The 144179-nt window shown below is 37.9% G+C and overlaps 1 long non-coding RNA gene across 6 annotated transcripts; it reads right to left on the reverse strand.

Annotated features, from left to right (window-relative positions):
- Positions 1-13446: 13446 nt before the first annotated feature.
- Positions 13447-121043, reverse strand: LOC112643766 (uncharacterized). Of its 6 annotated transcripts, XR_007412128.1 has the most exons (8): positions 120654-121043; positions 66655-66843; positions 66309-66534; positions 45187-45337; positions 44986-45095; positions 43314-43436; positions 35288-35364; positions 30660-31062 (listed from the first exon to the last, which is right to left on the reverse strand). It is a non-coding gene; the product is annotated as an uncharacterized LOC112643766 (long non-coding RNA). The 6 variants fall into 6 exon arrangements; XR_007412125.1 differs by lacking the exon at positions 44986-45095 and having other exon boundaries at positions 120654-121040; XR_007412127.1 differs by lacking the exons at positions 30660-31062; positions 35288-35364; positions 44986-45095 and adding an exon at positions 13447-13935 and having other exon boundaries at positions 120654-121039.
- Between the last annotated feature and the right edge of the window lie 23136 nt (positions 121044-144179).

Here is a 144179-nt window from a genome sequence, read left to right on the forward strand (position 1 = left end):
TATTTAGTTCCCATTCTTGTTCCTTACTTGGGACCTTCTTTGGTAGCAGCAAAAAAAAAGTGTTCATCCACACCTGCTATGTTTCTAGCTCATCTTCCAAGTCATTGTGTTATTATGGTCTTCATGGCACTACACTTCTAGGATGAGATTCATAAACAGCCAAACTGGAGCACGTAGCCATGTTTCCTCTTTGAACATTACAGAGGTTGCTACTTTTTCTTACTTTTTAGAAGGAAGGATTCTTAAGTACAAATTTTGTTTGAGAAAAGAGCTCCATAGTGAGCAAACTGGGAAAAGCACCACAGTTAATTTTATCTACCAAGACCTGTTTCAACAACCAACAGTTTCTCTGGCTTGTAGGGCTTTGGAGGAGCCAAGAGGAGAAGGAGCAAAGGAGCGAATAGATTCAATTCCACACTTACACCATGTAGACTTTTTGGTGGAGTGTGGGAAACCCAAGATTCAGGCTAATATTTAAAGCATTAACCTTCATTTTCCTTAAGATTAAAAGATACAAAACAAATTACACTCATAACCAGAAAACCCAAGAGAATTGAAAGTATATGTCCATACAAAATCTCGTATGAATTTTAATAGCAGGATTACTCATAAGAGCCAAAATGTGGAGACAACTCAAATATCCATGAATAGATTCAAAAGACTTGTTATATCTATACAATGGCATATTATGCAGCTTGAAGAAGCATGAAGTACTGATGCCTACCCAACATGGATGAACCTTGAAAACATTATCTTTTTTTTATTGTACTAAATTGAAAGCATTATCTTAAGTGAAAAAAGTCAGACACAGAAACTGTATGTTGTATGATTTTTATTTTATGAAATGTCCAGAATAGGTGAATCCATAGAGATCAAAAGTAGATTAATGGCTGTCAGTCACTGAGAGAAGTTTGAGATTGAAGAGTGAAAATTAATGGATAATGGGGTTTCTTTGGGGGATGATAAAATTTTTCTGGAATGAAATAATAGTGATGGTTCTACATCTTCACGAATATACTAAAAACTATTAAATTTTACTTTTTAAAAGGGTAAATTTTATGACATGTGACTTGCAACTTAGTAAAAAATAATAAAAGGTATATTCTTGGTATCAAATGGCTTTTAACATAAAAGTTACATTACCCCATAGACACCACTGAGATGTATCTCCCAAATACCACACAAGTTTTTCAAAGAAAAGAAACCATATGAGAATCCAATTTCAGTGTGGTAAAAAATTTAATTGACTAAAAGATGTATGAGTTTCTTGTTCTTCCCATATAGGTGGCCTCATTTTTCACTCAATAAAGCAAGTAATCTTGAATTCAAACTACACGGATCACAGAGTCTATGGTGTGCAAGTCTATGTGGTGGACCTGGCTGGCTTAAGCCTTCCTGTCTCATTTGTGGGACTTCCTGCCTTTTTGTTTTGAGTGCCCTTGTGACATTTTGCACCTTTCTTTCTCCATGTCTGTGGCTGTGCTCCACCTTGCTTCTGAGAACCTTAACCAGAGCTTGAAATGTGGGATTACCTATCTCAGCTGCAATCGGTTCAACCCAAAAAATGATTCCCTACAGGTAAAACTTGAGGCCTCCTGTCCAGGAAGCAGGAAGGTAGTCTTAGACAAGCAGGCAGGCTCGCTCCCCTGTGTGTCAATGGCAGCACAGATGTAATGACTCACAGAGGTCCCACGCTTAGTCCTTGGCATAGGCTCTGGCCTATCTGGTGGCCTGTTGGCCATGCCACTGGGAGTCTTTAGGAGATTTATTATACATAAAAATTCAAGGAACTTTGGATAATTCAGTGAGCATTGTGTTAAACCAAATGCTGATATTCAGTGAGTTTTTGCTTCAACTTTGCTGGGGTTCTTGTTATCATAAATGATAAATTTAAGGGCTGGATCCTATATAGTCCTCACAATCATTCTTTCAGTGAGAAAATGAGGCCCTGATAGAGGGTCAACTTTCTGTCCAGCAACTCCCTCTGCCTTTAAGATGCTCTCTACCTAGAAAGTGCCTTGGAATCTCCTGAAAGAAGACCCAGCCCTAACATTTGCACACAGGGCAAGAGTACAAATGAGAGTCCCCGCCCCTCCAACCCATGGCCTGCTCCTTTTGTTTTCTTAGCATCTGCTCAGTCTTGCAACTTGAGGGACTTCATGCACACCCATAGATGTGTGGATATCCAGAGGATAACACATGAGGCCTGCAAAGAGCTGCCCTTTGGCTACTATTAGGCTAGGGATGCAATTAATAGCTGGGATGTGACTAGAAGCAGACTGGGATATGTAGGAAGAACATTTCAGGGTTCAAAGTATCCAAAGCATAGACTAGAAGGAAGTGTGTTGATTCTGAGTGGGCATGACTCTCTCTCCTCTGAATTGAAAGCCTGAGCCTCAGGCTAAGGCCCCATTTGTGTGGGTCTAATGGCAGAACCGCCTAGAGTCTTCCAGACAGATGCAGCTATGAAGGTATGTCTTACCTCTGACAGGAAGCTGAGTTTGGTCTTAAACTACCTTCTTACCTAGACCCTTTTCTCCATAATACAGGATACATATCTTGTCTGTGTCTATAAGCATGCAAATAAGCAAGAGGATCTTGACGAATTCTCTTCTTAGAGGAAGGAAAGAAGTTCATGTGACTTGGAGTAAAGTAGGCCAAGGTTTAGGTCTTGAAGGGATCTTTTGAAACACACACACTTCTTTCATATGTAATTACTAAGCTCATTCTCTCTCACTGAGACACTCAGCAGGACTCAGGAGTTTAATGAGTTTTTCTTCCTTTATTCAGCTTCTAAAGTGGTTTGTACTTCTATGGGGATAATTTAGAAATTGTTGTGAAGTGTAATTGATTTTTGTAATAATGTATATATTTTGTACTAATAATCTTTTGCAATGTGATTTGTTTGTGCCTGTGTCCCCTCTGCTCCCCAGAATGCTAATGAATAAAATGAGGCAGCATTCTTCCTAAGAGGCACAATTTATTATTTTCATTTTTAGAAAACTATTTTCTCAAAAGGAGAGAAATAGAAAGTTGCTGGAAAGTTAATTTCTAAGGAAGAAAGGTGAAGTCAATTAAGCTTTATTATTTATTTTTTTAAAGGGGAAAACAGTAAGAGAGGGAGAAGGAAAGAGATAATCTTAAGCAGGCTCCACACCCAGCACAGAGACCGACCTGGGGCTCGATCTCACAACCCTGAGATCATGATTTGAGCTGACACTTAACCAACTGAGCTACCCAGGACCCCTCAATTCAATTTTATTTTTATGTGTTTTTCCTCCTGGCATTCTTCAGCAAAAGAGAAGGACTTGTCTATTACATTCTCAATATTCCCTCTAATTAGTCCTGATTTCACATGTCTGTATGTGTGTGTGTGTGTGTGTGTGTGTGTGTATACAGACAGACTTAGAATACTTGCTTGTACTGCGTATATTAAAGAAGAGTTGTGTCCTGGTCTATAACCACTAGAGACTTCTGAGAAAATGTGATTCTTCTTTACCACACAATTTACTTTATAGCATGATCTTTTTGAGGGAAACACCCTTCCTGGGTAGATTATTTTCTCAGACAGACCATAAGTGCTCATCAAGCAAGGAGCCTCTTCCAGTAAGTCCTCCCTTTTCATTTATTCAATATGTATATCTAGATTCCTTCCATGTAAGTCCTCTTCAGGATGGCTCCTTAATTTAAAAGGTCCAGGGCAAAAACCCACAGACTCTCTTGTTCAAAAAGCAGGAAATATAATCTGTCCTTTCTTTTTCTGTCTCTTTCTTGACATGTCATGGTATTTTATTATTATTATTATTTGCTGTTTAACATCATGCTCCCTTGAGCCCTGGGATTTAAGGGGCGAGCACAGACCCTCCCAGCTGCCCTAGCCTTGCCCAGCAACTTGGTACACCAGGTATGCACACCCACCTCCACTTGCCACCCCCATCCACCCACCTTTGTTCAGGTTCCTGCCTGTCCAGGGGGCTGAGGGCCCTGGGTGGGGGCAGGGAACTGGAGACATACAACCTGTGAGGACTGAGGAGGAAATTGGGGGGTGAGCAAGCTCCTCCTCACCCCCTTGCTCCATTGTTTCTTTGGACTTCACTTACAAAATACAAATTGCTTAAGAATTTCAAGAAATGATCATAGAGCATTAAGCCCCAAGCACATTCAAGCCAGGGGATGCCTGGTGGCCCTCACTCTTTACCTCTTGTGATATCTTTTCTAATGCCCAGGTTGGTGGTGGGCCCGGGATAAACAATATACAATTGTGAAAGTAGTTACTTAACAGCCAGCTGCTCTCGTCAGTTGTTGGGGGCAGGGGTGTACAGCATTTTCCAGTGACTATCTTCCTGCATTCCAGTCACTTACCTGCCAGTGTCCACTGTAGGGGAAATCAGGAGTCTGGCCAAGACATTCATCTGTAATTTACACCATTGCTCTGACTTCACAAAGTACCACACCTACATCACTCCTGAAAGGTGGGCAATTCTCCTATTAACACAAGAAATCCATCAAAGTCTCCACAATTGCTGTGCCAGGTCCACATCCTCTGCTTTTTTTTCTTTCTGTTCTCAGTGATCATCGAGGATACACAGTGTCAGCAGTATGCCAGGCACCTATGCCTCTATCCACTGTGCACAAATGGTGGGGGAAAGAAGAGCAGGGGATGGCTTCCCACCTAATTCTAAACTCATCGTGGCCCCACTCCTTATGCAGATTTAAATATTCTTCCTGCGAGTCACAAGTGTTTTTGCTTTGTCCATCATGTCTTCATTTTATTATTTCTCTATTTCTTGTGCACCTATGTCTACGTCATAGTTTTTTCTATTTGTAGGTATAAACATTAAGTCCTCACTCCATTGTTTAATGACCCATGCACTGAAATATGGTTTTTAAATTAGCAACATTTCTCATTGAAAAGTCACACACGTTATAGAGAATGTGAAAAATTTAGAACATGACAAAATAAACAGCCACCAGAATTGCCATCTTACCATCCAGACATAGTTATTTAATATTTTAGCACATGAATTTTTGGTCTTCTTTATACATACATGTCTACAATGCCTATATTATTGAGATCTTGTAAATGCATGTTTTGTAATATGCTTTCATCCATTCAATAAAAATACCACGAATACCTACCATATTAACTATTAACATATTATCAAGTATTAACACAATTTTTAAATTTTTGATACTTAAGAATCATTTGAGAGCATGTAGAAAATGAAGATACACTCACAGAGACTAACTCATAAATCTGAGATGAGGACTAGAGATCTGCATTTTGAAAAGCATCCCAGGTGATTCTGATGTAGATGATTTTCAGCACTTGGTCTGACAAATAAGATCTACAACATGATTTTTATTTGCTGCACTGTGTTCTCTTATATAGGTGCTATAGTTTATTAAAACAACTCCATATTGTTTAATTAACTCTAGTTTCCAATTTTTCATTTGCATGATTGATTCCCCAATGAATAACAGTCTACATATAGCTTTCTGAACATCTCATATTATCTCCTTAGGAAAATTTTGCAGTGGAATTACTGGGTCAAAAGGAATGCAAACTTGAGCAAAGTAGATGATATTTTGAGTGGAAAAGCAACTTTGAAAGCTGCAAAGTACTAGACTAACAGGAAATGTGTTAACAGCTGCCATGTTTTGAGGAACTTTCACATGCCAGGACAGTGGGTCTCAAGATATCGTGCATCAGAATTACTTTGAAGGCTTGTTAAAAACAGATTGTTGCCACTTCCTTCCCGTCCTCTTCTGATTCATTAGGTCTGGGGTGCAGTGGAGTATTTGCATTTCTAACAAGTTCCCAGACGCTGCTGCTTCTGCTGCTTTGGAGAACCACTGCACGAGACATGATCCTGGGTGTTGATGCATGTTACTTGAATTCACAGCGGTCTATTACAACGAGGACGGGGACTCACTGAGGACCTGAGGCAGTGAAGCTAATGATGGCAGAGGAGCTGGGATTTGATTCCAAATTTGATGCTTCTCCCATAGGAAGCTTGATTTCTTCCTTTATTTCACTGCCCACAAATAAAATGTTTTGGATGTCTTTATAACAAACACCGTAAGTTTCAGTTTAAGCCACCTCCCCTTCCAATCTCTTAGGAGTACTTCAGGGAAGAGAAAGGTTAAGAAGTGTTTGGTTGAGAATGTTTTCAGAGGAAACTGGTATGATGAATTACTCTCTATTATTCATGTCACTCCAAAGGATTGCTTCCCTGCCCTCCAGTGTCTTCAACAACATGTAGACATCAAAAGAATCATTTCTCAGCAGTGATTACAACCATATAATAGTCCTTCCTTAGTAGAATGCTCTGTCTTCTCCAAAACCACCTCCAGGTTTCTCCACACAGAGGCCTAAACAACATGTTTGTTCAGGCAAGTCAGAAAATATATCGCATCAGTGCAAAAAAAGAAAGAATTCCTGTCCAACTGGTTGGCTAATAATACCCAGCAGAACAAACACCCAGTGGGTTGGCAAAGCATGAAGCCTGGTTGGCTTCTACCAGACTCAGTTTAAGAGAGGTGAATATTTCCTAACCTACACCCAGAATCACCTAGTGAATCACACACATTTCACAACTAAAAAAATTTAAGACCTAATTATGCAAATTTTTACTTGTTTATTATCTTGGGCTGTTGTCACCTTGCTACCTTCTAATGTGTTGATAATTGTGTGGGTAGATTATTTTTGTGCATGTCATTCAGCCTTCATTTATTCACCCTGGGAGCTGAGGACTGTGTTAGGCACTCTCTAAGGAGAAACCAATGTTGTCTGTTTAAAACACGTTTTGTGTGGCGTCTAGCATAGCTCTGTTGAATGTGGATACCTGAGAACAATCTGCTCTTACTGTTCAATTACATAATGCAAACTGTAACTTCCTTCTGCATTAAAAATAAATAGAGTCTGGAATGCTTTATATTGTAAGGCAAGACAATACATTCCAATAGATATTTTGTCCAGAGGTTATAAGGAGCTTTGGCCAGCCTCTGGCTTTATCATTTTTAGTGACTCTCTGAGAAAGGGCAGGTTGTAGTTAAAGAAGGCTTGAGAAGTCTGTGGAAGAGTGAGTATTCATCATCAGAGTTCCTCCAAGTGCCAGAAGCTAGTATCAGTAGTTGACTGTTTTGGTAGCAGAAGGATTACAGTAATTAGAATTATCTGACAAAAGAAGGAATGTCCAATGACACAGAGGTCTCTATAAACTAAAAGAATTAACATTCACACTAGATTGTTATCTGTCAGGAATGCTGCCAAGGGCCTGTCTACACTAGTGAAGAACTTTGATTAGCTGACTCCTAGAAATCCTGTAAGACACATACTCTCTCTCTCAGCCTCTCTCTCTCTCTCTCTCTCTCTCTCTATCTTTATTCCTTTCTCTGTAGTGAGGGGACTTAAAGTGAGAAAATATAGTATTGGTGAGAGGCAAGAGAGGCTAGGATCACACCTGCCTGTCTTCTCCAAGGAAGTATCTGGATGAGAAGTGGGAGATGGGTTTAAGGTGTGGCAGGAATGCATATTGTAAAAGCTGTAACCTCCTCTTTTTTACAAACCATGTTTCAGTGTTGTGTGGATTTAGTGTTTTTCACTGTAGCACTGTCTCCAAACCCAGCAATTCAAAATTATTCATTGGTGGAACCACTTGAAACATTAGTGTGTAGCCAAACTTTATGAATTAGAATCCAATTAACCTGAATGACTTTGAAAATCCTGTTTCTAGAAAACATGGGAGAAAACTATCTAAAATAAGCCCATATTGATGATTTAGTATAAAGAAGGAAGTTTTCAAGGTAGAGGACAGATTCAATATAAATTCAGCTTAATGTATGTTTAGACAATGATCACTGATATTCATAATGATTGCATAACAAAATTCTTTTATCAAAAGAAGATCCTATCACTATTCTACTAAGAAAAGCAAGTGGACACATATATTTCAAGAATATTTTCAATACTAAAGATGAAGACAAGTTTTCTCTTCATCACTGATATAGCCGGAAAATTTAACTAGCGAGTATAGTCTAGTTACTTATTGTAGATGGAAAACTCCCCCTACCAGTTACTAACCATACCATGAATGCTGAGTACTATTGTCAACATTACAGTTTGTATATCAAAAAATATAGCCTGAAAATTCCCAGATCCTTATATTAAATAATTTTTGTGTTTGTAAGCTTCACATTTCACGACATATGTTTAACGAAGAATGAGTCAATTTTCTCTGGGAATGTCACAGTTATCTTCCCAGGAGTCAAGCTCATTTGTATTGAGAGGCAGTGAAGAGTAATGTGTTAGCACGTGGGCCTCCAGGGCCATGCTCACTCTCTGGGCTATCTCTGCATTCACCTCTTTCCAGCTGCATGCTCTTGGGTGAATCATTTCTTTCAGCATTCTCTGTAAAATGGGCAGGAAAAGCACCAAGCTTATAGAAATATGAAGGTTCAGGGAAATAAAGGTCCTGCATGCTTCTCACAGAGCCTGGCACTGGGCAGGCAACAGAGTTTTTAGCTATGATTATGAAAGTTCCGTTGAATACTTTATGTCATGAAGTTCTATGTTCTTTTTTTAATTGTGGTAAAATATACATAACATAAAAGTTACCATTGTAACCATTTTTAGGTGTATAATTCTGTGTTCTTTTTATTTAGAGGGAAAATATGATCATTTACAACAAATGTCTATACATTAACACTATGCAGTTTGCTTTATCTATGAATATTGAAGAAAACAATCAAGACTAATAAGAACATTTGGTGTAAAGATCAAAACAATAAAATGATCTCTATGCCCTCATAATTTTAAAATGAAGTGTATGAAGTCATAAAGTAACTTCTCCAAAGGGCTCAAAAATATTTCAAACCCCGATTTTACTGAAAAAGTTCATTATTGTTAAGTATAAAATTTATCTATATACAAAGTAGGATTGAAACCGTACAGAAAGATATAAACTGAAAGGTAAAGTCTCCCTTACCCTTTACAAATCCCTTTTCCCCTCCTCCCAGTAGTTTATGTATCCTTCTAGAAATATTCTATGTACTATGTATGCATCTATACACATATAAATCTGTGTTTATAGGATTACAAACAGAATCACACGATAGCCACTATTTTCCATGTAGGTATCTTTTAACTCAAAAGTATATCTTAAAGATCTTCCCATGCTTTCAGAGAACTCGTGGTATTCAATTATAGAGATGTCACAATTTATTGGTCAGCTCCTAACTAATAATTAGATTTCCAGGGTTTCTTTTTTTTTTTTCTTGCAAAAAAAAAACCTGAGTAGTAACTGCTGCACCATTAGGATGTCCTGATCCTTTGTACACAGACGCATATCTTTTAAAAATAAAGATGAATGAATTCTTAGCAGATTATTTTAATGACACGTGAAAAACAAAGCTAAGATACATAATTAATGAAAGTATTTAGAGTGGGTTGTTATGCTGTGGATCTCTTGGTTCCTTACTTGACATCATGTTTCCTTAGAGATGAAATTAAGGAATGTAGCCTTGTAGCTAAGAGTTTAGGACAAGGAATCCTATCACTTACTAGTTATACAAGATAACCTCTCCAAGCTTAGTTCTGCTCAATGGGTTTGGTATGACAGTCAAATGAAATGCTGAAAGTCAGCATTTTGCACCGTAGCATTTAGCATTGATAACTTCTCAATAATTGAAAACATAAGTAGTTAGTAACTATCTGGTGATAATGAGTATTCTTATGCAACAGTTGACTAGAGCTTCCCAAATTTCCAATTTTATTTATTCTTTTATTGATTAGTTGGTGTGTATTCTCTCCTATGCTTCAAGACAAGTATTAATTCTTCTCTTGAAATTTTTTTATTTCTAGGTCTGGGGTAGGACTGGGCACATATTCCACAAGAAACCTGATCTAAATCTGAAGGTAGAAAAAAAAAATATGTGTTTTTTAAGAAAATGTTCACTGAGCACTTAGTAACAGGCAAAGCAATGATGGCAAGAATATCTCAGGATGTTTGCCAGGCTTGCTGCTGATCAAACCTTTGTGAATAGCCTTTTGGGAGCCTATGCTCTTAAATCCTCAAGCTGAAAATCCGAACCCCATGAGCCAGGCTCTTCTGCAGCCTGTGACCAAGTTCTGCCCATCAGGTGCCCCAGATCTGAAAGGCGGAGTGAGAAGCAGGAGCATGTGTCCCACTTTATTTATTTATATTTTTTTCTGGTAGGGATCACAGTGACAGCTGGAGCTCCTGGCAGCAGAGGCAGAGCTTCCGGTGTCTGGTGTCAGCCTGGCCTAGGGTTGTGTCTTCCCTGGAGCAGCCTGTGGTGTTGTTTGGGGCTGTGCTCCTGGCTGCAACCTCTGAGCTTGGTACTCTGGCACTCCTGCAGCAGCTTTGAATGCTCCTCAGTTACTCTGCTGTGTAAATAGGCCAAATGAGTTCTGTTATTTACAACTGAGTGCCTACATTCCTCATTTCCCCAAGCCCCAAACTCCACCCGTTTCCTCATTTCATTGTGTGGCAATTTGGTCCTGGTTGCTCAGGCCCCAAATCTTGGTGTCATCCTTGACCTCACTCTTTCTCTCAATAATAACCTAATTGGTTTTTCTACATACATATATTTCAACCCTCCATGGCTTATTGCTAACCCAGCTACCAGCGTGATTTTCCAAAAAATATGTCACATTATATCACTCCTCTCCTTAGAATTTTCTGGTGGCCTCCACCTCCCTGAGTAAAGTCGAATCTTATGTCCTTCTAAGGGTATCCTTCTAAGGCCCACTCCTGTATTACCTTTCTTATCAAGTAGCTGTTTCCTTCTTCACTCACTGCCCTCCACACACTCTGGCCCCAGGTCCATAAGATCCCAAATGACCCAGCTGCCTGCTTCAGCAACTCCCACCACACTGCCTTTTTGCTAGTCTCAGAACATGCCCAGACCGTCACTACCTCAGGGACTTGTCACTGGCTCTTCTTTTGCCTGGAGCCCCACCTCCCTCTAAAACACATCTTGCTTCCCACCCCATTTCCATATTGTTTAACCCCTTATTTCTTCAAATGTCTTTCCCTAACCTCCCAAGATTTAGCTGCCCTTTACACCCAATCCCTCAGCTCCTGATCTCTCTGCTCTTTTATTTCTTTGCACAACATTGCTTATTCTCCAAATATACTTGCTTATTTGCCAATTGTCTGTCTCTCTCCCCACATGAATATAATCTCCATGAAGGCCGGGACTTTGGCCCCTGCTATATGCTCAGCATCTAGAATGTTGCTTAGCTCAAGAAGTACTCTAAAAATATTTGTCAAATAATTATATAAATGAAGGAATGAATGCATGAATATGAAGGCATATGGCATTCTCTCTTCTCTGAGAGTTTATAAGGGGGTTAATACACATCACTCAAGGAACTGTTGCAAAGGCAGCAACTTTAATGGAAATCAGTCAGAAGCCTTGAAGGAAATAACTGGTTTTACCTAAATTCTTCATTTTAATGAAAACAAAAAGCATTGTGCAAGATTTAGTAAGAGCTCTTTGAAGTCTTTCCTAAGTGTGGTCAGAGACATCTATGGTGTGATTTAAGGGGTATATAATGGAATCACCTGCCCAAACCAATATTCCCTGATCTATCATAGTGTCTAAAAATTTTTTGAAGGTCTTATTTATTTATTTGAGAGAAAGAGAGAGAGGACAAGCAGTGGGGAAAGGAGAAGCAGAGAGTGGTCTTCCCACTGAGCAGGGAGACCAGTTTGGGGCTCCATCTCAGAACCTGGAGCATGACCCAAGTTGAAGGCAGATGCTTAACTGACTGAGCCACCCAAATGCCCTCAGAATGCCTAAAATTCTTAATAATCATTCTTTTATTTATTCTAGAAATATCACAGGTTCTGTTTTTCCCAGCTGGGACATAGCAGTCTTCGAATCACATTTTATTTGAGGACACCGGGCATCATGTGGTACTAAGTGCCAAGAGGAAAATGATAATGGTCAGGGAGAGAGTGGTGCGGTTGAGTGTGTGGCTTTTCAGATAGGACAATTGAGGAAGTTAATGTTAGGGAGGTGACATTTCAGTAGAGGCCTAAATGAGGTAGGGAAAGAAGCCTTGCAGATGGTGTTCAAGTCACTCCTGAAGATATCTCATTGAGCAGAGAGTGATAGTGACCTCTTGGCTGTCTAGGAGATCTAGCCAGTGATTTGAAAGTGTTGTAGTACTTAAAACACCATATATTACCTATCTCATTTCACTTCTGCCACAATGCTATGAACTGCAAGGAACAAAAATTATCATTCCCATTTTCTAGTCAAAGAAACTGAAGTGATTTGCACATGGTCAAATAACTAGTAGGTAGACAATCTGGAGCAGACAGAAATTCAGTATCTTTGTATGATGGATCCCACTCACGTGGACACGCAGACATGAAAAACTGCACAGTTTGGGAATAAGACAGACCTGACTCTAAGTTTTTCAGTCTAGCTCTTCTTGCCATAGACAAATTACCTACCTTTTCTTACCCTCATTTTGTTTATTGCAAGGTGGGTAGACAATATGTCCAGGAACTGAAATTCTAAATGAGAATTCCAAATGAGGTTCCTGAAGCTCCTGGTCTATGATCTGATATACAGTAGATTCTTAGTAAATAAAACTTCTATTGTGGGCAGATGCTTATCATCCCAAAGATTATTCCAAGGTGGGAATAAAGAAATGGAAAGCAGGGACTAGAAAGTTTACTTCACCTTTAAGTTTTATGTGTCTGTAAAGAATTTGAAATATTTTTATTTCTTTCGCATTCAAAAGACCAGATTAGTGAGTCTGGGAATGACTGAGTTTTTCTTTAGTCCTCTGAATATCTTAAAAGTATTTCTTTCTATCTCTATTTGGAAGGCAATGTCACAGAAAAATGACCTTTGCTTTCAAGCTCTTCAGAAGGCTCAAGAGGTAGGAAAGCGTCCATTCCAGACCAATTTTTAAATTTCCCTTAAAGGAATAGGAGTGGAAACTCATAGAGTGTGTTGAATTCTATCTCTCAAATACTGTTTCAATGCACTTTTCAAGTATGTGATGTTGGGTGGTTACCGTATAATAGGATTCAAAAGAGATTTATAAACTTCTAGAGGGGTCTATGCTTCATGAATTTCTTGAGTGGGCATTTGAGTCAGGATCAATGAAGCATTGATAGTTGATGCCCTCAACAAATCAAGTGAACACACCAGATATTATCTGATCCAGATTCTGGATTACGTTACATACAATCCAGACTACAAACCTGTAGAGGGTCGGAGTCATATGTGACTCTCAATTTGCTGTAAGATGCATGATATTTGTCAATCTGTCAGCAAGGATAAAGTTTCTTTTGTTTGTTTTCTCTTCTTCAGACTCAACTAGAGGAGAAAAATGTCATTCAAGCCCCTCAGACCTCCATGCAAAGTTGTTCTGATATACACATAGACACGCACTTGCGATAAGTTGATGTTGACTTTATTCCTGTTCAGTGGGTCAGACCAAGGAACCACACCATTTATTGATGCCAGCATTAGGTAACATTCATTCGATGGAAAGGACTCTGGTAATTCTATTTAATGTCAAACAACACCTTATGCTCTGACACGGCAGAAGGGCCCGGAGTGGCAGTTGTACTCCTCATGTTCCAGTATGACATTCCCAAGGTAGGATTTGATTACAAACAGCAATAGGGAATTATGGGGAAAGAGATGAAGCACAGAGACCAGGAGACATAAAGAGATGACAATAACAAGGTTGTGAGGCAATCTGTGTTACTTTATCAGGCTGTCATCAGGCAAAGGATCCTGCTGGAATGCCTCCTTGCCTTCAGGATAGACACTCAGACCTGGTCAAGTCAGGACACTTCACAGGAGCCAAACTGTGCAGTTCCTCTGAAATGCTCAACATCCCATGCAGACTCAAATGCAATTACGAGAAATTTCCTGAGAAAACAAAATGAGAACTTCTAAGCTTCTGTGTATTTATTTATGTGCCATTGGAGATGTTTGGGATACAAGACACATGTCTCCTCCTACAACTCAACTTCAATCACATTTGAGCAATTATTCAAAGCTCAGCATACTCTAATTAGTTCCTTATTCTATTTATTTATTTATGTATGTATGTATTTTAAAGATTTGTTTATTTTTTATTTGAGAAAGAGAGAGAACAGAGCAGGCAGGGCACAGAGAGAGGGAGAGAAAATCTCAAGCAGACTCTGCACTGAGTGCAGAGCTGGACTGGGGCTGAAGGCAGGGCTCAGTCTCACAACCTGGAGATAACAACCTGAGCCAAAACCAAGAGTCAGAGGCTTAACTGACTGTGCCACCGAGGCATCCTAGTTCCTTACTGTATTTAAAAGTATTATTTATTTATGCATGTTCTCCTTCCTCCATTTTTTCTCTTATGATTTATACTAAATTTGTTTACTGGTAGCTATCTTTTTTTTTTCTCAGATAACTCTAAGTTTCAAGAGTTTCTCTTTTGAAGTCTTAATGCCTAGGATCATATAAGCAATAGTAATCATCATCACCATCCATGCATATATATATGCATATAATAACATACACTTGCACATGTGTCATATTGTGTGACTTACAAAGCACTTTCACACACGTTATCACATTTAATCATAATTACAACAATAACATCCAGCCCTCTTTCTCTTTCTCCTGGTTACCATGAGGTGGACACTTTACTAAGAGCTCTCCATGCAATGTTTCCAGAGAAGAAAGAGTCAAGGAATTCGAAAGGCAATGAGGAAATCCTTGAAGGGTAGTTGAACAAGCACTTAACTAGGCAGGAGTGGTCCCAGGAGGAATGGTCACACTCTGCTGTTGGTTTCTACTTATTTGGCACCGGTCAAGTGAGAACCTCAGTGTGCTCATATGCAAAATTAGATTAACACACACCTGCCCTGACTCCTTACAGAGTTACAATGAGAATCAAATTAGATAATATGTAAGAAAATATTTTGTGGCTTGCCAAATGAAGAATACATATTTTTATTGATTTTCTTTCCTGCACTTGACTTTTGCCAGCATTTGTAGCATTGTCTTAAACAAAAGCTTCTATTGAATAATAGAATAATAGGAAATTGAACATTAAGTAATAGAATTGGTTCTATTGAATAATAAAAAAGATGAAAATTTGTAGAATTGTATAAGCATGTTCTAATAGTCTTTTGGCCATTTTGCTTTACTTATAATCAATACATATAGGTATCTGTTTGGCAGCCAGATACCTGAATTCAATCTATGGGAGCTGAGCTCAAAAGGAAAATGAAATCTTGTTTCTTTTTTAAAATCTTTAAATTTTTTTCAAAGTGAAATCTGCAGATAACTTGCATACAAATCACATGGCATGATTATAAGCATTTCTGATTTCTCCACCCTACTTTTGTCTACTGAATTAGAAGCCGCAGGTATCTGCTTTGTTTAGAAAACACAGCATCTGAGACTTAGCTAGGCCCACTAGTCCAGGAGCCCAGAACATACTGGCTGAGGTTTGCAAGTTGTTAGAGGACATTCGTTGTTTCTTTTCAGCAGTAACAAGATTTTCCTATCAACATTATATTAAAAGCAGATACACATTCCTATGTGAAATAAAAGCAGCACTCCATTTGTGTACAAAACTTGACTTCACTTGCTTGAAAGCACTTTGAAGTCATGTTTTCTCAGCTTTCTTTAATTGGATGGTGCATTTATAAGAGAACTTTGGAAAGAGTATTCTATTTCAGTGTTATTTCTGGCCTCCATTCAAGAAACCAATAATCTCATAAGCAGTTAAATTGATAACCAAGCAGCAACTCTCCAAATTAGAAAGGGGTCTCAACTCATTTCAAGCTATGATATTAAAATCCACAAGATGTTAGCAGTCTGTACTATATGTTGAAATAAAAAAGTAGAGATTTTGCTTTTGGTCATTAGTGAATATGGGATGATAGAGTATTATTTCAGAAGTTACCAATCACCAACCAGCTTCATGGAACAGAGAAATAAAAGAGAAGAATCAATACTTATTCAACACACATTTATTGAGTAACAACTGTGTACCTGGCACTGGTCCAGGTCTAGAGCTGGAGGAGTAAATGAAGCAAATCAAGGTTCCTTACTTCTTAGCTCTAGAAAGGGAGGCAGAAAATAAAGAAAAAGCCAATATTTAATATTTCTAAGATCAAATGCACATTATAAGATGATAAGTGCAAAGGCCAATGGTTTACTCTGAATCTATTATGCTGAAATTTAAAATTCTGGAAACTGCAGAGTTTGAAAATGATATGCTTAATCACTCACATTTATAGTCATATTTACAGTATAGTCAAAATGCATATTTCATATATGATTGATCTTTTTTCCCTGAGGCCAGATCCTGTCTCCCTTGTCATTCCTGCCCTTCTATGATGATGCCCCAGAAAAGCAGCCAATCAGGAGACTAGTTTGTTTGCTTGTTTGTTTTCTCAGCACTTTTAACTCAGGAACCAAACCAGTATGAACTGGATAGAGCATCAGAGTCATGTCTGAACTGTACCCAGGGTCTATGCATAGTTAGCTAGTTTCAAAACCGCAAGCTAATACCCATACTACCAGCATGCCGTTCTTTTTTTTCCCCTCTGCTGTGTTATTCATATTTAGAGTCGTAATATGACCCCATCCAAAAACCCTGTTGCAGAAATTTCTTGGAAAAGAACATACAGTTTATCTGTGCCTATGAAGAACCTGTTAATTGGGGAAGGGAATGGGATGGGGGGTTGTAAAAACAAAATGAACCAAAAACCCGATGAAGAGCTATACATTTTCTTTGTATAACCTGACATCATTTTAGTCCAAAGTGGGAAGTCACCTTTTTTTTTTTTTTAGAAATATATCAGCAGCAAGGAAAGGATATTGCTATTCTGATCAGAATTCGGTCAGTAGGTATGTTTTGGGTTTGATTTAATTTTTCCTATTTGTCTTTCCGCCTATATAAAAATTTCCTGTAGGGAAAAATATGCCAAGGTTAAACTTTACATGGATTAACCAATTACCTACGCGTCGTAGCCTTCAGCAATTTTTATAATAAGACACCATCCACTTCATGCTAAACTGCAAAAAGTGATCCCTTTTTCATAATATTAATGCTATTCCATGGAACAGCACTATTAGAAAAAATCCCAGAAGCAAACATGGTACAAATTATGGAGCAGCTGCGGAGAGGTGGCTTCTAATCATATTGAACAAGAATAAGAACAAATAAATCAAGAAAGAAACTCCTCCACTTCTGCTGACCCACGGATGTCCATTTTAACCCTGGGTAAATATCTAGCAGCTCGCAAGAGGAGGGACACGCAGCCAGCCGTGAGGGTGACAGTAAAGCTCACCTGGGCTCGGAACACTCAGAGGGGCCAGAAGCACAGGAACTTTATTTTGAAATCCAGCTTACGTAGTTGAAACTGTCGGTTCCCGACTTTAACTCCTTGGCAGAGGTGCTAGCTGAGTGTGCACATTGCACAGACACATGGCAGCAAACAACCTCTGGGCTGTGGGCGAGGGACTCACCTCACCGCCGCTGGGCCCTGGGCTGCTGCCAAGGGCAGGTCGGGCAGGCAGTGGCACCAAAGCAGGCAGACAGGCATGACTTTGGGACAGAGAAAGGGCTGGAAGTTCAGGGTTTTGTCATCTGTGTTTGTTAATATAAAAATAGATTGTTGAAAGGTGATTGGAATTGGATTTTCAGCTCAGGCCACGTTATTAGGAAATGGCTTTGTGGCAGTAAATGTCATCTTTAGCTAGAGACCTTCAGAAAGCTGAATCGAGGTCAAAATCAAAACTTGGCAGAGGTCCCCGTGTGCTGCCCTTCTCTTGTGCCTTTTTTTTTTTTTTTTTTTTTTTTGGTCCTGAAAGTGCTTTGCCAAACACTCCTCTCTCAAGAGCCACTTCTAGGGGAGAAGAGGGCCTCAAATCAGCAACTTTTAGGCGTAGAACAGCAGATGCTCTGTCTCAAACCTAAACATCGTCTTCTTGTTGCTCTATTACCTGAGCCCCCCAAATACTGCTTTCCATCAGCCATTTAGTTCCAACGAGTTACTGCAATGATAAGACGGTGTCCTTGAGTCTGGGGTTATTTCAAATAGGTGACTGTGTTCCACCCACATGCAGAAGGCCTAAAAATTGCAGAATCAGAGCATTTGCTGTGCTTCTCTGTGATACTATCTTCCAGGCACAAATATACTAATCTGTTAAACAAAGAGTCTTATCCAGTTCTGAAATGCTAAGTGTGTCTCACACTGGAAGAAATAATTTACAGTCATCTTTCCCTAAGTTTCATTTCAAAGAAAATGTCTTCCATTATTTCAAGAGGGAAAACTAGGAAATAGAAGATTATTTCACAAGGAGCCGTGGTCCTTTTACAAATTTACTCTTGCATCTCCATTTCAGGGAGGGATGCACGTCCCTTTGCCTCCCTGAGGTCATTGCCCTGGTTTGTGCCTTAGATGTGTTTATCCCATCATCCAGACAGTTCAAATCAGGAGTGAGGTGCATTCGAGCTGGGTTTCTCCTGCCAAGAGGATAATCCTCTACTGACCGGTCAGCATTTCCATCTAGCAAGTTTGACCTTTCAGAAGGAGATGCCGCTTTAAGTTTGCACAAAATAACCTTAGTGGTGAATGAAGCCCAAGTTTGGGGTGACAATGTTGTCCCCCTCACCGCCTCCTATTTCCAGCTTTCCTTGCCTGACGTGGACATTGCAAATACAGCGTCTCTTCAAGGCAGTATTTCGTTTTGAAAACATATAGAGTTAGAGCAAATTTTGCATAATTCTATTAAAAGGCTTATACCTCAGCTTTGCAAAATATTTGAGAAAATGTGATTCAGGGGAAAGAAAGTCTTATCTTCTGGCCCAGGAGGTGCTTCCTGGAACTAAGCTTTTTAATGTCAGGAGTGCATGGTAAGCACCAAAAATTAAAAAAAATTCGAGAGACTTGAAGGGCTTCTTTGATGTCCCTTCAAGTCCCCAGTGGTCTGAAGCTTAAGACAGAGATGCATTTTCTGTTTCTTTCACCACATTGCAAATTTAGACACTGGCGTCATATTACAGTATGGAAAGCATAGGTGTGTCTCTGTAGAATCTAGAATAAAATTTATTGGCTCTTTCCAGTTGAGGACAGTTCTTGCTTTTTGGTGTCATTGCAGACTTGAGAACATCTTCCATAGATCAAATGACTCTGTCCTCATGCTTATTTTGATCATATGATGCTGCCGGGTGTTCACAGGTTGACGGCCAGTTTGGCATCCATTTTTCATATTCAGCTTCTGAGATCATACTTACAGAACCAAGCACCTCCAACAGTGTAAACATTACAATGAAAATGCTTCTAAGTATAGAGCAGGTCTCCATTAAACAGGCTGCTGTTCCAGAAGCCAATGGCTATATGTTCAGATGATGTCATACAGTCAGGAACCCTGTAAGAGAACTGCACTCGTACTGTGAATGGAGAGTGCCCACAGCCCTCAGAAGCCACCATTCTAGAACTCTCTGGAGCCTTAAGCCTACCTTCTTCTTCTTTTATTCTTTTTTTTTTTTTTTAAAAGATTTTATTTATTTATTCATGAGAAACACAGGGAGAGGCAGAGACACAGATAGAGGGAGAAGCAGGCTCCCTGTGGGAAACCCAATGCGGGACTCGATCCCAAGACTCTGGGATCAAGCCTTGAGCCAAAGGCAGATGCTCAACCACTGGGCCACTCAGATGCCCCTGAAGTTTATCTTCTATTGGGACCTTCTATTGCATTCTTGGGGGATCCCTGGGTGGCTCAGCCAGAACATGTACAGTCTAGAAACCTCCCCTGATATTTGTCTTAATTTTCACTTCCTATTCACCTTAACTGTTGCCAGGACCAGACCCTAGCTTTTTAAGCACATAAACAAAAATTCAATTTTATTTTTTGAAATTACAAAATTTATAAGTATGTTGACAGAACAACTTTTTTTTTTAATCCATAGGTGATTTTGTGATTATAAAGTTCTGGGTAGATTTATCAAAATGGAAATTTCCAAACATTTCTTTATCTGTGCTTCTAGGATTACCTAGCAGCCACTGCTGTGATAGCATCTAGTTAGCAGCCACTTTTGTCTCCACAGTCTCTTCTGCCTACCAGCATAGCAAGGTGAATCATACTTGATTGTCAATTTTGAAGATTTTATTGGGTCTTAATTGTATTTCATATCTAATTTAAAGCCTTTCCGGATGGTTTTGTGATTCTCCTTATCTAATTGACCTTAGGCTGCATTCCTCTTTCCTGCCAAGTGATCTTCCTTGCCATGTTTTCCTCCTATCTTGCTATCCACCTATCTTGCTATCTACCTCCAAATTATATTCAATCAACCTTTAAATTATTTAGATAAAAAACACTTAGGAGAGCTTTTATGTCATTTTAAAAAGCAACTTATATTTAATTCCTAATTGCTCTGGGAAGTTATATACATTTGATCATCCATTCATAAATGTGTATGTAGTGCTTTGGTGCTTATAAGTAAAATTCACATGCTGAAGATTATGCAGACAGAAGAGTGCTATTACCTAGAGTTCCCTTTTTAGGATTAACATTGAGAATTGTGTTCTGATTACGTAATTCATAGGCAAAGTTATGTTACTCTACCTGACATGGCACAAATATTTATAATATCCAGCCAAAGTTGCCACCTGGGGACACAAAGAACAAAGAAACAAAAGTCCCAATCAAATTAGAGTTTAATGAATCCATCTCAGGCCAGCTGTGAACTTCTGATGCCAAGGCATTCTAATGAATAAACAGAGGAAAAACTTGGAGAACAAAAGTCTTCATAATTATTTGCATTCTTGGGGATCCCTGGTTGGCTCAGCGGTTTAGCGCTGCCTTTTACCCAGGGTGTGATCCTGGAGTCCCAGGATCGAGTCCCAGGATCGAGTCCCACATCGGGCTCCCTGCATGGAGCCTGCTTCTCCCTCTGCCTGTGTCTCTGCCTTTCTCTCTCTCTATGTCTCCCATGAATAAATAAATAAAATCTTAAAAAATAAAATAAAATCTTTAAAAAACATTATTTGCATTCTTTTGGTAGCTGTAATCACAGAATCTTTTTTATTGTCTGTTGCAACCTACAACTACACTCATGTTGGTGTATTTTTAAGTTGTGCTTTATTCTCTGTTGTGAGTTAGCTATGATAATTATTAAAATCAGCAAAATCTCCTTCTGAAATACATGAAGTATAATAGATATATGTATTTCAACTTAACCAGAACTTGCAGATGAATAGCAGTTCCAGGTTGGTTTTTATATAATTTAGTATAGCCATTACTAGACTGAAATACACCACACACAATATACTATATTATAAAGTATGTAGCTAAAATAGAAATATTAGAAAATCTCATAGCTAATATATTTATATATTTGTTCTTTATTCTTAAATTCCAATTTCTAAGGTAACATTTTTTTTCCTGATTATTAAAACAACACATCCTTGTTTTGGAAGAGATGGAAAAGACACAAAAATAAAAGAAAGTCAATAAGAATAATATAATGCTACAACCCAGAGACATCCATTCTGGTATTTAAGAGTGCATGTTAACGTTATTAACTGTTTTTTGTAATTTTAAATATAAATATAGTTAATTTAATTACATATATATTTATTTATTGGGTTTTTTCCCCCTGCCAGTTAGTACTTTTCAAATCACATTTTTAAGAGCTGCATAGTATTTTGCAATGCATATACTAAAATTTTTTAAAAATGACCCTTATACCCAATAAAAATTACTGTGGGTACTTACAGCTTCAAGTCATAGTTGCAATGGCAGGTCATTTGGGCCTTCCGTTTCTTATTTAAGGTAGAGCTATTCTTTTCTTTGATTTGCATGGATTACCATTAGACATTCTAGCCTTTTTCTATTTGTTCTTCTCCATGTGCGAGGTCCCACCATTGTCCATTGTCCTATTTCTGCCTATTTCATGCATTTCACCTTTCTGCCTGAGTATGCCACCTTTGGCATAGTGTACAAGAGTTAAGGTAAACATCAAGGGAATTAAAAATGATTGAAAGTGACTTTTCTGAATTAAAATGACTGTTTAAGTGAGAGGTACACTTTCTTCACTATTCAGCACAGCTGTTTTGTCCCATATAACTATTATGATTTTTCCTCTGCGGCATTAAGTAGATGGATATGTGCTATTTGGAAAGAAAAGAGAACAAGAAATTAGGACAGTATGTGGTGATGGCTTGGGCTCAGTTCTCTTGGAAGCATTTTACCCAGAAGTCATGGTTTCTCTTTAGTCTTGGGCAGGGTAGGCCATGCTGTAGTAACAAATTAATCCTGAAATCTTTGTGGCAGAGAAGAATAATTATTTACTGCTCACACAGAGCAATGATGGAGACTCATGGAGACTCCCCTTCATCCATAACTCACTGATGAAAACTCCGCCTCCATTTTGTGGTGATGCCATCTCAATATGCGGCTTCCAAGATTGCTGTTATAGAGAGAAGAGGGATGTAAAGTCACACCAGTTCTTAATGGTCTAAGCCATTAAGACACATTACATGTGTCTCTCAATCTCTTGGATAGAACTAGGAACATGGGAAGGGGTGGAAGGCTGAGAAATATCCAGAGTACATGGATATTTGATAAGTGCAGTCACTGCACCTTGTCACATATCAAACTACAGAAACAAATTTTATACTTCTCTCAGTGAACTAGACAGGGAATCAAAAGGTTACTGGGATCAGAGAGTCTAGAGAAACCAGTAAATCCATTAAGACCTAAGAATCAGAACGGTCCAAAGAGTACTAATGGTCAAAGTGGGAACTAACTGACCAACATGACTACTGGATAGTAGTTAACCAGATAGAGTGAAACCAGAGAGAAGATGTAGCCCATAAAGCCATGACCTTATGCCTTGACTTGGATTCTTTGCAAGTGTGGTTCCCAAACCTGGTTACTTAGGTTTAGAAAACTTCAGAACGAGCTTTAGAAAATGTTGAGTTCTGGCCTCACTGGAGAACTACTGAATTAAAATCTCTTAAAGAATATCTGACATATATTTTAAAGGCTCTTCCTGATTAGTCTGGTATATCCAGGGTTTGAAAACCATTGCTTAGAGAAGAAGAAGAAGAAGGTAGATGATATCCTTAGGAGGAGGTTCAATGACAGAGTACTTTATAGAAAAGCAAAGGGAAAAGCCACACCAGAAGTGGGCCCAGTTTATGGTCCCATTATTGGGTGAAGATTTGTATTATAAAGGGAGGTATATTCAGCTCTGAATCATGGTAACCTGAGAAGAATCACCTCAACCAATTATCTAGTCAGATACTTAGTACCCACATGGATACCATTCTTGACCACCCAGTAGGTTGGAAGGCTTTTCACTTATTTAGTCATCTGTCTCTTGGTCAAAAAATTACTAGGTAGCAGCACTGTCAAACATGCAGAGGTGTCTAAAAACAAGCCAATGCAGGTAAGTCACCAGCTTCATACAAAGTAGGAGAAGAAAATCTGACCTTTGCCTGATGGCTGGAGTTTTTACTCATCATACCTGTTTTTGCATATGACTTTTTTTATATATGTCAGGAGATAGCAAGACCAAAGCCTAGGGTAAGTGCCTAAGTACTGAACAAAGTAGTAAGTAAATATGTTCAAAATGGAGAGCTGAGTACAGAGTTTGAGTGATGCTAAGGTCAATTAATGGATTCCAAATACAAGATCACATAGCTGAGTAACAAATGCATTAAATCAGAGTTGTGAAATGGGAATCAAAACCAGGACTGGACAAAGACAGATGAGTTAGCTGGAGTCATGAACTCAAGGAAACATGAACAGCCTGTCTTAATTACAGTGAAAGTCCAGCTAGTATGTAGTTGCTTTAGTGTCACCAAAGAATGCCTTCCTACTCCATATTTTTTAAGCTGCTGGAAGCACAACTGACTATAGAATGTGCCCTTTTAGACTTATGGCTTTTTCTAGAAGACCATTTCCATGCTTTAGTTATAACCACAGTCATGGTTCATTAAGACCACAGCAGTGGGTTTTGAAAGTAATTCATCTGTTTTCCTTTTACTCCATATCACTCTGCATTTGCTTAGAAGTCCTGCAGATGGCTGGCTGGTCAAACTGGAACATTAAGGTTTGGGAGATGGCTGCTTCTTAGCCATGTTCTAGGGCATTTGGATATTTCTAGACTGAAAGAGAGAAGCCCAATAGAAAACATGCAAGGAGACTTCTTCATCTACTTGAAAAGAAACAAACTTGTTCTGTGTTGCTCCAAAAAGGCCAATACTGGGATTGCCCAGGTGGCTCAGCGGTTTAGCGCTGCCTTCAGCCCAGGGCCTGATCCTGGGGACCCAAGGTTGAGTCCCATGTTGGGCTTCCTGCATGGAGCCTGCTTCTCCTTTTGCCTGTGTCTCTGCCTCTCTCTCTCTCTCTCTCTCTTTTTCTCTCTCAATCTGTGTCTCTCATGAATAAATAAATAAAATCTTTTTTTTAAAGGCCAATATTTTTAAATTCCAAGGGAGCAAACTCAAAACAAAACATCCTAAACATTATCCAACAATTGTCATTGGCTTCCTAGGTATTATTGAGCTACTGTACTTGGCCAAGTTCTAAATTTTAGGGCTGCTCAGATTTTAGTTTGGGGATCTCTTTTCTTTCTACATACTTTTTCTTTAGCATGTTGTTCAGTTCCATTGCTTTAAATGCTTTAAATGTGATAATGAACCCATTACTTTCTCCATCAAATATCATCTCTAGCTTCACATATTCAGCTGTCTTTATGACCTTTCACTTGAAAGTTTCATGAACATCTCAAACTTAATATGTGAAAAATAGAATTCTTGATTTCCCTTCTTCATCCTCCACCCCAAAGTCTTGTCATCTTTGGTTTATTCTAGCTCAGTTAATTATACCATCATGTACCTGTTATTTAGCCCCCAAATTCCAGGCCACCCTATACTTATCCCTCTCAAGCCATGACAAACCAGTTGCTTCCAAATGGACAGAGAACATAAGTACATTATTCATTGGATTCCCTGAGACCACTGATACACAGTAATAAATATTTGAAGAATGAATGATGCAGAATGAAAATCTGGAAGAAATAATAATGACCCCCCCCCTTTTTTTTTTTTGCTAAAAAACGAGCTTTTTTTTTTTTTTGCTACAACTTTAGATTGCACTTCCTAGCCCTCCACTTTAAAGACCAAAAAAAAAAAAAAAAAACTTTCTAAATTTCATAGAAAATCTAAAGTTGTTCTAGACCCACACAAAAATTTTACCGGCTATGATAAATCTCTCTCTCTCTCTCTCTTTTGGTGAGTTCTAGCACACAAATTCCACCTGAGGTGATGATAAAAATTTCCCTATTTTTATAAGTTTTGATACATTTCAAGATAAGATTCCCATCTTCTTAATATCCAGACTAAACTAAACAGCTTGGCAATGATTCCTGAAGCCATGCTAGCAGATAAACACCGCAGGACACCATCCCAGGACTGACTAGCCACACAGACTATCTAGTGACTCTAGAATATTATTCTCAATAATCCCAAATTTACTGAGAGCTATTTTAAGTACCCTTGAACAAAAAAGACCTTATTACAATTAGCATATCTTTCAAAATAGACACACCAATGCCAAAATTCTCTGCCAATCCATATATAGCTCTTTTGAGTCCTTGATTCTATTCCTTAGAGTTATACAATTATATGGAATTATTTCATGCCAACTCCACTATTCCACCATCATTTTTAAAAAGGAAATTAACAACGATGCCCCATTTGACAAATGTTTGCAATAGGAAAGGAGCACTGTCATAGTGAAATGATAATTGAAACAATGGGAAAGCAGTGTCAATTCTCAAAGCAATTCATGATGCTCAGATGCTTCCATGTGAAGTCAGGAGATTGGGGTTGAGGAAGAAGCACCAAGAAATATTGACTTCTTTTCTACATAGCTCAGAGAGTTTTGCAGTTCTTAAGCATAACTGTTATTTTTACTGTTTGTATATCTGCACCAGACGCCAAGCTAATCATGACAAATTGCTCTTTAAATTCACAAGGCAACACCATTCTGAAACATTTTCAGAAATTATTTGCACTCCCATAATGATAGCAGGTACTTACCCAATGCTTACCAGGTGCTGATCTCACTAGAGCTAGGGTTGGACCCCAGGGGGTCTAGCACCATAAAGTGCTCTTATCCTTCACACTGAACTACCTTCTCCAAGACAGGCTATTTTAATAAGACCCCTACTTAGAGGCCTCATCTGTTTGCAGCTCACAATCGTGTGAAAGCAAAGCCACAAATCAGATCATCTCCACCACTGACAAGGGGCTTTTGAGTCACTAACATCACTTACTGGTCAACTGAAATCCACAACTTTGAAAAGAATATCACAAGCCTGGCTCATTTCAGGGGTAAAGGGAAGATGAGAGCCTCCCACCCCACCTGTCCAGGTGGACAGAATTGCAGAGGAGAATCTTGAAAGAGGTGCGGTGTAAGAGGCTAAGAATTTTGACTTGTCCTCTCCTATTTTAGGGAGTGTTTCGAATTAGAATTTTCATAATTATATTATGCAAACAGTCTTTTTCTTCACTTCTCTAGATAGCACTTCATTACCCTACCACTTTAGAAAAAGTTGATTTTTAAAATAAAGTTGATGTTTAAAATAAAGGCACTTGCTTTATTTAAATGTTTGGTGTTTCTACTTTGGGCCAACTGTGTAGACAGGATGGTAACAGAAGGGTGTTTATCCCATCCTATGGCTTCAGTGGCTCCCATAACAGGGACAGGCACCTATGGAGTAGACCAAGACTCCCAGCCAGGGAGGTGTCTAACATACAAGAGTGCCTAAAAGGCAGAGCTTGGGGAGACTGAGCCTCCACCTGCCTCTACCTGCACATCAGAGCAGCACTTCTCCAGCTTCGAGATGCATGCAAATCACCTGGGGATCTTGTGAAAATGCAGGTTCTAATTCAGCAGATCTGGAGACAGGTCTGAAGCTCTTCAAAGCTCTGCATGTCTAACAAGCTCCCTAGTGAGGTCAAGGCTGCTCAAGGCTGCTGGCCTATAGACCACACTTCTAGTAGCAAGGAGCTAGAGGCCACAGTGACTGGGACGCAGAGGGATTTTGTACACCTGTACATGTATTTTCATTGCCCCTCCTTGTTTATTCTCTTGGTCTCATATCCAATTGCATTGGGAAGAACCTCCCTCCCTCTGGTCATATGTCCTGAGGGAACATTCATTCATAAAAATAATACTGAGGCCTCTCTCTGCCTATCACACTCAAGTCATCTTAACCAATTGCCTCCAGACTTCCACAACGTGAGTATATTCTCCACGGTTACCCTCAAACCACTGGCACAGAGAGAGGAAGACTGTTCCTCTTCTCTCTGCTGCATAGTTTGAGTCTGGGTGGATGGTACTTTTATGTGGCCCCAGGGACATCAGCTCCCTGGCCCTGGGACAGCTCTATAGGTTCTGTCAGCTCCAATATTGCTCTCCACTGCTATGGGTAATAGAGGATATGGCCTATTCAAAGGTGATGCTGGGGGGCGCCTGGGGGGCTCAGTCAGTTAAGTGTTTGCCTTCAGCTCAGGTCATGATCCTAGAGTCCTGGAATCGAGCCCCACATTGGGCTCCCTGTGGAGCTCTCTCTCTCTCTCTCTCTCTCTCCAGCGTTCTCTCTCTCTCTCTCTGTCAAATAAATAAAATCTTTAAAAAAACAAACAAACAAACAAAAGTGATGCTGGGCTCAAAGCTGAAGGAAGACTCCAGAACGAGTGGTTCTTTGGTCCCATTGCCTAGAAAGATCAATATGCTTCTGCAAGCACAACGCGGGTGAACCCTCTACTCTGTGTCTCTGAGTTTACCAAGGGAAATGTTTGTGGGTGTGCCTCCATATCCAACTTAAGTTCTGGTTAAAGGAATCATTTAAGAATCTTTCCCTCATTGAAACGTCAGCAAAGAGGATAATTATTTGCATTGTCCAAACTATTTTCATAAAATCTCCAATGGAATTAGGAAACCCAAATATAGATGAGGTGCAATGGAACTGTCTTCCTGAGAGAAAAAAGGTAATTATAGAAACGCCCTTCAAAGAAAAGTGGTGGAAACACTTGCTAATTTTTCCTTGAGACCTTCACAGGGCCAGGTTACACAGAGAGGAAGCTGGAGGTCTGGATAACCTATTACTTCTTTTCCCAAGGCAATTCCATGACCCGAGCAACCACCTTAGAGAGCCAAGACAATGAGTGGAATCAGGCCATGCTGAAGGCCAAGATAAACTGGGCTAATGCTCTGACTGTTCTAAATGGCTTGGAACCCAGCTGCCACCCCTATGAACATTGGCCCCCCAGACCCAGTCCCACCTTCCTGGCAGGCAAGATTCCCCCACATGCTACCACCTCAGAGAACCGTAGGACAGAAGCTTCTATATGTTGCCAGATTACAACATTTTTCTGTTTCCCTGGATCTTCTTGCATTTCTCTTCAAAATTTTTTTAAACATGGCTCAAAAATCAGAATCATGTAAGAATGTACACTGAGCAGCATTGTGCTCTCCTTGTCCACACCCACTCCTGCCCTCTGGTCCACTCTAAGTCGTCATTGAGTTTCTGTTTATATTATTTCATTATGCACATATGAATAAATATTCTCATCCTTTTTCTTATTAAAAAGATAGAATTTACTGTTCTTTATTTTGCTTATTTTTCACTTAATGTATTCTAGAGATTTCTCCATAGCAGTATGTAGAAATCCTCCTTACCTTGATAGATGCATGGTATTCCAATATATGAATGTGTTAGGGTTTTCTTTCTTTCTTTTTTTTTTTTTACTAAGCAAAGATCTAGGAGTTTATTTTTTTAATATTAATTATTGAAGTATAGTTGACATACAATGTTATATTGCTTTCAAGTGTGCACTACAACAATTTGACAATTCTATACATTACTCGGTGCTCACCACAGTGAGTGTAGTCTATCACCATACACCGTTATTACAATATTATTGACTATATTCCCTATGCTGTACTTCTCATCTCCATAACTTCATTATTTTATAACTGGATATTTGTGCCTCTTAGTCCCCTTTACCAGTTCTGCTCATCCCTTGCCAGGCCCCCTCTGGCAACCACCAGTTTGTTTCTGTATTTATGAGTCTGTTTGTTGTTTGCTCTTTGTTCTGTTTTTGATTCTACAAATAAGTGAAATCATATGGTATTTGCCTTTCTCTGACTTATTTCACTCAGCAAGGTACCCTCTATGTCCATTCATGTTGTAACAAATGGCAAAGTTTTATTCTATTTTTTCTATTGATTTCATTGTACATACCTACACCCTATACATATACATATGTATACATTGTACATATATACACCCTGTTTCTCCATTCATCTACCCATGGATATTTGGGATGCTTCTCTATCTTAGATATTGTAAATAATGCTGCAATAAACATAGAGGTGCATTTATCTTTTCAAATTAGTGTTTTCTTTTTCTTTGGGTGAATGTGTTAGATTTTATTCAGTTTACTGGTTGCTGTACAGTCTCTTCTATTGCAAGCAATGCTGCAAGCAGCATCCTTTTGCATATGCAATTTTGTTTTTGTACTGTAACCAAAGGCCAGATTCTGAGACAGGTTTTCTTGACTTAAAAAGTAAACGTATCTGTAATGTTGATAGATATTTCCAATCTCCCTTCCTTAAGAGTTGTAATATTTTATTCTCCTCCAGTAATGTGTAAGAGTATCTGTTTCTCTATAACCTTGTCAAGTGAGTGTGCATCAAACATTTGGATTTGGCAAATTCAATAGAGGACAAATGTTATCTTGATTTTAATATTCAACCTCTTATCATGAGTATGACAATATATTGTCACATCTATAAGGGACATTTAAATTTATTTTTTCTGTGAACCTTTTGTTTATGTCCTCTTTTTATGGCTGAATAATATTCCACTACATATTTTATATATATAAATAGAAAATATATATCATATCTTTATCCACTCATCAATCAATGGACACTTAAGCTGCTTCTATATCTCAGTTATTGTAAATAGCGCTGTTACAAAGATAGAGGTGTCAAATATCTTTATATTTGCAGAAATGATTTATGGAGTTTCTCCTTAAACATCATTAAATTTGACAAATTATATTAATTTATTTCCTGATGTTGAGTAATCATGGAGCAAAACTAACTTGGTTATGATGGTGACTTTTTTTAATGTATTGTTAGATTCTGATTATAATCATATGTGATATTGATCTATAGTTTTTTTATGTTAAACTTTAAATTAGATTTTGGTATCAATGCTATATTTGCTTCATATAAAGATTCTGCTTTGGACAATCTCAATAGCATTTAAATTATCTGCTCTTTAAAGTTTTAATAAAATTCTCCTTTGAACCTGGCCTCACCCCATATGTTTTATTTTCTAGCCAGTAAAGGAATCAATATTGGCTGTTGTTTAGCATAAAGTTTTGTTTCTTGCCAAAGCGAATTTGCAGAAACAGATATCAGTAAAGTCAAAGTAATGAAAGCCAAATATAAAGAGCAAATCTAGAAAGTGGTAAGAGGGGAAAAGAACACTTTACATGTGAGAGAACTATTTAATTCAATTAATAGTCAATATCTTTGAGAAACTATGGAGGCCAGCAGAGAGTACAACATCTTTTTATTTTAGTTGTAATATATTTGACATATAACATTGTGTAAATTTAGTGTGTACAATATGTTAACTTGATATATTTGTATAATGGAGCATGATTGCCATTGTAGTGATAATTAGCACCTCTATCACATTATGTAATTATCAATTCTTGCTAGGAGACTAGAACTTAATTATTCCAACCAATTAATATAATGAGACAACATCTTTAAAGTGCTGAAAGAAAAAAAGAAAAGTTTCAACCCAAAATTCCATATACTTTATTAATGGAGAAATAAAGACATTCTCAAATGAAGAGAAATTAAATAAGAGTACATAGTCCAAGCAGATCTTCACAGCAAGAAACCCTTGAGGCTGGAGTTCTGAAGGAAAAAATGATAAGTGATGGAAACCTGGATCCACAAATAAGAATGAAGAACATCAGAAATGGTCACAGAAGAGCATCAGTCTGAGTAAACAGAAAAGACTTGATTTTTGCTTTTTCATCTTAATTTCTTTATAATCAATATCACTGTTTAAAGCAAAATATATCATTATCTTATGTGGTTTGTAACCACATACTATATATAATAACTGAATATATATAATAACTATATATAATATAGTTGTAATATATATAATAACTATAATATAAAGGATCAGAATATGTCAATATGGACCTTGTATAGTTGTACATTTTCTATATTTTATATGAAGCTTTAATGCATAAATGTATGTGAACTCTGACAAATTAGGGATATATATATTGCAATCCCTAGAACAACCACGAACATGAATAATGCAAAGATGTACAGCTAAAAAGCCAATAAGAAAAATAAAATGTGGGACGCCTGAGTGGCTCAGCGGTTGAGTGCCTGCCTTCAGCCCAGGGCATGATCCTAGAGTCCCAGGATCAAGTCCCACATCGGGCTCCCTGTAGGGAGCCTGCTTCTCTCTCTGCCTATGTCTCTGCCTCTGTGTGTGTGTGTCTCTCTCATGAATAAATAAATAAAATCTTAAAAAAGAAAAAGAAGTGTAATTCTGAAAAATAAGAAAAATCAGGAAGAGGGAACAGAGGAACAAAATACAGAAAAGACAAATAGAAAACAAATAATAAAATGACACATCCAATTACAAACATATTAATAAATAAAGGTCTAAGCACTTCAATTACAATATACAGATAGAATGGATTTTAAAAAAAGCATGACCCAAACATATACTATCTGGAAGAGCTGCACTTTAAATATAAAGACAGAAGTGGATTGAAATTGAATAGATCAAAAGGAAAAGTACCATGAAAACAGAGATATAAGAAGGCTGCAGTGGCTATCTTAAAATAAGATTTTTTCAGAATAATTCTATATTTATTATTATTGTGGCTATAAACTGTCTTCTTATAGTCAGAGGTTGTTCTGTGCTATAAAACAAGATGGCTTATGATTAAACTTAGCTAAAATTTAGTACAGGAAAGAAATAACAATGACAAATCAGAAAAAATAAAAGGGACCATAATAAATAATAATATAACACTGAAAGTAATGGCAGCTCTTTTTAAAAGATAAAATAAAATTGGCAACGCTTTAGCTACATTAGCTAAGAAAAATTAAAGAAGCCTCAAAAACCAAAATGGCTGCATTACTCAGCCATTAGAAATGACAAATACCCACCATTTGCTTCGACATGGATGGAACTGGAGGGTATTATGCTGAGTGACATAAGTCGATTGGAGAAGGACAAACATTATATGGTCTCATTCATTTGGGGAATATAAAAAATAGTGAAAGGGAATAAAGGGTAAAGGAGAGAAAATGAGTGAAAATATCAGTGAGGGTGACAATACATCATGAGGGACTCCTAACTCCGGGAAACGAATAAGGGGTAGTGGAAAGGGAGGTGGGCGGGGAGTTGGGGTGACTGAGTGACGGGCACTGAGGGGGGCACTTGGCGGGATGAGCACTGGGTGTTATCCCATGTCGGGAAATTGAACTCCAATTAAAAAAACAACAACAACACCAGAATGAGAAATGGAAGAGAAAACAATACAGCAGATAACCGTAGAAATACAGAGTGATAACAGGTTACTATAAATAAATATATACTAACAGTAAGATTCTTAGAAAAAAAAAACCCAGATAATTCTTAAAAATTTACAAGTTACTAAGATTGAATCATGAATCTTGGATCCAGGAAGTAGGAAATCTTAGATGAATAACAAGAATGGAAGTTGAATTAGGAATTAAAAATCTGCCAGCACAGAAAAACCCAAGACCACGTGGTTTCATTGGTGGATTCTACCAAATATCTAAAAAAATTAATGACAACCTTTATCAAAATCTTGCAAATAATGGAATAGAAGGAACGCATCCAAAATTAAAATAAGATTTTAAAAAGACTTAAAGAGGGCAGCCGGGGTGGCTCAATGGTTTAGCGCCTGCCTTCGGCCCAGGGTGTGATCCTGGAGACCCGGGATCGAGTCTCACATCGGGCTCCCAGCATGGAGCCTGCTTCTCCCTCTGCCTGTGTCTCTGCCTCTCTCTCTCTCTGTGTGTCTCTCATTAATAAATAAATAAAATCTTTAAAAAATAAAAAAAAGACTTAAAGAATGTCACCAGAGATAAGAAGGACATTACATAATAATAAATCAGCCAATTCATCAGAAACATGTAAGAGTAATAAATGTTTATGTGCCTGATATCAAAATTTGCAAATACTGTAGACAAAAATTATAATTCCCCAGTCATCGTTGGAGATTTTAATACTCCTCTTGAAAATTTTTTTCAAAACCTAGACAATATAAAGTCAGAAACATACAGAAGATTTTTATAAAACTATCAACACCTTGACCTAATTGACATTTATAGATCCCTACAGCAGATATTTTAAAGAATATATGAGAAGAATCCTTTCAAATGTAATATGGCATAGTACATTTGTCAAGGTGGAGAATATATCCAGCCACAAACAAGTTCTATTCAGATTTTCAAAATGATGAAATCATACCAAATATGACAGAATTAAGTTAGAAACCAATAGTCATAAGGTATCTAGAAAAACTCCAAATATTAGGAAATTAAACATTTTAATAAGACATTAATTAAAGAAAATAATCACACGGAAGTTAGAAAATATTTGGAACTAAATGATAATGGAAATGTAATACATCAAAATTTGTGGTTGATAGCTAAAGCAGTGCTTAGAGGGAAATTTATCACTTTTAATACTTTTTTAGAAAAGACAAGACCTAAAAATCAAAGATCTGCATTCCAATCTTATGAAATTAGGGAAAGAAGCAAATAAGCAGAAGAAAGGAAATCATAAAGATAAAAGCAAAAAATCAATCAAATATAAATTAAACAGAAGAAAAAAGTGTCTCTTTGAAAAGATTAATATAATTTATAAAAATTAATACAATTTATAAATATATGGAACAATGTGTATAACTACAACTTATAAAAAATATAAAATTGTATACGAGATACAAATTGCCAATATCATAACCACGGGGCATGATTTTATATTCTACAATTATTAAAAATGCAAAACAAGACTACAATGAGATATCACTTCACATGTTAGAATGGCTACCATCAAAGTAGATAAGAGATGACAAGTGTTGGTGAGGATATGGAGAAAAGAAAACTCTTGTGTTCTATTGGTAGGAATGTAAATTAGTGTGACCACTATGGAAAACAATTGGGAAGTTCCTAAAAAAATTAAAAATAGAGCTACCAGATGACCCAATAATCCCCTTCTGGGTATAGAAATAAAACAACTATCCAAAAGAAATAAAATAACTATCTTAAAAAGCTATCTTACCTCCCTGTTTATTGTGGCATTTTTTTTACAATAGCCAAGACATGGAAAAAACCTAAGTACCCACTTATGGATGAATGGACAAAGGAAATATAGTGTGTATATAGTGTGTATAAATATATATATGTATATATATACACAATGGAATATTATTTAGTGACAAAAAGAAGGAAATCCTGCTATTTGTGATGATAACATGGGATGTATCTTGAAGGTATCATACTAAGTGAAATAAGTCAGACAGAGAAAAACAAATACTGTATGACCTCACTTATATGTGGAATCTAAAAAATCCAAATTTATAGAAACAAAACAAATTGGTGGTTGCCAGAGGTGGGAGGTAGGGGTGGGATGGGAGTAATGTGGGAAGGCAATCAAAAGTTACAAACTTCCAATTACTTTTTTAAAAAAGATTTTATTTATTCATGAGAGACTGACAGAGAGAGAGAGAGAGACTGAGAGACAGAGAGAGACAGAGAGAGAGAGGCAGAGACACAGGCAGAGGGAGAAGCAGGCTCCATGCAGGGAGCCCGACGTGGGACTCGACCTGGGTCTCCAGGATCGCGCCCTGGGCCGACAGCGGCGCTAAACCGCTGAGCCACCCGGGCTGCCCCAAACTTCCAATTATAAGATGAAAAGGTTCTGGAGATACAATGTACAGCAAGGTTACTACAGTTAACCATGTTCTACTGTATATTTCAAAGATGCTAGATGTGTAGATATTAAAAGTTTTAATCACACACAAACACATACAAACTATAACTTTATGAGGTAATGGATGTTAACTGAACTTGTGGTAATTATTTTGCAATATATACTTACATCAAATCATTATTTTGTACATCTTGAACTAATACAATGTTATATGTCAGTTATATCTTAGTAAAACTGGAAAATATCTGAAATAAATAAATGAATAAAAATAGTCATACTTTAAAAGATCATAAGACAGTGTTATGCACAGCTTTTGCCAATAACTATGACAATCTAAATGAAATAAAAAATGTTCCTAAGAGAGGCGTGTGGGTGGCTCAGGCAGTTAAGTATCTGATTCTTGGTCTCAGCTCAGGTCATGATCTCAGCGTCCTAGGATCAAGCCCTGTATTGGGCTCCATGCTCACTGAGGAGTCTGTTTGAGATTCTCTCCTTCTCCTTTTGCCCTTCCCCCTGCTGGTGCAAATGTGCTCTCTCTCTCTCTCTCTCTCTCAAATGAATAAATCTTAAAAAAATTCTTAAGAAACACAAATTACCACACCTGATCCAAAAAAGAAATTGAGAATTTAAATATCTCTGTATTAGCTACGGAAACTAAATTCAAAATTAAGAACTTTTGCACAAAGAAAACTTTAGACCAGAGGTCTTCACTAGTCATTCTTATTAAATGTTTAAGGAAGAAATAAGACTATCTTAAACAAATTCTTTTAGAAAACAGAGGAAAACGCTCAATAGTCAACAAGGTTAGCATTATACTGACACTAAAAGACATCACTTTGATATGCCATGTGAACAGAAATGCTAAATTCTTTAACACAATTTTGCCAAATTAAATCCAGAAATATGTAAAAAGGATCATACTTTATGACCAAATGAGGTTGAACTTTTGAAAATAAAATAATATATTTCACCACTAACAGTGTAAAGACAAAAAATCCAATTATTTCAATTGATGCAGAAAAAGCACTTCATGAAATTTCAGTACCAATTATGAAAAATACTGTTTTCCTAAACTTGATTTAATATCTATGCATACTTACAGATCACATCATATTCAGTATGAAAACAGAATGGTTTCTCTTAAGATAAAAAGAAGATAAGGATGTCTGACTACTTTCACTGTGTCTATTCATCATTTCACTTGAGTCTTCACCAAGGTAATAAGCAAGAAAAACTAATAAAAAAAAGCATACAGATTGGAAAAGGAGAAGCAACGTTCTCTTTATATATAAAATGATGTGTATATAGAAAATTTTGAAGAATCTACGAAAAGTTTCTGGAACTAGTAAATGAATCTGATAAAATTGCATGATACAAGTTCAATAAACCAACTCTATTGTGTTTCTACATACTAACAATGAACAATTGAATTTTTAAAACTATTTAATTTAAGATTTGCATAAGAATAGTTTGGGATAAATTTACTAAAAGATGCGTAAGATCTCTACACTAAAAACTACACCACCTTGCTATGAGAAATAAAAGCAGATCTAAATAAAAGGAGAGATATACATATTCATGGATTAGGAGATTTAAGATCACTAAGATGGCAATTCTCCCTAAATTGATTATACATTCTAGACAATACACATCAAGGTCCCAATAGGCTTGTTTGAAGAACTTAAAAATCTGCTTCTACAATTTACAAGGAGAAGCAAAGGTATAGAAGAACAATAATAGTTTTGAAAATGAAGAGCTAAGTTGGAGGCCTTACACTATCCAATTTCAAGTTTTACTGTAAAGCTATAGTATTTGAGACAGTATGGAAATGGTTTAAAAATAAACAATTACATCAATGGAATAGAATCAAGAAATAGAGCCACACCCACAATTTCAATAAAAGTGCCAAGGTAATTCAATATGGGAAGGATAGTCTCCTACACAAAATATGCTGAAACAATTGTATATCTCTATAGGCTTTTTAAAAATTAACTTTGACATTTGCCTCAAATTATAAGCAAAAATGAACTCAAAATAGATCATACATCGGGATGCCTGGGTGGCTCAGGGGTTGAGTGTCTGCCTTTGGCTCAGGGCATGATCCCGGGATCCTGGAATGGAGTACCACATTGGGCTCCCTGCGTGGGGCCTGCTTCTCCTTCTGCCTGTGTCTCTGCCTCTTTATCTGTGTCTCTCGTGAATAAATAAATAAAATCTTTTTAAAAAATAGATAACAGGGATACCTGGGTGGCTCAGCGGTTGGGCATCTGCCTTGGGCTCAGGTCGTGATTCCGGAATCGGGGATCGAGTCCCGCATTGGGCTTCCCGCAGGGAGCCTGCTTCTCCCTCTGCCTATGTCTCTGCCTTTCTCTCAGTCTGTGTCTTTCATGAATAAATAAATATATCTTTTTATTTTATTTTATTTTTTTTATTTATTTTTTTATTTTTTAATTTATGATAGTCACAGAGAGAGAGAGGCAGAGACACAGGCAGAGTGAGAAGCAGGCTCCATGCACCGGGAGCCCGATGTGGGACTCGATCCCGGGTCCCCAGGATCGCGCCCTGGGCCAAAGGCAGGCGCCAAACCGCTGCGCCACCCAGGGATCCCAAATATATCTTTTTAAAAATAGATCATAGATCTTAATATAAAAGCAATAAGACTCATAAACACATAGAAGAAAAATATTTGTGATACTGAGCTAATCAGAGATTTTTTAAAAGATTTTCTAAATAAGTCACAGAAAGTCCCAATTATGAAAGGCAGCACTGATAAATGGATCCTAACAAAATTAAAACTGAATACCCTTAGAAAGACACAATGAGAGAAATTAAAAGGCAAGCTGCAGATTGAGAGAAAATATTTGCCAAGCATATGTCTATCAAAGGGCTTGTGCCCAGAATCTATGGAGAATTCTTGTGATCCAATAGTAAGTGATCCCAATGAAAAATTTGGCAAAAGATTGATTTGAACAAATTCTTTTTGTTTGTTTTATTCTGTTTTGTTTTGTTTTCGACAGACAGTGAGAGAGCACAAGTGGATGGAGAGAGAGAAGCAGGCTCCCCACTGAGCAGGTAGCCCAACGTAGGGCTCCATCCTAGGACCCTGGGATCATGACCTGAGCTGAAGGCAGACACCCAACTGACTGAGCCACCCAGGTGTCCCTGAAGAAATTCTTCACATAAGCAGAGACACAGATGACAAGTAAGCATAAGAAAATGTACTCAACATCTTTAATCATCAGGGGAATGCGAATTAAAACCACAGTGGTATCCTACCACATACCCTTTAGGATAGCTAAAATTAAAAGACTGGCAGTAGCAAGTGCTGGTGAGGAAATATGGAACCACTGGACTCTCATGCAGTTTTACTGGACCTACAAACCATTACAGTATGTTTGGAAAACAGTATGGTAGCATTCTTGAAGTTTACACATAAATTTATCATCTGATTGAACAATCCCATTCATGGATATTGAAGTGATAAATTAAAGATATGTCCACATAGAGACCCTTATATGAATATTAGAGCAGCATTATTCACAGAAGTTGAAACAACTGAATTCCAATTGATGAGTCCACATTATGAAATACTCAGCACTATCATGGAACACAGTATCAATATACATAGCCTGAATGAGCCTGAAAACATCATGTTAAGGGAAATAAGTCACACCAAAATGCTATATATAGTATGATTCTTTTATATAAAATTCTAGGAAAAACAAAATTCTAGTGTCAGAAAGAACAGTAATTTCTGAAACCAAGAATTGAAGGAAGACATGAACTTCAAAGAAGCAAGAGGGACTCTTTGAGGGGGATAAACAGTGTATATTTTTATTTGGGTGATGATTATATGATTATATAGAATTGCCAAACTTATCAAACTGTGCAATTAAAAGGGGTGCATTTATTTTATGTAAATTACATGTCAATAAAGCAAGGATGGGGTGGAGGAACTTCAAACTGAATTATATTAAAAGTATATCATCACAATTTGTGGGTTTAAACTAAATAAGTTCTTGAGGGAAATTTAAAGCTTTAAAGTCTTACATAAAAAAAAAGGTTTTAAGTCAATAATCCAAATTTTTGTCTTAGAAAAAGAGCAAATTAGGCCTCAAGAGGAAAGGAAATACTAAAGAGCATAAATATATAAAGTAGAAAACAATACAGAAAACTTTACAAGCTCAAATTCGATTCTCTGAAAAGATTCTTAAAAATTGATGAAGTCCAAGCAAGACGGAAAAAGAAAAATACAATGAACCAAAGCTATGACTGAAAGAGAGAATATTCCTGAGATCCATCAGCCATTACAAGGATCCTAAGAGAATACCATAAATAACTTTATGTCAATATATTTAACATCTTAGATAAAAGCTAGCCAGGTGAAACAGTAGTGGAGACTATCCTGCAGAAGGAGCAGCTCGTGCACAGACGAAAATGTGGCCCTGTCTGGAATGGCATGTAATTTTGACAGGAAGGTGGAATGCAAAGGAATGAAAAGTCGGACTGGAGAGTTCCGTGGAGGTTGACTCACACGCTTGGTCCTGCAAGCTGCGTTCAGGTCTCTGAATTTTATCCTGGGACCTTAACATATATGTGTTTTGGAAAGATCTAGGCAGCAGGATTAGGGAGAAAGGGAGAGTCAAGCTTCTATTGCAGTTATGCTGGCAAAACAGAATGGGTGCCTGAAGCAAGATGCCGCAGCAGAGAAAGAGGAGAAAGGTGAAGAGAACCAAGTTGGCCTCCCCATCTACCTCCCAAGTAGTTTCTTACTTTCCTCTGCTGGTGCAGAAGAGGGTGTAAGGGGCATCAGTGAGTCGCAGGCTTGGACTGACATAGCTGATGGTGCTTCCTGAGAGGAGAGACCAGAGGAGCAGGGCTATGTGATGCTCCTTCCTTCCCTTGGATAGAACCTCAAGCGTGTGCACTTCATCTGCTCCTAACAAGGATGTGATGCTCAGTGGATATCCACATCGTTATTTCACATGTAATTCTGTCGTGCTTCAACAGGAATATACCATACTCTTGTCTACTTCTTTGGTCAGACAATTATCCACCCAGGAATAATTCTGATATGAATTTGCAAATTAAGTTCGATGGACAGATGAAATTGACTGATTCTCTAACCAAAAGCATCTTCCCTGGCCAAATGAATTCTGTTAGTTGAGCTATGTATTTTTAAGAGCAAGAAAATATGCATGCACAAAAAGCCCTGTCCCTTTTTCTTTTTTTTCCTTTCTTTTTCTTTTCTATTTTTTTTAAAAAGATTTTATGTATTTACTTGAGTAAGAGAGAAAGAGATAGAGAGCAGGAGCAGTGGGAAGGGGCAGAGGGAGAAGCAGACCCCCAGCTGAGCATGGAGCCCAACATGGGTCTCAATCTCAGGACCTGGAGACCATGATGTGAGCTGAAAGCAGATGCTTGGCCAACTGAGCCAGCCAGGCACCCCTCTTCTTTTCTTTCCATTCTTTTTCTTTCCTCTTTTTGATCTTCATCTCTTTTCTTCTCTTTCCTCCCACTATCCCTCAATTTCTCCTCCCAATTCCCTCTCTTTGTTTGTTAATCTGAGAGAAAAATTTCTCCAAACTGGAACTCTTATCATTGATTGGTTTTAGCACAAACATGAGCTCTAAAATCTGGAGTCAGGTAAACATGTGATACTGAGCTTGACATTTCCATGGGGAGTTCCATCAAATATCTCCTTCTTACCATCTCCTGCTCTTCACATGACCCACAGTTTAACTTCTGCAGAGATTACATTCTCTCCCCCAGGTGATATGCAGATACAACCTCATGGAAAGAAGTTTAAAAATAATTGTAAGCTCATTAGACATGGCAGGATCCAGAGGAGAGGGAGCTGAATGGATGAGGGGAGAGTGGATTCAGGAGATGAGAAAGGGCACATGTTTCCACTTACAAGCAAGGGCTTTAACACTGTGCCAAACAAAGCTGCTGGTGGATCAACGTAGAGCAAGCACATGAGCACACACCACTGCATTGGACTTTGACAAAACAGTTTGGCTGAAGCAATAAAACAATTTTAAGGTAACCTTTGTGGGGACTTTCAATCATTGCTCCATTGCAATCAACACATGATATACAAGGCTGATGAAAAGAGCAATGTGCTGGGAAGCCGGCCATGAACTCAAATTATGGGTTTTCCATTGACTTGCTATGAGAATTAAAAAGACTTTTTAATTCGCCCGACCTTCAATGTCCTGAGCCATCAAAAAATAAAACAATACTTGCTACCTCACAAGATTTTATGAGAATATACTGAGATCTATCTTGTGAAAAATTCCCCAGTATAAATTATTTCTATTACCATTATTATTGAGAAACAATGTTCAGACAGAGAGTATTTAATTTTAGAAAAGCAAGGCACAAAAAAAATAATTTGTGGCAAAAAAAATTCTTCTGTATAAAATGCTGACCTCCTCCTAAAATCTGACATAAGATAGTGAGCATTTTAATACTCAGTGGAGACCATTACTACAATAAAATCTTCCTGCACAGCTAATTTTTGGTTTGGTTTTTGTGGAATAACCATCACATGGAGTATCAGTTAATGGAATAAAAGCTGGAACTATGAAAATAGATTTTAGTTTTTTTAAAAAAAAATATTGCAAAAGTCATTTTGGCAGTGGAATGAACTTCTTGGCAGATATGATAGTAATAGCCCTTTGCTGTAATGGAATTATAAGAAGCATTTAAAAATTTTAGCTTTGGAGGGGAATTCATTTTTGTTTTTTTCAGCATGTATTTAATTGCTGAAAACAATATTACCTAATTTCATTTCAGCTTCTGTAACAACTAAGCAAAAATCATGATACTTATGTAAATTTATGTAAATAAGATACAGAAGGTCATTGGGAATCAAGACCTCTTTATGCTTTCATCACCAAATTGGAGCTGTAGCTCCAATTCTGGTAATGAATTTGGACAACTCTCAAATTTCAGTTTTTGCTAATAAAGGCTACTAAAATAAACCCAAAACCTCTGAGTAAATTCAGTACATCCTAGAACATGGCCTCCAGGCAGGCAAATCTGGTTCACTGGGGATGATGATTTGATCAATGATAAGTGAACAATTACAGTCCATATAACTAGACCCTGAACATAGTCATATTCAAATATTTAATGGAATAAATATTAAAACATTCCTTTCTAATAATGATGACTAGATCTCAGAAACAGAAATAGATAGCTAGGGTTTAGTTTCTTTAAAATTCATATGCAGAGATGTAGGTTATATTTTCCATAAGACATAGCAACCTACTTAATGTTAAACTCGCTAGAGAGATTAGTGTCTAACTTGACAATTAAAATGCAGACACACAGGCACGCACACAAAGAGTGTACTGCAGCTGCTGCCCTTTGTCACTTAGCTAGTTAGAGCAGAGGACAGTTAACTCCACACCACTCTGCTGAACTGAATCTGGCTTTCTGTAGGAAATACCACAGTTATGATCTTTACAATGAAGAGCTCAAAAGCAGGGAAATTAGTTGTTTTGTCTACTTCATATTGCCATCTTCTGATCAGCATTGCACATTTAATAATAATAAGAGAATTATGACCATGTTAGGGGCAAGATAGTTTTATTACATCTATTGTTATGGGAAAACTTAATTTAACCATCGTGAAAAGAGACACAGCAGCACATGAACAAAGCCTGGACAAAAGAACACAGGAAAAGGAAAAACAGTTGGTGCTGCAGTAATGCGGCTGGGAGTGAATTTCATTTTTGTACATTTTGTTGTTGTTTTTAATGTTTTTTGTATCTTTAAACCCCTAATAGAGTAAGTAGAAAGTGCCTTTCAACCTAGGATATATACACAGAGAATTTTTAGTTATGGAAGCATAAACTCGTCTTGTTTAATTTTGTACCAGCTGTGAAAGAAATGTTAACACAAATGATACATAAAAAAAGTTGTGTTTGGGGAGTAGGTGGTTAGCTTAATCTGAGAACAATTTATTTTTGAGCATTACCTTCATCCATTTCTATAAAAGCCTCATGGTAGGAACACACAATCTAAATTCTTTGCTTCAGCAGATTTGTCAGGATGGAAGGAGACAGTTATGTTTTAATCATGAGATCACATTATTCTAAGAACTTGAAAACGATATATTTGATTTTCTTTAAGAATCTCCTATAATTGAGGGTTATTTTAATAGCTCGATAACTTGCCTTACCAATTCTGGGCTCTCACTCTCCATTCCTCTTGCCTCCCGATGTAGCAATACAGGATACATCTTCTCGAGTCCTCTTTCCTCATGAATGCTCTCCTGCTAAACACTTGGGTGACTTCCCAGTACCTGTAGAACACTTTTGATAATTGGTTTTTTCCCCCAAAAGCTTTCTATAATTTGTTCCTGCAAAAACTGTACAACCTTCTCTTCTAGATTTCCAACAAAAAACTTCAATTTCTCCTACTTGAAAATCTTCCCACAACTTCCTGCTTCCTTAAAAACTACCCTGTCTTCCACTTTAATTTCTGGACCATCCAACATGAGTCTTACCAGAGAATCACAACCCAAATTGATAGTTCTTATTTCTGAATTTCATGAAAATGTGTACACTTTTATCACCATATAAGCATAAATAGCCTTGGATTATTTTTTAAAAATTAGTATGTGTTTTCTTATTACTTTTTTTACCAGATCAATGTTCCTTAAAACATCTGCTTTTTTATTACATTTATATTGTATCTTTCTAACAGCTATTATTTCCCAAGAGTTGTTAAATTGTAATAATGTGGCCTAAGTAGACACTCAGTGAATGCACTTTGAATGAATGAAGGTGAAGATACTGTACCCAACTAGCAAGAAGGATTCTGGCTTCAACTTTGCTCTATTTTAATCATAATGATGTTGGCCAAGTCAGTTACTATTTTTGGTTCTCCTTTTTTTCATCCCTGAGAGGAGCCAGGTGTAAGAGCTAATCTTTATTCAGGCCCGTCTCACTTCTAGTGACTATCTGCATAACTCTATCGCCAAGCCTTGTCTTACTCAGCTGACTCACCTTACTCACATGGGAGCATTCAAATAGCTGGAACAAATTTAGGGAATAGGTATGAAGACACTGACCTCAGGGACTCTGACAGTCTGGCTGTGTGGCCAAGGTAACAGGCACTCTGGGACCGAGCCAGAGATCAGAGTTGGAGGTGAAGTTTATAAAACAGATATAGGGACTTTAAGCTCGAGGGAGAGAGACAAGATTGAATTCTTTGGTGCAAGCTCTTCTGAACTTTGGTACAAGCCAAAGTTCAGACTTTAAGCTGCCTGGCTGCTTGGAGAGTGCCAGAGGTCAAGATCCATCAGAGGCTAAGGTGGGGGTGTGGTTATAGGGTGGGGGTGTAGGTGATACAGTTGAGGCTGCTTCTTAAGGCCCAGAGATCCCAGCTGCCCTGACTCATGCATACTCTCGGAAGAATAAAGTCTGAGGGCCTGGGCATGCAGGACTCAAGCCCAAGCTGGCCTAAGGAGTCAGGGCAAGAATGGAGTTCAGAGCCAGCCCAAGCAGGCCCTGCCTTGACACCAGTGAGGGCCACCGGCCACAGCCACAGAGGCCCGAGCTTGCATCATGACTTGAGTTTACAGATAATGATTAGCAGGTAAGCAGCAAGATTCTGCTAATGCTGGAGAAGGCAAGGCCCTTTATATCCTTAGAGAGCTTTACTACATTTACCAGAGGCCAGGAAGGCACAACCGTCCCCCAAATTCCTTTACAGAGCTGTTATCTGGCGACAGGGATGTGCCAAGGGTGTGTGAGGTACAGTCCCAACAACTGCCAGGGCATCTTCAGCTAAGTTCTGGCTAAGCATTCCTTCCAGGGGCAGGGCGTCTCTGGTGATGATGGGCTCACCTCCTCAGCTAGCCGGTGGGCACACGCACACTAATGTGAATCAATGACCACCAAGGGTGCCCCGTAGTCTCCCTCTCCTGGTGACCCTCCCCTGCTGCCTGTGGGGAACTCTGGAATGGAAGAAATAGAGACACTGAGGGGGTGGAGAATGTGGCAGGGATCCTAACTTTTTGCTTAAGGAAGCTCTTAATGAGTACCCACCTGCCTTCAGGGAACAAAACATAATTCACTTTAGTCTTTCAAATGCAGTGCTCATGACCAAATCCTGCCACCAACAATCTGTGTCCCAATGCGTTCTTCAGCAACAGCATTTTCCTGTGGACCCAGTTTCAGAAGTTCTTTCCTACAGAATCTGTTGAAGATGACAAAGAATCCAGATACTTACTGACCACATTTTATTTCTTTAGTGAGCAATTATGACATTTCTTGAGCTATTTAAATATGTTCTCTGAGTCAGGTAAAGGAGATCGTCATAGTTAACCAACAAGTCATTCTTGGGTACTTAACAATATCCTAAGCACTTAATCATACTTAAAAGTGACTATTAATGAAGCTTATAAACCATTTGCAACTCTGAAAGTGAATTTCTCTGTAGGCTTAGAGAGTATTAAGCCATTTAGATTTTACCACACAAATATTATTCATGCTTTAATTCCTGAGAAAAGAGATTCAGAAAATCAGGTTAATACTCAGTTGTCTTTTGCTAAGTTTCGCAAATACTTACTCCATCTGGGAAGCCCTGAGCTTAGGTTAAATGTTCCTGAAGTCATTCCCAAACTTCGTAACCATTAGTGACCAGTTTTTAATGATTATTAAAGAAAATGAGAATGCAAATCAAAGACATTAAAGAATAGCTTTGCTAGAATGCTGGCATTTTAGGCAAATAGGTTTTTTCTTTTTTCTCAAGAATTACTGATACATAGGAAAATGAATCAAAAGACAACCTATCCAAGATCTATAAAGAACTTATTAAACTCAACAGCAAAGAAACAAACAATCCAATCATGAAATGGGCAAAAGACATGAACAGAAATCTCACAGAGGAAGACATAGACATGGCCAACAAGCACATGAGAAAATGCTCCTCATCACTTGCCATCAGGGAAATACAAATCAAAACCACAATGAGATACCACATCATGCCAGTGAAAATAGCAAAAATTAACAAGACAGGAAACAACAAATGTTGGAGGGGATGTGGAGAAAGGGGAACCCTCCTGCACTGTTGGTGGGAATGTGAACTGGTGCAGCCACTCTGGAAAACTGTGTGGAGGCTCCTCAAAGGGTTAAAAATAGAGCTGCCCTATGACCCAGCAATTGCCCTGCTGGGGATTTACCCCAAAGATACAGATGCAGTGAAACGCCAGGACACCTCACCCCAATGTTTCTAACAGCAATGTCCACAATAGCCAAACTGTGGAAGGAGCCTCAGTGTCCTTTGAAAGATGAATGGATAAAGAAGATGTGGTCTATGTATACAATGGAATATTCCTCAGCCATTAGAAACGACAAATACCCACTTTGCTTCGATGTGGAGGGACCTGGAGGGTATTATGCTGAGTGAAATAAGTCAATCGGAAAAGGACAAACATTATATGGTCTCATTCATTTGGGGAATATAAAAATTAGTGAAAGGGAATAAAGGGAAGGGAGAGAGAATGACTGAAAATATCAGTGAGGGTGACAAAACATGAGAGACACCTAACTCTGGGAAATGAACAAGGGGTAGTGGAAGGAGAAACGGGCGGGGGGTTGGGGAGACTGGGTGATGGGCAATGAGGGGGGCACTTGGTGGGATGAGCACTGGGTGATATGCTATATGTTGGCAAATTGAACTCCAATAAAAAAAAAATTAAAAAAAAAAAGAAAGAAACAGGAGACAATGATGGTTAAGAATGAAAAAAAACCTATTTCATTTTAGTGGTGTTTTGTTTTTAAAAAGGAAGAGGATTAAAATAAAGCACCTTCTCACCTGTTTCTTTTAAAGGTTTATTTATTTATTTATTTTAGAGAGAGCGAGAGTGTGTGTATGTGTGCTCGTGAGCAGGGGCGGGGCAGAGAGTGGGAGACCAGCAGACTCCTGGAGGACCCGGGAGCCGGACAATGACAGGGGTCCCTCCCCGGACCCTGAGGTCACCACCTGAGCCAAAACCAAGAGTTGAGCACTTAACAGACTGAGCCACCCAGGCACCCCCACCTTCTCATCAGTTTTTAAAAAAAAAGACTGAATGGTAGAACCCATTTAACAAACATAGCAACACATTAAAGCCTTCAAGATGGTAGTGAGGAGCAGGTAAACAAAGAACAAGAGGATCAAGGGGAAAGAGGACAGACTAGGAATGTGATCCACAGTTCCTCAAGATGTGACAAATACTGTTTTTTAAAAATAAGCAATGCTTTGGAGCAAGGGTTGGCAAACTTTTCCTATAAAGGGCCAGATAGTAACTGTTTTGTATTTTGCAGACCATATAACCTTCTGTTTCATATTGTGGTTTCTTTCTTTCTTTCTTTCTTTCTTTCTTTCTTTCTTTCTTTCTTTCTTTCTTTCTTTCTTTCTTTCTTTCTTCTCCTTTCTTTCTTTCTTTCCTTTCTTTTTTTAAACAACCCTTTGAAAATATTTAAGACATTCTTCTCTCATACTTGTACAAGAACAGACAGTGAGCTAAATTTGACTCACAGTTGGTATAGTTTGCTGACTCCTGCTCTAGATTTCAGAGTAGGACAAATGTTGGCCAGAATCTTATGTAAAATTAAAAAATAATTATAAAATAAATAATCTAATAATATAAATAATAAAACAATATTTTATATAAATAATAAGTAGTGATTTCATGGAGATTGGCAAATAAAAGAGTTCTTGACATTTTTTTAATGGAGAAAGGTATACATATCCACTTCTTAGAAAGTGGAAATCAACATGCAAAATTTCACTTTCCCAAAATAAAGGATCCTCTTTCAAGGAATGCCTTTCTATCTGGTGACCTTTCACTAGGCCAGCTCAGAAGGCTTTGAAAAGCTTGTGTATTTCCAATAAAATCATCCCTGAGTACCGCCTCTGCAGGCAGGGTACTTTCTGCAGCTTCTGTCAAAGCCTTCTAATCTGAAGTATTGATTTCCTAAACTGGACTCTGAGGGCACACTCTAGAGGTCATTCAAGTTCTCCCCCAAATATTTAAGTTTTTGTATTTTCATTCCTAAAGATAATAAAAATAATTGATCATTTGGGTGATCACTGTCAAAATGAGAATGGTCATAGGAGTCCAGTGCCCACTGAATTCTGGCTAATAGGAGTAAGAATGAAGAACAATGATATTATAGCAGTATTGTACCAAAACCCAAAAGCTACAGGTCAGATACCTTTTTAATACTATATGTGTGTGTGTGTGTCTGTGTGCGCGCATTTTATATATAGTATAATACAAAATCTTAATACATATATATATATATATACACAAAAATCAATAATAGGCTCTTTTGAGTAATATTTCATAGAACAAATTTTGGAAGCTCAATAATTCAGATCAATCATTGTTGAAATTTACTGCAATTAATGGAACTTGACTAAACTTAAGCTACCACTCTCACCACTCTTCCTTATACTATCAAATGTTCTTTTTTTTTTTTTTTTTACTATCAAATGTTCTGAAGAAATGGTGAGTACTTGCTCATTGCATGACTTTTCAAAATTTAGCTTTATTTTCTTTATCTAAACATTGTATGTGATTATAACAGTGCAAAGAGATGTTTGTTTAATTCTTAGCCTTTTTATAACTGAATTTGGTAGCATTAAGGAATACACATATTTTCAAAGTATGAAAGTCGGTTCAAATTAGATAACTTATTTTGCACTTTTATTTTTTATTTTTTATATTTTTAAAATTTTATTTATTCATTCATGAGAGACACAGAGAGGCAGAGACATAGGCAGAGGGAGAAGCAGGCTCTATGCAGGGAGCCCAATGTGGGACTCGATCCCAGGACCCCGGGATCATGCCCTGAGCTGAAGGCAGACGCTCAACCGCTGAGCCACCCAGGCATCCCTATTTTGCACTTTTAATGGTAACAAGTATTTATGTAATTATTACTTAGCTTAAACATAACTTAGTAGCTGACTGCATTCATATGCTATGCAGGATTTCTAGTTAAAATATCAATATACCAGAAAGTATTTTGAATATGTGGATCTCTAGTTTACTTGTCTTTCTTTTTTCTTAAGATTTTATTTGTTTATTCATGAGAGACACAGAAAGAGGCAGAGACATAGACAGAGGGAGAAGCAGACTCCTCGCAGGGAGCCCGATGCAGGACTCGATCCCAGGACCCTGGGATCACGCCCTGAGCCAAAGGCAGACGCTCAGCAACTGAGCCAGCCATGTGCCCCAAGGGAAGAATATTTAAATAGCTTTTTCAGATAATTATGGATATTCTTCTTTGATACTATGTCAAAACTCCACAAGAGATAGTTTCTTAAAGATTAGTTGCAACGTGAAGTCAGAAATTATATTAATGCATAGCTATATTAAAATTCACTCATCTAAAAAAATTCATTCATATATCTGGCACCTTAAGCATTTTACTCATGGCTTTTGTAATATTAAGTATTGGTCACCTGGAAAATTTGGTTCAAGAATTACACAGGTCTGGGATCCCTGGGTGGCGCAGCGGTTTAGCGCCTGCCTTTGGCCCAGGGCGCGATCCTGGAGACCCGGGATCAAATCCCACGTCGGGCTCCTGGTGCGTGGAGCTTGCTTCTCCCTCTGCCTGTGTCTCTGCCTCTCTCTCTCTCTCTCACTGTGATGCCTATCATAAATAAATAAAAATTAAAAAAAAAGAATTATACAGGTCTTATAAATGATCATACATACCTTTATAGGCTATCAAGAAAATGACATCTGTTAACATCATCACTAATCTCGTCAGAACAAAAAACTATGTGAGTTTTGGAAAGTTGTCAAACTCAAAATGGCAGCTACAAATTTTGCAAAATTCTAATTTTCACTTGAAAGTTCAAATTTTATCATTCACAACAAATACTGCCAAGTCTTTTTTTGAAATGACAGACATACTTTGTTCATTTTGAAGAAAATGTCTGCCAGATGCCAAAGTCTGAAGAGCCATAGTTTGTCTGCCAGTTGTTCTTTCAAGTACAAATAGTGTTCCTTTTAAAAAATGGCTAGTTCAGTGTGCAAGTAATCTCCCAGGTGTTTTTCCTTGAGACAACTCACACTGCAGTAGGCAGTATTAGTGTGTTCCCGTACTTCTATCGTATCAGACAGAACATTGTCTCAAAGGTTGAGATTTAATAAAGTGAATAATGTTTATTCATGTAGGACTTTCTTAAATAAGACTGGCTCTTTTTCCTGTTTTAAATATGAACGTATGGCAGTACATACCTGCTGCAATGACAAATGGCATAGTTTGTCACCACCTCTCTGCATCGGGGGAAGGTACCCACCACTGTATTTGCACCAGCTTTGGTGCAAATGTCCAACAGTGAGAAAAGCAGATCCTAGTGTATGGATTCCATAGACCATCTAGTAGGATCTTGGAGACTTCTAGGGATCTGTAGATCATACTTAGAGAATTGCTATTTTCTACCATTGGGAAATAAAAATTACAAATTAGGAAGGAGAAGAAATAAAAAGTAGAAAATATTGAAATACTGACAACTCTTGAAATTCCTTTCTTCCCAGATATTTATTCAAGCACCTGAAATTTCTTTCTTTCTAGAAATTTCATTTAATTCACTCATGCAACAGACATCAATTGAGTGCTTTCTGTGTCCTGGCTCTGAGCTATATTTTCGAGACACAGAGGTGAATCAGAGTTCTCTGACTGGAAGTAAATTACAATCTAGAAGGGGTAAATGTGATAAGTAAACAAATTCATCCTAAAGGGCATTACTGGTTCTATAGTAAAAGTATAATATAAGAAAGGGAATGGATAACTCAACCTGAGGATGATGAGTGAAAGTTTTGAAGAAGTGGTGCAAGTTGAATTTCGTTGGTGTAGGTACCCAGCTGGCCGGCAGGGGCAGACTGGGAAGAGTAAACTGAGGGCCAAAGGCAGTGAGGCTGGAGTGGTAGAAACTACAGGTCACAGAGGCTCATGAGGCATTTGCAGGAATTCTGTGAACATCCAGGAGCCACAACCAGATTGAGAAATAATAAGATTACATTTGAGATTTAGAAAGATTACTTAAAACACAAATGATGTGTCAGAGAAAAGACAAGGGTCTCTTGCAGGACTATTGCTGCCCTTCAAATGATAGATGGCCCAAGCCTTGTTTCCTTTAGCTGTTTTCTTGCAGAATTCTTCAAGCAGGAAGTGACACTGAACTCCATGCTCACAAAGACCTCAAACACAGGAGACACACGTCAAGCTCTCCTAAGGGCTCTCTTACCCTGCTCCACCTTGGTGATGGAGCTTCTGCAGCTCAACAAATATCAACCAGCTATAGAGCTGCTTGTCCCTCCTCTCCCCACTCCAATCCTTATCAGGCATTGTGGTGGTTAATTGTGTCAATTTGGAGGGTGTTTTTGGATGTGATTAACATTTAAATTGGTGAACTTTGATAAGCTGATTGCTCTTCATAACATAGGTAGGCTGCATCTAATTAGCTGAAGGCCTGAATAGAACAAAATTACCAGTCTCCCTGAGCAAAAGGAAATTCTCTAGAAGACTGCCTCCAAAGTCCATGTGCACCATCAGCTTTCCTGAGTCGCTAGCCTCCTAGCCCACCACTAGAGAACTTAGCTAATGCAACTATTATCTTGGGGGTTGCCTGTACTTGGCATGGGTTCCTTGATGGAATAACAGCACCTCCTATTTTTATTTTATTTTATATTTATTCTATTTTAGCATGACCACATTTTCCTCTGACATCTTGGTCCCAACATGGCTGTTCAGTTACTTCGGCTTTTAGTATTTCTAACATGGATTTACCCAGTATGTCTCCTTAGAATGTAAGTTACTTATTCCCTATTTTTCTCATCGTTCAATTTTTAAGTTGAACTAAATCAAGTGGAAAAGTTCCATTTAATAAGCCTTTTTAAAACCTGATATCTTACCTAGAAAAAATAAGATATTTTAGATAATTGTTTATGTGGGCTCTTTGGTTGCAAAGAAGAGATTTACTTATGCTATCTTAAGAGACAGGAACAGAGTATCATGCTCTGTGGAATGACACCCATGGAAATAAGGAAAACAGGAATCTTGACCAGCTTTCTTCTTCAAACATTTAGAATCTAAATCAGAATCTAAAAGAAGCCTCACAACCAAGAATCACAAGAACAGAAGTTTCCTGTGAAGACTAAAACAAGTTTATGTTCTGAAAAGTGAGTCAGGATTCTACATGGTTCTAATGACTGTATTATTCCCTTGCCTTCTCTCAAGTATTCTCTGTGTAGGTATATTCTACTACCATCTAGCTCATTTTCATAAGATAACTTGTTCAAAGTCTCAAGAGAGAGCATCAGATTGTCTAATTAATCACCATCATTCTTAGATGCCAGAGCTTTTGCTGTCAGACCACCACAGAGGCTGTCGGTCTAAGATTGGCCGCCTTTGAGTTAGGCATACACCCTAGTCCAAATTTTCATAAAAGATTTTATTTGCTTGCTTATTTATTTATTTATTTATTTATTTCTGAGGAAAGGACAGAGGGAGAGGGAAAGAGAGAATCTCAGACTCTTCGATGAGCATGGATCTGATGCAAGGCTCCATTTCACAAGCTTAAGATCATGATCTGAACCTAAATCAAGAGTTGGACACTTAATTAAATGAGCCACCCAGGTGCCCCCACCCTGGTCCAATTGTCTGGGTAGCACACTGATGTGGAATAAAAAATGGCCACCTAGAGTAACTTCCTCAGCAGAAACTGTGGATTTAGCAGTCTCCATCTGAAGAGATCATAAGCATGGCATGGCAGCCATGTCAAGGTTTGATGTGTTCTATAAATTGACCATTTTAATAGATACAATCAACTTTAGAGAACCTTAGGCAAAAGAATGAAGGAATCCTCTATCTCCTCTCTGGGGAATAATTTATCTCTTCATGCTTTCTTTCTCTCCTCTGTTCTATTCCATCCTTCTCCTCATGTTCAGTGCTCTGACCAGAGTTCCAGATGCCATTGCCGTACCTTCACCTTCCTAGCTTCACAGTACACCTCTTGTCTTCCATCTCCTTTGTTTGCCCAGAATCCTGCTTTCTGTGATGCTAATCAATGAATGCCTAATGAATCCATGAAAATGTTATCAGCTAGAGCTAATGAGAGTATGAAGTGGATACTCCTGAAACTGGGGGCAGGCCAATGTAAGAATTGAAGACCAGGAAATCTCAAATGGGGGTGTGGTGCTCCACAGAGGAAAAAGAGCTACATGTAATGCCATATAAATAGCCCCTTAGTCCACCCACATGTCGAGTATGCCCAGATTGGGTGCAGCGGAACCTAAAAAGTTAGCAAAGAACTATAAAATTGTTTGTGTTCTTGTTCATGAAGTAATTAGAAAGTTGGTAACTTCATCATTCATTATAAGTCACTCATTAAGTCAATTATTTTGTTCTAGTATATTACTGCATATCTAAAAACAATCCAATGGATATCTTACTTTTAGGCCCATTCTTTTCCCTTCTCACCTATTGTAAATTATATGAAATTAAAATAAATAATTGTTTCATTGATCTATTAACATTTAATAGAAACATTCAATGAAATGCTAAAACAAATAAAAAGAACACCAACTATTTGATCATGACCATGATTTTTCAGATGCATATATTATGTGTGTACAGTAGATAAGCTGGTAGTGCTGTTGAAAATTAGTATGATGGTTATTTTAAATTTAGATCTTTACACACTTGTCTCTAGATTTGAAGTTACTGTAAACAGAATAAGAGTTTGTCTTCTCTGTCCTTTGCAGAATTTGAGAGTGATGGAGGGGGAATAATTATGTGTGTGACAAAGGTGGGGGCTGTTATGCTACCCCACACAGCTTTACCAAATTTTCCTATTCAGGGAAACTCAAAAGGAAAAGAACAGTAACTATTAATGAAACTCTCCATGACTTGTGCTTTTTGTAAGGAGATTATAGATTCTCTGATTAAGAAAGCAAACTTTTCATCTACTTTTTAATTTAAAAAAATAGGTAGATAATAGTATGGGGATTTTTTAATATAATAATTATATTATACAAGTTTGGATTTGAATTCCATATTTACCAGACATGAAGAAGTTATTACAACTTCCTGACCTTGGTTTCTTCACATGTCAGATTGGGATATACTTGTCCTGTATGGTTGATATGGAATTAGAGATAATAGTGTCTGTCAAGTGCCCGGCACATGGCAAGTGGTCTTGGTATTGTTATTTGGAGAAGTGATATGGTAAACTGTTTACACTGAAAAGATATTCACATTCTCTGAGTTGGATGTTGCTTGAAAGCCTTCTTTCCTGCCTGGTGGCTGACTTTCCCTTTTCTTATTGTTCTAAGAATATTTCTCCATTTGGCCCATTGTAAATAGTAACAATTGTTTAGTTGTTCTATCAGAAGAGAGAAGCCTTCCTGGAGCCTGGCTGACAGAGCTCCCTGTCTGATCTGTCTAACAGCTTTGGAGCTGGAGACAAAGCACAGGGCTCTCACTTCCTCCTCTAGGAAGAGAACCATGTCCCCAACCAAAATAGATCCTCATAGTCTTGCAAACACCACCCAGAATAAATACAAAGGAAATGAGGGCAAAAATCTACTTTGGAGAATATTGAGACAGAATTTTTCCCAAAATAAAGTTTTTCAAGGCTTGTAGGAAGCAGTAATGGGTATTACAGCACATGAATCATTGTTGTGTCAATTCCAGATTATAGATTAGTAATATGCTATGTGCAGAATGGTTCTATTTTGACTGCTTGAACATGTATACATATATATATATATTACATCTAGAGAAATATGCTGATGTGGCTGCATTTATAAACAAGGATAGCTTGGTCAAAAATCAGCTTGTACCTAGTACTAACTCACCCATGGAGTTCAATATAAAATTGGTTAAGATCTTGGCATTAAAAAGAATAATAAACTTCAACTCTTTCTTGTCCATAATAAAGCTTGAAATTAAACCACATGATGGGGACACCTGGGTTGCTCAGTTGTTGGGCACCTGCCTTCAGCTTAGCTCATGATCCTGGGATCCAGGATCGAGTCCCATATCGGGTTCCCTGTGAGGAGCCTGCTTCTTCCTCTGCCTGTGTCTCTGCCTCTCTCTCTCTCAGTCTGTGTCTCATGAATAAATAAATAAATCTTAAAAAAAAAAAAAGACGACATGATGCTTTCTGTATCTTCATACATTTTAAAATTAAAGCTGGATGCAAATGCAAATTAGTGATAAAGGTTAGGGTAATGGGGGGAGAGATGCCAATGTTAAACATTGCATTATAAGAATAATAAGTATTTAACTTTTCAGTTAAATTATTGTTAAACTCAATTTTTTCCTACTCAAATAAGATAATGATCTTTATCAGTCATAAATCTGAGAGCTTTATTCCCTAATTGGCTAATTTTCCTATTGTCTGGACTTTAGACAATATTTAAAGCTGAAAAAAATGCTAATTTTAATATAAATTCAAGGTCAATGCATTGATAATATTATTTGACAAAATTTGAAGCATGTCAGATCATGTAAGTTCCAGACGTAAAAACTCCATTTGCCTAAAAATGTCGTATTTCTTAATTCATGAAAAAAAAAACAACTTATAAGAGGGTAGCATCATGGCCTACTGTGATATTATGAAATATCTGGAGAAGAGAAACATCTACTATAGTTCTATTATAGTTTTGTTTCAGAAGCAAGGGGAAATATTTCATTGAACAGATATCAAAACCCACTATAAAGCTACTAGAATCAAAGCAGAATCAAAACAGACAGATCCATGGAAAAGAATAGTGTTCAGAAGTGGATCCAAGTATCTGGGAGTAGATGTCATTGGAAAGGATGCATAATATTAATTATACATACAATTCAAAGTAAATATAAGTGGGATTGGAATAATTGGCCATATATAAAGAAAATAATGTCAACCCCTGTCTTATATTCAAAAGTAGTTCCAGACATATTGAGAAACTGATATAAAACAAGGAACATTATTAGAGAAAAATTAGGAAAATATTTGTATAGGATTGGGGAAGCTTTCTTTAACAAGATGAAAAATTGAAGGTAAATAACTGAATAGTTTTTAAAAATTACCCATACTATAGATTGCTGTGTAGCTTGTTTACAAAGGAAGAAAATGGGAAGAGTCAATTAAATAAATATGTGTAACTTTCGTGTAGATGACCTTCCAAGAGAAAATATTTACAACACATATAAAACAATGGCTTAATATACCTGCTACACAAGGAGCTCTTGAATTAATTTTAAAAATGATAGCAGTGAACAAGCAATTCACAGCAGAGGAAATACAAAGGGCCAATAAGCCTAAGAAAAGATGTTTGACATTCACGTCAGTAATGAGGGAATAAATATAGAAACACCTGGTCATCATTTAGAGGTGAAGGGGCAGTGTTCCTGCCTGCTTGATTTAACTTCAAACAAGCCCTGGTATCCAGCATTGGTAAGGCTTGGGGGTAGTCATTACTCACGAATGCTAGGGGAAGTCCAGTCCAAAACTGCTTCAATCCAAAAGTAATCTGCCAACATAGCTTAATATATAAAAATGCAAAGAAATTTTGGTCACATTCTCAGTTCTGGGCAGTTATTGGACAGAAATAAAAGTAACGTATATAAACATATGTACAAGTATGCTAATTAGAGAAGAGAAGGAAGACCTGCGTGTTGGGAAGAGCATGGCCTCTCCAGATGGACTCACTGAGGTTCAAGTCCTAACTTGCTGTGACTTTAAGTAAGTTATTTAATCCTTGTAAGTCTCAATTTTCTCATCTGTAAAAAGGAAACAACAATAATATCAATCTCATGGAGGTCGTTTTAACACTGAATGAGATAGTGCTTAGAACATTGTCTGGTAATTTTAAGACCGTAATTAACATTGGCTGTGATCATTATTATTTGTAATAACAAAAATAACCTGGATATCCATCAACAAGGAAAATAATTGAACAAATGCTAATATTAAACCATTGTAAATAATGAAACATATCTGTATGCATGTATTTATCCAAGTTATATTAAGTAAAAAAGTACAAGTTGCAGTTTGATGTATAATGCCAATTTTGGAATAAAAGCAAAATTAAATAATTCCTCTACAAATGTGCCTATTTTGTGGTAAGATGATAATTTGAGATATAGACTATATTTTTTTCTTTCTAATGGTTTACTTTTTACCTCCTTCTACTCTTACTCCCTTCAAGCCCTTGGGCTGCTCTGGGCTTGTTCCCAACAAAGTATTGATAGACAAGAGAAGCATCTCAGCAACCAGTTTCCAAAACGTCAAATTTGCAAACATTTGAGGCTTTGAGAAGAGAAGGGGCTTCCCACTGCCGGACTGAAATAAAAATACAAGTATATAAAACACTGTACAAGGATGCTCATGAAAGGTTAGAGAGGAGATGCTCCCAGCTTGGAGAGAGACAAGAATGTATTGAAAGGAGAGTGGTGAATGTTGGAGGTGAGCCTAGAAGAGCGAGGTTGATGCCAGAAGTCACAGATAGACCCTGCACAAATGGAAAGTTCCAGTGAGGCTGGTGGGATCTAAGTCCAGAGGAAAATTGAGCCTCAGTGGAGGCCAAGGAAGTTGGCAAGAGTCCATGGAGGAAACGGCTACAGTGAGCTGGGGCTGGTACGGCCTCAGGCAGCCTGGCAGAGATTGCCATGGCTCAGGCACAGAACCACTGCATCAGACAGGGTCTGACAACAGGGACCAACACACCTGTAGGGACTGGTGGCCAAGGCTCAGATTGGGTGAAAGATGTCTCAGTATCATCCTGGTTACCAAGGAGCAACTGCTGTCCATGCTCGACTTCCCACTAATTCCTTGGTACTATATAAAAACCCCTGAAATATAGACACAAGTACAGGTAAAGAGAGTGTATTTCATACCAACTGAGACTGCGTGGCCACCTGATGAATGGGATAGAGGCTTGAACTAGAAATTAACCTGAGTTAAAGAAAAATTGTTATATGTCTTCTTTATCAAAATTGAGATTCATCAAAAAAAATTGAGATTCATCAGTTTCATGCATGCTTTCTAGATAATTAAAATACAAATTGGTAAGAGTGATCACCTAGGGGCAAGAGATTATATAACTGGAAGGGGAAAGCAGAGAATATTAGCTTTACTTTAGATACTTCTATAGTGTCTAAATAGTTAAAATTAGTAGATATTATTTTTGTAAGTTAATCAACTGAAATAGCATCAAAGGCAAAGAATAAAAAACAAAGTTCAAAATCATTTTGTAGTAAATTATAAAAGATTCAGAATTTTTATTTTGGGCAAATTGTGCCTCGATTTATTAATTCTTAAAATGAGGGTATTGAGTTAAGTGATTTATATAATCCCTTCCTTCTCTAGGATTCTCCTAAGGCAGTGATTTTCCTGTTCTTGAAAATGTACAACAGAAATGGTAGAAAAGAGCCATATTTGTGAAAGATTTTGGATAAGTAAAGAAGCTTCTAAGTTAATGTTCTAGAGATAAGGACTACAGGAACCATAGTGGAAAACCAAACTGTTCTAAGAAATAGGGTTTTGACCGTCAATCTCAGCCCTGCCAATTATTCTTGGCATGACCTCGGGAGCAAGACAGTTTAAACACTTTGGGTTTAAACTCTTTAAACTTCTCTAAAGCAGTTTCCAAAACTGTCTGTATGTTAGAATGAGCCAAAGATTAAAAAAAATACACATGCCATACATCCAGCAGAACATGTACATGTTCATGGTGGAACATTTGGTAGTAACTCAAAACTAGAAAAATTCAAGTGTCCATCAAGAATAGAATGAATGAAGAAATCTTGTGATTGAATACTACAGAGCAGGTGTCAGCAAACTTTTTTTTCCGGTAAAGTGGCAGATAGCAAATATTTCAGCTTTGACAACTATATGGTCTCTGTTGCAACTAAACTTTGTCTTTGTATTGTGAAAGCAGCTGTAGACAATGCAGAAACAAATTAGCCTGGCAGTGCTTCAATAAAATTGTATTTACAAAACAGGAGGTTGACCTCCTACTACGCAGAAATGAAAACAAACAATATGCAATAACATAGATGAACTTCACAAATACACTGTTGAGTAAGAGAAGCCAGATACAAAAGAACACACACTGTGATTCCATTTATATAAATTTCAAAAATAGGCAAAAGCAAGCTATGGATGGTAGAGTCAGAATACAGTGGTTATCCTGGGAGGGCGGTGACTAGTACAAGTGGTGACTCGGAGGGATTGTCTTCTGGACTGGAATGCTCTACTACTGGATTTGAGACTGTGTTCACTTCATGAAAAGTAATTGAACTATATGCTCATACGATCTGCACTTTTTTTCTGACATAAGCTAAGCTTTACTTCAGTGAAAAGTTTACGTAACAGCAGATATTTCAGGGTCTCACTGTAGGAGTCTGGGATAGTTGGGCAAGGTTGTGGCCTGAGGATCTGTCCTAATCCAGCCTTGAAGAGGGAAGCAACCTACACAAGGTTGCTTTATTGGCAGAGCTGACACAGAGCAAGCGGGTGGTGTTGGGCACGGGGGTGAGTCAGTTCTGCAGAAAGAGAGGACACAGTACCTGTTCTTGAGAATGGACTGGTAATTAGCTAAAGGAAGCCAAGCTTACATTCCAGACTTCAACGCAGAGTGGTATTTGCACTATCGCCTAAATATTCTCATTGGCTTCTGCCACCTGGGCAGCATCCAGTTCAGAGCTTTGCAGATTTGCAAAATTGCTGGGAAACTGCCAGAAGGCTTTCAGAACTCAGCATGAACACAGCAGCCAGTTCTCAAGGTCGATGGTCTCTGTATTCTTTCCAGCTCCTTGTGGCTCTTATCAGCGCATTGTGGTAGAGCAGGAGCATCCCGAAGTTTGGGCTCAAACAAATACAACTTCCCATTTTAGTTCTACAACGTAATGGAGAATTACTGAATTTTACTGGATCCTAATTCTTCTCATACGTAAGAGAGGCATAAAATCATCCTCTCTAAAGGTTTTTTTTTCTCTTTTATTAATTCAGTATTCATTGAACCATCATTTACGTGCCAAGCACTATTAAGTCTTTTGCGAGGATTATCTCACTTAATCCTTGTCAGTGAGGAAGGTTTATTTATGAACCTCATTTTATACTTGAAGAAATTAGAAATTAGAGAACTTAAGTGACCTGTCCAAAGTCACACAGGTAATAAGAGGTAGAACCAATTTCCCACTGAGCAATTCTGACTGGGAGCCTCGCCCTAAACCACAGTGACAATGCCTGGCAGCTATCCCTGTATCTGGCCCATAGATGCAATGTCATAAGTGTTAATTCTGAATTTCCTCTTTCCCCAAAGAGTTATGAATTGGAGCTGAGGCTTAGCAATCAGAAAATCTGGCTTCTAGTGGCTTGGTAAATCACTTTTATTTCCTTACCAGTATAATGAAAATATTGGATTAAGTAAATCTGAGATGTTTCTTGCAGGATGAATGAATTTGTACTCTACAAATGCTTGCTCCAAACAATGTTTTCATCCTCAATTTTGTGATAATTTTGCATTTGCTTCCATAATCTGAATTTGTTGGGATATTTTAAAGATAGATACTAATGCTTTACTAGCAAAACCTCTCTCTATCACACACACATCCACCTACAGTCACCTCACCCCATGCTACAGCTCCTATTTGTCCCTTTTCTTGTGACACACCTCACCCATGGCTGCAAATTCCACAAGGGCATGCTGGAAGGGGCACCTTTGGCTTGGTTTGAAAAGCAGAGGTTTTTGTTAATTTTTTTTCTGGCCTCTGTATCTGTTCTATTTTATTAATGTATGCAGTGTGGAAGTTTCTGACAGAAGCTCTCCTCAGACCTAACATGGGTCCTTAAAATGCATCTATAATTGAACAAGTGATTATTGTTAAAACAATCAATGTATTTTTGACATCTTCCCAACTTGGCAGATAATACTGGATTTTCTACAAATTGAAAAGTGATGATGGTCATGAACTTGGCAGTGATACTGCTGATAAAATAGAACCCTATCCCTTTATGGAATAGTTTCTAAGAGAAGCCAAGTTGAAATGTAAGCATCAGATTTGGGAAACACTGAAACAACAAGTAGAGGGCAGGAATGGTAAATTCACAAGATAGACTAAGGATTGCATTCATATCACTTATTTCCCTGAATTTGCCAACATCAAAAACTCAATATTTAAGAGACGATGAGTTTTGTGCAAGACACTTACAGAAATAAAAAACCAAAGTAATTTGAATAATAAATCAATATTTCCTTCTTGATACAGGATTAATAGGGTTTTGCTATAACATTTGAAATAAGTTGTAATCTGTGGAACGTGCATAGAAGCATTGCACTTAAAAAAGCATACCATAGGAAACACTGTTAATGTTGGAAAGCACAATAGCCAGTAGCGTTGAAAGATTTAGCATTCCAGTAACAAGACTTGGAATTCCCAAACACAGAAAAATTGTCATTTTTTTTCTTTTGTTTAGTTTGGTTTTATTCCAGGAAGTTAGGAGACACTAAGCGAGACAGTATAGGGGACAAGTCATGATGTGTACACTTCCTGTGAGACAGGAAACACTCTCAGGCCCTGCACACGACTCCCTACAAAGTTTGCTCTTTGTTTTCAGTTCATCCATATGTTTCTTTGTGCTTAATTCTATATACTGTGTCCAGAGGAGACAGAGAGAAAATTGCAATAGGACAATACGGCTGCAAAAGAAATTGCTCTTATAGGACCAAGGGATCAATAAAGATGCTTAACTTGGAGTTATAAAGAGATATTCAGTATAAATAGTAAGGCTACTGTAGCTTCACAAAGGAATGCATAATGCAATTTTTTAGCTCCCAAATGCTAATGATTTTACACACACACACACACACACACACACGTACACACACACCTATACATATATACATATACACACATATGTGATTGATTTTCAAGTGATTGCAGATTTTTTTAAAGGCGAGCACTAAAAATAAATTTTAATAATGAGTAAACTTTGAATTTGTGTTTCTGAGCCCATTTTGGCCATGTAGACCTTGTGAATTAATAATCCAGAATACTTGCTTCATCATTTTGACACTGATTCATCCTGTTTTTTAATTTACCTATCTGGACATGCTATGAAAATTTCTTCTTAAAAACTGGAATTGGCTTTAGTATAACTATCAGATTCCATTCAGTACACTAAAGGTATGCTCCTGTTGCTACAAAAAAAAGGAAAAAACAAAATACATGTATGTATATGTGCAGATATAATGCATTTTTATATCACTAAATGATGCTAGCTGAAACTTGCAAATTTATAGTAATATGAGCACAAAATTATGGTAAAACTCTTTCTGCCTAAAAGTATTTCTGATGAAATTGTAGCAATATTATTTCAAGCCAAACCAGAGAACTGCAATAGAATGGTATGTTTTAGCCCATTTGCTATAGATGGTTTATATTGTAAAAATCCCACTTTTCTTTAGTTTTATTTTTAAGGCACATATTTGGCCACTGGTTAAGGTAGTGAAAAAGCAGCCTCCAGCATGTGAAAAGGGAATTGAAGTGTTGGCAGGGCCATGCTCCTTCCAAAGCCTCTAGTGGAGGATCCTTCCTAACCTCTCCCAGTTTCTGATATACCCAGAGATTGCTTGGTTTATTGCAGCAAAGCTCTAATCTATATCTCTGTGTTAACCATTTTCTCCATGTGCCTGTGCCTTCATATCATGTTCTCTGTGTGTTTGTCTCTCTCTTCTTATAAGACAGTGGCCTTTTGGGATTATGGGCCACCCTACTCCATATGACCTCATCTCAACTAATTGCACCTATAACAGCTTTTATTTCAAATAATGTCACTCTGAGGTGTTGGGGTTAGGATGTCGACCCATCTTCAGAAGGGAGATACAATTCAACCTGCAACAGCTGCTTTAGTAGGTACTTTAGATGCTGAGATTATAGCACAGGTAAGACAAAGTGCATACTCTTTGAGTGCAAGGAGATTGACATTAAATGAACAAAACCCAAGAGTATTAGTTGGTGATAAGTGTTATGTAGACAACTATATAATAGGGACCTACTTAGATTGAGTGGTTAGAAAGATGACTCCAGGACAACCTTTGAGCTAGAGTCCCCACAGGAAGGAAGCAGCTGTGCAAAGATGGACAAACAAGGATTCTGGGCAAAGGAAATCCATGCTCCCGGGGAGTTAGGGTGAGGGGGGTGGACTCTGTTCTTGTCCCACTGCTCACAGCAAAGTCTGTTAGCACAAATAATTTTCTTTCTTTCAATGAATTTATATATTCCTTCAAAAATTAGCTACCTAAGTTTGCACTTCTGGTAGATAGTTTTCTGTCCAGTTACTGACCAATGGAACCACAACTCTAGCAATGGGATTGTCCACGATCTGAAAAAAAGCATTCATCTTTAGTTTGAAGATGACATATTTTTTATGGGCTATGAGGCTATTTTTATAGTTTGACAGTTACATTCCAAATATAATAGTCAGCTGGAATATCATTGTGAAGAGTTATAGAAAATAGGGAAAGTATTAGTGGCTAGATAAGTTCTACTCATGTCTCCTCAAAGATGTCAGATCTGATTCTCATCCATGCATTCATAAGAGACATCACTATCATCTATCAGACAATGATCCTTAAACTTATCTTTAAATTAAAAAAAACTATGGAATATTACTCAGCTATTAGAAATGACAAATACCCACCATTTGCTTCAACGTGGATGGAACTGGAGGGTATTATGCTGAGTGAAGTAAGTCAGTCGGAGAAGGACAAACATTATATGTTCTCATTCATTTGGGGAATATAAATAATAGTGAAAGGGAATATAAGGGAAGGGAGAAGAAATGTGTGGGAAATATCAGAAAGGGAGACAGAACGTAAAGACTGCTAACTCTGGGAAACGAACTAGGGGTGGTAGAAGGGGAGGAGGGCGGGGGGTGGGAGTGAATGGGTGACGGGCACTGGGGGTTATTCTGTATGTTAGTAAATTGAACACCAATAAAAAAAAATTAAAAAAAAAAAGAAAGATCATGGAAAAAAAAAGAAAAAAAAACTTATCTTTAAATTAGAAGGGATATAGAAATCACCATTTGAGTAAATATGACTATATTTCACAAAAGCCACATTTTTCTAAAAACCCCCTTTCCTTTTTCAATTCTAGAAATTCTGAAGTATAGGGCATAGCAATCAAAAGCTGAGCTCCAAATTGTTTCCTCTCAAGGAAAATGAAAACACTGTATGACAATGAAAAATGGCAGAGAAGATTTAAGGGCCAAAATCTTTTGCACCTTCTCTGTGTCAATCTCAGGTTTACATTTTTAATACTCTTTGGAAGATTCACAGTAAAAATAGAGCACCTTTTTTCATCTCTGTTGTATGCAGACATAAGCGTATTTTACTCACTGAATTATTAGCTTTTCCATATGCCTGTCAATTTTTAGAAAAAAGCCAAGAACTTGTAAAATCACATGTCAGAATCTGTGATTCAGGGAGAGAACAAATGCATCCAGCTCCCAGAATAACCTCAGAACTGACCCAATTGAATCTCAACTAAGGCACTTTCTAAGAACATGGTTGCTTCCTCTAACTTTCTATGAATTTCCTCAAACAATATTTCAAAAGGACCAAGGCCTTTCTTCAGATACTCAAAATTTAAAACTGCTCACCTCTTCATCAATTTTTTTGGAGTGGTGGGGGAGGAATATCATGCTACAAATCCCCCCAAATTGTTCAAATAAGGAAAGGCTTTCCTATGAAATCAGCATTTCAAGAAACTTTTGGCAACCTAACTCTTTTCTATTGAGTTATATTTTAAATAATTGCATTAAAAGAAAGACATTAGAAGAGTGAGCACAAAGTAAAGTCTACTCTATGCCTTTGGGTCATTCTAGAGTAGACTAAACACACTGGACCAGAATTCATTCATTATGGAATGGTGAAAGCTAGTCCTTACTCTCTTCCCAAACCTTGACCACCCCCACCTGTGCTTTCTGGAAGCATTTGACTCAAGCTTGGGGCATCCTGTGTCCTAGTCCCGAGTACAAGCACTATAAAGTCTGTAGCTACCAAGTGTGATCTACCAGGGCAGTGTGATCTGGTGTGATCTACCTCCAGAAAGGAGGTCATTTGTATCAGTTGGGTTTTTTTTTGTTGTTGTTGCTTCTTAAAGCCCCACAGTGACAATTTTCAGAGGTCTGAGTGAAATGCTATTTCCATGGAAGAGTTAACAAATGAATTATGAATATTTAATAATACTAGCCAACCAGATAATTAAAGGAGACTGGTAGGACCAAAGCTTCCATATAAATAAACCATGCAGAGTCCATTGTTTGTGGTTGCTGAGAATGATGATCTATTCCATGTCTTATTCCAGTGAAAGGATATTGGTATGAATATGCTTCCAGGGATAGGAAGATAGGAGTCCCAAAACACAGAGGACCCTTTTTCTTTTTCTTTTTTTTTATAAATTTATTTTTTATTGGTGTTCAATTTGCCAACATACAGAATAACACCCCATGCTCATCCCGTCAAGTGCCCCCCTCAGTGCCCGTCACCCATTCACCCCCACCCCCTGCCCTCCTCCCTTTCCACCACCCCTAGTTCATTTCCTAGGGTTCAGAGTCTTCATGTTCTGTCTCTCTTTCTGATATTTCCTACCCATTTCTTCTCCCTTCCTTTCTATTCCTTTTCACTATTATTGATATTCCCCAAATGAATGAGACCATAAAATGTTTGTCCTTCTCTGATTAACTTATTTCACTCAGCATAATACCCTCCAGTTCCATCCACGTTGAAGCAAATGGTGGGTATTTGTCATTTCTAATGGCTGAGGAATATTCCATTGTATACACAGACCACATCTTCTTTATCCATTCATCTTTTGATGGACAACTGTAGAGAAGGTATCACTTTTCTCTTCTGCTTTTTATAACACAATCAAAAAGACACCTCGTTTCTTTGGTTCTAGAAGTACATTACAGAAAGATGTATAAGAGCCTGTTGGCATTTTGCTTGGTGGTGGTTTTTCCTTTTGGGCCTCTCAAGTTCTGTACATGAGCAATTAAGTGAGGACTGAGTATGCATAGGGGGAATAAATGATTTGCCCTTGAGGTAGTTTGTAGCTTCAAGGAGCAAAAGAAAAATGCTAACAAAGGAAAGGAAATAGTGGCTTACTCAGGGTCAAAACAAACACATCTGCTGTCTTAGGGGGAACAACTTGTTGATACAGATGAAGGAGTGCTTTCTCACAGGAGAACCACAGCATCTTGGCAAGGTATTTCAGGGAATGGAACTGTGGTGAGGTGTGTTCCTCCTGGGACCTTTCATTGCACCACTCTGACTTGCTACCAAAGGCTGCCTGGGCATGTCAATTCTAGTGAGTTCTGTGCATCAGTGGGAACTGAGAATATAGAAAAAAGAAGAAAAAATCATAGATGTGGGTTATTTCAGAAAACTGGAGAAAAGAACGAGGAAAGTTATGAAGCTTGGGGAAAACATTAATACTATGAGTCACACATACCTGAAGTTTCCATCCATGTTGCAAATTCAATTTATGTGATGAAGCACACATCTTCTTTCTTTGTTTACTATTTCAGATTCTCCTTCCCACTTGGCAATTTCTTCTGCTGGATTTCAAAGCCATGATTTTAAAGCAGGCTGCGCTGACCTTGGCAGATTGGTTTGGTCATGATGGTTTCCTAGACAAGGACTACACCAAGGGGAATAGCAAGTAAGATATTTCCAGTGAAAGCAACACTGTGGTGGAGAAGTTATGAATGGTCCCCAACTTCTTGAATATGAAGCTCTACTTGGTTCAAATTTACCAGGTATATATTATCTCTTTACTGCATTTGACCCTGGCAGGTCTCCCTGGTATGAATGAGAGGAAGCTAAGTCTAGTAACAAATATTCCCATTATAATCCAAGTAAGTCAGTTGCAGAGCCTGGGGGATGGGAGGCAGTCAGGAAGACTCTACTTTATACTGACGTTCTGAAATTCAAGATGTCTTTACCTGGAGGAGGAGTTGGGAAACTATAGTCCACAGGTCAAATCCAACTCAATTCTGGAAGCTAAGAAAAATTTTTTACATTTTTAAAGGGTTGTAGAAGGAGCAGCAGCTGAGAAGCCTTAAGATACTTATCTGACCCCTTACAGAGCAAGTTTGCTGACTTCTGATAGGAGCCTGCAATTCCCCAGAGCACTAAAAATGTTTCCCTGAGACCAAGGTAAGCAATCACTGATGAGAGAAGAAAGTGGGCGTGGAGGATTCTTTGGGAGGTGTTAGGGCCAGGCCAGACAAGGTAGATGCTCCTGGTGTCTGCATTCCTTTTGGCAGAACACAATCTCATGGCTACAGCCACCTGCAAGGGAGGATGGGAACTACAGCCTACTCTGTGCCTAGAAGAAAAGGAATCCAGTTGGTGAAAATGCAGGTGTTATAAGGTACACAAGGTTAACTGCTAGAAGAATTAAATAGGCAGTCGCTAAAGAGTTCAGGAAAAAGCCAGAACACTTCAGACTGAGGTTATGAGGTTATCGCGGTGGTTTCCCAGAAGAGGTCAAACTAGGATGGTCAAACATCAAGAGAGTGGAAAATGCAGGTAACTGGAATGAGATCACCAAAAGCACAAAGCTGGAAAATTAGGCTTGCCCGGGGAACTATGTTTAACAAGGGAGGAGGCCCACAGGGGAAGTTCTGAAAAATATTCTTAGAAAGATTGGATTCAGCGAGGAAAAGGCCTTGAGTGTCAGGCCGTGGCACTCAAGTGGATGCCAACTTTTAAAAATCATTCAAACAGGGATTTTTTTTCCTGATTTTTATTTTGTTTATTTTTTGCTTAAGGGCAGCATTGTCTCCGAGTCTGGAAACTCTAGGTCTTGAGGTCAATCATGTCAAAGGCTTTATACTTGTCTCTGGGCAAAGGCTACACTAACCTTCAGAAGATAAGAATGTTAGAATTTCGAGAAGAGAAATGAAATGATAAAAACTGACCCATCTCTTTTGAAAAAAATTAAATATGTAAATCACACATTTATAAGAATATATGAGAACATTTATACTTAGTTTAAGGAACAATAATAAAACAAACATACCCACCACCAGCATAAGTAATAATAGGACATCGCCAGTATTGATGACATAACCCCACACAGCCTCCTCTTTTTTTTTTTTTTCTTTTTTTTTTTTCAGCCTCCTCTTTGATCACATGTCCCTCTCTCACTCCTTCCTTCCAAGAAATAATAATCCTGAATTTTGTATTGGTTGTTCCTTGCTATTCTTTATAGCTGCACCACTTATGGATGGATTCTTATAAATGTATTTTTTAATGTTACTTACTTTTGACCTTCGTATAGATAGAATCACATTATACACATTCTCCTATGACTTGTTTTTGCTCTCAATATTATGCTTTTGAGACTCATGCAAGTTATGGCCACTTGTAGCCAGAAGTTAATTTATTTGTAGACTATCTTACTCTCTGTTATCCATTCTATTCTTGAGAGCCCTTCCTCTTTCTTTTTAAATTGAAGAAAATTTGTTTTCCAAAGAACACATTAAGATGGACACAAAAACATAACAAAAACAAGAATATGGTTTAAGTGAAGGATGCATTGCTTTTTGTAGAACATTAGAAAAATCCAATGTATCTCTCCTTGGAACTCCTTGTTCTGTGGAGTGTGACTTATCATATTCAGCTTGATTTGCTATGACATTATATGTACTCTTTTTGGTGGTTTGTTTTTAAATCACCAGTTTTTGCACATGATTGAAGGTCTCTAGCTACCTTAAAGACTGTCCCTTTTCCCTTGTCCTCCTCTATCAGTTAAGAAGATTCAAGGCCCTTTTGTACTAACAGGTGTCTGATTACATTTCATGACATTTTTCACAAGAGCCCTCTTGAGACCATTTCCTTGCATACTGCAGGCTGCTGACAACATGTGGCTTGATTTTTCTCATTCGGTTCTTCTGGACATAATATAAGTCTGATAGTGATAATTCTATGTTTTTTTTTTTTTATCTTCATTGGACTTTTGTTCTTGAGTTTATTAATGGCGTTATTTAATAATGACATAAGCCATTGTCCCCTTCATGGCCTGGCTGAGAGAATGTTTCTCGGTTCCAGTTGATGCATGCATTCCTCCGTTCACCCAAGACAGTGTGAGGATTTTGATTCAACACCACAGGAACATCCACACACAGTCCCATGAGAGAAATTTAACTGTTCAGTCTCACTTTCTAATGGAGGTTTCAAGAGTATAAACAACCAAAAAAAAAAAAAAAAAAGAGAGAGAGAGAGAGAGAAGGGGGGGAGTATAAGCAACCATCTGATCTCTTCCTACAGAAAGAGACAAGAAAATATTTCTGAGAGAGGTGGAACATTTTACTTCTCAACGTTCCTGTAAGTTTCTTCTCCTTTCTGTTGTATATTTCATGGGTAGGTTTCAATTCTGAATAATTAGTATGCATTTGCCTCATGAGAACCACCTGTGTTGCAAAAACTCATTTTTAAGCTTCTCTGCTTAAAGCAATCAGTTCCATAAATTATACATCCGTTATTTGGTATGCATTTTCCAATAGGCAGTCCAAAGCTGTCCCACATGAATAGTCATTTTCACATTAAAGGTAGAAGCAGCCTGGGAGCCTGATTTTCTAGGGTTTTTTCCCCTCTCTTTTTAATTCCTTTTTTTTTTTTTTTTTTTTTTTTTTTTGCCAAGAGGAAAATACTCTTCTTTTGAACATCCTATTTATTCCTGATGAAAAGCTTTGTTTCTATCTTCAGAAACATCATTTTAGATTTGTGTAATCAGTTCAGCACACTGCTTCTTAAAATGATAAATAACTATCAAATTAAACTTGCAATTAAAGTTTACTAAAAATATAGGTTGCTGTAATTTTGTTGGCGATAGAAGTACAGAAGTAGAAATGATTAATGATGATTACTAATTATGCAGCTGTGCTCAGAACATATAAGTCTACAGACCCATGGTTTTAACGCTAAAATAAGGGCTTCATCCGAGAAGAAACCTTTGTAGACAGTATCTAAATGCAGCTCATTTCTAGTTAGTAAACACCCCCAGCTCCTCCTATGGCTGAGCTTGACAAAGAAAACCAGAAAAATAGAGTGTTGGAATGACCATCTCAGTTCTCCTTTCTTTTGTTGGTACTTTTTTGTTGATTGTTATATTTGAACTGAAATAATGCCATCAACATGAGAAATTATCAGGTATTAATAATGGTGAAGAAAGGATCATCTTGTTAAAACCCTGACTTCTCTCTTTCCTAAATCTTGGATAAACCATCTGGTATTTCATGTGAAAAATGGCTTATTGAGGAGACTAATAGAAATCAACTAGAGAATAAAATCACTAAATATTTAGCTTATAGACCAAAGACCTGGGTTTGATCACTTTATCTGTAACTTTAAAATAAGGAAACCTACAAATTAGGTAGTTCTCAAAAAACATTTCACTATAAACTTTTTTTTGATTAGCACAAAAATCACATTTTCCCTTTTCTATTCTTCACTGCTGCAGAAAAATCATTATTTTAGGAAACACAATTTTACAAATAAAATTACAGAGATCTATTAAGGTTATATGAAATTGGGGGTGCCTGAGTAGCTCAGTTGGCTAAGTGTCCCATTGGTGATTGCGGCTCAGGTCATGATCTCATGGGTCCACTCAAGGCAGAGTCTGCCTGAGATTCTCTCTCTCCCTCTGCCCCTCCCCCTACACTGCTCAAACTCTCTCTCTCTCTCATAAATAAATAAATAAATAAATAAATAAATAAATAAATCTTTTTTAAAAAATAAGGAGATATGATGTTGTAAAATCTCAAACCTAGTTCTCTCATATCCTGATAATGTGTTACTTTCAGCCCCCAATACATGAGCAAAAAACAAACAAAATAAAACAGAGAGAGAGAGAAAGGAATGGGGAAAGAAAAGGGAGAGAGGGAGACAAAGGGAAAGAAAAAGAGGGAGAGAAGAAAGAACCAGAAGAAACAGAAGAGGATGTTTTCGCTTTTACAAATGGCAAATGGGATCCTGACAAGGGAAGAAAATAACAGTGATAGGGAAAAAATAACATGGAAATATGGAAACAGCTATCACCCATTAAGCATAGCTACTGAGACCACCACACTGTAGTTGTATATTTGCAGAGATTTAACCTATTGAGTCAGGATGATGCATGCACCTGTCCTTCAGAGGTGATAAAATAGATTGAAAAACTGAAAAAAGATAGATGCTTCTGTTGGAATCTACTTCCACCACTGAAGTGCAGAGTGACCTTGGCCATGTTATGAAACTTGTTTACCCTTCTTTCCTCTGGTGAGAAATGGTGACAATCTATCCACCAAACCCACCTCACAGGATTCTCTGAAGACCCAATGAAATCATTTTTTTGTGTAAAAGCTCTTTGAAAGCTGTAAAGCACCAAAGTAACATATAACATTTGACCACAAAACAAAACAAAACAAAACAAAACAAAAAAAAAAAAAAAACTGCATACCCTCCTGGGCCTGGCAGTCTCAAGTCAAACCCAAAAGGAAATGGAGGAGATGGATCATTCCCTTTTTAAGAAAAATGCAGCTTATCCTTAGCCAGATATTTAAAACCACCTTTGAGATTATCTGAGTGTTTAATATTAAGCAACGGAGTAAGCAATTTTATTTTATTCTCATAACCATAAAAATCTAAAGACTTTTTTTTTTTTTTGACAAAGTGGTTGAAAGAAATGCTGGAGGAAGGAAGCGCTCTCAAGGGACCTGGGTCATTTGACTCCCCATTACAAAGCACTGGGAGATGCCTGCAGGGAGCATGGTTCAAGAGGAGCCTGCATCTATCCTCTCTGCCTTGTCCTGAGTGATGCAGAGCAAACTGCAGAGCTGGAGAAACAGCATCTGGCCAGAGGGAAAGTGCCTGCCCTCCTGCAAGGACCAGCCAGGCGCCTCCTGTCAGAGCCTGCCAGTTAGTGGTGGCTGTCGCACATGGTTAGGACAAGGGCAGATGGACGCAGGAGCAGAACTGCTGACGTGTGGCCTTTCGCTTTGGACAGCAGCTCAAACTTCTGAGGCTTCAGAAAGGAAATAGACATTTGGAAACGGGACAACAGGATTTTCCCCTTCGACTGTTCAGGATGTGGTACTGAGTTTTGGAGGATTAAGAAAAAAAGAAGAATTTATTGCTTATTCTCTTAGGGCTCTCAAGGCTTATCAAATGTTTTATCACGTTTTTCTAATATACAGCCTTTACCCAAAAGCTTTGTTTGCACAAGGGTGTGTCCAGTCCATGGGTGGAGAATTTCCATGATTCTTTCCACTCTGTACTATGTTCCTCCCTCCTTTGTCCAGTTGTCCGGGGTCTCCGTCCACTGTGATCCTAAAATGCTTTGATTGCAAGGGTCAACTTTATTTGAGCTTTTAAAGCTTCAAGGACCAAAATGGTGGGGAAAAAAATCAGAATTATTTTGGGATAGGACCAAATATTTGTTAAATGTCTATATAAAGAGCAAATGTGGCTCTTTCCTTACTTCATCAAACATCCAATTGTATTTGTTAAGTAATTATTCAGCCAATACCATGTCATAGACACCACATACCTTTTTTTAATCCTTCAATTTGGCACATTAGCTGAGATGATCAATTCTGTCACTGCAGTGGTAACATTGTTTATGCACTTAAACATCTTTCCCACTTGTGGTCTTTTCCCAACTCTTGTGTCTGAGACAGTTGTTGATAGTTGTTGTGTGCTGGGAATTTTTAGAAACACCAGCATGATTGGGTGGGCAAATATCTTCATCAAGAAGTCATGAATTGACTTGAGATAAGGAAGGGTGATTTGAAAACCTTCTTTCCGGGATCCCTGGGTGGCGCAGCGGTTTGGCGCCTGCCTTTGGCCCAGGGCGCGATCCTGGAGATCCGGGATCGAATCCCACATCAGGCTCCCGGTGCATGGAGCCTGCTTCTCTCTCTGCCTCTCTCTCTCGCTCTCTCTCTGTGACTATCGTAAATGAATAAAAAATTAAAAAAAAAAAGAAAACCTTCTTTCCCTTTGTCTCATTTGTACTTTCTCTTCCTTTAGTTCTTCTCTGTTGTGACTTCTGTCCTATAAGTCCCTGCAAATTTGACATGTCACACACACATCTATACACTACTTCCTTGTACAGAACAATTGTCTTATTATTTTGTAAGAGAAAATCATAGATTCATATGTAAGAGATAAAAGTTGATGTCAGCTCCCTCTTAGACTACAGACTTCAGAAACAAAAGAAAAGGAGAGCTGTCTGCACAAGAACATATCCACAGATTGGGACAGTCAATTCTCTCCGCTTCAGGAACTAGTCCATTCTGAAATCACAATGATCATTCACCGGCACCAGAATGACCAGCATTCCAGGCATCCTGGACAGCAAATTCTGGGACTTTCTTTTCATTAAAATGCAAAAGAATATTGCATTGCATTGGCCTGCAGCACACTTTTTAACCTAAAAGCAAATTCTAATTCTTTGAAGATGAAGCAATAAAAAAGAAATCTCAAACCAAAACAAACTTAAGTCTCTCTGGAAAACCAATTGATAAATACATTCAAACTGTGAATATATTTTCAAGCTTCTAAGCATTTATTTTTTTAAAAATAATATGTGTTTCTGAAAACAACTGTCTTTTGATAATCTCCCCAGTACCAGAGCACACATAGATACTCCATGGAATCAAGGCCTTGTAGGTAAAAAGAATCATTTGTTAGATGGATTCTTCGGGAAAGAAGATCATACCAGAATCTTTTTTCTTTTTTTAATTGTATCCTCTACACTATAGTGATCTACTATAGCAATCTATTATAAGTTGTATTTGTAGTGAATTTGTAATGTGTCAACTTGGCTAGGATAAACTACCTTTCCCAGAATTCCTGTTCCAGTATGTTTCTGGTTAAGGTGGGTCATAGGAAAGATTCTTATGGAAGTGTGAACACAAATATTTGCATGGGTCCAGCTACCCATGGCCCCCACTCCTGATGGTCTTTTCTCTCTTAACCTGTACCTATGATCTCTTGGGGAACTCCTGCAACCAGGTGATGGAGGAAGAAAAAACCCAGGCCTAGTGTACACATGATTGTGCATAAATGGCAGATGCCACTTAAAGTGGACAGCTGAAAAGAAAATGCTCAGGTGAAGCATGACAGCCCTGTTCTGAGATGGCCCTGAAGGATAGTGCTGAAGGGAAACACTCTCAGGGTGTGGCACTTTGAGCAGGCGCCTGATTGTCCATTTTGCTTGGAAGGAGATGTGTCTAGAAGTGTAAGTCTACACTGATTCATGGGCCATGGTTAATATTTAGCTGGAAGGTCAGAGATTTGGAAGGAACATAATTGAAATATTGGTGACAAAAGAGATCTAGAGGAACTGATAGGCCTCACCAAATGGGCATGACATGTGATGATATTCAGGTTCTACGTGAATGTTTACTAAAGAGAAAACTCAACAGAGGAATATTTACTAATCAGGTGGATAGGATGAGCCATTCCATGGAGCCATTCCATCATTGCCCAATTGGTTCATGAATAAAGTGGTGATGGTGGCAAAGATGGAAGTTATACGTGGGCTCAGAAGCATATACTTCTGCTTACCAAGGCCATCTGGCCATGGCCACCATTCAGTGCTCAGTCTGCTAACTGCAGAAATCAACACAGAGCCCCTTACATGCCAGCATTCCCAGCTACCAGCTAGCCACCTATTGGCAGGCTGATTACACTAGATCAGATCACTTCCTTTATGGAAGGGACATGCTTTGTTCTAACTGGAATAGACACTAACTCTGAACACAGATATGCCTTGCTTGCATATAGTGCATCTGCCCCAGGAATTTATTTCACCAATGAAGTACAGCAATAGGCTCATGCAGTTTATTGGTCTTACTATATCTCTCAATGATCAGAAGAAGCTGTCTTGATAGACTGACAAAATGGCTTTTTGAAAACTTGGTTATGGTCAGTTGTCCAGAATGCAAAGTATGCTTTAAGTCATCATCCAATATATATTTCTTTTTCTCTCATGGCCAGGATTCATGGATCTGGGAATAAAGGGTGGCTATGGGAAAGGCTCCTCACACTGTTATCCCTAGTGATCTGCTAAACTTTTGCTTCTCATCCTTATAATATTAGACTCCGCTGGTCTAGAAGTCTTAGTTCCCAAAGGAGGCATGCTTCTACCAGGGGACCCAATGATGATTATATTGAACTGGTGCGCCCCTGGACAAGTTGACTCATGCCACTGGATCAACAGGCAAAGAAGGGAATGACTGAACCCAGGCTGCTTCTGCGCAGAGGTAAAGGGGAGTGTGTCTCCCGTGCTAAAATCTTCTAAGTTGTCTCTCAGGAGTCCCATATCCTGTATTAGGTATATCGACTCAATTAGTAGGACTGCTACTGGCCCAGACCCTTCAGGAATGAAGGTTTGGTTCACCTCCTCAGGCAGAGATCAACAACTAGCTGAGGTCTTTGCTAAGGACAAAGGGAATGTGGAATGGGTACTGGAAGAAAGCAGTTATAAATGCCAACATGACCAGTTGCAGACATAAGCACTGTAATAGTTGTATTTCTTCTTTATTATGATACGACTATATAGTTACATATACATATATATGCATATAAATATATATATTTAACCAGTTACTTTTTGTTTGTTCTTTCTCATCCCCTTATTATCTAACATGTGTTAATAGTAGCTAACTTAGTATCTCAATATATAAGTTATAGGATAGCAAAGGGGAAATGTGAATCAGCTAGAACCCCACTAAGAATAAACATCACCCCAAGTCAAAAAAAAGAACTTTGAATCCTCTTTTTGGGCAAAGTTATGTGGTTTTGGTTGGACTTGGGATAGATGTATCAGGTACAGATGCACACAGACATACACACACACTCACACACACCCTAGTGTTTCTGCTTCTGTCAGAATCTAACTGTATTGACTAATACAATATTTTGGTTAAATTTTAAAAGGCTATATTCTTAAAAAATAGTTCTATTCAGATATAAATGACATATAATAAACTGCACATATTTAAATTGTACACTTTGATAAGTTGTAACATATACATGAAACCATCACTATATTCAAGCAAGTAAAAATATTCACAACCCTCAAAAATCATTTCCTTCTTTTTATAACCCCTTCTCCCTGCCTCTCCCCAGGTACCCACTGATGTGCTTTCTCTCATTCAAGATTAGTTTGCATTTTCTAGAGTTTTATATAAATGGAATCAAACAGTATATGCTCTTTTTTTTTGGTCTGGTTTATTTTACTCAGCACAATTATTTTGAGATTCATCTGTATTGTCATGTTCATTTTTAAATAGTTTAATCTAAAAGGTTAAATTCTTAATGAAAGGACTTTAAGAACAGATCACTCACAGGCATTTAGATGCAGCATGACTGGGCATAATTCAGAGAAACAGAAATTCGGCAGTCAGAGATGATATGCTGGGACCCTGTCCCAGTAACAGGAAAATCTAGAGATGCTGTCGACACGCCAGCCTCGCTGTTCGGTGGACAGCATGAGCTTCTTTGGAAAGGGCTTTGAAAGGCTGCATCAAACAGAAATCTTGGCCAGTGGAATAGGGCTGGACAGCACCATTTCCAAAGTTTGTCTAGGAGATTAGGGAGGGAATAGAATAGCCACTGAATTTTGAGTGTGGCATATTCTGAGAAAAACATGGAATGACATCCACCTGAATAAAGATGAGTCATTCTTGTTCTTACCTTTCTTCAATACCATCAACCTATAAATTCAGCAGCCCTTTGGGCTCCTTTCACCTTTTTCTGCTCTAGCCCCAGGTCCTATCACAGATAAGCCAAGAGTGACAGATTGCTCCACAGGGTCCCTTAAAGCCTTCAAATATGAGTCATGGAAAGCAACATAATGTAGCGGGCATTTGACTGAAAAGCAAGAGATCTGGATTTTAACCCAGACCTGGCACTTACTTACTAGCGTAGGACTGTGAATAAATTAGACTCACTGAGCCTCATTTCCTCAGCTGTCAACTGAAGGATCTGGACTATGTGATCTTGAAAAATCTATTCTATGTATCTAAGAGTGGAATAATAAAGTCCTGGAGAATTAACAGGTGTCATGACAAGAACCATGTAGATAACCTGAATCAAATCCCCATTTGGAACTATAGGCCCTATAGCATAACCAGCCAGCCACCTGTCATCCATGCATCCATCATCTATCCATCCAACAAATATCTAGTGAACACTAGTTTGTTCAAGACATTATGCTTGGCAAAGGAGACAAGAAGATGAACATGATCTAGCTCCTGTCCTCAAGATGCTCACGGTTCACTCAGAGAAAACAAATCTATGCATAACTAATTACAACATTTGATAATTTTAATAATAAATATATTAAGAACAGAAATGGTATTTTGGTAATACTTTGATCCTCAGAATCTTGTACAGAATTAGAGGGGACTAATTGGTTTTTTTTTCGTTGAAGTAACTGAATATGAGTACATTTAGGCCAAAGATCATTTCAGAAAGTACTTCATGAAGATATAAAAGGAAAAATTATGAATATTCATTTCAGGCATTGTCCCTTTAGGAAATTCATGACCACGCCTTTTTCTTAGCATATCTTATTGCCAGTTATATATTTCTTGTATGTACTGATTACTGTAACAAATCTTTAGAAAGAGGAAGAGGAAAGAGAACAAAACCTAATTCTATTCTCCATATAGCTAGATATGTAATCATCAATATTCCCTATTAGAAAAGGCCCAAGGGTTTCTGGGTATCTCAGTCAGTTAGGCATCCGACTCTTAGTTTCGACTCAAGTCATGATCTCAGGGTCCTGGGAATGAGCCCCATGTCAGGCTCCAAGCTCAGTGGAGAGTCTGCTGGAGATTCTTTTCTTCTCCCCTCCCTTTGCCTCTCCCCCTTCTCTCTTTCTTTCTCTCTCACTCTCTTTCTAAAATTAATAAATAAATCTTAGAAGAAGAGGAAAGAAGAGGAAAGAAAGAAAGAAAGAAAGAAAGAAAGAAAGAAAGAAAGAAAGAAAGAAAACGAGCCTAAACTGGGAAGCCATGAACTTCTAAGCAAAGGAAACATATTTAGAATTAGCCATATTTAGGTAATTTAATTTATTAACTTGTACTCTTAAATGCAAAGGTGATGATGTTAAACCTGAGGTTTATCGTCATAAAACAAGTATATTTCTGAGGTTCATTACACAAACACTAAAATGTTTACTTCCCATCCAAGTTGTCCAGAGATGTTTTAAGTGAATACATTTCTGTTTTCATTTTTTTAAGTTTTTTTTTTAATTTTTATTTATTTATGATAGTCACGGAGAGAGAGAGAGAGAGGCAGAGACATAGGCAGAGGGAGAAGCAGGCTCCATGCACCGGGAGCCCGATGTGGGATTCGATCCCGGGTCTCCAGGATCGCACCCTGGGCCAAAGGCAGGCACTAAACCGCTGTGCCACCCAGGGATCCCACATTTCTGTTTTCAAAACAATTCTCTTTTATTCTCTTCCATTTTACCAGAATCAAGCAGCTTGAGTGAATTGATCAAAAAGGAAGGAACAGCTTCTACTAACAGAGAAATCCTGACTGTCCTCTCTATGTTACACTGTTGAAGACACTAGTAAGTAAATGGCATATGCGTGTTTTAACTTTAAAGATTTAACTTTTCAGTGGTGGGGTGCCTGGATGGCTCAGTTGGTTAAGTATCTGCTTAAGGGTCCTGGGATCAAGCCCCATGTCTGGGCTCCTTGTTCAGTGGGGCATCTGCTTCTTGCTCTTCCTCTCACTTTTCTCCTCTCCCCCCCTCCCTGCTCATGTTCTCTCTCTCTCTCTCTCTCTCTCTCTCACACACACACACACACACACACACAAATAAATAAAATTTAAAAATCTGAGCAAATAAAGATTGAGCTCTTCATGAGATCTGAGTGAAGACTGCTCCTCAGCTGACTTCCCCATAGCCAGCTATCTGGGTCATGTGACTGGCTGACCACCCCCCGCACCACCTACCTCCACTCTCTGACATGCCATCAGATCCCACCCAAAGGAGCCAGTCGTCTCTGTGAAACAATGAGCAATTCTTATAAGACACAACTGGCGCTCTGTTAACTGTGGCACAGGAAGGCTTGATAAGATCTCCCAGCCATAGCATTCTTTTGTGTCAGCAGACACAAGTGGGATGTTCCTTCTGCAGCTCTTACTGAGCAAGAGGAAGCAGCCTGTGAAGCACAATGTTCATTGAAATTGGCTTTCATCTGAGGAATCCCATGGTGGCTCCTGCTTCATGATGTGCATTCTGTCCTACAGCTGAGCTCTCCTGATGCATTTCCGCTGTTTGTTCTAAGGGGAAAGCAGCACCTTTATGAGACTCCCTCTTTTACTAGGTAAAGGGCAAAGCATTGTGCCGGGCCAAGCATTCGGTGTCAGGATGTCTCCAGTGAGTCTGGAGCCTAGGAGGAACGTTAAAAATAAAATAGAATAAAACAATTCAAGCCTCTGCCACCCTGGCTCACTGATGAGGCACTAGCTCCGTTAGGGGAGGAACCCAAAGCCGCCCTGATGAGCCTTGTAGCACGTGCATGCTTTGTCTATAGAGGCAGGAGGTATTTGTTGTTTTCCTTACTGTAGTGGGTACAATGCCACAGACCACAACAGGTGGACCTTAACTACAGATCTGAGTGCTGTGGGCCCTACAGAACGGCCCAGAAACAAATTGGACTCCGTTATCTATTGTATCTATTAAATTTCAGAGTAATTCTGGCTCTTAAAGGACAAATATGGGGATGGGGAAGTAATCCACATCAAATCATAAGTAAGAAGTCCCTCCATCTCATTGTCCTAGTTTTATAATTCAGCAGTTCACTTTCTTTTCAGAGAAAAACATTCTGCATCCAAGAGCATCTCTAATTAACAAGAGGTCTAAATCAAGTACATGGAGAAACAAGTCAACATGGGTTAGCCTAGCTTTCCTTCTTGCTGGACACCTCCTCTCATCACTCACAGCCCTTCCTTCTCTGCCCTGCCCCATCTGGACTGACCAGCCTATAGTGCAAAGGAAGATAAACAATGAACTCTCAATATGGATAGAAGAGTGAACATGTTATTTTTGTTTCCATGGCACTTTTGACTCTGTGTATACTTTTTCCTTCTGCCCCTAAAATCTGACAAAGTTAGGAAGGTGTGTCTATCTCAGCAGTAGAGGGAGTCACCGGAGAGACAGGAACCAGGTAAGAAACCCTTGAACCTCAGAGAGATCTGGCAGAAGTACATGAAGGAGAGGTCACTTGTGAGTTTCCTGGCTCAGGCCCTCTTCATGATGCTGGGCCCCTAGGCACGTGGACAAATGACAAATGACCAGTCTCCAATCTGAGCATCAAGGCTGGCTTTCCTCATCACCAGAAGCCTGAAATCCTATAGATGTCAGTGTGTTTGGAGGTAGATGTGAAAGTAGATGTGACAGGTATATAAGGAGATACTGACACCGGAGAACTTCAAAAACATGGAAGTTGTTTCTTGGAATCCAGTGTACTTGTTCTAGTCTGAGAAGAACAGACGTCAATCCTGTAAGTGACGCAGGACAAGGATGAAAATGACAACCAAACACAATTAACTCTCTCAAGAAGGAAAGATTTGAAAAAGTCCTAAGAAATGAAAAATCTGGCTAAACCCCATGAAGAGGGCCCAAAACTGTTTTCTTAATGGCTTTTCTTAGCTGAGCTAATGACAGAACTCTTGAACACATGGAAATTTTGTGAAGTGTTCTGTTGGGTATTCTTACAAAAGGACTTGTCCAAGTTTCTGGTGACCTTCCTGCTACCTCTGACGTGTGTAGCTCATCTTTGACCGGAGTAGGCTTCTGGAAAAGAGAATTTATATTAGGGATTCACTTTGGATAGAAAGGATCTATGAAACTCTCTTCCTCAATCATCCTCTTCCCCTAAATTTGGTTAAAAAAATTAAATTAAATTATAATATAAAATGGATAATTGGTGACCAATGTTTTGTAGAGGGAAGTCCTGCATCAAGTAAGATATTCTGGGGGGCTTTCTAATTTTAAGATTCTATGACTCTAGGGGGCACCTGGGTGACTCAGCGGTTGAGCGTCTGCCTTTGGCTCAGGTCGTGGTCCCGGGGTCTTGGGATCGAATCCTGTGTTGGGCTCCCCACAGGTAGCCTGCTTCTCCCTCTGCCTGTGTCTCTGCCTCTCTGTGTCTCTCATAAATAAATGACTAAAATCTTTAAAAGAAAAAGATTCTATGTCTCTAAGAATCCTAGAAGAATAATGTTGATAATTTATTTATTTTTAAAATTTATTTATTTATTTATTTTTAGAGAGAGAACATGATGGTGGGGGAGAGGAAGAGAGAGAACATCTTAAGCAGGCTCCACACCCAGCAGGCAGTCTGTCTCAGGGCTCGATCTCACATCTTGAGATCATGACCTTAGCCAAAATCAAGAGTCAGAGGTTTAACTGACTGAGCTACCCAGGTGTCCTGACTGATGCATATAGTTTCTGTTGGTGATCTCTGGATCAGAATTACATAAATAATATCCAGAGAGGTATCGCATATTAGATTAGAATACATCTAATTCAGTTCATTTTTTAGGCAACAAAGCAAAACAAAAGAAATACACACACACACACACACACACACACATATGCTAACTACCTGCTGTGTGCCCAGTACTATAGAACTTGCAGCAAATAAAAGATACATTGCAGTGTGGTCTGAATTCTATCATATAAACAGATGATTTTGGTGTAATATGCTATTTGCTGGGTAGAGCGATAGCCAGATTCACCTTGGCCCTATGGCTCTTACTTCACCTTGTGAAGGAACACGAAGGGCTTTTAGAGGAGGTAATGCCAGAGATGATACTTAGAGCTTGAAAAGTGATTATCTAGGTGAAGAAGATAGGGGAGAAGATTCTAGACAGGAAGACTCACATGAGGCAAGTAAGGGGACCTGAATCATAGGGCTTCTTCGAAGAATTCCAGTAACTTGGTGTTTTTGAACCGTCAAGAGTAAGGCAGATAAGGGCAGAGCACATCTGTGGGGGCAAGGCACAAAGTCTGTCCGGAAACTTTAAAGCTTCTGTTAGGACATAGATGAAAGAAATCAGAACGGAATTACATCTTAGCACTTTCTGATACTAAGACTCCAACAATTAGATAGCATGAGGTTGGGTTTCAGAGAAACTAAAAATTCAAGACAGAGGTTATGGTGAAATCAAAATATTTACTTAAAGATCATAAAAGGCCACTAGGGTTGAAGACAGGGTTAAAACATGATTGACATCTTGGTGAGTTCATTATGGCCTCTTAGGAGAAATTAGTTTATTTGTTTACTTATTTATATTTTCTATTTTAGAGAGAGAGACAGAGAGAGAGAGAGAGAGAGAGAATCCCAAGCTGACTTCCTGCTGAATATGGAGCCCAAAACTGGGCTCAATCTCACAACCCTGAGATCAGGACCTGAACTGAAATCAAGAGTCAGATGTTCATCTAACTGAGCCACACAGGTGCCCCTCTTAGGAGAATTTTAAAGAGAATTAGCAATGTCTCTCTCTCTCTCTCTCTCTCCCTCTCTCTCTCTCTTTTCCCCTTGGTAGCAACCAACAGGACATCTACAAAGGCCTGAATCCTGACTGCCATGAGGTATACCTAAGAATAAATGAGAACAAAATCAGAACATTAGGAAAAAGGGCGAAGGAGAGAGCCAAAATCGGCAGGATATGTGTAAAATGCTTTTAGTGACCTCAAATTATGGGATTAGAAATGGAATGAAAAGGAAATGGTTTGAAAGCAAATGATTGAATACAAGCATTTGAACTTGCCCTCTAGGAAGTAACAGGAGCAAACATGACTTAAGTTTTGTGTATTTAGAAAGTCAGAAACAAGGAGGAATATTGGGATCATTCTTTGGTTGGGAAGCCAATAGAAACTGCTGATAGAAATTGCTAAAATAATTTCAGAAAAGACAAGAAAGACCTCCATTAAAACGATAAAGTGGAGAGTTCACAGAGCCTCAGGAGGGAAGCTGCTTGAATTGTTCCTTAGCATCTTGCTTCTCCTTCCATTTGTCCCAAACCCCATCCCTTAATAACTGGGCAAGGTCAAAACCCAGACAACTCTGGAGCAGTGTGGGCCAGCTGTATCATTTGCAAGGCCTGGAAGAAAATGAAAATGTTAAACCTCTTACTCAAAAAGCAGAAAATAACATGCTATTACAGGTATTAAGATATAACACTTTTCCCATTCTTCCACAGTCTTTCTCTTGACTTGTCATGGTGTCCTTTTTTTTTTTTTTAACTTAATGTCACTATAAATAAAGGAAAAAATTAAATTATTCGTGAATTTTACCATTCATTTGTATATTGTGTATGCTAGTCTTAAACACAAATAGAAAAGCCTTTCATTTGTATGTAGAATCATCAAAACTACACAATTTGCATTTTATAGCTTATACATGCCTATGTATTTTATTCCTATCAGAAGGGCAAAATGCTGCAGAATACTAACTCAACTGTTTTATTTCCACTTCCAATGCATGTACATTCTACTGACACTCTACCTTCAACTTACAGATGGGTAAAGAAAGTCTAACAGGAAAGGCAACCATGGATTACTCTCTTTCATTTCGATCATGATTTCTATCATATATGATTGGCTAACACAGGGAAGTAACAGGAGTAAGGAAAGACATGATAGAGTTCCTTAGTTGTTTGTGTTTCTTAGAACTGCTTTATCTTCTATCTGCATTATCTTCTATCTGCATATGAAGCAAGTTCCCTTTCAGAAAGAAAAAGGGGCCTCTCCCGGTTGTCTGAATGCTCCTCCACATAGTCATAAACCTAATATGTTGCCTTGATTTGCTTCACATTTCAGTGAACTCCTGCACATCATGGGTCCACCTGAGTGCTGTACTCAGGGGTCTTTGTGACCTTTATATGAGAATGGGGCAACAAGGAATCACAGCAATCACTCACATTATATGTATCTTATCTGTTCAAACACATGTTCCATTGCCCTATTTGACTGCACTTAAAAGCATGAGTTCAAGGATAAAATTATTGAGAACCTTAAGATGGCAGGAGCAGTGCCTAAACCAATCCCGAATCCGTCCCGGAAGCCCCTGTAAACCTCACACTTTGCACAGTCAAGAAGCCAGCCCTGGGAGCAGTGGACTAATATTCCTAACTATTGTCGAAAGTAACTGCTTCTTCCCAATAATTGTTTCTTATTTTAACTACAAAGCTGTTTCAGAAAGCCTTCTGAAATTAGTAAGGTCTTCCCCAATTTGTAATTCAGCCTCATAGAAACAAGACAGTAAGACTAATAGTATAATTTATAACTCAACCTCATAGAAACTAAGGCATTAAGACTAATCAATGGCAGGGCACCACACCTGGAGAAAGCATTTAGCTGCCTAAGTCAAAGACTTTTTGTTATATTAAAAATGAAGAGTGAAATGATTTGAGCTAACATCCTAATGACTGTTATAAATTTTAACCTCATTCACTCAAGATCCTAAAGCAATGACCTATATAGCTAGTCCATTGTCTACTTTGGATTTTGAGTAGGGAAAGTTCAAATCCAGAGAGCTCCCCTAACAACCAGGGAGCAAGATGGAAAGGACAATTTAAGAGGGAATAGGTTATACTTTATCCTTGGATTCTTCAGTGTGGGGTATAAGACACTCAGATACTGGGGGCATCTGGGTGGCTCAGTTGGTTAAGCATTTGACCCTTAGCTCAGCTCAAGTCTTGATCTCAGGATCATTAATTCAAGCCAGATGTGGAGCCTACTTAAAAACAAACAAAAAGACACTGGGGCACTGAAGGGCTTTTCATAGGAATCACAGAGGTATTTAAAGATTGTTTCTTTTGCTTCCTTTGAATTTCAATGGCACCATTTTGAGAAACACTGCCTTGGAATGTGACTGGCTTTAAAGAAATTTCATGGCAATGGTATCAATATAGCTTTTTTGTATTATGTCAGTTAGTATTTATGACTTTGAGGTGTTAAAGTAGAAGGTCCTGAGGAAAGAGTTAATATTGAAGTACCCAGCATAAGGCATGCTGGATGCATTTCCTTACTAGGAAAAAAATAGGAAGGCACTCATCCAGGAACTCATAAAAGACTGCAGAGAATGTTGATTGGCAGTTTTAGCCTCTGCATCTGCAGAGTTTATTTATAGTTATTGAAATCTTGATAATCAGTGGTACAGGAGAAAAAGGAAAGAATAGATTATTGGAAACCATGCATCATTCGCAAACTTTATTTTAAACAGTTGCTTTTAAATATTGCTTTTCTATCAAAATTTCTACTAGATTGCTTAATAAAGAATAAATTTACAATTTAGTACTTAATTTCTTTTTATGTTATTTGCTGACCCACAGGAATAAATGTCAAAGATTGAGAAAGAGCATTGTTGAGTAGCCATAAGCAAATAAAAAATAACAAAAGAATGAACTACTGGTATGAAAAATGACTAACCTACTACTTTGACCCCTCCATGACTACATCATACATCTAGAGGAGCTCACAAAGAACAAAACTGGAGCACTGAGCCTGATAACTAGAGCAATATATATATTATTTATTATACATCTTGTAAATTCCAAGTCATACTTTATTATAGAAACACAAGTCCGCTCGAAATTAACAAAGAGTAATTGGCTAGAAAATACATATTGATTCTTCAGCTGTTTTTGCCCTTATTTTTTTTCTGAGTCATGATGTGTAGTTAAAAGGCCAACTCTTAATAATTCTAGAAGGGGAGTTTCTGAAAGGTCTGTTTCATTAAGTCTGTCTGTAAGGAACAGCTTCACAGAATGGATCATCTGTTTTGGACCTTGTCTGATAAAAGCCATAAGACCTTACTTGAGTGGCAGGAACTCCCTGGGGATGCACCCCTGCTTTAATATTTAAATTAATTACTGATTGATAAGAATACAAAAAGCTTATCTGATGCCTTAGGCCTAATGGATTATGGCTAGGCCTACCAGTTCTCGGAATCAGAGTCAGCCACTGTTCTATGCCCTCCAATTTGTGGCTTGAATCCAGAAAGCTGCACATTGTACACTTGAGTTCTAAAATGCATCTCAACCAATCTTAAACACTTCCCCACATTTCCAAGGAATTGCTTTAAGTGAGGCCTAGGTACTGTACTCAATTTCCTTCTAGTTAGAATAGATTTGCAGTGTTATTGCTTCAACCTCTTTTGTACAGTATGCTAAGCACTATTCAGGCAGGAGCTCATGTAATAATGGCTTAAAACCTATGAAGCAAGTTCTATTATTACACTTACTTGTCAATGAGAAAATAAGGACTCAGAGAATAAATGTACTTTGCTAAGGACATTCACCTATAAAGTTGTAGAGATCGGGCAATAACCCTATGCTTTCCTGCATTGGAGTTTGAGTTCTACTTATTATTCTGCATTGAACCCTATTTCATTACACCAGAAAATGTTAGTTTTGATAGCATCAAACAGGCTAGGAATAAAACATTTTCAACACACAGATTGCCGAACCTGTATAGGCTTCTCTAGGTTCAAATGGTTGCAGTTGCCACAGCAGGAGCTCAAGAAGGTAAAATCAGTAAAAAGGGGCAAAAGAAAGAAAACATTGGTTCTGAACAATGACATATCCTTGGAGGAGCTGTAATGTAGTCAGACTGATCAAGAAAAAAAGAGGGGAGGTAATGAGTCTCCAGAAAGAGTTGGTAATTACTTATTTATGTGCTTGTGAAGGCACCAGCAGAATTTTTACTGCTACTTGAGTTGGTTGTTACTTCAAATACCTCCCCACTACTGCATCTGAGAGTGGATTGCCTATATGAAATGCCCATCCTCCCAATAGCAAAAAATCAACGTATTTCTCACTACTCTTTCCCTATTTCTTTTCATTTCCTATCCCTTTTCCTAGTCTGCTCAAGATAAAATAATCTAGCCCACATATAAAAAGTTGACATGTCACTTATTCAAAGTAGTTAATCTTTAGTCTATAAATTCACCAACTGAATGTCAGTCCCCAAATCATCATGGAATTGGCTAGATGCTCATCACTATGCCTCTTGATAAACTTAAAGTTAGAGTTAATAAAGCAGAACTATACACCCAAATGGCACCACTACTCCTAGTATTGTTTTCCTCATGATACAAAAGATTCTTAAGTTTTTAGGACAGAGAGCTTTCTATGGAGTGATATTTTCTATTTAAATAAGGAAAAGAGAACACACATAAATTGTAGGTGCTACAGTTTTGATGGGATAAGCAAATATTGAAGTATAATATTTAGTAGCATAAGAACCTTTTGAGAAACTTCTTTTTGACTTAAAAAAAGACAATAGAACAAAGGTGATTCTGGATGGTTGAATGTAGAAGATATTTTAACTATTGTCACTTATCTTTACATGGATAAAATCCCTCTAATCCTAGGCTTCTGGTTTAGAAAGTGAGCTGTAAAGTGGGCGATTTCAGAACATTCTCCCACTCAGAAACTCTGTTAAAACAGAAGCAGAGAGATTTGGGAGTGAAAAGCCTTATGTTCATATAGTAAGTTTTCATTTGGGTAATTAAATTTACTTTTATTGGCTGCATAATCTCTTAAAAAATAATTCATATTTACTTCAAAACCTCAGGTCCTGAAACTGATTTTAGTAAAATACAGTGTCTAAATGAGATCAGTGTCCAGATGAAAGTTTTAATTTTTGTTTTGTGATGCTTGAAAGTACGGGATAGATACACTTCTATGGTCAGAGAGGTTAAAACCTGAATTATTTTTTTAAAAACTTGAATATTGGCCAGTTTTCAACACTGTGTATAGCAATACTGTCATATAAATGTGGAAATAACATTTTCAATTCATCTCAACCACAACATCAAGTGTGACTTATTTTATTTTTTCATACTCCATGTCATCAAATGATAACATTTAGTAAAGTCCTACATTTCATCACGTCCTGTCATTTCATGACAGTATCTTATAACCACAGAACTTAACAAAACAAAGCTGCAATAAGAGTTTTGGCTTTGCTTCATATTTCATTTCCTTTATATAACATAGTGTTAACAGGATGGAGAGCATTTTAATATTCCTTAGAGTATAGAATTTATTTGCCATTAATAGACATTTATATCATTGAGTGAACAAATGACACTGTGGTTCTTAATAATAATTAAATAACCCATTTAAAATAGTCTTCACTTCTTTTACTTTGAGAGCAAAATAAGCTTGAGTTAAGATGGCTTGATCATTCAAAATTATTTGATTCTCTTTTCTTTTTTTTTTTCATTTTGACCCAGAATATCAGACTTTTCTCTTTATCCATTTTACCTAACACCAAAGATTATTTATTTTCAGGATAAAATTTTCAGTGAGGTACAATAATGGTTGAAGAGTTATGTCCAACAGAAAAATCATTGGTTTGCTAGAGTTTTGCTATTTGCTGACTAAAAAAGCATTTACTGGATTTTGAGGTGTATTTTCCAGTTGCAGAAAAAGCATTTATGGAAAAATAACATTCATGTGGAAAAAAATTGACTTTTTCTGCTTCATCATCTCTACATGGAAGGAGAGATAGGGAAAAACAGTCATTACTTTCCTGGCAATAATAAAGGAAACTAAGAGGAATTCTAAGAGAATATTTTTGTTTCAAAAAAGAAAGAAGAGGCAGGATTTGAATCTATCAAGGATTAGTCTAGAAGTCAGCTGCATACATATAAAAGCTGAGCTATGCTCTCTCCTGGAGCCAGACCAAGGTCAGAAATTTCAGTTTTGATTCCTAACCTTAAAAAATTCTGACACATTTTGTATGCATAAGTACAAATGCATGCAAATCCACCATTTTATCAGCAAAATCAGTGTTTCTGCTTATTAATTTATTTTAATTAAGGAAGAGCATAACTGGAGGAATTCTTATTAGAATACAATCTACCCCACCCCTACTTTCTCTTTCTTTAGTCCTTTTGGAAATCAAAATAAACAGCTACCATCACTATAATAAAATCTAATGATGTGTGAATACATAACAAAATGCATTTGCATTTCAAAAATAAATTATCTTTAAGACTTTCTATGATACCTATTCTCTTTAAGATTTATCTCAGTCTCAAGGCCAAATATTAGCAAGTGTGGATGTCAAGATATTTAAAAATATTTAAGTCATTGCACACATTATGATGAGAATGTAAGTTGGTGAAAAAATTTGGAGGGCAACTTGCCAATATCTATCGAAGTATCTCCTCTGTTGGGAGACTTCCAGGTCACTCCTATTCTTACGACATAAAATTGAACAAACTGAAAATCAATGACCTTTCTTGGACTCATCAGAGAACTGAAGGCACAGGACAAATTGGCACCCCTAAATCTGGAATCTAGAGTCAGAGCTGAGATCTGCTTACCAGAAGCAGATGCCTGTGGAGCCAAACCAGTAGTAACACTTAAATGGCAACTTGAACAAACTGCTAGAGACTGAGTATGGTCTAGCCTGAGAGAGAGATACTCTTAGGGGTTACAGACTTAGAGCTGAAAGATGTAAACTCTCTCTGAGGGGAGTAATTAAGGGTGACAAAACTCAAGAGGGAAGTCAAAAACTAGACGAATTCAAGGCCACCAGCACCTATTGCTATTTCAAACATTAAACACAGCTCAACTTATAGCAAATTACCATAAAACCTCTTCCTAGAGGCCCATTTACCTCAGTTCCTATTACTCAATATAATACGTATAGCTTCCAACAAAAAATTATAAGACAAGCCAAATGCAAGAAAAAACACAATTTTGAGAGACAAAGCAAACATCAGAACCAGACTTGAATGCAACACAATGTTGGACTGATCTGACAGGGAGTTTAAATAACTATGATTAATATATAAGAGAAAAGCATGGAATATGGAAGAGTATGCAAGAAGAGATGGATAATTAGGTGGAGAGTTATAAAGTCTAAAAAAAATAAATATTAGGAGCTAAAAAAATCCCTATAAAACAAAAAAATCATGGTAGTAGAAATGAAGATTTCCTTTGAGAGACTTATTGGAAATGTTTGAGAGAAGAACCAGTAAGATTAACGTTAAGTCAATAGAAATGTCTCAAACTGAAATGCAAAGAAACAAATGAAGGAAAAAAAATGTCTAAGAACTGCAGGATAATTTCAAAAAAATACAAATACATATCATTAGAATACTAGAAGGAGAAGAAAGAATGAATCAGAAGAAAGATTTGAAGTAATAATGGCCAAGAATTTTCCAAAATCTATAACCAACACCAAGCCACAGATCTAGGAAGCTCAGAAAACACTAAGCAGGAAAAATACCAAAATATACACATCTGCGAATATCATATTCAAACAGCAGAAATATAAAAAACAAAAAGAAATTCTGGAGAAAAAGTCAGAACAAAAAAGGAATCCTCTATAGAGGAACAAAGAGAAGTATTACTGTGGACTTCTCAGAACCAATGTAAACTACAAGAGATAGATTGAATTATTTATTTATTTATTTATTTATAGAATTTTATTTATTTATTCATGAGAACACACACACACGCACAGAGAGAGAGAGAGAGAGAGAGAGAGAGGCACAAGCAGAGGGAGAAGCAGGCTTCCCGCGAGTTGCCTGATACAGAACTCAGTCCCGGATCTCAGGATCACACCCTGAGCCGAAGGCAGACGCTCAACCACTGAACCACCCAGGCGTCCCTGAAATTATTTTCAAATTCAAGAAGAAACAAAGTTTTTCTTATAAGCAAAAACTGAGAGGATTCATTGACAGCCCTGCAAGAAATGTTAAAAAGGTAGAAAAGGGGTGAAAAATAAGTATAATTTTATAGTAGAGAAGTCTGACAAATAGAGCCTCAAGATTAGCATCAACAGTGAGAAGTCATGTTGATTGCATGCATTGCATGTCATGTTGCATTGCATTGATTGATATGACATGGTGAATATGACACTTTCCCTTTGTAGTCTTCCTCCCAAAAAGAAATAACTCTATCCTAAGAGAAAAATCCCATTTGAGGACCATTCTACAAAATACCTAGCCACTATTTCTCGAGACTGCCAATGTTACCAAAAACAACAAAAGTCTAGAACCCTGCTGAGTCAAGAGAAGCCTAAGACTAAAGTTAATGCGGTATCCTGGATGGGGTCCTGGAATAGAAAAGGGACATGAGTTAAAAACTAAAAAAAGTCTGAATAGAGCTTGTGGTTTGGTTAATAAAAACTTCTCAATATTGGTTCACTAATGTAAAATGTACCAAACAATGTAAGATATTAATAACAGGAGTATATGAAAACTCTCCGTACTATATCCACATTTTTTATTTAAAAAACTAGTCTAAAATAAAATGTTTGCTTTGTAAAAATTCAAAAGATAGAATGAAACCGTCTTTCAAATTATTTTTAAAAATACAGTGCTAGGAATTTATCCTATACATATACAAGGAAAAATATGCCTATTTGCCTAAGGCTTTGTAATTAAAAAAATCTGATTCTAAATTAAATGGCCATCAATACAAACTTGGTTAAGCAATAAAAGAGATGATTCTGCAGTCATTTAAAAAAAAAAAATAGACCTGTATGTACTGCTATAGGAAGAACTCCAAGGCATAGCAAATGAAATGCAAAGGCAAGCTGAAGAACAAAGAGCTTTGAAGAGCCCATTTGAGTACATTCAAAAATTTTAATTTTCAACTTAAATGCTTGGACAGGCTTATCACAAAAAATTAGTAGCTCCATGTCCCTTTCCCTCTCTATCTCTTCTCTGTCCTGAGACAAAATCATTTTCAACCCTTTCATAATTTTTTTTATATTTTCCTCCATATTTTTAAATAACATGTTTATGCTTTTCTTTCTTGATTTTTCCAATTTAGATAGCTTCATTATTTGTATGCTATGGATGATGAAAACTTAACTCTCTTACACCCCTATCTCATTCCTCATGTGTATTTTGTTTCCTCTTTCAATGAATTGAGGAAATGTAATAACTGTTAATAAAATTAATATTCGATGGTTATATAATGTTATGAACACTCAGTTCTTAAGCAGACTTTACTCAGTCTTCCTGGTTTCAGCTTGATATGCTCCTCTGTGTCTGGATTATCTGAGCCTTTCTGGGGTTCTATATATGCTTCTATGCTTCTACTACTACCAGTTTATGTCTTAGCTTAAGATTTAGGAATCCTTACTGTTTGCATGGGCACTTGCTGGTTTGCTAAATCAGCAACTACTTACTCATCCATCAGCTTTCCATCTTCCAAATTTTATTCCTGATGCCCTTCTCTCCTGTTCTCTGGGGTCAGATCTAGGTTTCAATTTTGTATAAAATTGTACAAAAAAGTTTGTACAGTTTTGAAAGCACTCTTCAAGAAAATGAGGATAAAATTATGAATACATAATTTGATTTGAAAGTGAATATTTATATTGAATAAGAAAATAGGATCTAAAAGTAACAAATTTTTAAAAATACTACAAATATCACAAAAGTTTAAAAGACAGAATATTTTTATTGATTAGTGGTGTGATGCAACTCTATGATATTTTTCTCCCATAATTTTTCTGACTACATACACTTTGTTTCTTTATATGAGAACAATTTTGTAACACCACTTTCTTTGGAGAAAATAAAACAGTATTTCAACCTTTTCTCTAGCATGGTTAAGCTCTTTTTCTTTTTCTTTTTCTTTGAGAGTTGGGATGCACAAAACATGTGACTTTACACACAGACATAGTTGACATTAGATGAAAATATTGTTCTGTGTTCTATAAACACAAGAAATCTTACAAGTCACAATTCAGAAAATTCTCATCAAAACAGAAAAAAATACGGTCTATATGACAGCAAATTATTCATTTACAATTTTATATATCTGATATTTGGAACAATTTTTTAGAAATTAATTTCTAGCTTTGTGTATTTTAACTATTGTTTGGGCACTACTTGGATGTGCTGGTATCATAGGAAACAATAATATTATAAAACAATCTCTGATCTTGAGTATTTGCTTTGTGATGTCTAGTGTGTTAATAAAGTGAATAGCGAAAGTATTCCTAAAATTATGACCAACACTAGGATGGATTGCAATAATATATCTTATTCTCAGAAGTTATTGCATGCAGCACAAATATATTCTAATAAACCAAAATGCAACATTCAGTCAAATAAATCCCTTAGATCTCAAAAGTGACAATAGCCACCATCCAATGCAAGGCACATTGTGATGAAGGAGAAGTCAGAGTAGAAATACACATCAATCTTAACTAATTATAGTTAAAAAGACTTACTTTTGCAAATCTTACAAAAATAAATGACCACTTGAACACCTTGCTAGAGTCCCTCTTAGAACCTTGGAAGGTACCATGCAAGCAAATAGTAGGCCCTAAAGGGAATCTAAAGCTTCATGGTAAATCCATCAGTGCTTTTTGTCTTTTGAATTTATACCCTCTAAAAAATTCCTTTATTTTTCTCTATCATGAATAAAGCTGCCATAAACATTCACGTACAGGTTTTTGTGTGAACTTAAATTTTTATTTTTCCAGATTAAAAGCCCAAGCTTTTATTGCTAGGTCATATGGTAAGCACATGTTTTTTTGTTTTGTTTTGTTTTGTTTTGTTTTGTTTTGCAAATAATTGCCATAACCTTTTCCAGATTAGCTGTACCATTTTGCAATCCCATCAGTGATGAATGGCTGGTCCAGTTTCTCCACATCCTCACCAGCATTTGGTATTATTAGCATTTTTTAATTTCAACCATTCTGATAAATGTGTAGTGCTATCTAATTATGGTTTTAATTTGTATTTCCCAAATGACTAATGATTCTGAATATATTCTCATATATTCATTTGCCATCTGAATACCTTCTTCAGTGAAATGTCTTTTCATGTCTTTGGTCTATTTTGTAATTGTTTGTTTTTTAAAGCTGAGTTATGAGAGTTCTTTATATATTTTAGATGCAAATCCTTTGTTGGATAAGTGGTTTGCAAATATTTTCTGAGTCTGTAGCTTGTCTTTTTATTCCCTTCACAGCATCTTTAGCGAGAAAAATCTGTTGTTGTTTTTTCTCTTCTGGACACAACCCAAATATCCTTCAATGAGAGAACAGTTAAGCAAACTGTGGTACATATATGCCATGAATACTAGTCAGCATTAAAAGGCGTGAACTGCTGATATGTGAAAAACTAAAATAATCTTAGGAGAATTATGCTGAATGAAAAAAGCCAGTCTTAAAAAGTTACATATTGTATTATTTCATGTAGGGTGACATTCTTGAAATGACAAAATTATGAAGATGGGGTATAGATTAATAGTTGTCAGAGACTAGAGAGGTGGCTGTGGCTATAAGAGGGTAGCATGAGGCATCCTTGAGCTGAAACTCTTCTTTATCTCAGTTGTAGTGGTGGTCACACAAATCTACACATGTAATAACAAGGTACAGAATAAAATACACACACACACACACACACACAAATGTTCTAGGGATGGTTTAATAGCAGTTATTTTGGATGAAAAAAAAACATGGGGAAAAATATATGTGAAAAATAATAAAAAATTTAGATAGCAAAATAAAACAAAATGATATACTTAAATTCAACTATATCACTAATAGCATTGAATATAAATGCATCAGCTAAAAGGCAGGGAGTGTCATATTGAATAAAAAGCAAGACCCAAGCTATCTCCAAGAAATTGGTTAAATATAAAGAAACAGGTTAAAATTTGAAGGATGGAAAAAGATATGCCCTGCTAAACTAGTCCCTCCCAAAAACTGGAGTGACTATATAAACATCAGAGAGGTATGTTTGAGAACAAATAATATTATCAGGGATAATTAAAATGCAATTTATTACGATCAAGGTTTCAATTAATCAGGATGTGTCAATTGCAAACATTTATGTGTCCAATAATAGACCTTCAAAATACATGAAGCAAAACCAATAGAATTATAAAAAGAAATAGACAAATACAGATTTAGACAGCAATATCTCAATAATTGATAAAACAAATAGAAAACCAGGAAGGATAAAGAAGTTTGGGTCATTGAGGAAACTTAACTAACATTTTTAGGGTGAATGATATCCTTATTAAATATACATGTGTTGACTGTGACCATGAAGAAGTTAGAAAAATAGAGGTACTATATTCTAATCATTTATACTATTTGTTGTTGCCTATCTTTTTTATCAATGTCAATTTTTGTGATCAAATGGGTCATCAGAAATCGAAAACTGTTAATGACCGTGCAGTGGCCTACCTCATGGTCTCTGTTTATAACTTTATGGTCTGCTCATTGCCTATCATACTTGCAAGATCAGAACTTAAGGGCAGCCCCAGTGGCGCAGCGGTTTAGCACCGCCAGCAGCCCGGGGCGTGATCCTGGAGACCCTGGATCGAGTCCCACGTCAGGCTTTCTGTATGATGCCTGCTTCTCCCTCTGCCTATGTCTCTGCCTCTTTCTCTGTCTCTATGAATAAATAAATAAAATCTTTAAAAAAAAAAAAAGATCAGAACTTGAACCAGGTAATCGTGGACATCTGCATCCATTTTCCTCAGCCACAGTCATAGATGGCTTTTAGAGTCTGCAAGTGAGAGAAATCTGCAAGGTCTGTGGCTCAAATTTTTCTATATAAGTTAGATCCAGAAAAGGTAGTAGAAGATTAGGGTATAATATTTATTAAGATAAATTAAAGTGAAAACTTCAGGATTGGCAGACATGTGACACAACAAAAAGATGCAAAATATGAAGACACAGGAGGTAAAGTTAAACATAATTTTTAGAAGCAAGGAGAAGGAAATGTGATGCATTTCTACAACCACGTGATAATCTTTCTTTACTTTTGATGATCTCGTGTAAGAAATCTTAAGTGGGGAAGTTAGATTATTTTGGGAGACTCATTGGCCGCCTGTTTTGAGTGTTAAGTTTTTGTGAAAATACATTTGATAGAAGTCAGATGACCCTGCTTAAAATTAGATGACAGTTTCAGTTTTTTGCAAATCCCCACTCACTGTGTCACCTTGACAACTCTCTTAACTTCTTGAAATCACAACTTTTTTGCCTATAAATGATACAAACCTGATGAGGTTGCTCAATGCAAATATAAGACATTAGAAATAATAATTTATACTGCAGAGCAACAATGTCCAGTAGAACTTTTTCAGTGATAGAAATACTCAAAAGCTTTGCTATTCAATATGATGGGCACTACCAAATGTGACTATTGAGCATGTTTAAAATATGGCTAGTATAACTGAGAAACTGAATTTTTAATTTTACAAATTTAAGTAACAAATTTAAGTAGCCACGTGTGGCTAGTGGTGACCATATTGGATATTGCAGGTGTAGAGCTAAGGAAAAAAATGCCCAATTCACTTTTTTGGGGTCTTGTTTCATATACAACAGGGAACATCAGAAAATCTATCAACCACAGCTTGTATTCTCTTCCATTTACATAAAGAAACGTAAAAATACCTGGCTTTTAACTTCCTGAGTTCATGCTCTGGAATATGGTATTAAAGAGTCCCTCTCAGAGCACTTGGGTGGCTCAGTCAATTAAGCCTTGGACCCTTGATTTCCACTAAGGTTGAGTGATCTTAGGGTTGTGAGATGGAGCCCTACATTGGGCTCTGCCCTAAACAGGGAGTCTGCTTGAGATTCTCTCTCTCATTCTGCCTTTCCCCCTGCTCATGCTCTCTCTTTCTCTCAAGTAAATAAATCTTAAAAAGAGAAGATTCCATTTAGAAAGATTTCCCATTTTCCCTCTGTACTGTAGCTAAGATATTGCACTCAGAAAGCCAGATGGAGAAGTACATTCTTATTTGGAAGCAGGCAAGCAGTTTTGAGTATTTCTCTTATAGGTCTAAGATTATAGCTCACAATCAATACCTTGGATACAATAACCATCACTATGGTTCTGGGTATAAAGAAGGCTCAAAGGCTATCTCTAATAGACCACTACATGGAATAGGAAGTAATTTCTGAGCAGATCCCTAAAAAGGGTGCCGAGGTTTCTTTCCTTGACAATGCTAAATTTACTCCTCTAGAATGGCTTAGGAATGGTTCCAACAAAAGAAAAGTAAATATAACTACAGTTTTTCAAATCAATTAAGTTGCCTCCATGTTTCCAGAGGTTTAGTTTGACCATTAGTCAACTGTTAAACTTTGCCCTTGATTTTATTGGAATGTTTTTTTGATAGATAAGTTACCTGTGTCTTTAGTTTTTAGCCAAGTGTGTAGTAGTGTTTTTATTTCAGATCGTGTTAGTGGAATAATTTCCATACGATTTAAAAATATTTGTCTGAGTGAAAGAAAGGTAATAACTAGCAAGGATAAAACTAATCATTCATCCATCCTTTTGTGTTCCATTTTTCTTCTATCCAAAAATTATGAAGTAGAATCCTCTTTTTATATTAATTTATCTAGCGATATATTTTAGTTAGTGAAGGAGGCTTAGAATCACCTTTCCTGTGAGTACAATGGCAGAATTTTAGTTCTTTTTTTAATTTAATTTAATTTTTTAAATTTATTTTTTATTATAAATTTATTTTTTATTGGAGTTCAATTTGCCAACATATAGAATAATACCCAGTGCTCATCCCGTCAAGTGCCCACCTCAGTGCCCGTAACCCAGTCACCCCCACCCCCCGCCCACCTCCCCTTCCACTACCCCTAGTTCGTTTCCCAGAGTTAGGAGTCTTTCATGTTCTTATCTGTGTATCCAGTACTGGATATTTGATGTTAAATATCTAAGTCAGTTCAAATGACCAACTCAATTTTCAACCTTTCATAATATAGATAATATAGAAAAAAAATTCTCTAGATTTGCTAGCAACTTGAATTTCAAAGCTTTGTATTGTAATTGCATTTACTTTGTTTCATGCTGGGAAAGAAAATGCAATATGCCTATGTTAACCTCTTCACATATTCTTACTGACTTTCGATATTTACTCCTGTTTCCAACATTCTTGTGTGCTATGATAAAATCAATTTTAGAAGCTGTCAAATAGATTTTTTTTTTTACTAAATACCTTTAATAATTGCTTTCTATATTTTAGGAATTTATCTCTTTAATTACAGTGCTTTATTGTTTATTATATTCCTTGACATTTGACATTTCTTACTAGAAATGTCATTCCTTGACATTCATCGACATTTCTTATTGGAATACCTTTCTTCTTAGTACTATTCAACTATGATATAGTCTGCTTTTGTTTTTTGTTTCCTTTAAGAAAACATCAATAAAACAGGCCTCAGTGTTGCCTTGAAGATTCATTGGCATTATAGCATTTTGGGTATGTCTCCTTTTATGAGAAAGATAAGAACAATTTCTGAATTACTACTATGAATACTACTTTAAACAATCCGATTAACAAAGTTCATATTGTAAGGTAATGTGATTGGTAGACGTGATGATTCTGTCATTCTGATTGCCACGTAAGCACAACCAAATTTCTTGACGATGAAAACTCTTAAATCAAGGACTAATTAAAGCAATGATCAGGATTTTTTTAGATGGTTTTCTTATGTATTTAAGGTGTGAATTGGCTTTATTAAAGAACACTCCCTTCCCCCACCTGTCTGCTCCTAACCACACCTACTGTATAACCTTTCCATGACATCTTTCTGGTACTTTAACTTAACAAAAGGTATAACCCTATATATTGAATAAAGAGACAACTAATATCCATGTGTCACTGTGGTCATGATAGAGATAAGAACTGAAGCTGACCAGCTATAGGTCATAGGCAGCCCAATAGTAGCACTGTTTGTGCAACCTTTCCATATTCAGGCCAGAATTCATTAATATGATAACAGCAAATTGCAGTACTTCACTTTTAAGTAATGTAATAATCTCCAGAATACTTATTTAGAAGGAAACTGCTTTTGGTAATTGATACCCATTCTTAAACTAAAGCTTATTATTAGACTAAACTTTTGTATTCTTCTACCAACATACAAACCCATTTGGCCTTCTGGGCATAACCGGGCAGGAAATGACATGCTACTGGCAAAGTCCTATTCTTTGCCTTCCAAGGCCACACACAGAAAATAATTATAACCAACCATTGATTGAACCTGATGTCTCATTTTTCTTTACTGGAGTCATTTTATTCAGTATAGTACTTGGTGATAAACTATCAGAAAGATCTAACGTATCTCATGTTCTTTTTAAAAATCTCTGCACATTTTTGTGATTATGATCAGGCCTTTGACACATTGCTAATAACCTACTGTAGTACCTATTGTATCCTAAGCATGAATAGTAATTTATGGCCCAAAGTAGGACTCTTTTATAATCAAGTGTATCAGCTGCCCAGGGCTCTCTTTATTCCTGTGCCCTTTACCATTGATTCTTAAATTATTCTGGCCTGAAACCAATCCAACCATGAAAACCTTTCAAGCAACTGTTTGAAGGCACGTTGGGGGAGGTAGGCTACTGTTGAGAGAAGAAAAAAACATGATATGTTCAGGTCAATTGATGTTATAGAATGAAAACGAGAATCTAAGTCCTTCCATTTTGAAGAAATCGTTCACACTGAGCACAGAAAGTAGGCAACAGAGGTGGGAACGGAGGTGCCCTTATGACACTCTTGAGGCAAAGATTAATATTCTCTTAAGTATTTTGGTAATAGACACTTCTGCATTTTCCTCTGAAAGAGGACTTTTGTCATCAAAAACTGAGCCCAAAGGCCTAAGACTATAGGAACAAAACAAGTTTGCTTTATGCAGTTTGCCAAGTGTGGTAGGATATCATACATGTCATTACTGTGGGGATAAGAGCAGTTCATGTTGTTAATCTATCAACAATACTGCTGAAACCAGTAGCATTTGTAAAATATCTTAGGGTTCCTAGATGAGATGAAGCCATTTTTGTTTCTTTTTATCACAAACAAATTGAGGCATACCCTGGATTATGCAAATTTTAAGAACTGCAGTCCTCTTTAAAAGACAATGGCCAGAAGTTTTGTGCAAAATAATAATATTGTATTTGCAGCTAAACAGATTTGGGCCTACATGGAGATGAACTGGACAGTGAACAGAGTGCATTTGCCCTTTACAGATTCCTTCTCTACAAAAATAGCTGGTAGCAGAGGTTTGGTGAAAGAATCTAGAAAAAAATAGGAAAAAATAGGGAAAAAATAGGAAAAAAAGGGGCACTAGAGAAAAAGATATGCGCTCTTTGGGGGTATCAAAACATGTTTACTTGAGATCTCTTTTCTTTAATCCAATAAGAGTATTGGCAAAGTGTTATGTATTTGAGGCATAGTAGTGGGAGTTCTGTCACGATGTAACTAAAGATGGTAGGAAAACCAGTTTGAATAAAATGAGATCCAACTTGAACCTTTGCCCATTCCTGGAACCAAAATCAAGTCAACCCACTGTTAACGTTGAGTCATTAGGCTTTTTTTTTTTTTTTTTTTGGTTCGTCTGTTTCTGAATATCTGTGTGTGTCTTCTTTTTTTATACTCTTAAAAAATAAACTTGCTTGTGGCATTCAGGGTGCAGTTCTTAGTTTACTACATCCTCCTGCAGTTTTAAAAGATGAGTATTAAAATTGTTATAAAAATATATTTGTGAATTTAGATGTTTTTGATTCGTGATACACTTCTTAGAACCCATCTTTTGGTGTTTCATATGGATTCTGGAAAGAGCTAACTGCTAAGAAATCTGCTTTGATAGGTTTCATTCCGGAGAACGTTGAGAAATTGAGTTGTGAAACATATTTAAGACTAGTCCCAAAGCCTTTGGGTAACCACTAATTGCTCAGCACAGCAAGGTGATGTCTGGGTTATTGGCTCATTCCAGTTTGTTCTCCCTCTCACATCTTTCACGTGAGAACATGTTCTTTTCACTTTCTGAACTTTTCAGTTCCCTTTAGACACTTTGGAGAGACAAACTACCTCAGAGTTAATCTACCTCAGTCTCCATTAACCACTGATGTAAAACCTTTACCAGAATGAGTAGAGAGAACTGAACTATGTAGGAGAGGAATGTAAGGGGGAAAATGATTAATTCATGCCAAAAACAGAATTGAAGTTACTGACATATTATACCTTTGAATATATTAAATAGACTATTAATCAACTTGATGAATCCCTTCTAAAAGTATACTGCCTGTTAAAAAAAATGAATACATCTTCTGAAAAAGGGAAGGTCTAAAGAATTTAGGAGGTCAGAGGCACTCATTGCATTTAATAGATATAGGATCATATACAGTCAATTTTATTTTTACTAATTAGCGTATATTGAAATCTTGTCACACATACACACACACACACACACACACACATACACATACACACATCCATGTAATTTTCTAATCTTCTTTGGTCAAAAGGGTTGAGATGACTGTTTGTGAAACTTTCTCTCAGTGCTCCAGTCAGAATTTGTAGTTCTTTTCTCTGTTTTCTTAGTTCTTCAGATACCCCTAATGTGGAACTCATATTCTTATAGTTATCTATTTATATTTCTGTTTACCTTCACCTCCAACTAGACTATGGAAGCAAGGACCATATCTTATTCAGATTTATTCCTCAGCACTAGTGCAATGCTTAGTACATTGTCTGTGCTCAGTAAATGTACAAGTGAATGGATGAGTTAATGGAACTCCTGTGAGTCCAGTAGCCATATATGGGTTCTTATGAAAATCTTCTAACTACCCAGCCAGATCTCTGCCACAGAGAATACTGTTCTGTGTCACTAACATATCATTAAACACAGCCCAATTTGATATTACCTAGGTGGAAAGAAACTCTTCATTTAGAGCAGGTGTGAAGAGATTGACTTTCCATGGCTAGCCCAAAAAGTCAATGGCTTCAATATAATACAGGTAACACCACCAGTTAATGTTTACACTTTACTAAGCAGAGAATACTTTACTACCAAAACTGAGAGCTAAGTTTTGTTTTTTATACCTCAGAAATTAGGACTCAGAGAAGTGAAATATTTCACCAGATCACACAGATAGGATGGAGAGCTTATTAGAACTTGGATCCCTGACTCGAAATTCTATCTTTCTTCAATGCTGCACCTGATCTCAGATTGTGAAAGTGAACAGAAAAGCCACAGATATACTTTAAACTCCCTACTCACCAAGTCTTGGAAGGTCTTTTAGAATCAACACGTGTGTGTGTGTGTGTGTGTGTGTGTGTGTGTGTGTGTGTGTAGTCCATTATGCTCCCTAGAAACAAAATGATGTATCCATTCTGGCTTAGGTTTTATTTGAAAGGGTACTGAAACGTCTACTCATTATGAAATTATATTGCATCCACATGCTACACATTCCAGTAAAATCCTTTTCCCCATGCTTCAAGAAAAACATAACAGAACAGGTTTGTGGTTCCTGACATTAGAGAGACCTACTCTTTCTTCTTCGGCATAGCCCCAGAGTTGGAGCAAGACCAGAGAAGATACAGATCCACAGTGTGCATAGGAAGAGAAGGCCCTAGACCTCCAGGCATCCTGGGTCTAGTTTGAGTGGAGCAACAGAATCTAAGAAGAGTTCATGCCTTAGGGAGTCTCATAGTCTCTTCACATCACATCCCAAGTGGTTTGTGACTGAGATCTCCCCTGCACATGGAGGTGGGCACTGAGGTGGGCTGACCTTGGTAAGCTCAGGGAGTTCACCATGGCTTGGCATGACCAAGCAGCACTTGAATGGCTTCTGTGCCCCCTAGAGGGGCCTTGGTAGGATGTAAGAGATTGCTGAATGCCCTGTGGCTTTTCATTTGGGAAACATAGGATGGAAACCCAGCATGGATCTGCATGGGACAATGATGAAAAGTCAGTAGGACCAAGGATATCCCAGGGGATGCCCACATTAAAAGATGATCTGAGGACCAGATGTCACTACGCTTTTGAAGTGTTGGCTAGGGGTAGGCCCTCCCAGAACGTAGGCACAATTAAGAAGAATGCAGGCTAGAAATAAACCTTCTGTCAATTTGTAGCTAAATAAAGTTATTTCTACACACTTGACTTTGAGGATTTTGAACTCACTATGTGCTGCAAGCAACATTCCAGAAAATGGCTCTTCCTCAGTTGTACTGGTTTATTCTAATCAAAAGTTGGAGAGATGTGTCAATAGCTCACAAACCTTGGGATATTCCTCAGAACCTAAAAACTCTCTTCCATCTACCTGAATCACTACTCTAACTTGGAGAACTTTGTATGTTCAATGATAATGAGTAGTAGTACTTGTACATTTTCTAAAATATCTGTAATGACATCTCATGTTTTATTTTATTTAGTTTGTTCATCTTCCAAAAAGAGCACTGTATGTATATATGCATATATAAAAATATATTTTATTGCAGGTCATCCTATTATCCCAGAAGTCAGGAACAAGAACTCCACATATCATAGGCTTTTTGTCTAGTGGTAATAAAGATTTCACTCTGTACATGGGGAACAAGATTTGGCTTGCAATAAACCAGATCTGTAATAGAGAACACTTTTATAACAGAGTTGCATTGTATTCAGAAATAGAGATCACTAATAAAGACACCAATAGAAACTATTCAACCTCCCGCTCAAATATTTGCTAAATTATTGGTCTCTCTGTGAGAACATTTTCCTCTGGCATAAACAGGAGCCATGAATAGGATGAGTGTTTGAATAGTACAAAAGTACCAGATTTCCTCCTGTTACCCAAACAGCAATAAACACCAGTGGTACAGCACCCCACACCACAGCCCCTGTCAGACAATGGAGCTCACATACAAGGGGCCAAGACGTTCAGTTCCCTGATAACATGAATGTTCAGTCCCACGTGGGGAGAAACCAACAGCCAAAGTTAACAGTTGCAAAAGTGCCATTGAAGAAAAACGGAAAGGCCTCCTTTCCCTCCAAAGCCATGGCGGAACGCAAAGGAGCTACATCTGGGTGTCTGGGCATGAATCACGTTACTGTATTAAGGAGCCGGGCACACACCCTACTACCCTTCCCTCGCCACCACAACTTGGTCCCAAAGAGTTGCCCTATTGACTTCTCTTATCAAGGCCACCTGCATTGGTGCCTGTTGGTGCCAGTACATGAAGAAAACAGACAAAACCTCTGGTTTTCTTTAAGGTAATTCTGAAGAAGTTAAAGGCAGAAATGATGATTTACATAGTCTATAAAAAGCATTTGTATATACCTTTTTAACATGTAATATATATATTATGTAAATTTCAGAAGTAACTGTCTTTGTTTCCTCTATTTTAAATGGGGAACTTAGCCACAAAGAGGTTAAATAAAAGTTTTGTGACTGAGATGCTAGTCCAGGTGTGTCTGGCTCTTGATTTTCTCATGGGAATTATGAAGATAACTAAAACAGTGGCTTTCATACCTTTCAGAGCCTGGAAATGACCATCAAATTTCTCATGAATCATCTCTTCTTGAGGCAGTTTAGATATTCCCATTTTCTTTGTTCCTTGAATGAAGTGGTTTCCATTTTGTCTACTCAGAATACATAATATCTCAATATTAAAAATCAAAATATTTTTGAGATACCCTCGCTGTCTGGAGCAGATTTCAACTCCAACCCTTTGACCTAAATATCAAACTTAGATTTTGCTTTCCAGAGAAATATTTCTATTTACAATTTAAAGTCATATTAACCTTTTTGGCAGCTACATTCACATGCCCGTCAGCTACAGCCAGAGAGTTCATTTCCTTATGACAAGGAAACTTCTGGTAGCAGAGTGCGATTTGATATAGATGCTTTCAATCATGAGTTAAATATTGACAGGTTCTGAATACAGAAATTGTGCCACTTGTAAGTCATGATATGCAAAGGACTCCACTTTAATCGTTATTTTTGAGGTTAAATGTTGCATAGTATCCCAGAATGTTAAAATGATGCCTGCTGTATAAACTATTTCTTTGTAGTTTAACAAAGAGTTACTTCTTTTGTATGAATATGCCTTTGATACGCTTTTGTGATATAAATTTGTTTTGCTTTTTTTCCCTTTAGTCAGGAAGATTTTATTATTGAGGAATTTTGTTACACGGTTGTTTTATTTTGACATTCCAATATTGATTAGGTATTTCATCTTAGGAACTGTGCTTTTGTTTATATATATACATGGTTAATTTATATGCTATTTATTTCCCACATCCTGTTGAGATAGCTTCCTAGCAGACCCTCCCTTTTCCAAAAATAATATTCCCTTTCTGTTTTCAGTATAATGTTTGCAATAAAAATGAAACACAGATATACTCCAAAGATATAAGTTGGGAGTTTTGTGAAATTCTTGATTTCAGTCAAGGGATCTCAAGATAAAATGTCTTAGTGTGGTACCAAAGAGTGCTGATGTGTGGACATTTCAGAAAAACAAAGCGTGGTGGTACAAAAAAAGGAGGAACTACCCAAAGATAGAGCATGCTGCTTTAGAGAGTGAGGGATTTTTTTTTCCCTGCACGTGGGTAGCTATGTGACATGGATTTTAAAGAAGGGGATAAGGAATTGGTAACTGGACTAGATTAGCATTTTTCAAATTTTGTTCTCCGAGCAGGGAATGGGTGCTGGGAGGGAGACAAGCCATCTGGCAGAGCTCCAGGGTCTTGGCTCCTGGGCCCAACTAAACATTCCCTTTCTGCGCTTAAAACAACCAGTTTGAATCTTTTTTTTTTTTTTTTTTTTTTTACATATGGTGCCTCTGTATAAACTGCCCATGGTTAAAAGAAGTTTCCAAATCAGTGGACAAGATGGTTTCTGTTGGGATGCCATTTTGTAAGGGCAGGAAAAAAGCATCTGCAAGATGACTGATATTTTTACTTGCCATAGTCCAAAAGATTCTGGAAGAACAGCAGAAAACTGAATTTAGGAAAACTAACTTCATGAGAGATGGAGGAGGCTGAGTTTAGCAACAGCTAAGAAGGGTAAATGATTCAGCAAGTTGATATACATCAGTATTTATCCACATCAGCTACCAGCTGCCTTTTGCTTCACTCCTTTGCTTCTCGACCTCCTCAGGCTCCCAGGAAACTCTTCAGTTCCACTTACCTCTTAGGTCTTAGTATTTAATGACTTCTTGAGACCCAGAAAGTGAATTTCAGCTCTTATCTGCAGCATTGGTTCTCCTTTCTGCCAGGTTGGCCTGACCTTAGATACTGCTGACACTGGGCTCCTTGGCAAGCAGATCACCAGATCTCCTATCTTATAGGCACCTATTTCTGGGTTGGGTTTACTCTGAGTTACCCTTGCAAGTTCCAGATGAAACTTTACCCTTTCCTGAGACCTGGCACTGTTTTTAAACAGGCTTTGTGACTGGGTTTCCAGAGGGCCAGGCACTATGCTGTGACATCTGCCTACCTGAGCCAGGAATGTCTGGCCTGGCTGTGAATGCAATGGTTAAGCCCCGTAGGAACTGCTCCTTTCCCATCTGGCTGTCCTCTGCACCTAGGTGCAGGTTCTCTCTCTCTCTCTCTCTCTTTCTCTCTCTCTGTCATCTTTGATCACTAAAGATGATCACTAAAGAATTTTGGAAAAAGCAGATAGAAGCAGAGTTTAGTTGTTGTTCTGGTTTTCTGTTTTATTTTATCTATTATAAATATTAAAAAATGTTTCTAACAGGATTTTAGTTCTGTTGCGGGTCAACTTTCTATTTTTCCACCTAGTTTAGTTTGTGATCAGTTTTTTAAAAAACATTTTGTTTATTTATTCATGAGAGACACAGAGTGAGAAAGGCAGAGACATAGGCAGAGGGAGAAGCAGGCTCCATACAAAGAGCCCAATGTGGGACTTGATCCTGGACCCCAGGATCACACCTTGAGCCAAAGGCAGTCACCAAGGTGTTCCTGTTTGTGATCTGCTTTTATTCCTTCTTCATACCCTAATCAGATGAAAATAAAACTCTATTACATGTCACCTCTTACATACCAATCAGAGCCTATGTTAGGCAGAGTCTAAGCAATTTATATATATTAGGTCTTTTGTACCTCATCATAGACCTGAGAGTATCACGAGTCCATTGTTTTATGGAAAGACTAAATATAAGAAAACTGAGCTACTTTTCAACAAAACACAACCTACATGTGGTAGAGTTGGAATTGGAATCCACATTTGAAACTTCAATATCTATGACATTTCACCATGTACCTCTCCAATTAAAAGAAATTAAAAAAAAAACAAAAAAACAAAACAAAAAAACAAAAAAAAAAAAAGAAATTCATCTCTCTTTAGAGTATTTGCGACTTTAAAACATCAGTATTTATAGGGACTTTCATTTTTTTAGGCAATCTGGTTCATATGGAAGCTAAAATTTAGGATAAGCCCCTCACCAAAATAAAATTATGAAAAAATAAAAGTATAATTTATAATCTGCACAAATATAAACAGTGAAATCCATTCCCAAGTCATCATGCTGAGGCTGTGGAGCTGTGCAAATGCCCCAGCAGCTCTCAACCCTCCCACTGCCACTACCACCACTTTCTCTCCTATCATAAACCACTTCAGTTGCAAATAGGAGTGACATCATTAGAGTGACAGCTCTGAATTTGTGATAATTTGTTTAATAAAATAAAATCCAAAATTTTCTTCGTACATATTTCAGTTGATGGCAACATGGGAATTTGTCTTGACATTGGGGTTGGCAGGTTGGAAAATGTTGTCAGATGATTATTCAAGGATCCATTTTAACTACAAGTACTGAACACCTTCCATGTATCAGACATTGTTCTATAATCAGCATAGAATTAGCTCTGTTTTTAGACCCAAATAGCCAGAGTGCCTCCCCAGATTCTGTGTTTTAGAAGTCCCCCTCCTCCAGCATCATCCCTTTCCATCAGGTAAAAGGAACATGTCTACTCAGGTCCCATCCCCAAATAAGACCATGCTCTCATCACTTGAGGCCTGGAATTCTCTGCCCTGATGACCTGAGCCTTCCTCCAGGGAAGGCACATCCTCTCCCAGGTCTATCTTCTAAAGTCTGGATAGCATCTCTGGAAAGTCAGCACTTAGGTCCAAGGAACAACAGCCAAGGGGTAATAGTTTTCAGATCAAATGGGAAGCTTGGAATTTGGACAGAGTTTGTATGTGTTCTCATAAAAAATAAGTTAACTAGGGGGTAAGAAGAGGAGAGCAGAGGGTCAGGCTGGGAGGGTGCCTCTATTTCTATGGTTGCCTTGACCTTGGGCTGCCAGGAATTCAAGGATGATCAAGTTCTGCACTCTCAAGGAATTTTCAGTCCAGTTAGAAAGACGAGCATACAAATAGATAACATTAGTCCAACACGGTGAACACGATGCTTAGAATTCTTTTAAATATCACCAGAAGGCCACTTAGGCCAAGCATGAGGATGTAGGGATTGACCAGAAAAAAATGAATCTAGAAGGATGAGTCAGGTGGGCTAACAAAGAGGGAATTGGAGTGAGAGGGACAGGGGGCATTGCAGAAGTTGTAAGAAAGAACAAAACTAGGAAAGACACTGAGGCAATACCCTGCAAGTTTGACTTATGCCCTCATATCTCACAAAAAATTCTGCACACATCTGGAAAAGAGTAGAAGCCAAATATATGTGCATTTGATACAGTCATGGTCTGGGAGAGAGACTTACACATTTCTTAGTGTTTTTGGAGCAAAAATCCTATGTGGAGAGACTAATATGAAGTAGAGTAGAGATGTCAATACATCCTGGAACAGGTTGTTTCTGACACTGTGGAGGTTAACCTTATTTTAGAAGTGACAGAGCTTTAAGCACAGACTGATAGATATGATTGAGTTAATTTTAGTTAGCCATGTGAAGGATGATTTGGAAAGCAATGAAGACTAAAGGCACAAAGAACTCGTAGGCAGTTGTTATAATACAGGAGAGCAATGATAAGGGCTCGAGCTATAATAAGTTGTAATCTCAACACACACATGGTTGTATCCCTTGCCTACCACATAGTAGGTGCTCAGTCACCAATAGTTGAATGGATGAATAAAGTAAATAACAATAGGAATGGACAGGAGGATATATTTAGGAGAGACAGAAATCATAGGAATCAAATGTGGAATTGACAGGGTCAGAAGTCAAGGATAATTCTAGGATGTCTTAGTGAGTATGGGACAGATGATGCCAGTGACCAAGAAAGGATGACTTTCTGAGGGTATGATAATGAAACAAGTTTGGGGTAAGTTCAGCTCGAGGGTCAGTCCAGTACAGATGACTCTGAGGCAATAAATAGAAATTTAGAAAAGTGATTACAAGTTTTACTGTAGATCAGAATACCTGGACATTTGTTACAATATGGACTCCTGAGTGCTATCTCCAGATATCCTGATTCATATAAGATGGGATGAAGTCCAGGAATCTGCATTTTAAATAAGCATTCCAGGTGATACTAGCATAAGCTATTAGGATGATTTTTTTTTTTTTGAGAAAGAAAGAGAATTAATTTAGCTCTAAAGTTTTGGTGACAGATTAGAAATACAGATTTGAGAATCAATGACATAAAGATAATAACCAACACTGACCACTTGCAATGTGACAAACTGTTCTAAGCATTTTTAACACGTATAAACCTCACACCTCTATCAAGTAGGTGGGTATTACTACAGATTGAAGAACTGAACCTTGAAGAGGTTTGTGAGTGGTAAGAGGAGGTCTGAACTCAAGTAGCCTACATTCATGCCCAGAACCCGTGTTCCTAACAATTATGCTCTTCTAGCTCTTCCATTCCTGTAATATTTATTGAGAGTAATCACTAATAGCAAAAGGGGTGACATTGCCCAAGAAAGTGTCATATCTATGAGCCATATACTGAATGCTAGAGAACATCAAACATGAGTATCAGATAAAGGCATAGGATTACATAAGATTGGCAAATATTTAAACCTATCCCAGAATCTTTAAGGGGTACCATATTTTCATAACACCAAGAGTGAAAAAAAATGCAGATAAATTCTTAATAAACATTCTTTATAATAATATTGATGATGGGAACTTAAGTATTTTCAGGTATCCTAAAGGACTACTTCACCAAGTTATCATTTAATGACAAAATGTAGTATTTCTTCATAATATTTTCAACTCTACTGGATTTTTTAAATTGCTGACAATGTAAGAAATAACCTGGGGACATTATAATCTACATTAAGATTTTTAAAAAATAAATATGCTTTACAGGTAAATGTTTCCTATTGATACCAATAGGAAGAACTGCTTTTAATGCTGTAGAGTCATCTAGTTCCAAGGAAAATGAGCATCAGAATGGGGATTTTAGATTCTGGTCTTTTTTGCACAATTCATCCTCAATGTCTCAGTTTGATCTCAGACTTGAAAATGAAAATGGTTTTAATACTTTCAAATACTGGAATCTTTCTAAAGTATTCTTAAAAAAAAAAAACAAATTCTTTCACCTTGTGGGTCCATGAATTCCCAGGTGTGCTTAAAGTTTGAAGAAATAATCAACTTCTTTTTTATTACCTTGCTTCTACTCAGTCACAAGGTAGCCTTGACCAATTTGTTCAGTGTAAAAAAATCTCTTTTCCCTAGAAGGAGGTCCATCCCAAAAAGATATCCCTTATTATAACTCTGCGGGACATTTTTAAGCAAAGGAACAAGAAAATGCTTATAGTAAGCATCTATGTCAGAACCTCGAGGTAGAAAATGCAACACTGGTATAAAGCCTGTTCCAGTGTCTGCTTTAACCCATCGTGACTTACCTCTGTCTTCTTCTGCCAGAGGACAGATAAGTGAAAAAGGGTATTTTGACACAGAACATGTCACAGATGCTGGAATGACAGGTGAATATTATTTTTAAAAAACATTTTGAACTTAACTGATCACTAAATTGAAGATTTGGGGTAGGAGAAAAAGAGCATAGGAGTGATATTAATATAGTGAGGAGCAAGACCCTCATTTCATCATAAAGATGAATGTCAATGTGCAGCAATTTACAAATAACACATAATTAGGGATAGTTTTTGTAATGCAAAAATAAACCCTCTAATTATATATAGAACTGATTGTAGATAATGATAGTGATCTACTAGGAATAGATTAAAGGATTGAGATCATTTTCTTTTTTCCATCCCATTCAAGCACTGAGGTTTTCTACATTGACCTGTAGAAATGGTATTAATGAAAGACACTGAAGAAAGACTGTCTGGACTGCTGCAAGGGTTTGATTTACAAGTTTCCCAGAAACTTCCTTGTCAAGGACTTTTTAGAATATAATCATTCTCAAATCCTCAGCATATCCATCAGTCAAAAAATGAAAGAAAAGGGAGACACGTGGGTGGCTCAGTCAATTAAGCACCCAATTCTTGGTTTCAGTTCAGGTCATGTTCAGGGTCTTGAGATGGAGCCCTGAGCTCAGCAGGGAGTCTGTTTGAGATTCTCTCTCTCTCCCTCCTTCTGTTCCTCTCCGCCACTCATGTGCACTCTCCCTCTCAAATAAATAAATAAGTAAATAAATAAATACATAAATACATAAATCTAAAAAGAATGATAAGGAAAAACCCGTCATTTAGATTAGTCTTGTGACACCTAAGCAAAGGTCTTAGAACTTTGGAACATTTTTCAGAAAACTTTTTTTCCTCTTTAATTTCCATTCATTTTCCTCCCATTTCTCTCCTCTCTTCCTTTCCTTTCCTGTTTCTTTTCATGACCCCTGTACAAACTCCATCAGCCTTTTGTTTCTAGGTAAGTTATGGCAGCCAGAAATATCTAGAGAGTACTTGAGCTCTTCAGAAAACAAGTTCATCTTAAGAACCCCAAATACTCCTAATTTTTAAAAAACTATCATATATTACTCCCTGGTATGACAAATTATTCCTTTATTCAAAATGGAAAAGTGAATTAATGTAATGGCCTTGGCCAAGGATAGTGTCTCCTTTGAGCAAGTTGGGGTCATTTCCACTGAGCACATAGAATCCCAAGATGTCAGGTTCTCCTGGCCAGCTGTTACCACTGTTTTCCACTAACTGCCCACCTGAGAAGTCGCAAGAAATACAGGATGCTGAGCAGTTTGCTAATCTAATTTATAGTCTTTTGGGACAGTGTGACCCTAATTCAAAACTTTAATGACCAAAATGGATTGATTTTATCACTGGGGGAATAGAAAGATACTTAAAGTGAGATGAAGTTCTCATAAGTGACTCAAACTGGCAAAACGATAATAGTAGAAATTAGATAAAATAGAATACCCAAAGCAAACACTAAAAAATCTATGCAAAAGGATACACTCAAAACACTACAGATAAATTAAAATGGAGTTCTAAAATATTCAAGTAACCCACCCAAAAAAGGCAGGAAAAATAAAGCAGAGAAACAAGGAACAAAAGGAAACAGAACAAAAAATCAAATGAAAGATATAAGCCCTAAACTATTAGTAAGTACATTCAATGTAAATTGCCTAGATATATTAAATAAAAGACAGAGATAGGTAGAACAGATTTTAAAAATCCTAACTATATGTAGGAAGGTTGAAAAAAAGATATACGATGAAAACATTAATCAAGAAGGAAAGAAAGAACATATTAACATCATATAAAGTAAATTTCAAAACAAAGAAGTTATCTAGATCAGAGAGGGACATTAAATAATGTTGGAAGAGTCAATCCACCAAGAAGACACAGCAATCTTAAATGTGTACACACCAGACAAAGCTGCAAAATACATGAAATAAAAATAGAAAGAACCAAAAGAAGAAATAGAAAAATCTGCAAAATACATGAAATAAAAATAGAAAGAACCAAAAGAAGAAATAGAAAAATCCACAAAAATAGAAAAATCCAGCCTTCAACACCTCTCTCTCCACAACTGATAGAACAATCAGACAATTGGAAAAGGGGTTTGTGGTAAATAATATTATTAAAGATTATGGTTGTGATATCCACTGAGATAGGGATTACTGAGAAGAAGGTTTATATTGAGGAATGGAAAAGGAAATGAGCTGATTTTGGTCAAGTTAAAATATTCAAGAGCGATGTCAGAGGTGTAGTTGGATATATGAGAAGGTGAAAAGTTTAGAAATACAGATATGGAATCACCTACATACATGTGGTAATTGAAACAACAGATTTCAATGAGTTTTCCAGGAAGAAAGTATAGTGTTAGTGTTACCCATATAGTTTTTAATTGTAGGCTTGAACTTTGAGTTTTTCTTTTTTATTTTTTAAGATTTTATTTATTTATTTGACAGAGAGAGCACGCAAGCACAAACAGGGGGATCAGCAGAGGGAGAGAGAGGAGACTCTTCACTGAGCAGGGAGTCAGATGTAGGGATAATGACCCGAGCCAAAGGTAGATACCTAACCAACTGAGCCACCCAGGCACCCAAACTTTGAAGAATTCTGACATTTGATGTCTGTGTAAAGACCAGTCTATTGGGGAAAATGAAGAAGTGGTCAAATATGTTAGAGAAAAGTAAAGTGTGTGTGATGTAGACATTAAAAGCATATTGTATTTTAAAAGGAATGAGGATCCCAAAGTGAATGTTCCTGAAAGGACAATGAAAACTAGAACTAAAAAATAACCACAGGATTTCTTGACAGTGAGGTCATTAATGACCTTGATGAGAGGAATTTGTTGGAAGGAAATGGTTAGAAGCTTGGAGTAGATAAAAGAATGAATGAAAAATTCAGGACATGTAGATGAAAAGTAAAGATAGTTATTTTTGTAAGTTTGACTAGAAAAGAGAAGGATGAGGAGAGTAAGTGGAGCTGAGGGAGAGATTTTATTCATTCATTCACTCATCTATTCATTTGTTGTTTAAATATGGTCATAAGTTGTTCTATTGTGTTTTTCCCCCTGCTTTTCATTTTTCCCCCCAGAGAGAAAGATTGGACAAAATTGAGAGAAAGAGGTGAGAAAAAGAGAAAGTTGATTCTGTAACTTTTTGTTAAAGGAAAGAGGAGATGAGAATCAAAGCAAGAGCAGAGGGATTGCCCTTTCATAGGAGGGCATGCCTCTTCTTAACAGGAAAAACAAAGGAGATGCATATAAAGGTGACGTGATTGGTTGTTTGGAAGGGGGAAATTCGGGGAGTTCTTATCTGGTGTTTTTGCTTTTCTTGAATATCTTAAAAATCCCCACTTATGGAAAAACACAGACAAAGGAACAATATTTTCTGTACCAAAAAGAGAATGAAATTATGCAAAAAGGTGGGAGGAGATTTTGCTGCCAAGTCCTTATATGAAAATTTCTACAATTGTATAAAAATTAAGGCATACTGAGTATCATAGTTAGTGAACACTTAACTAGTTGTCTACATTGCAAAGAAGAAACTATCTGGAAATCCAGGATGTGTGCAGACTCTTGGTTGACAGTGACACAAACTTCTGGCTAAAATAGCTTAGGAAAAAGAAACTGCTATTATTCCTGCAATTTTTAGTTTTAGAGGATGGCTTCAGCATGTCTGTAGTCAGGCCTGAAATGATACCATGGAAACCTCACCTCTGCCTTCAGCTACATTCCTGCAGTCTCAGCTAACCCATGAAATAGCACCAGTGGAGTCTTCTGCTTTATCCTCTTAGATCCACACCCAGTAAGGAAGATCTAGGACATCTTTCCCAGAAGACCTAGAAAAATCTCCTTGGCTTTACCTGGGTCATGGGCCAATTCCTGAAATAATAACTAAGGAGGATGAGATATGTGGATAGGCTTAGGTTTGTGGTCGCTGTGGGAGGTGATTGTGGAGTCTTACAATGGGAATAGACAGATCCCCAAAGATCAAGGAAGGTCACATTTTGACTATTCAAAATACAACCAAAGAGATTAACAATCTCACTTTTCTGCCCTGTATAACCTTTGAGGTTAAAAGCTAATGGATATGACAAATTACTGATTTGAGAGTCTCTTCTGTCCTCTTTACTGTAAACTTGTCCTGAAGGTGCTAGACCCCCGTGAAATGACCAAAAGGAAATTCTAGGTGGATGAGCTCTGAATCATGTTAACCAATAATTTAAAAAAGAAAATAATGATTAGGGGAAAAAAAGATTTAAATTGTCTCTTTTTATTTAACCTTGAATATGCAGAGTTCACTGTGATTTAATATGTGAAAAGTTATACTTTCAAGTTTATTAAACATAACTCCATCAGCATATATTTCTCTGAGTAACATCCTGATATATTGAATTTCCCAAATTAGTTTTTATCAACCATAGTCATTAAACATATTTTGGCATATGACATGACTTTGTTTATATTTAGTAAAATACAAAGCAAGCTCTCTATCCAGTAAGGCTTAGGTTGAACCCAATGCAACAGTATAAAGATATTAGCAATATCAGCCCTAGTAGACTATGAGTTCCTTAAGAGTCCCAATTAAGCACTCATCATTTCTGGTGTTCCTCCTACTACTCCTGGACTTAGGGTGTAATAGGCATCAGCAAGACTATGTTGATTTGGTGCTTTAGCTGGCCTTCTCTTAAGGATTCACAAGCATCATCACTCCACTGAGTTAAAACTTTTAAAACTTCATTTTGATTAGAATCTCAGAGGTAGGGTATAATCCCTTCCTTGTTTTCCTCTCTTTATTACTTATGTACATGTATTTCTTTCTCCTGAACTATACGCTGCTTTCAGAGCAGAAACCATATCTGAAATTATAAATTCATTTATCCATTGGCTAATTTACTTACAACAAATATTCATTAATTGTCCTCTACATGTTACGAACTGTAACTATGAAAATAAAACAGATACAACCCCACGAGAACACATGTCAAGGCTTAACTTGGCCTATTGTGGCTTCTTCCTATCACTATCGTAGTATCTAGTGAAGGATGTGGTGCATAGTGGAGGTTTTAGAAATGCTTCCTTAAATTAGTTGATTCAGGAGAGTTCTACCAAATATAACCTACATCTGTAGTTACTATCATATCACTATGTAAATTATTCTTTATCCTCTTCAGTTAGCATCTAAATAATAACCACCATTTATTCAAAATCTATCAGGCAAGAGCCTTATATACATCATTTTTTAAAACATTACAACAGCCTTAAAAATTTCCTCATTTTATACGGGAGAATGCCAAGACTAGAAGAAACTTCATAAGTCTTACATGGTAAGTAGCAGAGATAGCATTTGAACCCTGGTCTGGAAATGAAGCCTACAGTCTTACTCATTGCCACATATTGGTTTCAACACTCTTGAAATATCTGCCTCTTCAGTCCTTACATTCCAATAGGCAGAACCCTGATTCTGGAAGTTCTCTCTCATTGTCCCCAACATACATTAACTTTGGACAATAGCAACATAACACTTCTAGCAGCTCAATATAAATTCATATGTTTGTTAATGTTAATAACTATTGATCCTCTATAGTAAAAGACTGCATGCTCAGCACTGCACTCTTTTTCATCGATGAGTCATTCAACCACCTTTTTATAAATTCTGTGTTATGGTTTTATATCTCTGAGCTCAATGGGAAAAGAAGTACTTCAAGTACTCTAAGAGAAGGCCCCTCTTTGCTTACAGTTTCTGGGCCTCGAGCAGATATTCAGTCAGTGGTCAGACATGGTCTACACAGTGATCTTCTGCTCAGATGGGAATCCCATTCTTGTGCCAGTGAGCTCTGAGAACTCTGAATGATGGCAATTCTTCTCACTCTTTAGAAATTCAAGAGAGCTTTGTTCTCACTGTTCTTTTACATACACAATACCTATATTTTGCTCTTGTTTATGAAACCTATTTCTGTTGTCTGTTTTTACAACCACAATGAGGCCCTTTCCATTCTGAAATATTATCCCAGGGCTGTAGTGGGAGCAGATTCAACTGAAAGCTGGGCTTTGTGTAAACAGTGTAAAACATGTAAAATCCAAAGCCTGGTTGCTAGGCTATCAACACAATGAAAAATATTCACATTGGGTTTATCATAAAGGACCAAGGTTATGGGGGGAAAAAAAGCAATTGCCAGTGGTTCCATTGAGAGGTGGTCTCTGAGGTCAGTGTCAATGAGCATCTTCATCATTGTCTTTTTGAAAAGGTTAAAGGTTCTGAGTCCAAATGTGGGAACAAACAAAAAAATGTATACCCTGAAACAATAATCTGCAGAGACAAGACAGCGCCACAAAGACAAAGCCAGTTCAGCTGTGTTTCCTGACAACCCTGCCCAGCACACTTCCACCTCAGGCAGAGAACGGAGTTTCTAAAGAATAATTATATCAAGTGATGTCATGATGGATGGCCTCTTTCCAATGGCTTCATGGCTTATCTTCTGAGCCAGAGAGGGGAGGTAGCCTGCTGTGAACCGTTGTGGCAATATGATGATGGGAGGGGTACGACAGGTCAACTTGTGGTGTTCTAACTCATGGGAGTGCAGAACCTGAGTTCCACCCGCCCAGTTCTCTGAAATTAACCTTACATGGATGTCACTCCTTTCATAAAACAAATCTCAATATATTATCAACGTCATTTATGCATATAATTTTTTTCTAATATTTTTTTAGCACTAGACATTCAAAGTGCTTTACATATACTTATCAATTTATTCATTCTTACAGCCTGACATTTTAAGTATTATTGTTGATCCCATTTTACAGACGAGGAAACTAGGCACAAGAGGTGAAGCAACATGTGCAGGTCACATGATAGGAAAATGGTAAAGCCAGGACTCAAACCTGACCCTGGAGCCTGCCCTTAGTTCACTCATAGTGCTGCCTTTACAGTGATTTAAAAAAAAAAAAATTATTATTACTTCTAATAAATTTTTAGGCAAAGCTTATAAAAACAAATCACATATTTCTCAACAAAAATTCAGTCATGAGCTCTTCTTATAGGATGCCATAAACCTGATAATCGTTTATATATTCAAATCACACGTGATTAATGCCTTATGTCAAAAGTAAAGCAGCTTATTCTTTAAAACACAGCAAGAGTGCATCTTCTGATACCCATAGCTCACACTTAAACTGGAATATGCACACCGACATAAAACCACAGCCAGCTCACAGGAAGTATAAAATATGCCTCTTGGGAGTATCCACATTTGTATGAAGATTTGAAGGAAATTCTATGAAATCAAATATGAATATTAATATAAAGCAGAAAGAAGTGTTCACTTTGGCAGCACATATACTAACGCAGAAAGAAAAATCAATAAGATAAAATAGGAGATGTCCAAGAAGTGTTGAGCTTATAGCAGCTTGTTCCAAGTTCTAACTGAAGATTGAGGGTTTCTGGGTTTGTATTCATGACCTTCTGCCATCTGGAGCTGCTTGGGTAGAAAAGTCTAAGAAGCGCTAAAGAAGAAAACACAAGTGCTGTTTGTGCATAAGTAAAGTTTTGCAAAACTTTTTCTCTTGTTTTTTTTCACAGAAATATTTATAATGATTTTAATCACTTTTATAATTTGAAGGGATGGCTACAAGAATTAAATGGTACAAGTAGAAAAGAAGTTCCTGATGTGAGAGCCATAAATAATTCATCTTACACAAAGTAGAAACAAAAGCAACCAACCAATCTCTTGATTTGAAACAAATTTTTTAGAGTTATCATTCTTCTCATATTCTTAGAAGGGTAGGAACACTTAATCCTCTCTCAAGGGACCACAGTGCTCACTGAACCATCTCTGTGGGCACAACAGTATCTCAAGCACTGTGGGAAGCTCCCAAGGAAAGGAGATGACATACTTTTAACCCATTAGCAGCTTCCAAGAAAATGGCACAGATGAAATGAACATAAATTACAATGCCTGGAAATACTAATACAAATGAGTATGCACAGCAGCTAAGGACAGAGGCTTGTTTTGGTAATATGATTATTTATATATGTAAGAAAGGAACTATAGAGTTTGGGTCTATTCATTTAGGACTTCAATGGCTAGCAGGTGTAACCCTCACCAATTCAAATAGGTAGGCTTACGCACATCCCTATAAATAAAGTATCTGTCAACCTTTGTATAGCAAAGCAAGTATAGACTAAGGCCTTCTCTGGATGAAAGGGGTTTGAGCTGTTATCAGATCTTGTTATTGGAGTCACAGGAATAACTCAAGTTAAATGTTCACAATCTCTCTATAAAGGAACTATCAAATACATAATTAAAGCAGTGAATGGTTGTCGGCTTTGATGGTTTGCAAATTTCACACACCTAGCCCTACCTTCCTTTGCTGCTATTCTACTCTCCCTACATTTTTTAATCCATGTGCAATGTTAAATGAATGTTCTACTCAACACTGCAAGCCAACTCAGGAGTCATCGTAGTAATATATGTAAATGTTTCGTGTTTTTAGATATAATAATACTCTTTTAGACTTTAGTGGTTAAAATATGAAGTTTGCTTTCAGGTGAAGGAAAGCCTCAACCTCAAACATGGAAAGAAAATCACCTTAATTATCTACTTTTACCAGTTTCTCCTTCCATCTGTTTGACACCTTGGTCTGGTCCTTGGTCAGGTTTTACTTAAAAAGCAAAATTGAACTAAAAGTCCATTTCAATGTTAATCACATTTAGCCACTATTTGTTTATATGTTATTGATCTCAAGAAAAACTCTAATTCAATGCAATTATATAATTGATATAATTATATAAATCTAATTCTAATGCAAGTATATAATTCTATTTTTCTTTTTTTCCTTTTTTTTAAATTCTACTTTTCAAGCAAAGCTATGACCTAATACGACTTTTTCAAATTTCATACTCAATAAATTCATGAAGCACAAGAAGTGTCGACCTTTGTCCACTACAAAAAGAATAGTTGTTTTTAAAAATTCATTAAAGACTCCTCAGTTACACTTTTAAATAGGTTGACTTTTTAAAAAGATTTTCCCAAATGAGAAAATTAATGCCATGAAAACATCAATAAATTTACTTTAAAGGGACCAAATAAATTACTATGAAAAAGAAGCAGAGACGATGTTCAAGGGAAGCACAATTATGCAAATATTATTTCTAAATAGTTTGTTGGTTGGAAGAGCAATCATCTTTTAATTAGTGTTTTATAAATCTGTTGCTATGCATAGCATTCTATTTGTGGCGTGATTTAATACATTCCTTGGTCATGTTTTTGCAGTTATAAAAAAAACAAATACAGTGTTATTTCTCCATAAGCACGTAACATAACTGATCTTATAAAAACATCGTTAGTGATGGGAAAGATGCATGCCTATACTATGACTAAGGGTAGGAGCCCAGTGACTTCCAAGAAAAAGGAGATGTACGCATCATTATGTGAATTTCCAAAGATGGGATCCATCCAGAAGAAGGCAGGAGAGTGTAAGTGTGACTTGGAAAAAGAGTCCCAAGTTAGCCTTGGGGAAGGTGGGAGTGTGAATATTGTTTGGTTTCCATTTTTTTCTTCTATCCTGCGTTATGTCTAAAAAACCTCTTGAGAAACAGTAAACTGAGAACTTTGACTATAGGGTACAAAGTTATAAGATCTAAAAATATTTTTTTTGCAAGGAGAATTATTCACATTTGAAAAAATCTTTCAGAAATTTGTTAGTGAGCAGAGGTCTACAGAACTTTACTGTTTTAAGTAGTGCTCTTTGAACTTCAAAAAGCAGAGACTTACTTGACATGGGGGAGAAGGGTGGTAGTACCAGAAAGTATTCAAACAAATCAGAATGGATCAGAGGACAGACCTTTTCAGGGCTTCTCTTCAATTCAGTTTCTCTCAAGTTCATTCTTCTTCTACCAGCTTTTTCTTTCTTCTTTACATCACTTCATAACATCATCCTGCATATGTCTTTGACTTCCTCAAGCCTGTGGCAATTTTACAGCTCCAGTAAAATTGCTTCTTGGGAATTCATTCCTTGTTTCTTACTCTAGATTTCCCAGGGGAAAACTCTAGTTGGTCCAGGTCATCTCTGTATGCCAGCCTCTGAATAAATGATGGTAAATCTGTGAATGAGCTCTCCTTGGGTCAAGCTTGTCCAATCTCTGAGCATGTGTGGGGTATAGCTCCTAGAATGACCTAAGACTTTCCAGAGCGAGGGCTATAAAGGGAGCCCATTCCTTAGAAAGCCTTGCAGCAGAACTGACAGTGACTGATAACACTAGGACACTTCATTTCTTTCTTGCTTTTTCTCTCTCTCTTTTTTTTTTTAAGATTTCATTTATGTATTTGACACAGAAAGAGAGAGAGAGAGTAAGCACAAGCAGAGGGAGCAGCAGAGAGAGAGGGAGAAGCAGACTCCTCACAAGGCTGGGAGCCCAATGTGGGGCTTAATCCCAGGACCCTAGGATCATGACCCTAGCCAAAGGCAGATGCCTAACTGACTGAGTCACCCAGGTGCCCTTAAGACACTTCATTTCTAATATCTAAGACTTTATTATCTTTTATTTTTTTAAAGATTTTATTTATTTATTCATAAGAGACATACACACACAGAGGGGGGTGGGGGCAGAGACACAGGCTGAGGGAGAAGCAGGCTCCATGCAGGGAGCCCGACGTGGAACTTCATCCCGGGTCTCCAGGATCAGGCCCTGGGCCAAAGGCGGCACTAAACCGTTGAGCCACCGGGGCTGCCCTATACTAAGACTTTATCACTAACATTTCCCAGGTTACTTCATAGTCTTCAAATTTTCCATTGAAAAGCCTGTGTAATATTCCACCAGGTAGATATACCACAATCTAGTTGAATAACATTTCCAATTATCATTTCAACCACCGAAGAGTCAGATTCCCCCTACACCTGTGTTACCCAGCCAAAAGTTGAGGTGATGACAGTAGTGTGCTTATTCCTTGGAGAAGCATTCAGTGTCTGAACTTTTTTTTTTTTTAAAGATTTTGTTTATTGAGAGAGAGAATGAGCAGAGAGAAGGGAGCAGGGAGACAGAAGAATCCCAAGCGACTCCCCACTGAGCACAGAGCCCACTCCCAACTCCTGGTCTTGATCTTGTGACCCTGAGATCATGACCTGAGCTGAGACCAAGAGTCTGACAACCAACTGACTGAGGTACCCAGGCAAATTTGAGGTCTGATCTCTTGACCTGAAGCTCCTGCTAGGGCCAAGGAGGAGGAATGCAGAGCCCTATTCAGCAGTTTTCACACGGCGGAGCAGAAAGTGCAGTTTCTGGCACTCTGCTGGGCTTCATTCTTCCCCTTCCAGCTCTCCTGATGCCACACTCTGAAATCACACCTCAGGCCTCTAAACCACTCATAAAAGAAAAAACGAAAGTTGCTGCTCTTAGCTTTAGCATCACATGTCTTAAAACTGAAATTTCTTCCTGGATAGGAATTTGAAAGAGTAATAACAGGTGAGAGAGGGAGTGCTGGATATTAAATCACAAAGCTGCGATGTCTCAGAAGGTGGAGGTAATGTGTTATTTGTAAAATGTCATCATGCTGAGCTCATCACTGAAACCTGTCAACTCCAGAAAGAGACACGCACGATACATCTGGCTTCTTTTGTGTGTGTGTGTGCACAGCATGTGCACGTGTGTTTAAATCACAAGTGATTAAATGAGACTTGCTATTCTTCCCAACTTCACAAGTCAAGCTCAAGTTCAGTTTTGTTACAGATAGAGATAGGTAGAGAAGCACACTTACCACTACTGTAAAAAAATATTCTATGGCAAAAGGCAGTAGAGACTAGGGGCTGGTACCAACACGTGTAGGAGTGATCACTAAATTGGCAGAATTTACGTCAGGGAGATGAAAAGCATGAGTAATGTTCTTGTCAAAAAAAGACATTCTGGACTATCCCATACAAACAAGCAATAGAAAGACGCTGGAGTCCTGCCCATGCAGCCTCATGAGTAAACATTTGTGAGGTCAGTCCCAGCAGGGAGACACAGGCAGTTCCTTTCTTTGTGAGTTGGAATCAATACATAGAGCCCACTGCTCATCCCAACAGAGAATAGAAGAGTCCAGGAAACCAACACAAAGCAAAAGATGTCACATCAGTTGGCTCTGATCCACTGCGGTGACTGTGAGCTGAGACGCAGGTGGGAAGAAGTGAGGTATGGAAGGACAGATGCTTACCTTCTGTCTGACCACACTGGTTCAGGCCTGCACATATTGGGAAAACCATTTATAGGGAGGGGACTGGACAGTACGGAGAGCTTTTTCTAGTTAGACATAGTAATTATCTTTTTTGTCATTAAATTGGCTTACTTTGCTTTAGATAGGATTCCTTTGTATGTCAACAGACCTCAATCCATTACTGGAGAGTTCATAGTCTTGAAAAGTCCATGCATTCCTTTTACCGCTATAATTTTTTCTGTCTTTTCATATTTTGCTATTTCTAGATTCTTTCTCCCTATTCAAAAAATTCTGGTAATATTTTTCTCTTTAAATGAACAAAAATAAGGCAAACTTATAACTTATTTTGTGTAGTTCAGCAAGCCTTACAGTCCAAGACTTCTCTTTCTTCATAGAAAGTTAATTTGGGTGTTCAACAACCTGCTTGATTCATAGTGAATTTCAAACTCTAGTCCAGTCTAATAAATCAGCCTCCATATCAGGTTTATTGATTTGGAAAAAGTTGCATTTTTATTTAACTTTTCAAAAATATCAGTTAGTGAGTTCCTAGGATACTATATCTGCCCTATCCATATTTGTCTAATCCTTAGGGCCTAGGTAAGATCTTTGTCTATAACAAGAATTCAATAGTATTGAATTAAGTAGAAAAATACAGCATTGATTAAGGTAAAAGAAGAAAATGGAACACAGTTAAAATATGAATTTGGCTAAAAATAGAAATCCAACACATGTTTCTTGAAGGTGGGTTCTCATGACATCCTTCTCTCTCACACTGGGGGTAGTTATAGAGAAGTCTGGTGCTCCTACCACAGACCTAAATCCCTTTCTCTGGCTTCCTGGGCTGGAATTAGGGGCCAGGTTGGAGAGGGATGGGCTTGGCAGGCCAGACAAAGCAGAGGTAAAAGTGTTATCTGAAATCATAAAGAATGCCCTGGCTGTAAAGCTTTTAGAAGGTGATGATATTGCCAGGTGGAAACAATCTTGGCTGGGAAAGCAGAGGCTGGTTTATGGCCCCATATGTCCTTTCTGCAAGACCTCTTCCCATAGAGTTCAACAATACACATGTGAAAGACCTGCCAGTTCTGTGGTAGAATGTCATGTGAGCAGACATCAGCTGCTCAGACTGGGGACCCTGCTCAGCTTACACAGGTACTTTTAGTGTCATTTAATAGATGAATCCATCCAAAAGTAGCTATCAGATGGAGATACTCCTGAGCCTGCTGAACCAGGACTCTGCCTTCTAAATTACCAAGTGGCCCCAAGATCAGAATTGGAGGCAAGTACACGAGATCTTAGTTCTACTGGGACACAGAGGCCTCAACTCCATATGGGCCAGGAAGGAGAGATGTCACTGGGGGCAGTATAAGACATGAGTTTTCCTTTCCTGAAGGGCTTGTTTTCCAGTTTCTATTATTGTTCTCTTCTGGCTGGGAGCCCAAGAACAGGCAAGACCGACCTCCCTGGGAGTGGGCTCGTCTGCCACACTAAATAGGAAGACAGTGGGATTGATAACATTGCAAGGACAGCTTCCAGTATGGCCCCCATGGAGGGGGTATTTCTAGCAGTGAAATGTCCTGCTCAGATATCATGATGCACACATTAAGCCTTACACACAGGTCAATGTGTTTGGGAAACCAGAGGGCTTCTACTGATAATCCATCTTGCAACACCCCTCTCAATCCCCAGAGGACTCATCCTAACTGTGACTGTGGCACTGGGTGAAAAGGAACCCCACAACTCAGTGAGGTACTGCCTGCCCAGAGCTGGCCATTTGAACATAGGCCTCCATATTTATAGCTTGTTCTAAGCCCTGATTAGAACATTTTTGAGCCACTTGATATAGGGGTCTTTGACAGATACTTCTATTGGCTATTTAGAGTAACATGTATTCACCACTGGCTGTGCAAAAATGGGAACACTCTCAGATCAAATTCAAATCTCCAGGGTTTACTGAGTGAGTTATCACTGATTTGGGGACTTGAAGAAATTCTAAGATCTTTTTAACTTTAATGTATTAGTAGGAGAGAAATTAGAATTTTGTCATTCTCCCAACCCTACTTTGACTCTATACACCTTTTATGTGTGGACATTTCTTCTCTTTGCCAGTATATTGTCATCTATTTATATAAGCTGTATTGGAGATTTTTCCAATATTTGTACCAAAGGAGCCCATACTCTCCTAAAAGGTGTTATGCTTATTTGCACATAGAGTTATGAGCTATTAATTCTAAAGCCAAGTCTTGAAGATAGAGAAGTCTTATATTTAAAAAAGAAGCAAAGCTGTAACTAAAACATAACACTTCATTCTATCATCAGTGTTTTTGTCTGGAGTAGAGCACTACATATTTTTATTGGGTTTTCATTTCTTCAATTTCTCTTCCATGAAGGTACAGTGATGGCATACAGTAAGTACCTGGTTAAATCTGAGTTCCCTTGAAAGCAGACTGTAAGACTCAGGTTTGCAGACAGGCAGTTCATTTGGAAATGTACATCTATGGTGCATATACTGCATACTGGGTACTTGTGCTTATTTTATCTCATTTATTTTTCACAACAATCCTGGAAGGAAATAATAATAACAGGTAAACTTTAAATGGCACGATTCCAAGTTGTTCATAGACATTTACTCAATAGTAACCATCATCAATACTCTAAGTACTCTGTTTTATAACTGAAGAACCTGAGTAGGAAGGTAGGAAAGTGCCCAACATCTTGCAGCCAATAAACAGCAGAGTCAAGGTCAAATCCAGATAATCTGGTACCAGAGACCTTGCTTTTAGCCATGAAGCTCTACTGTCTCCTGAATAGTGGGATAGTATGTTTGTTTGTTTGCTTGTTTTTTGGATTTTCTTAGGGATTTTTTAAAATTGCTTTTATTTTTTAGAGCAGTTTTAATCCATAGCAAAATTGAACAGAGGGTAGAGATTCCCCATTCACCTCCTGCCCCCACACAATCAGAGCCTCTCCCATTATCAACATCGCCCACCAGAGTGGTACATTTGTTACAGTTGATGAACTTACATTGACAGATCATGATTACCTAAGTTCATAGTTTTACCTAAGTTTACCATAGTTTACCTAAGTTCATGTTAGTGTTTACTTTTGGTATGTATATTCTATGAGTTCGTACAAATATATAAAGACATGTATGTTCATGTCTTTCGAGTATCATACGGAGGGGTTTTACTGCTCTAAAAATCTTTGTGCTACACCGATTCATCCTTCCCTCTACCTTAGCCCCTGGAAACCACTATATTTGTACTGTCCCCAGAGTCTTGCCTTTTCCATATATGTCATGTAGTTAGAATCATGCAGTATGTAGCCTTTTTAGACTGGCCCCTTTCACTTAGTAATGTGTATTTAAGTCTCCTCCATGTCTTTTCGTGGCTTGATAGCACGCTCTCTCGCTCTCTCTCTCCCTCTCTGTCTCTCTTTTTAGAACAGAGTAATATTTCATTGTCTGGATGTGCCACAGATTATTTACTCATTCACCTATCAAAGGACATCTTGGTTGCTTCCAAGTTGCAGCAATTATAAATAAAGCTGCTATAAACATCCACCTGCAGGTTTTTGTGTGGTTATCGGTTTTCAACTCCTTTTGTTAAATACCAAGGAGAGTGATTGCTGGATTATATGTTCCGTTTTGTAAAAAAGTATCAAACTGTCTTTCAAATTGTCTGTACCATTTTGCATTCTCAGGAGCAATGAATGAGTGTTCCTGTTACTCTATATCCTTGTCAGCATTTGGTGTTGTCAGCGTTCTGGATTCTGGCCATTCTAATAAGTGTGTGGTGGTATTGCTGCTTTAATTTGCATTTATTTTTGATGACATATGACATAGAACATTTTTCATGTGCTTATTTGTCATCTGTATATCTTCTTCAGTGGGCTACTTATTAAAGTTTTTGCCCAATTTTTAATCAGATTGGTTTTTTGTTGTTGAGTTTTAAGAATTCTTTGTATGTTTTGGATCACAGTCCTTTATTGGATATGTTTTTCTTTTTGTAAATATTTTCTGCCAGTCTGTGATTTATCTGCTCTGATAAGGTTTGATTCTCTATATCTGCCTGTCTGTCTCTCTGATATCGGGGCAGCAGTTTGCTATGTGACCTCATTTCTTTTACAGAACTAAAAGAGCTGTTGACTTTTCAGTTTTCAGTTTCAGGTCGTTTTTTGTTATGACCAAGTGGCAACTTCCAAGCTGATTATAAGCTGTAAAAGAAACCAGAAGTGAGTATGTTTATTTTACAGATCAGAAAACTGAGTCTCAGGGTAGCAGAGATATTTGCATTAACTGTCTGGCCACAACTTTTCTATCAATCACTCCTAGAGCTGCTGCAGTCTACATGGCCATATTTTGTATTGCATGCTCCGTTTCCTCCCTGATCCTCTTTGTCTGGTCATAGATAATTAGACCAAGGATGGATAAAAGGAAAGCAACCATAGACTTACTGACAGACAACCCCTGGCTTAGGGACTGGTATTAAAAACAAAATGACCTGGGCCAACCTGATCATTCCTTTTAGAAAAACTGAAATATGGACAAACACAATTTTAATCAATGAGAAGTAAGAGAAATAATTAGAGTAGACCTAAGGAATGGACCCAGAGTCACATTAATTACAAGATGGTAGGTTCACAAACAAGAGTCTTCTGAGCTGGCCCAACTGCAGCACAGCTCCAATGCCAGGCTCAACAAGACCCAGCACCATGTGGATTTTGCCTCTGGCTTTCCCCTGAGATTTATCTCCCTGAAAATCTCTACTATAAACTCTGCTGATCTGAGTTGGTGTGGGTGGAACTCTACTCCATATCACCAAGGTTTAGATGAAAACTACTATGTAGTTACTGGTGGGGCTAGACTTTAAATCCACATTTATCTGACTCAAAAGTCTGTGGACTGCCACCACCTTCCATTCAGACCAACAAATAGAATGTCTACTCTGATATGATTATATTCCCAGGTGAATTTGAAACTGCAAAAAAGCCAAAGCAGGTAGGATGTGAGGCCTAGTTAAGAAATTCTAAGTGGACACATTATAATATTTGCGATACATACACCTTAAAATGAAAGAAATATTAAAAGTGAACAGAATCTTCAGTAGTCAGAGGTCTTTTGCCTCTAGTCTCAGACTGGAGGAGCTCTACTCTGAGAGTACTTGAAAGGAATCTCAAGTATTGGAGAAGGTAAGTCTGGCAAGAGGTCAAAATAATCCAGACATGGTAAACTTTCGGTTTACTCTGCTTCCTTATTGCAATAAAAATAAAATCTGGCTTTGTTCCTGAACAAAGGAATTTTTCTGCATAGAACAATAACATATACTCTTGTACTCTTGAATTGTTTTGTTTTCTTTTTTCTAGTTTTCTATCACTTGATACTTTTATTTCCCCTTTTGTTTTTTCATAATCGCTTTGCATGATCATTTCTTACATAATTTTTACTTTAATTTTCTTTGAATCTTTTTGTTTTATATAATCACATATAATTTATTATTTTTATTTAATTTATTAAAAGACAGGAAGGAAATATAGCTGAAAAGAGAACAGCAATAAACATAGTCTTGTAGCATCTGTCATGAAAAGAAATGCTTTGCAGGAATGACACTCTTTCCTCATGTCGTGTGCCAGACAACCCCTTCGTGAGCAGTTATATCATGGAAATTTATTCACCAAACAGACCACCCTTCAAGCGGGGACACAGGGATCAGCAGAGATACATCATTCACAAAGCTTCATCAATATATTTTTCTGTTTTGTTTTATGAAAGACCCATGGAGTAGCGATTCTTCTATTATTACTCCTCAGAAAGGGGCACAGTATAAAATATAAGATTTATACCAGGTTTCTGGAGTTCAGCATTTAATCTTTCTGCTTCCAACCTAATACTGATCTGATTAGCTTCTTCTAGAACAGTTATATAAGAATGACTTGAACCACTGCGGTGTTGGTCATAAGGCTTTCTTATTCAATTAAACACACACTGACAATATGATCCAGCAATCCACTTCCAATCCCACCTTAGAGAAGTGAAGACTATGTTCACACAAAACCTAAATATGGGCGTTTATAACAGCTTTGTTTGTAAGGGTTAAGAGCTAGAAGTAACTCAACTGTCCTTCAACTAGTGAATGGATGCACAAACCATGATACATTGATACAATGGATTCAGCAATGGAAATTCAGCAATGGAAAGAAAAAATTACTGAGACAACATGGAGAAAGCTTACATCTGCATTATGTTCAGTAAAAGAATCCAGACTTTAAAAGCTGTGTACTCTATGATTCAATTTATTTTTTTAAAGTTTTTATTTATTTAGTTAGTTAGTTATTTCCCCATTAGACACACACACACACACACACACACAGAGGCAGAGACACAGGCAGTGGGAGAAGCAGGCTCCATGCAGGGAGCCTGACATGGGACTCGATCTTGGAACCCCAGGATCAAGGCCCAAGCTGAAGGCGATGCTAAACTGCTGAGCCACCTGGGCTGCCCTATGATTCCATTTAAATGACACCCAGAAAAAGGCAAAACTATAGAGACAGAGAGTAGATCAGTGACTGCCAGGGCTGGATGTGGAAGGAGAGGTTGCCTACAAAGGGGCTGCAGAAAAATTTCTGGAGTGATGGGATATCTACATCTTGGTTGCTATGGTAATTACCCTACTGTATGTATTAGTCAAAACTCAACTGGACACTTAAAGTGATGAGTTATTCTGCATGTAAACTATACCTTAATTCGAATTTTTTTTCAAAGTCCTGGTTTTGAAATCAAACCGTATTTAAAGTTTGGCTCCTCCATTTCAGCTATGTGACCATAAGGTTACATAACCTTTCTATATTTCATTTTCTTAACTTGTAAAACAGAGCTAATAACAGAAGGTTGTTGAGAAAATTAAATAAAATTAAATAAAATGATGTATGCGATTGTTTATCATAATCCCAGGCCATACAAGTGCTCAGTAAACAGTAGCTGTTATTTTTATCCTTCCATTAAAGAGCTAAGAGGTTGGTGGGGCATAGGTTTCTAGATAGAATTATGTGGGTTTCTCTTTTAAATAGGAAGTTGAAGCTTTTTTAAAAAGCTTGTTAGAAACACTGGCGTCCCATAAAGAGAGGGCATATCTTTTACTTTTTAAGCAAAATCTTACTGTCTACATGAATTCTTTTCAATTATTTCTCTAAAATATTAGGGATGAGTTCCAAAAGTCATTTATTCATCTCTCTTGAAAGAATAAAGGCCATATTAGGTAAATTTAAGGTTTTGGAAAACATGAACAAATAGATAAATAATACTTCAGAACCTAGACCACAGTATCTTAGTTCCTGAGATATAATTCATTCATTCAATCATCCATTCAACCAAAGAACACCTATATGCACCAAATACCACTGCCCTAAGTGTTAGAAATTCAGCAGTCACCCAAATTGGCAAAAAGTCACTGTCCACAAGGACCTTTAGTTCTACATCTAATGAGATTCAGAATCAGCTTCCTATGTATCCTATCCTCAAACATTTGAATGAGATTTCTCTAGTCCTCAGTCATTTGGAAAAAATCATGAAGACATCTCCCTTAATCACCCATACCCTCCATTGGGTCTCACAATATCTATTGCTCTTCATTTCCTCCCTCTTGGGGCTTAGATCCCCTCAGACAATGCCATACATTCTCCTTTTTTTGTTAACTTTTTATTTTGAAATAATTATCAACTCCTCGACGATTATAAAAATAATACATAGAGTCTTGTGTACCCATCACTCAGCTTCCTCCAGTGGTAAGAATCTTATGTAACTATAGTACAATCAAAACCAGGAAATTAACATTGTACAATCTATAGACTGCTGGCCATATTCAGATTTAAACTCATACTCTTTGCCCATTAGTTGAAATTTTCCTCAGCTCCCTGACCTTCTAGTACCTTTCTAGACAGAAGAGAGTTTCTCCTCTCTTGAAAACCTAAAGTTGAGTCCTCTAAGATTCACCTGGGATTTTTCAGACTCCCCTGATCAGAGATATTCTACTCAAATGCTGTTGTCACAAACTCACAATCTCAAAGTCAGTTCTGCAATGCCTCTGCCAAATCGTCATGCCAGATTTTGTTTGAAACCACAAGGACAGTTATTTCCGCCTTGTGTGAAATCATGTCCCTGCATGTCACTGTCTGAAATGCAAGCTTTTTCTCCTCTGTTTTCCCATGCTCTCACCTTCAGATATCTTGGTGCTACATCCTTTTCACCAGCCCACTCTCTCACCCCTTTCCTTTCTTCAACATTTCAACTACAGTCTCTGAAATTCCTGTTTCATGGTAACTAAATTCTCTTACAAGCACATACAGACACACACACACACACCCCACAACAAAAACACACCTTCACAGAAGGATAAGTTCTTCTTAAGAATAGACTTCACAAAGTTACAATCTCTTTCCCTAGAAAACCTTACGTGAAAGATGTTAACTTTTCCTTGCTTTACATCAGCAGAATCTGGCCAAATAGTAATGCCATCAGCTGACTATGTGGCCACAAGATGATATCAGGATTCTCACAGCTGCTCAATGTTTCTTCCCAACTCTTATTCCTCCATCTTTGCATACTAACCCCCATAGCATCTGACTCTGCCTTCTATGCTCCTGATTGCTGGCCCCTACCAGCCACTTAAAATTTAACTTTTATCTTGGTACCCTATTTATAGTTTACTTCTCTATTCCATGTTCTTCTATCATACTGAATAACACTGACATCCATCAATGTCCATGTGGATGACCTTTCTAACACTACATTCTACATCCTACAGCCACAGCCACATCATGGACATGTTATAAGCCAGACTATCCTAATATGACACCTTAAATTCCAATGCCCACTCTGATCTCTCCTCTATTTTTTGAAGTATTTCACATCTACTAATGTCTTTACGTCTACTTTAAGCATTCTATCTCCTTCAGGTCCCCAATTACCCCAATTCCTCCTGATAACTCCATTTTCACTCAACTTACCAATTTCTTCTTAAACTTACTTAACTACTTCCCTAACTACTCTGGGCACCACAGCAGATGATTTGAATTCTTCATCAGCAATCCAACTCCCAGCCACCTACTTTTCTTATACTGCCGTGTTCCTGCTAAAGTTCCAATACCACATCACGTCCAAAATCTGTGCTCCATTCTTCCACAGCCAGAATGTCTAGCATTCCTAGAGAAAATGCTGAATAATCAGATTGTTGCTACTACAGATTCCTCGTCTTTAGCTGAACTCTCAATGCCATTCAATAAACCTCTTGCTTGTTCACAGTAATCTGAATGCTTCCTTCCTCATGCCCTGCAACTGTGCCAAACCTTCACCATTCTGGGCAGTGCACCTGTACAACTTCCACTTTCAGTTGTCATGTATAAATTTAAGTGATCACTCTGATAGCAATGAGGAGGATGTGGGGAGATAGCCATCCTCCAAGATGATCCAGATGATCCTGGCTTTCTTCTAGGATTCTGTTAACATTTGTTAAGTACATGGTGAGCCAAGATTCAACAACAGACCACAAAAGAAATTGACATAGAGGTTTATTAGTTTCAGGTGCTGGAGAAAGTACACTCACTCCCCATGTGATCAAGGCAGAGTGTGGACAGAGAAAAAAGCAGGACTGGGGCAGATGCCTTTATTAGGAGTCAGGGGTGGAGTGCTTGGGATTTCCAGGCTAGAACCAGATTGTTTAATTTAAACCAAAAGAATGGAGTTCTGTTAAGTTCCTGAGGCCCTTGTCTAAATGGTACATAAGATATACAAGCACTGAAAGGCAGGAGAGATTGCTGATCATGAGGGCTGTTGGGGGAGTCCTATCAGGAACTTACATCTGCTTGTGACTCTGGGGCTACTGTCTAGGGCATGTGCTCGTGGGAGGAATTGGTGTCAGTTTAAGGTCCCTGCAGTCCTCTTGGCCACAAAATGGATACCAAGGCAGCAATACCATGGAGTAGGTTAGGAAATTTTCCACACCTTCTGATTGTCATAGCCCGTGTGGTCTCCTCTCTCCAACAGAGTTTGCATAATCAATAGAGTAGAGTGGACATGAAAACATGTGACTTTTGAGGCCAGATCACAAAAGAAATTACAGCTTCTGCCTGTATTACTTGCTCTGGTGGAAAGTGAACTGCTAGACCATGAGGTGATTCCCCACTCTGTGGGGAGGATTACCAGAGAGGAACTGAAGCCTCCCACCAGCAACCATACTGGCAAACGATGTGCAAGGGCCACCTCGGAAGTGGATCTTCCACCCAATCAAGCTTTCAGAAAACTGCAACCCCCAGACAACATCCCTACTACAACTTCATAAGAGATCCCCTGATAGAACCACACTGCTAAGCTTCTCTTGAATTCCCAACCCAGAGGAACTGAAAGAGAGAAGTGTTTACTGTTGTTTTAAGTCACAAACTTTAGTGTAATTTGATATGCAGCCATAGATAACCAATACAGATGGAAGTACAGGAACAGGACCAGAGGCAAGGAGATTGCGTAGGAGGTCATAAAATAGTCCAGGCAAATGCTAATTAGGGCCCTAATTTGGGTTGTGGGGTACAGATGGATGGAAGAGTAGGATCTGAGAAATATTCAGGAATATAAATGTGCATGAAATTGAGTGGATGTGGGTGTTCCAGAAGCATATAATTATTCTTGGCTTTCTAGCTTTGGTGGCTAGATGCCAAAAATTAAAATAGAAAATGCAGGAGGAAGAGTATGATTGAAGAGAAGAACAATTAACTCAGAATTGCAGCAGAATTTGAGGTCGACAGAGGTCCTACGTGTTTATTCCACCAAAGACCCCCATGGCGCCTACACCAAATGTGTCTTTCAGTCCTTAGCTTCCTGATGTGTTCTGTTGTATTTGACACCAACTACTCCTTATTTCTGCAAATTTTCTACTATATTGGCTCAAACTCTTCTGGTTTTCCAGTTCTCATACATTTTCTCTTCAGTCTCCCTCACTGCTTCCTTTGCTCATCCAAACATTGGTAGTACTCCACAGGATTTCACTTCAACCCACTACTCAACTTTCTCTAATTGCAGATACTCTACAGTGGGTGTAAGATTTATCTAAGCTTTATCTCGTGGGATTCAGTAGAATGAGGTTTTTTAAAAAAATAAAACTTGATATATTATCTCTTTTTATGGATATATTCAAATTAGTTATTTGACATATTTGTGAACTTCCCTATGCCATTCTAATTTTGTTATTACTTGTGATATTATGACTTATAATAAGAAATACATATTTGGTTTTCATTCCTATTCCTGGCTCACAGCTCCCCAAACTATTGGAATTTCCTAATTAGAGCAACAGGGGCACCTTTTGTTATATTTAGGTTTTGTCCTCTATTCCTGAAATAGCTCCAGAGGAATAAAAATGAAACAGGTGTCTTTTTGTTATTCATGACAAGTTCTTTTCAACCACACCTGCGTTTATGTTAATGGGGTGACTTTAGAAAATTCCCTAAGGATTGTGGTTTGTTGTCAGGGGAAACCAACCTTGTGATTAGGGTTGAAATTTTTAGGCCCACCTCCCAACCTTCAGGAAGAGGAGAAGGGCTAGAGATTGACTTGATCACTAACAGGCAACAATTCAATAACTCATACTTATGTAATGAACTCTTCATAAAAATCTCTAAACTACAGGTTCAGATAGTATCCAGGCTGGTTAACATGGAGGTGCTGAGACAGTAACATGCCTGGAAAGAGCATGGAAGCTCCACTCCCTTTGCCCATATATTACCCTGTGAATCTCTTCTATCTGGCTGCTCCTAAGTTATATTCTTTTATAATAAACTACTAATCTAGTAAGTAAAATGTTTTCCTGAGTTCTGTGAGCCTCTACAGCAAATTAATGGAACCCCAGGAGTGGGTCGTGGAACCTCCAATTGAGAGCTGATTGGTCAGAAACCTGGATTTGCAGTTGGCATCTGAAGTGGATGAAAGGAATGGTAGTCCTGTGAGACCAAACCCTTAGCCTGTAGGATCTGCCACTATCTCGAGGTAGACAGTGTCAGAATTGAGTTATAAGACTTCCAGGGTTTCCATTTGAAAAATCTAAGAATATATTGGTGCGGGGAAAACACCCATACATTTGGGAGAGAGTATTGCTCTAAGTGTAGAGAAGGAAAATGAGAGTTTTTTCTTAAACATTGTTGTAATGCCATATATGAACTTTTGCAAACATTCCTGCTGCCCTTCTGGATATATGTTAAAATTAAATTTCCGTGCTTCTGTATCTTTTAACCTGAAAGAGTGTTTTTTGGTTTTGTTTGGTTTTGTTTTGTTTTGTTTTTGCTTTGGTCAATAAAATGTGAAGAGAAGTGGCACTTATAACTTCTGCATGAAAGCATTGAGAGTTGGGGCACCTGGGTGGCTCAGCGGTTGAGTGTCTGCCTTTGGCTCAGGTCATGATCCTGGAGTCCTGGGATCTAGTACCACATCGGGCTCCCAGCAGGGAGTCTGCTTCTCCCTCTGCCTGTGTCTCTGCCTCTGTGTGTGTGTGTGTGTGTGTGTGTCTCATGAATAAATAAATAAAATCTTTTTAAAAAAGAAGAAAGCATTGAGAGTAATTGCATCATTTGCCAAGTTCTCTACCTTAATGACAATAGGATGTAGAGCTCCCATCAGACATACATACAGCATGAATATGGGGAAGAAATGAATTTTGTTATGTAAAGTCGTTGAATCTTTTTGCTGTTTTCATACCATGACTTAGCCCATCTTAACTGATACAACTGCAAAAGAATTCAAGGTAACATAAGAGTATGTCTTCTCAATTTCTGAAGCCCCTTATGTGAATTTAGCAATATCTGAATGTGGATCTCAAATACCTAAGTCAACTAAGCACTGCTGATGAATACACTCTCTAACATACCAATCTCAGGAGTGGAAGCTGGAGACTCCACTTGGGACACTCAGCAAATGAGAGATCAATAGTTGGTTTAAAATTATTTCTTTCAGCCTCAATTTTAAAATGTAGGCCAACTACACAGGATACTTGAAACCACTTTTGAATATCCTTTGAGCGATCAAGAGGACATAAAATCTTCAAGATACCATCTAACTGTGCAAAATTGCTTGGAAGATATAGTGAAACATTTGGCTCCTTGTTAGTTGTAGGGCTGAAGTATGAGAAAGTTGTGAGAAAATAATTTTAATGTAGTTCTTCTATTATCTTGATTACTTATTAAATATTACCCTTTCATAGTAAGTTGCTATTATCAATTTCTTAGTAATCTGGGTAGCTTTGGGCAATATTGACCCTGAAAAATATTGGCTAGTAATTTACATTAAAATAGATTTTTCCAGGAGTTTCCATATAATACTACATGCATATAAATTTTGAAAAATAAAAGCTGGTATCAGGTGGCATGGTGAGGCCATCCTTTCAACACTTCACCTTCTTACTTACTGCCATCTAAGGAAATTATGTATGTGGGCAAAAATGATAAATAATGGAACACTCAAGTAAATAAAACTTTCCCTAATTACTGATGGGATCTTCAGTATACCCATATAATTCTTCAAATAATTACATTAGCTACATTTTTTTTTCTAGAAATATTGAAGGACATTTTTCAGCACGCTGAAGAATATAAGATGTGTCTTAGTCATCTCACACTACTATAACAAAATATCATAGACTGGGCGGCTTAAACCACAGACATTTATTTCTCACGTTTCTGCAGGCTGGGAAGTCCAAGAATAAGGTGCTGTTAGGATTGGGTTCTGGCAAGAGCTATTTGGCTTGCAGATGGCTGCTTTCCAGCTGTGTATTCACATAGTCTTCTGTGCATGTGCATAGAGAGGAAGAGACTGAGAGAGAGAGAGAGATCTGCCTTCCTCTTCTTATAAGGGTACCAATCCCAACATGAAGGGCCCATCCTCATGTCCTCATTTTAACCCAATTACATCCAAAGTCCCTGCCACCATACTATCACACTGGGGATTAGGTCTTCAATACATGCATCTTGTGAGGCCACAAATATTCAGTTCACAACAATATATTATAACAATCTTTTGAACAGTCATAGTGTAATGTACACATTATTAAGTGAAGAATTTAATATGTAGATATTGAGGTAAAAAATATTTGATCCTGAGGAAGAAACATTTTTGTTTGCATTGTTAGATTGTTTAAGATAGAAATATTAATCAGCTTCACATTATATCCATAAATGTATTGTCTGATGAAAAAGGACCTGGACAAGAAAGTTTCCAGACACCAGGATACTAGATCCAATGAGCTAAGTATGAAGATACAATCTAACCATGTACACATCTTGATCCCTGAAGTTCCTTTTCATTACAAAATTAGACAAATGTTGCATTAAAAAATTATACATAATGTCAAAGCTGCTATTGGGTGGCATGGTGAGACAATTGGTTTTAATACAAATAATGCATAAACTTACTTATTATAAATAAATCTTTGGGATCCTGGCAATTTGCTTGGCATCTGGTATTTGCACAATATACAAGATCCTTACTCTAAGTAATAAGCAAATCATTTGTTCGACAGTTAAATAGTGAACAAGATTCTAATCAAGTGATGACAGCAGACAAGTGAATTCAGGAGGCACCTGACCTTGCCAAGGGATTTTAGGGAAGTCATCTTAGAGGAAGTGCTGCTTTGTGTCTTGAGATTTTGGTGTGCTATCCGTTGGCATTTTGGTTGGGATTTTGTTTAATTTAACCCACTTCTATTAACACATTGGAAGAATCGATCAACTATCAGCTATAATGACTTCCTATATCTTATATTCATGTGAAATGTTTGACATTTTACTATTATGAATAGCAAACACAAAACAGGGAAAGGAAAATTCATTCATTCAGCAAATTTTTACTGAATGCCTACTCTCTGTCAGGTTCTGTTCTAGCACCAGAGATACTGCAGTGAGAAAAAAAAATTGAAATTATGAACTTTACTTTCTAAAAAGCAAAGAAAATCCAAAAAGTCCAAACAAACAAAAAAGCCAAGATAAATGAATAAAAGTTACATGTTATTGGCAAACACATCAATGAAGTGATCAGGTAAAAATCACCAGCGATGTCATGTAGCTAGCCATCCCATGCCATAACGAGAAAGCACATTTCACCTCTGTACTATTCTTCCCTGAATCCATAACCCTAGTTTTATTATGAGAAAAATAGCCAAACTCACACTGAAGGATGTTCTATAAAATATCTAATATTCTTTAAAACTGTCAATGTCATGAAACATAAGGAAAGACTAAGAAACTGTCTCAGCCCAGAGGAGACTAAGGAAACATGACAACTGAATGCTATGTGGAATCTTGGATGACACTCTGGAACAGAAAAAGGACATGAGTAGAAGAACCAGGGAAATTCAAATAAAGTTTGAAGTGTAGTTTATAGTATTGAGTCACTGTTGATTTATTTGTTTTGACAAACATACCACAATGATGAGAGGTGATAACACTTAATGGAAACTGAAACTGAATGAGGAGTATATGAGAATTTTCTGTACTCTCTTTACAACTTGTCGGTAAGGCTAAAGATTGCCCTCCCCCCCACCCAAGAAAAAATATCATTAAAGAATTCATATGTAGCATCTATATTAAAAAATAAGGTACCTAGAAATAAACATAACAAAACTGTCCATGACTGGAAGAGAAAATATAAAGCTTTTATTAAACAATATTCAAGAAGACCTGAATAAACAGAGAAATGCCATTTTATGCACAGGAAATTTGAATGTAATAAGGGTGTTGAATCTCCCTAAGTTAATAAATACATTCAATGTAATTTCAACCCAAATGCTGGAAAAATTTTTCATGGATCTCAAGAAATTGATTCTAAAATGTGCGTGAAACAGCAAACAGACAAGAAAAGCTAATTCCAATGTCAAAGAAGAACAGAGTTGCAATAACCTGTAGAAATTAAAACAGCATAATATTTTCACAAATATTGGCAAATAAAACCAGTGGAACATGATAAAAGCCCAGAAACAAACAAATATGTGTACCTATACTATATCTCTGGAGAGAGATGGTTAACTTTTTTGGTAAATATTTTATTTATAATAAGTGAACAGACACACCCCAAATCAATATTTTATCATCTATCTGGGTGTCCCATGCCATTTAGCATCAGGTACGCGGTGCTGTTAACTACAATGTGACAGTAGCCAACATTGATTACTTTTTTTTTTAAGATTTTATTTATTTATTCATGAGCGACACAGAGAGAGAGACAGAGACAGAGACAGAGACACAGGCAGAGCGAGAAGCAGGCACTGAGCCAAAGGCAGACGCTCAACCGCTGAGCCACCCAGGAGACCCAAGAGATGGTTAATGTTATGTATCAGTTTGACTGGGATAAGGGACACCCAGATAAATGATAAAATATTGATTTGGGGTGTGTCTGTAAGGATGTTTCCAGAAGAGATTAGCATTTGAATCAGTAGACTGAGTAAAGATCACCTACACCAATGTGAGCAAGGATCACCCAATCTAATGAAGGCCTGAATAAAACAAAAAAGGCAGAGGAAGGGCAAAATTGCTTTCTCTTTGCTGAACTGTGCCATCCATCTTCTCTTGTCTCAGGCATCAGAGCTTCCAGTTCTCGGACCTTCAGACTCAGACTGAGATTTATACCATTGACTCTCCTGGTTCTCAGGCCTTTGGGCTTGGACCTATACCACCAGCTTTCCTGGGCCTCCAGCTTGCAGATGGAGACAAAGAGACCACTGAAGCTCCATAATTGTGTGAGCCAACCACTCATAATAAATCTTTTTCTACATATCCATATATATCTTACTGGTACTATTTCTCCAGAGAACTCAAATACAGAAAGAGAGGAAAGAATGTTAGATTTGCTAATAGATAAATGAAAATGTAAATAAGGGAAAAGGGGTCTGAAGTAGAAGGAGGGGATAGCAAAGCCAGGAAAAGCCTCATGAGAAGGTGACTTTTGAGTAGAGGCTTGAAGGGAGGAAGTGAAGGAGAGAGGGTGGGAGCCACACTGATATCTGGAGGAAGAGCATTCAGGCAGAGAGAACTAAAAGTACAGAAAGGCCCTGGGGCACAAGCATGCCAGCTGAGTTTGAGGAACAGGGAAAAGGGCCAGAAAGTTGGAATGCAGTGGAATAAAGAGAAAAGTAGCAGAAGAATCAGGGAGGTAGTGGAGGAAACAGGCCATATGGGGTCTTGTGGGTCATACCCTAAAGTAAGGTGGGAATCTGGGAGGCTGAGCATAGAGGAGTGGCATAATCTATTAAAATGCATTCTGACTGTGTATTCAACATAGACTAGAGGAAGGAGTAGAAGCAGGATTGGTCCAAGGTAGCAGGGGGATGGGAACAATCACATTCTGACTACATTGAAAATGTAAAGCTGATGGGATTCCCGACAGACCAGATATGGGAAAGAGGCAAGAACAGGTCCAAGGATTTTGACCTGAGCCATGGAACAATGGAGTCATGATTAATGAAGAGAGGGAATAACACTGGAGAATCAATGGGAATGTCAGGGCTCAGTTTTGAACAGGTTAAGTTGGGAATGACTATAAAACATCCATGAGGAAAAGTTGATAGGCAGTAAGGTGAATGAGTTTGCATGTCACTGGAAATTCTTAACTAGAAATACAAATTTGAGAGTCAACTTACCAAATCCATGCCACCTGAAGCCATGAGACAGGCTCACTTGGGGTGATCCTAGATATTAAAGTGCAAACAGATCCCTTGAGGATCTTGTTAAATGTAGACTCTGATGCAACAAGTCTGGGGGATGGAACGTTTCTAACACTCCACCAGGTGAAGTTGACATTGCTGGCTCCCAGGGTTGAGGAGGATGGACATAAGAGGTGAGTGCAGATAGTGAGGGAAAAAGATGTATAGTCTGAATCTGGAGGTTCTCTAACATTTAGAGGTTGGGGAATCAGCAGCAGGAGACAGGAAAAAGAACCAGAAGTAAAGGAAAAACCAGGTATGTGCGTTGTCCTGGAAGGAAGAAGAAGTGGTCAATCTGCTAATGCTCTAACAGGTCACATGAGATGAGGACTGAAAAATGACCATTCGGATTAGCTGTGCATAAGTCACCTGGAACAGCCCCAGCAGAGTGGTAAGGGCTCCAACCAACTGGAAAAGGTTCAAGAGAGAATGAGAGAAGAGAAACCAAAGCCAGCGTACATGGCCAACTCTTTCAAGGAGATTCAGGCTAAAGGGAATGATTATATTTAATCATTATAATTGAAGGACTAAAGAAGGTCAGACTATCTTTAAAGGTGGGAGAAAAAATAAAATACCTGTACCATAATGGCAATAAGCCATAGAAAGAGAAAAATCAATGATGCAGAGAGGGGAGAGAGAATGCTAGAGCAATGTGCTCAATAGGACAAGGGGGGCAGGTTAAGTGCTTGAGTGAAGGGGGAGTTTTCAGCCAAGGACACAGCCATCCTTCTGTGGTTACAGGGGAGAATATAGAACATACAGGCTTCTAGAAGAGGAGAAGGTGTGGGGTTGATGAGAGCAACCTCTCCTGATTGCATCCTTTTTTTTTCCTTCATGGAAATAGAAGCACAATTATTAGGTAAGAGAGAGAATGGGGGGGACGTTTGACACTGGAGAAGAAAGTATGAACTCCTCACCTCAGCGAGTAAGAGCATGACTAGTTAGAGTCACAGTATGTATGATCACTGGGCAGTGTTAAGTGCCCACTTGAGATTAAGGATCAGGGGTGTAAAGTGAAGCCAGTCAACACAGTTGTTCCTCTTCTCCAGCCACATTCAGCCCTGCAGATCAAAGCACAGAGTGAGCAGAGAGCTAGATAAGCAGGACTCAGTTTAGCCACAATAAATCAAGTTTTAAAAACATTCTGGGTCTCCTGTGAGTCAACAATCACCTTAGACACTGGCATCACAAAAATAATAACAATAATGATTACAAAACTCTCTAGATGCCAGGCACCATACTAAGCTCTCTACTTGCATTGAAATCTTCACCAAAAAAACCTAAGACTGAGAATAAATACTCTTATTGTCACCATTTTAGAAATGAAGAAAAGAAACAGAGGCTAAGGTGGGTGAATGATGCCCAAACTTGCACATCTAATAAAAGAAATAACTGAAGAGTTAAACACAGGGCTCTTGATCTGCCCAGCGCCTAATGGGAAACACACTGGAAACAGGGTTAGTCCTGAGTCAATCATGGTACTTGAAAGGGATATGCAGTAGCCTAGGGGACACAGAGGAAAGCCACTTTTCTTTTAAATAAACTTAAAAAAAAAAGGAGAGGTTTCTTTAAGATTTTATTTATTTAAGAGAGAGAGAAAGCATGTGTGAGAGAGAGCAAGAACAAGAGCAGGGGGAGAGGTAAAAGGAGAAGCAGACTCCCCACTGAATAGGGAACCCCATGTGGGCTCAACCCCAGGACCCTGAGATCATGACCTGAGCCAAAGTCACACACTTAACTGACTAAGCCACCCAGGGGCCTCAAAAAAAAAAAAAAGAGAGAGAGAGAGAGAGAGAGAAAGAAAGAAAGAAGAAGGAAAGAAAAGAAAGAAGAAAGAAAAAGAAAGAAAGAAAGAAAGAAAGGAAGGAAGGAAGGAAGGAAGGAAGGAAGGAAGGAAGGAAGGAAGGAAGGAAGGAAGGAAGGAAGAAAAAAGTTTTTAAACAAAAACAGGTAAACCCAAAGATTTTAACGGGTATGCACATTTCCATATGCATGAATATATTGATCATCCACGCTCCTGTCAAATGGCTGACTGCCCAACTGGAGAGTGGCCCAGAACGACCATGATTCTTGTTCTATGACTTCCTGAGTCTGTGACCATGGCCATCCATGCAGGCTTCCCACAAATTCCCTCCTCAAAGGTATTTTGGGAAACAACAAATTCCAGGACTTTGAGCGTGTGCCTTTATCCTGATATAGTTCCCATAACTTTGACAGGAGAGCCCATAATGGGCAAAAGATGTTTTTTTTAAAAAGGAGTTTTATTATGTTAAGTTTATTTTAAGTCCTCTTAATGTAAAGAGTTGAGAGTTCTTGTTCTCTTCTGGTTTGTGGTGCCTCCTATGGAAAGAAAATCTAGAAACGGATTCTCTTTCTGCCGTGCCTCCTTTAGAAGAGCGGCTAAAAACTTCTAGCACTGGAGACTGGGCAGGGCTAGTCCTCTGGGCCGCTCCGCTCACGCTCACGGGGTGGGGGTGCTCGGGCTGAGCGTGGAGCCACCGCCCGGGGAGCAGAGCCGGGATTCCCGCGCGCCGCGCCCCGGGAGCGGAGCCCCGGCTGGTGCCCGAAGCGAGCTCTGCCTCTCCTGCTCTCTCAGCTCCGTCTTTTCCCCATCGGGCAGAATCTGTTTCCACCGTTTTAGCGGTGCCCTAAGTCTTCAACCCAATTCCAAACATGCTTCAAACTTCATTCTTGTTTTCCCTAAACCAGAAAATCAAAGAGGCCAAGAGTAATAGCAACGGGCTCCTCCTGCACTCCGCAGAGGCGAGGGCAGGTCCCCGGGCTCCGCCGCGTGGAGCTGCTCCGGAGGCCCATGGCCCATCACCCTTCGACCGTGAAGATCCCCATCAAGGCAGCAGGAAAATGGATAAATGCCCTTTGGCGTAGCTGGGAGCTGCTCCACCCACATAATTAAGGGGCGCCCTAAATGTGGCTCCCCAGCCCTGTCACAGAACGCCCTGGTTAGACCAGGGGCTCCGTAGGTGTGTGACGCATCGAGTCCCGTTAGGGAAGCAAGCCCCTTCCCCTCCGGGTGGGCAGGAACGGAATCACACTTTAGCAGGATGTCACATCCAGGGCGCCATGCAAATGTGAAGATGTATACTTCCCTTGGGAAAGGAAGAGAGCCATAAAGGTGTCATAAAAACTGTGAAGGGTGTCCTGAGGACAAAAGGAATCCCCCGAAGTCCCCCGCCTTTCTTCCAAGGCTGCTCTCCTGGAGCGAGTCTTTCACGGTCCACTTGCGAGCACGTTCCTGTGGATCTGGGACCCCTCCCGGGGCAGGGAGCGCCTGCAGCCTCTACTGGCAACAACCAAGTTCTTGACAGGTTCTTAGACACCCCTGAGTCAAGCCGTGGGGCGCTGTCCAGGTGCCAAGAACATTGAGTCTCCACAGTGGGGAAATCGCACCCATTAACATAACAAGATTAACTAGGAGGACAGGTGAGGTAACCTCTGACTCTGTG

Source organism: Canis lupus, chromosome 1 (genome assembly GCF_003254725.2).
Source record: "Canis lupus dingo isolate Sandy chromosome 1, ASM325472v2, whole genome shotgun sequence".
Classification (NCBI taxonomy): domain Eukaryota; kingdom Metazoa; phylum Chordata; class Mammalia; order Carnivora; family Canidae; genus Canis; species Canis lupus.